The sequence below is a fragment of the Aulonocara sp. 'chitande type north' Nkhata Bay genome, linkage group LG7 (assembly GCF_057382095.1).
Source record: "Aulonocara sp. 'chitande type north' Nkhata Bay isolate Kocher_YH1m ecotype deep benthic linkage group LG7, A_spYH_male_GT1.1, whole genome shotgun sequence".
Classification (NCBI taxonomy): domain Eukaryota; kingdom Metazoa; phylum Chordata; class Actinopteri; order Cichliformes; family Cichlidae; genus Aulonocara; species Aulonocara sp. 'chitande type north' Nkhata Bay.
In genome coordinates, this window is record NC_141350.1 from 37566110 (window position 1) to 37710288 (window position 144179).

A 144179-nucleotide genomic window follows, 5' to 3' on the forward strand; every position below is an offset into this window, starting at 1 on the left:
GTTTCTTTATCCTTGACTAATCATTAGTGGAAATTAGCATGAACAAGGATGGAGTGAGTGTGGATGATGTGTTAAGAAAAAAAAAATTTGAGAAGTGCTCCCAAAGTGAATTCTCCAAAACAAATGAGCCATATGTGACCATGAGTGCAAAAGGAAAAGGGGTTCAATTGAGTATCAAGGTAAACATGTAATTATTAGTAAATACATAACAATAGTTAAAATCTAAAAGTTATTATCTCATAGTCTGTGATCTGTGCACATGTTTCTGATTGTGGAATAGACTTTCTTTCTTTACTTTCTTTCAAATATTTGCTAAAAGTAGGACCCAATTCCACCTATACCTATGAACTATTTGTTCACTTAACATTTGCCATGATTCGTGCATTAAGGTAACACACTCTGTGCCTCCATCATCTGGATACGAGCTTGCCAGACTGGAAGTTATCTGAACGCTAGAGATGTCACTGTACTGTACCTGAAAGAACTAGGGCATGCTCTGGTCATGCCACACATAAAAAGGAGGGCTGATACTGCTACATTACAAGCCCCAATCTGAGCAGCAATGACCCTCCTGGAAGTGAGGAAAATTCCACCTGCTGACTCTCCAGTGCACAGCTGTAAGATCTACTCCACAGAGGTGTTATCTTTCCTCATGAATCACAGATAGGAAGGTAGCACTTGTTTGCTTGTCCTGTAACATGCCAGCATGACAACCACCATGAGGCAAATCGGGTGATATAACTGCCTGTTGTGTCTGATTATCTTTAGTTGTTTTTAATAATTTCTGGTTTCTGTACAGTCATAGTGAGAGCTTGGTTAACACTGCCAACAGTAAGCCAGACTGGGGAGAAGGAACTGGTCCAATGGTTAGTCTCATAATCTCATAATTTATGAACAGAATTTGTAGGTGCAGCCAGAGTGTGGATGGTAGAAGGATTGTGGGGCCATAGAGGTCTGGAACATAGATTAGCATGAACATAGTGGGGCAATTTACAACTAAGTGTGAATCACGTGGAATGAGAATTAGTCCCACTATTGTCTGAGGCCATTGTTATAAGCTAGAAAAGGGTGGCATGCCCACTCCAGGTCAAGGATGAGTTGCTGCTCCAATTGCAGACGTTTTAGTATATCTGTGTCTTGTTCATGAGTGAGGGGAGAATGAAGTGGTAGAGTGACACTGACCGGACTGGTGTGGCATTTCCAGCAATGTGGACACACTGCCAATTTGCTGTGGTGAAGAGAGAGCTGACCCTGAAGGTGCTGATTAATAGGTTGATCTATGTTCCAGAGCTCATTTATGGTCACAAGGATATGATAGTGACTGAAAATAAAATGGAATTGTGAAAAATATCAGAAATTAACTTTGTCTGAAGGGTGTCTGGGCTTCTTCTTAGAGATGGTGGGATGTCGAGGAGCTCAGCTCCTGTAACACCATAAAACTCTTAGAAGAACTTTGAGTAGGTCCTATGGCGCCACAGCAACTCCACAAATGTGCTTTTTGTTTTGTTTTCACAACATTGCACAGTTTCCTGTGAAATAAAATATTTTTTACAATACTTTTATATACTTTCTAATATTAACTAAATATAAAATGCAAGATTGTAGTGGTAGCTGGGCTCCATGTGACAATGCTTTTTCACTGTAGCCACTCTCTTTAAAGGCACCTTCATAGTCTGCTACCACAGTGATCATTGTCAGATTGTAGGACATCAATTTAAGGCTTGTCAGTAAAGGAACTTTATGTCGCTGCATGTCCTTGCAGTGATGCTGTGATTATATGAACTGGAGAGAAAGAGGAATGAGAACTAAAGCAGAAAATACCAAACACTCCACCAGCTGTATTTTCTTTTTAATTTGTTTTATTTGTGTTTTGTTGTGTGGAAACACATCTTCCATCGAACAGTGCTCATATGGAAGCATATATGACTCTTTTTTTTTTTTTTTTAGGAAAGATATTATTCCTTGGATGTACTGTAATGTGTGAATTTAACGGCTAGAATAATCATATAATTCTGAGATGTTAGGCCATAATGCGAGGGTACAATGCTGTGATGGGCTCCGGGGGGACTACTGTACCTTATAGTCTTACTATTGGTTCAATGATTTCCTTTAATGATTTCCTCTCCTCCTCCTCCTGGGACATGCCTTTGTGGCGAGCCAATACACTGGAAAACAACAGTGTATCGCTGAAAGAATAATTCATACAAATATATGTCTGAATAAATAGTCTTGTTGAGATATGGGCTAATTTTGTGAAAAAAAATATTCTGTTTATGTTTCCTTGTTAAACTATGGGCACACTTGCAGTAAATGAAATGTGAATCAAGAAACATGCCAATATTATCTTAGTGGAATTAGTATTTGACATGCCTTAGAACATAACACACCCACACACACAATGAGGCAGTGTTGAAGTCAGACTGTATTATGGACACATTTGCTATACATAACATTTTGATTCTAAAATGGGAAAATGCTCTTTTAAATGTGCAAACAGACATTTGTTGGTCATTACCTTTAAACGTAACACAATATTACTGATGCCTTTACAGCTTGTTTTAAAGGATTTTGCAGGTTTAACGTGAAGATGAGGTTTTGACATCACCTAGGGTATGTATGAATTTAAGTTAATGATTTGTTTAAAGTATGCTAAGCTGTTTTATGCACCTTGTCTTTGTGTGTCTATGGTGTTTATCCCCGTGTTATCCAAATCTAGGTCATAAAAGCCAGTATGCTGTGCCCTTGGCCTAAGCCTGTGATCTCAGAGGTCTGAGCAAGGTGACTCCCACAGTGTGTAATTAAACAGCAAACTGCCTCACTAAACATGGTGCTGCCCTACTGAGCACCTCCTCGCTCTGGCATCTGTGCCTGACACCAGACCGGCTTCCTTTGGCCATTTTTCATGGCCTTCCTCAGACTGTCAAAGAACTCAACAAACAAAACAAGGGAGAAGTGCTACTACATGCTGCATCAGCCTGACATGTTACAAGTTAGGAACGCTGGACAACACAGAGAAAAGCTTTCTTTTTCATTTTTGTTGCTTCCAGCCATAGTAACACATTTCAAAATACCTCATTATAATGTGCTTGCCAGACCTCTAAGGTGCCAGTTATTAGATGCCAGCAAAGAGCAGACTTTGAAGACAAGGTATATGTATTCCTTAAGAAAAAAATGAAATTGGAAAGGACATGATGTATTCTTAATTCTTTTAGTTATTTTGCATTCCATAAAACTCAGCTACCGACTCGTTTCAGATAGCTTTATAGTTTTCAAGAAAGAAAGAATTTGTTTAGCCCACAAATTTGAGTGCTACTATGTCTTCAGATCTTGTTGGGTAGACTACTTTGTCTGGCTCTACTTTTCCAAGTAGAGCTACAGTTATTATCATCTAAAAAAAAAAGAGAAGACAAGAAAAAAATCTTTCAGGGACAATTAAATGGTGAATGTTTAAGTAGTGGGAATTTGATTTTTTTTTTCCTGTTTCTATCATCATTGTTAACCATTTCCCTCACTGTATAGACGTAGGAAACAGCATGTGTGAATATTGTGGTAAAGCTTTTTGTTGACGTCCTATAAAGGTAAAAAAGCAGCAAAGCCATTCGGAAAAATCTTACATATTCTGCATTCCCTGATGGTTAAGTAACCTCTGCAGAAATCTTATTTGAAGTCAAGCCAAAAATCAGAGGTTTTCCACGTGTAACATGCTACGAGCACACAGTGCAAATTTGAATACAACAAAAAGGCCACACTGTGTGAGTTCAAAATCAAATACTCTCTCACTGAGCTACAAGTAATGAAACCTTATATTTGTGTGGATTTGAAAATGATTCTGTGCATTGGTGTTTAACCACAGTCACCCGTATGAAATAGCCTGAGACCATCTGCGATTTATGATTTGCTCCCAGCCTCTGGCAAGCCAGGCTGAATAATTTACATTGTGCTGAGACCTACGTGCCCAGAATGTCTGATGCCAAAAATAGAAGAATGAGGGGAGAGAGCGGGATAAGGGGACGGAGTCAGACGATCTACCACTGCTGTTGGAATGTGGCACAAAGTGGGTGTGTCAAGGGAACGGGTAGCATGGTGAGTAATTGGCCAAACAGGCTGAGTCACATGTAAGCGCTCTTGTGAAGCTTACTAATCTGTGTTCTACTACAGTGTCACCATGACACGATAAACACCATGTGCGGGAAACACTGTCTACTTTATCTTCACCAAAGAGATGCTCGCACTGAGTCTGTAATCCACAAGTCAACAATAAAGTTGGTGGAAAAGATGAAAAGATTTTTTTTCCGTCAACTGTCAAGTACTATTCATTCAGCTCAGATGAAAGTCAAATGGGAAGCATCAGACAATAAAAATGACTCTACAGTGCACAAGTCCTAGAATAACAAATGTAGATGAAAGAGAGGCATGAAAAAAAAAGTGTTTTGGACTATTCAGGAAATCCATAGAGGTATTTGTGTGTGTACATGTTTTGGAAAAAAAAAAGCCAGTTTTTCCCCAATGTGTCTCCTGGCTGTAACCTTCAATGGCTTTGTTCTCTGTCACAGGTGAATGCACTTTAAAAAAGGTGCAGTCCTCAAAACCTGCAAGATGAGGAGAAACCAAAAAAACATAATGATCTTTTTCTGTTACAGTTATCCACAGAGTTCAAAAGGTCAAAAGTAAAAAAAGATTCATTAACATTGATGGAATTACAGAAAATAATGAGATACAATATAATAATGGCTTAATGATATGGCCTCTACAGAAACAGGAGCACTATTTATCACTAGCATAAAATGTGTCCTTGAGGATGCTTTTCTTGTGTCTTTGAACACAAAAGTAAGCAGGCAAACAGTGATCCTATTCTGCGATAATCTTCAACTTGTGCCAATCAGCCAGCCTAATCACACTGGGGATTTAATGAAAGTGGAGGACCACAGGCAGCACAAAGTTAAACTGAAGCAGATAAGAAACTCCAGTGGCCTGTAATTGGACCTCATTGATCCGCTGGGTTTATTGATCCTTATCATCTCACATTATGTAAATTTTTCCTCCTCTCAGAGCATTAAAAGACACCCTTGTGTCTTTGCTTTTGACCCCACATAGTTGTAAAAAGGTTGTCGGTATAGAGGAAATCATGGCTACAAAATTCACAACATATGGTGTACTTGCAAAAGTAAACTTGGGTAATTTGTGTACATTTATCTTCTCTGCACAATTGAATTTATATTGAATTTTGTATTTCTTTTTCTTATCTTTCTAATTCTTTCTTTTCTCATATTTTCTTTTATTACTGGAGACTCTCTTTGCCTACCCATGTTCTACCCATGTGAGCTTATGTCCACAGAGACCCCATGGGCAGTTGACAGATGGCAAGGCACTGCCATACACAGATGCCCACCTCTTATCTCTCACATCTTTGCCAAGACAAAACACATGAAGTAGGCATGGAATCAAACATTTGAGGGAACAAAATCTGGAGAGAAACACTGAAACAGTGCAAAGCTGTAGTGTGTCTAATCAGCAAAATGTCATACCGTCATTGTTGTCACGTCTGGTACAGCACCGTGCAATTATTTTTTGTGTGTGAAAGTACTGTTAAGGTAAATTGATTTAAAAGTGTAAATAATCTGAATTTTTTAAATCAATAAACATGTGAATGCTTATGCAGACACATCCTTTTCAGTTATGATCAGGTATGCTTTACATTTTTGGACTAGTCAGAGTTCATCCTTTGCAATTTAAAAGTCTTAGAAGAACATGGAACACAACAGCAGCCGGCATAGTTTTTTTTTTCTTTTTACTTGCGAAGCTATATTTGCATTTTTGAAAAATGTGAATGTGAACATTTACTAAAAACTGATATTAATGACCTAATTTTACAAAGAAAAATGCAGAAGCTAATAACCAAAAAGTCATTATGATTTCAACAGTCATAATTGAAAATTAAATCACATTTTTCGTAACAAGTTACTTACACAGCCCAAAAATATTAATAGTAATAGAACAAAAAAAATGTAATGTTCATTTTCATGTTCACTGGTAATGAATGTTCATTTTGTACAGATATTAAAGGCAAATGGATTTGTATTTATATAGCACTTTTCTACTCTTACTGAGCACTCAAAACACTTTTACACTACAAGTCGCATTCTCCTATTCACACTCACCTTCATAAAGCACTTTTTTCTGTGCAGTTTAAGCATTTTTTTTCTATCACACACGCACACACACACACACAATGGCTGCATTAAGGGCAATTTGAGGCTCAATATCTTGCCTGGGGACTCTTTATCATGTGGACATGGGATCAAACCACCAGCATCCCAATTAGTAGCACCATATGAATGCCTATATGTGGTGGATAAAATGTACATGCATTTCAAAAAGACAGAGCCATGAATTGGAAAATGGTTGGCCAGGATATATAGAGGATTTTGTATATAGTCAGTAGGCTGGAACATGCTCCACCATTGATGCAGTCTAATAACCATAAGAAGATAAGAACATTAGCACAACATGCAAACGCTATCTATCCTTGTGCAGGCAATACAAATAGAAGCCTTTTATCCAGCTTGTTTACATGCTTCAAACACTTTACATACGTCTGGTATCATGTATGTTCAAGCCCAAACATGTCAGCTCCAACCTGAACTGCAGTGTGTGAAACACAGCACTCCAGATTGGAAGCCAGCTTGGGGTAAAGGTTAATGGAGGCAACCTGCAAAACAGAGATTTTCAACATCTGCTGTGGCAACCTTGGCAATGTAACATTCTTTGTACTAAAAACATTTTTTTTAATATGGGGCTACAATAAAAACTTTTATTTTCAAAAGGCTCAGTGTTCACCATATAAGCTGTCCCTGGATATTTGTTTGAGGATTCACATTCATAGGTGAACCTGAGAAACTCAGTGTCAGGTTGAAAATTGCCTTGAGGCAGGCTAAGACGATTCTGCCAGGCTTAAGATCAGAGGAAATGGAAAAAGAAAAGAACACTAGAGAACAAGTCCCAGTCTAATGTGAACATGGGAAGGACAGGACGGCGCTGTCTCTCACCCTGGAGAGAGCCTGAAAATATCTTCTGTTGTCAGAATCACTTACAAAGAACACAGTGCACAAGTTAGGGCCACACATTTTACCCGTACAGGTAGGTCACCAAACCATCCACAGTCATTTAATCCATCTTATATTCAAATCCCTGCAAAATAGCTTTCTTTTAAATATTTAGTATTGAATTATTGTAGAATTATATAAGTACCATGTCAGTCAAACTAAGTATATACAGATAAGCATGTACACATATTTCTGTATTATTTTGTTTTCCAACAGATTAACTTATAGGCTTACAGACAGCTTTCAGGCAATAAAGATTACCTCTGCATCTGGCATTCATTCATTTACAAGACAAGTCATTTCCTGTGTCAAATATCACTAGAATGTGTACAGTATACAATCGCATTAAACTGAATATTTCACACCAGAACACTGAGATCCTGCTGTATTTTTATAATGTTATGTGGATAATGCTAATCTCAAAAGAGGGTGATAAATGCATTTCTTTAGAATGTGAAGGATAATAGTGAGGGAGCTCAAAAAGCAGTGCTATTGAAATCACCTTGACACTTAACAACCTGAAAAATTGTTCAGTGTGAATGTTGCTGGGCAACAAACATAGTTAGAGCCATGGTTGAATGTTTTGGTAAATTTTATCTTTAAAGCTACATTTTGGTCTATACAATTTCCCATGGCAGTGAACAGTTACACTTGGCTGTATATTGTCAAAACAAATAAAAAGTATTTTACATGAAAACAAAGCATAAGATATAGTTTCTGTCCAAGCAGCTAATTCATGTTTCTTCTTCTGTTTTTGCATCTTTTTTACTTGTCAAATACTATATATCCAATAGGCACATAAATAAACAAGTGATTCATTGGCAGAGTAAAAAGGTAAACTTAAACTTAACAGTTATAGTTCTTTAGAAGAGAAATCACAGCTGTAGCCTATGGGCTGGCACAGCCTGTATCTCCATAACTTCACAGGGTATTAATTGTTTCAGCACCGTCAGCAGAATGGCCTCTGCTTGTTGAACTGAATCCAGAAGTAAAGTCATCAGCCAAATTGCATGGGCGCAGATACAGCGGCCGAACCACAGTGCAAGATGCTTAATTTTAAGATGGTATTGGAGGTTGTCTGGAAATGTTAAGCGATATCCTGAAAACAGGTGTAGAGCATAGCAATAAATCTGAATTTGGCGCAATAAATCTCAATTTCACTAATTAATTCCAGCCATGATAGTTGGAATAAACTGGTAAAAGTAAGATTTGACTATTTCTTTCCAAATCTTTATGACAGTGCCCTTTTGTCTAAACACAATTAAATCTGCATGACGTCTTCATCTCTGTATATTGTATTCTGTATATATGTTACTTGTTTATTGTGTTTTGCTTACCTTTTTTAGCACTGATGTGGGACAGTACTACAATTTCTTTGTACAACACATGACTGTGCAATGTCAATAAAGAGTTAAACTTAATTTTGTCTTGCATTACAAATTGGAAAAGTGGATCCTTTTCAAATATGTAACTGACACATGAAACACTGTGGGTAGGGATCATGACATATTTCAAATTCACAGAAAAGGGTTACAGCAAAGAAACAGGAACAGAGGTGCCACTGGAATTTACAGTTTGTCACAGACACTCTTAACACATCACCACTGACTTCTAAAAGCAGTGTTGTGTTTTAGAACAAATAAAGATGGTCTGAATTAAAGTTCAAAACATACACTCTAAAGACAAAAGTAGAAAGCCATGCAGTCTAACATTTGTAAACATTCTAAAGAGCTTGCAGTGTTCCAGTCAGTTTGCAAAATTCCTCCTAGAGGTTCAACCATTAACTGGTATTAGTTGTATTATTTCTGGTAAGTGGTATTATTGTAGTGAAAATATTAGTATTTAGTATTTAGCAACTTGGTCACAAATGCTAAATGTTTTCTATGGTCAAGCAATTCCTGTAGGCTGTAGGTGCAATGTATAGGTGGCCAAGAACGTTTGTCAAAATCTTGATATTAAAAATGTATGGTATTTTTAAAAATGTAAAATCTCCCCAAAAATATGTTAGTGCGCCATGGGTTAATATGTGGAAATTTATATGAAAACATGTTATTCATTCAAGTAAAAATGAATCTATAATGCAGTGTGCAAAAGAAAATTAGGGTCAGAATACTTACTAAAGCAGTTGATGTCAGTATAAGAATGGAGCTATGTCTGAAGAAAGGGCAACCATAAATTAGTAACCCAGAGCAGATGCAATGGACATTAAAAATTCAGCTGGTCATTTCTTTCTTAAACACACAAAGGCTTTAAAAGGCCACCGGGGTCATGCAGAGGGAGAAGATGTGAGTTAAATACCACTGCATTTTCAATGCAAATTATTGAAAATGCAGTGGTATTTAAGAATTCTGGTATTTTGGGGTGACACGTTTTCTGTAACATATTAAGCAAAAATAAAACAATAATAATATTAATAATTTTGCATGTAAACTGAGATAAAGGAGTTTAGTCCTGAAAGTTCTGGAAAGGGGTCAGTCAGCCACAAAATAACAATTTTTAAATTCAGCACCATGGACAGCATCATTCAGCAGTTTGCATAGATCCTCTGTATGGGAATGTATTAGAGCTGCCTTTGCAACGTGCCCATTCTCTCATAGTTATGCACATATGTATAGGATACTTGTGTTTCTTAGCTTCGTATCACAAACTTAATAAGCACCCTAGAAATAATCTCAAGCATAATTCAAACAACTAAAGCAAAGTGCTAACCAACAACCATTTCTGAATAGTCCAAAACTCACATACATGAAACACGAATACTAAAGTTCATTCCATTTAGTTATTATCTAGCAGTGCAAACTATAGTGTAAACTGGCTTTCATAAGTAATAATAGTAAAAAAAAAATCATACCACCAAAGCATGATCGTGACGACATTGGACGAGCTCCTGAATCGTTCTCTCACCAGAAGAGGGCATTCCGATTCTGCCTGACAAAGTTGCTTTGACATGTAGACGTGATTAACAACAGCGTCATGCTGCATTTCAAACCGAGCAACAACGAGAATCAAAGGTTTACAAAAAGGTGGATATTTGAAGATTTGACTATCTGGTGATACCCGCTGACAGCGTTTACAACGACTTGGGGATATCCTCGCCTTACTTTCCTGCGCGCTATGCGCGGATCGTACTGAGCATCTCTGAGAACAGAGACGCAGAGGTTTATTAGGAATCTGGGGGCTGGCTGAGTCTACTGGAACATTATACTCATTTTTTTTGCACACCGTCACTATAATTGTGAAGTTTTTTTGTTTGTTTTTTTTACCTGGATATTCGCAAAATCTGCATGTGTAAGACTGACATGACTTACTCGGATGTGGCTTCGCTATTATCTGCACCTAATGCAGTATTCTTTCTGGCTGTTACTTGAAAAAGAGAGAGTGATCCTTTGCAGCGAAGGGATGGATAAGGAATTCTGAACCCGGATTTTTATCCCTTTATTTCGGAGTTGGAAGTAAATGACATTCGCCCCGGCTGATTTGCACGGTTAGAGATGCAGAACTAAACCGGATAGTGCACCCAGGTCCGGGAGAGTAAAGGGCAGGTGCGCTTTGGAATCGGCGGCTGCGCGGAGAGACAGGGCTAGTGGATTAGAACGATACCTGACTGTGGAGAGCGCGTCATGCGGACTCGGATGTCGCGCACTAGAAGCCGTTAAAACCTGTAGGCTGGAGCTAACAGATAAGCGGATATGGGTAAGTTTGTTTATGCCTCAATCCTTTCGATAGCGTAAGTTAATGTGAAATACACTCATTTTTCTCCTTCCTCTTAATACAGACCACAATTATCTTCTTCTTTTATTCCGGAATAAACCTGCTCTGAATCTGATGTTTAAAAACGCATGCCTTTTCGAATGCAGCGTGTTAACATCCAATAAGCGTTATGGTGCCGTTCATTAAGTGGTTCGTGAAGCTTGTGGAATGTGGTTGAAACCCGTGCTGTTGCCTGTTAGTCGCAGAGCTGCAGTGTGCTTTTCCTCCATTTCCTGACGGTGTGGCTTATTACAGACTAATAATAGTTAATTCGTATTTTTCAACACTGTACGATAACAGATTCGGTGCAGTAATCAGAACAAAGTAATTAAACATGTTTGCCCAAGTGATGACTGTCCATTGTTTTCCTTACTAGTTAGAGTGGCTGGCTCATTGACATGGACCGGAATGCTAATCACGCTAAATGTTGGAAGACAGTCAACTTTATAAAGCGTGGTCCTGCATAATCATTTTTGTCTGATCTGTATGCATGGAGCCCATTGTCCAGTCGCAGTCACTGTTCCCCAAAACTCTTCTAATCAGAGTCCATCCGGTCTTGCTGACTTTTCCTTGCAAACCATTCAGATAACCAGTATTGTGAACCTGCCATGAAGAGGGAATCTCCAAATTGGGCATATGGCTGTATGTCTATGTATCAGTAGCCTACTATGTATTTGAGTGTGTGTGTGTGTGTGTGTGTGTGTGTGTGTGTGTGTGTGTGAGAGAGAGAGAGAGAGAGAGAGAGAGAGAGAGAGAGAGAGAGTTGTCTCCCCCTCTTCACTAAGGCACAGTCATATATGTTTCTGCATCTTGTTCTCACTTCTGATTAGAATTTACCATTTTCCCTGTTCTTTTTCCCCTTACGCCTGCGCACAGTTACAAGCTCATAAACCATACCCACCACCCACTCTTTCCTATTCCATTTGTCCATTTCTTGGAATTTAACAGTTAGATTTTTGCATTCTTTTCCACCCCACTACAATTCCTCAAATGCCATTAGTGCATTTCCTCCGTCTGATGTTATTATCGGAAGCAGGCAAAGTCCATATTCTTAACTAACATACAGATGAAAAAGATTACTGGTGAGGCTGTTCCATTAATTGTGAGACCACATGATATATCAACCCACAGTAGGGTACTGCACCACATCGATATATTCTACAAGAGCACACAAAGGCTGCAGGAGCTCAGAGGCATTGTGCATTAGATGTACTGATGTACTAATTGAATAAATCTGTTTTATTTCCTTTTTTGTTAATTTAATAATGAATTTCAGAAATTCAGAAATTCTTGTACAAAGTGTCAACCACATAGCATGCTTTTGCCCACTATTATTTGATGATTGCATGGCGCTGTAGTCTCACTCATCCACCAGTCTAGCTGACTGGGATGCTCTTCATTAACAGCATGCAATGTACTTATGTTTCATGGACCATCTCATTAGAGATCTACTTTTGGAAAGGGAACAGTGGGGTAGGGACAGCTAAAAGCCACCGCTTGAGATGGAATTGCATGGGTTTAAGATAGGTTAAGGAGCTCTAGATAACCTTTTGCATATGGTTATCTAGAGTTCCATTAACAAAAAGAAAAAAAAAGAAAAAAAGACAGCTGTCCTTATAAACAAGAAATACAATTGTTTAGCTGTTAGTTTGTGTAATATTTTAGTCTATGATTTCAAGTTCCAAGTAGTAATCTACTGTAGCAACAGATGCCATTTGTTGGACCTATGCACTTCAGGTGAACCAGGTAAACAGAGAGGCTAAACAGGCCCTTGAGGGCAGCAGTTCTTTAAAAAGGAAAAAGGAAAAAATTCAATGCCAGAATGGACTTTTGATCTGACATCTAGTATCAATATCAATACCTGTTTATGGTAGGCATTGGTTGACTACAGCTTGAGATAGTTCTTGTGCTTAGAACTGTAGACAATTGTCACACAAAGTCAGCCATGATTGTTTTGTTTCACAAGCCAAATTTGAAACAGAAATGAAAAGAAAGTTACAGACCCCATGTGGTTCAGTCTGATTGTTTATGAAGATGGCACTTAAAACAGCTGCTGCACATCGTTTCAACTGGAAAAGAGAGAAAAAAATGTTTTGATGTGAGAATGGAAGTCTACAGAGCTAAGTTCTCCAAGGTACATCAAACAGAGAACAAAGAACTATTATAGATGATATTAAGGAAGCTAAATTAGTGCAAAAAGGTATATTTTCTACTGCTGGATTAGGTTAATAGTAACAAATAACAAGCATGTTAAGGAACCTTACTGGAGTAATGGGTTGAAAATATGATGTGTGGAGCTTGGTTTTTTTGGGTTTTTTTTTTTTCCTTCTTTGGTTGTCAATTAAGCTATACAAGCTATGTTAAGATGACATAAAAGATGATAGAAAGCACAGTGTTATATGAGGCTAGAGGCAAATTTGTATTGAACTTAATACAGAAATTGTATTACTAGTTTTTGCTGCCCTCAAAATATCACTGCAACCACAAAAATTTTGGTTACATGCCGTTACTTGCAGCAATCTGTTGTGTTGTTACAGTAACCATAATGAAAAGCACTTTAGGGAGTTCGGAGAGGAATTTGATATGGCCAGAGACTTATTCCACTGCACTGCAGTGAGTAGAGTGCACTGATTACTTATTCTCTGACTACCTTCATGGAAATATTGCCACCAAGGGAAATCAGGAATCAGACAAGGGGCAAAAACAAAACATTGTTTCTCTCTCTCTCTTTCTCCTTCTCTCTCTCTCTCTTTTGGTCTATTTGTCTCAGTATATACGCATATCTATGTGTGCTTGTTTGCACACGGTATTCTTGACGATACTCCCCCCAGTGCTTTTCTACTTGGTTTCTAACAAACACAAGGCAGGCTTACAAGGACACAATGTTTTCCAACAACTGTTAAAATGAGTCCAACTTGGCAGGCCTTGCTATCATCTCAAAGATAATTGGAGACTAATAGGATGGCTTAGGCTGATTTGGGGACGTCCTTCCTTATGTTTTAGGCTACTCCCCAGTCTCTGTGCACAGTCAAAACTTAGTCTGGTTGCAGTTTTGTCAATGACAGGCAGCAAATAGCAATGAACCACTTGTGTGCACTCAAAGTGCACCAGTTAGTGAGTCCATTTGCCAAGTTATTAAGCTACATTTGGTTTTATTTTAGGTCAGCAGTAAAGTGCACTTACTCTCTCTATGTGTTAGGGTTGAGAGGCAGAAATAGCTATCTTCTCGTGCTGAGGACAGCAGGGCTGTCTGCTACATAAGTAAGCATTACACACATGCCTTTGGACAAACTTTAACTGCGACATATCCATCTCCATTAGATTTTGAGATAAAACTGCCCAGAGTGATGGAGAAAAATGACAAGCGCAGATCTATATATTATAAAGAACAATAAACTCTGTCCAAGAACAATGTTCATCATAAATGGTGACTCTCAACACAAGCAAGAAAAAAAAAGAAAAGAAAACATGGCTAGGAAGTGAAAATGGAAATCAAGCAGGGAAGTGAGAAGAGCTGAGAGGATGATTTTGACCACATACATAAAATGGATGGCACATTATAAATACATTCTTATGGTGCTGAGGGTTCAAGGGCATGTGAAACCAGCATATTTTAAACACAATGGAATATAAAGGAGAAATTGTTCATCTTGATGCAGCAGAAGAACAGTAATATTGAGGGGAACATCAGGTTAGATGTAAAAGAAACACCAATCCTTTGAGTGACACCTGAACGGGTGACTTGTGCTCCTTTGTGAATATGATTAGATGAGTAGTGGGGAAGGAGATGACTTACAGAGGCATTAGAGCATAGAGCTCTCATTAAACCACATACAGTGTCAGTAAGGGGAAAAGGGTGTTGTGTGAGGCAGCTTTAGTCTTTAAGAGATGACTCTTCTAATAAAGTAAACATATTATGCACACGAGAGAGGAAAACAGTGGGGGTTGCTTCTTTATGCTTAAATGCAAAATTTAGAAAACATAGATTCAATAACCTCCGAGTCTAAAGTGTTGTCTATTAAAATACCTTTGAATGCACATGAAACATCACACATGAGTATTCTTGTACATCAGTACTTGTCTATTTACTTTACCAGTCTTTTTTTCTGTTTGCCTCTGAGGCATGACAGTAATGACAAGTGAAAGTTGCATTCACAAATGTTGAAGCGAAAACCAAATCGTCTGCATTTAGAAATACTGCATATTGTGATCATCGTCTTTCTCTCTCTGCAATATTTATGTTTAAATATCACAATAGTAAGATCCAAGATGAAGAAACATGATTGATGTATGTGCTAGTATAATCAATAGCCAGCACAAATTATCTGCAGTGTTCTATGGTTCCCTCCATCTGTAAGAAATGATGAAAGATTCTTCTGAAAACAAACAATAAGTGTGTCTCTATCCATCACACTCTTAGACACAGACAAATACACATACCATACCCATATGGGATTGGCAGATGCTTGGCAAAGAGCAAAATAGCTATGTTAGATACCATATGCTACATGATGCCTCTCAGCCACTTTATGTCAGGCACTCATTTATGACAAATCCAGTTATGATTACAAAAAAAACCCCTACAAAATTTAAATCACCAACACACCAAAGCTATCCCCAAAGTCTTCCATGTTTTAACATATCTCTGCCATATAGACATATTCTACATTTTAAAACCATGGACAACTTCCGTTTTGACATAATAACCTCTTTCATTGTGATAATTGTTATCAAGTCCACACTTGATGATCTTGCCTTGAGTAACACAAAGAAGTGAATTCCCTCATACTACCTCCCCAAAGAGAAAATCAATGTATCTTAACAACAGATCATTATTGGCTCTGTAAAGGGGAATGTTTGTACTGGAAAGAACTCGGTCACATCACAGAACAAGGAGTGATATCACAGGGACTTAATCCTTTTTTTCACTTTTGAACTAGTTTTTAAAACAAAAAATGTAACCCCAAAACCAAGAATTCTGTGCATTCACAACACCCGACTCTTTAAAAACTAACAATTCTATGCATCATTCACATGCGGGCCATGACATTCTCCACCCATACATTTGGATTTCAGGTGGTTGTTTTCTACACCCGAGGTGAGCTGTGTGTTCCCATGGAGTTTATTCAGATTTTTATATTTGGACCTGTGGAAAGCAGAAGTGATGATTCACACAAAATCTGTACTGCACTGTTTGGTTAAAAATGAAATGTCTGGAGTTTAAATTGAAATGCCTCCAGGATTGCATACACAACCATAAGCTCTTGAATGTTAATTTGTTCTTTGCGGGCTCCCTTTCATGACTTATCTGTTCCTGCATTTAGTACAATGAGTGCTTATAGGACAATGGAATATAAATGCAGATAAAGATATGATTGTGTAAAGTTTCTTCTCTCAACATTGATTTTCAGTGGGTATTCACTGTAAACTTGCAGAGGCAATGACATCAAAACTAACTGATGTCAACTTTGCTATATAAGTAAATAACATTTCTTTATATCACTTATTGATGATGGAATCCCTAACAAAAGTAGATTTTAAGGCAGTGCATTCTTAAATTATTCTTTGGTTGAAAGGTTACATTTTTTCCTTTTCTCTTCTCTATGTGTTTTTCAGATTTTAATCTCATAGTAAAAGCTAAGATAATAATCCTGAAAATAGATTGCTATTCCCTTATAGCTCATAAATTATGGTGCTTTGTTAGGAAGGTGCTGCTGTTCTAAAACCAGCATATTGCAAAGATATGCATCCTCTATTCAGTTGTCTAGGAACACGATGATGCAAGGTGGGGGTCCATTAAAATAATTGTTGATTTGAGATTGTGTACCACGGTGATATTGTTGTATCATAAAATCCAGATTTGCACATCCACATTCAGCCCTGAATCTCCTATTGTACCACACCCAAAAGGTGTATTCTACTGGATTATAATTTGCTGATTGGAAAGGCCATTGAAATCCATTTAACTCACTGTCAGCCATTGAAGTGAAATGACTTTTGGTCATGACATGGTCCACACTATTAAGCTGCAAGTAGTCAGTAGATGATAGAAAATTGCAGCCATAAACGAATGTACACGGTCAGCAACAATACACAGGCAAGCTGTGGCATTTACGTGATAAATAACTGGTAGTAATGGGCCCAAAATGTGCTACGAAAATATTTCCTACATCATTGGAGAAGGTTAAAGGGTTGAGTCGAATATCCACTAATCCAAAAGTCAGTGGTCGGGTTCCTCCAGTCTGCATATTGTAATGTCCGTAGGCAAAATTCGTAAACCCCAAACTTGCACATTTTTTATCAGCTATGCACATATTTGGTAGGAAAATTACAATGCATATCAAGTAATCAAGTGTTGCCGATTAGTAGCATGTGGCAGCAATTTACCCTCTTGAAATCTATGGAAGCAGTAAGAGCGTACTTTTCCCCACTGCATGTAGTCTGCACAGCATTTAGGCTTTTAAAGAAATAACATTTAGTGTAATTGTTCATCTGAGGTTGTTTTTGCATAATTGTAAATCAGATGAGTGACTAAGAAAATGGATCCTTCATCCTTAACAGCACTTATGCTTTGTCCTGACTTTCTTGTTTGGTGAAGTTGGTTTTAAGCTTTTCAAATATGTTTGCTGTACTGTGAGGGACTTTTCCTTCAGATGCATCCACAACAATTCCTGTGTTTATTATGGAGGTCAAAAAGTTCAGTTTTTGTATTAGTATACTGACTTCATAAGTAAAAATAGTCATCCAAATGTATAAGTGCAGGTACAGCACTCGATGTTTACCTGAGGACACTTCATCAGAAGTTGCTGCTAAAACTGCTAAGATTGTGGCCCCTGTTTGTGGGTAAAAAGCCTTGTCTGGGTGTGAATAAATCCATTTTCTGTTCACTCATACAAAAAAAAATGTATTTGTTTATAAAATTAATTAAAAAATATGGCTTAAATGTTTTTGAATTTGTATTAAATCTTTTCTTTATAACCCCCCCCCCCCCTTCTTTTTTTCTTTTTTCTTTTCCATTTTGTTTTATCCCTCTCCCTTCCCTCACTATAGGCTCTGCTCTGCGGCGCCGCTGGCTAGTGGTCCAACTCCTGATGCAGGTGTGGCTGGCAGCAAATCCATCTCTAAGTGAGCGCCAGTGCCCCAAGAGTTGTCGCTGTGATGGAAAAATTGTTTACTGTGAGTCAAGCGCCTTTCGTGATGTCCCCAAGAACCTCTCAGGAGGCTGTGAGGGCCTTTCTTTACGATACAACAGCCTCGCCAGTCTTCGTGCAGGCCAGTTTGTAGGACTCAACCACCTCATCTGGCTCTATTTGGACCATAATTACATTGCATCTGTGGATGCAATGGCCTTCCAGGGGGTCCGCAGACTTAAAGAACTGATCCTGAGTTCCAATAAGATCACATCACTCCACAACACCACATTCCACCCTGTCCCTAATTTGCGTAATTTGGACCTTTCGTATAATAAACTGCAAGCCTTGCAACCTGGACAATTCCAGGGCCTACGGAAGCTTCTCAGCCTTCACGTACGCTCAAACTCTCTTAAAATTATTCCAATGCGTCTGTTCCAAGATTGCAGAAATCTCGAGTTCCTAGATTTGGGCTACAACCGTCTGCGCAGTATCACTCGAAATGCATTTTCTGGCCTGGTCAAACTCACTGAGCTGCATCTGGAGCATAACCAGTTCTCAAAGATCAATTTTTCTCACTTTCCTCGCCTCTACAATCTGCGGGCTCTTTACCTGCAGTGGAATCGGATTCGCTCTATGAACCAGGGCCTGACCTGGACCTGGGTCTCCATCCAGAAACTGGATCTGTCGGGGAATGAGCTGACAGAAGTAGATGCTGCAGTTTACCAATGCTTACCCAATCTGCAAACACTCAACTTGGATTCCAACAAGCTGACCAATGTTTCCCAGGAGGTAGTTGATGCCTGGATCTCTTTGACTATGATTAGCTTAGCTGGGAATGTATGGGATTGTGGTCCTGCCATCTGCCCATTGGTGGCCTGGTTGAGAAACTTTAGAGGGGCAAAGGAAACCACCATGATTTGCGCCTCCCCGAAGAAAGCCCAGGGTGAAAAAGTGATGGATGCAGTTGAAGCTTTTGGTGTTTGTAAATCAAACCAAGCAACACCACTTACAGTGAGTATTCCTCCAAACCCATCTAGTGTCCCTGCCCAAACTGAGCATCGCCCAGCTATCCTTGCTTCACCCACTGATTCTGGAAAGAGAGGTGAGGGATCTCTTAGGGGTCCTACATCTTCAGCAGTTACTCCACCTGTAGCACTACCCCCAGAGCAAGACTTGGAGCCTGTGTCTTTCCACAAGATTGTGGCTGGAAGTGTTGCCCTTTTTCTTTCTGTTGCGATGATCCTGTTAGTAATATATGTATCATGGAAGCGCTATCCTAGCAGTGTCAAGCAACTGCAGGAGCATTCGGCAGCAGCTCGCAAACGTCGCAAGAAAACTAGAGAGACGGAGCGCACACTGAGCTCTCCCCTGCAGGAGTACTATGTGGACTACAAGCCCACCAATTCTGAGGCCATGGATGTGCTTGTCAATGGGACCGGACCCTGCACCTATACCATTTCAGGCTCTCGAGAATGCGAGGTATGACCCACACCACCGCCACTACTCCTAAAATAAAACTCGGTCCACAATGATGCGACCAGAGGTAATTATTTGCATTGCTTTAATAAAAATTAGTCTTGTACTTGATTACTTAACCTTACCCAGTAGGTTTGGTAAATACTGTATTCCCTTGGAATATTACTGAATGAAAAGAGATGGCTTCAGCATCACTGTGTGTATAAGAAGATATCGCTTGCTTTCACATGGTTGTTTGTGTATTTGCTTAAGCCATAATCTCTGCTGAGGTGCAAATGTTTGTTTTGCCACAGAATGGTACAGAAATACAGATAAATGAGACTGATTACATACCCTGTTCCTCGTAATCTTGAGATTAAGCTACGCTGTTTGTGGTTAGACATTTGTACGTATTTAGATAGTTGTTTGCTTGCATATCACAGACTTTCTGCTTTGTGTGTTTGCTCTACCATTATTCGGTTTTTGATGAGAAGCATTGTGAATAGAGAATAGCTGAATGGTGGGAAGATTCACTTATGGACACCGGGTGTGAATGCTAATAGAGACTCTTGTCACTGAAGAGAGCTTTCCTTGAGTTGGTGACTTCACATTTTTGTATGACTTGAGAAGTTGGTAGAAAATACTTAATCTTATTGTCCCCAAAGAGAACTTCTGTTTTCCACCTTCCTTTCTTATTGAGTTGTTGTTGAAGTTACTCACTTGTTTACTCCCTTGCTTAATTGATTAGTCATGCATAAACCATATGCATACTTCACACTTCAGTTAACACAGGCAATGAAAAAAAAATGACACATGCAAACACACACACAAACACACACACACAAAAAAACCAGCCTTTGATAGTTCCAACAGGAGTGAGAATCCTTTGAATTTTCTTTTACACAGGCAAGTGAATTTCTTAAAAACAGTATTTACAGACTATAATAGTATGGGAAGGCTGGTCGTCTCCTTTTGCTTGTAGCTTCAACACTCTTGAGTACCTAACACATGGTATCATTCTTGGTTAAACTTTTTTTTATTTCTCTTCAGAAGCAAAGCTTCCTTTGAAATATGCAGTATTTTTAAAGACTGTTTAACCAGGGCATTTTTAACATATGGTTAAGGATGGGTGTCAGGGTGATCTTGTGCAGGAGATAGCTTAATTCTTTACGCTGTGACATTATTAGCCCTTTTTTTCTTTTTCTTGGCACTTCCATTGAAATATATTTTTACTCAGTGGGTTGCAGGTTGTGTCTGATTTAATAACTCTATACAGAGTTTTCAACTTTGAGTAAATGGACTTGAACATCCACATTCTTTTCATTTATTTTACTGATTATCTGGCTTCCCTGGATGCAGGTCACTTGGTAACATGTAATTCTTGCAAGTAGTTCTCGGTGGTTTGATTACAAGAAGAGCAGCTGCCATGTTGTTGCTGTCCCTGACCTCCCCTTGACACATTTCATTCTATAATCCTGATTTATATTGACTTTGAATCTGATTATTTTTTAATTTATTATATCTTATTACATTTATTTATTTGAATTGCATTATTTTACGGTTTCAACCCAAACTGAAATACTCAGTTTAAAGAGTTAACATTTATTATAGAGTTGTTTTGGATCTCATGTAGTTTGGTTTTATTGTTGCTGCTTTGTGTAATTTAAATAGTAGTTACTTAAAAAAATATTAACTATATGTCAAAATTGTTCAATAAAAATTGATTTAGAACATGAAGATAAATATCTCATTCAAGCTGGGTATGTGAAGAGGTAGCATATGTAACAGTATAGACTCCTTGTTGTGATCATTTCCAGTGTTTACTGGTGCATTTATTTAATTATATTCCATTCAAACCTTAGTCAGTGCCTATTGCTGCGGCATTCTAGACTCTCCTAATTAACTTGCCACACCTATAGGGAATAGTTACTGTCAAATTATACCATTTTGGCCTCAGGCTTTCAGCTTTTTTAGCTGCAGCTATATTCCTTAAAATATTTTGAACTGTTTGTTTAAACAATTTTAAGCTATACTTAAAATGCCTTCCCTTCAGCCTTATCTATTTGGGCTATCTTAGAACATTGTTAAGTGGAGACAGAAACTATCAGTCAGCCATCCACAAAGTCCTAAGTTCATCTCAGAATGTGCTCCAATCTTGTTTCTACATTTCGTTGCCTTTGCATAGACATAAATCACTTGTCAGAACACAGCAGCACAGCTGCACTCTGCCCACCTTGCAGCCTCAATTCCTCTTTTCTGGCTTGAGGATATAGCAATTCATGTCTGTTCATCCTTCCTGTGTGGGGGCATTCCTTATTCCTCCTGTTTTATTCTTAACATTTCTTTGTTATATAGTTGATTCTATTCCATCACTATATAGTAACCAAGGACCTCTTCACATGATTGTCCTTTATCATTTTCCAGGTCCACTTGACACAAATTGGAGCTTAGGAGCTTTTTTAGTGAATTGCCTGAAGATGGTGCAACAGCAATTTTCCAACATACTTTGAGCACCTCCATTCTAGCTGCACTCTGAGAATGTATATAAAAATGGATAATGTCTTAACATAAAAAAATCAATATGAAAGTGCCTTAAAGTGCTAATAAGAGGTTCGATATCATATTACTCTATTAGAGTTCCATGCTATCATTCTATGTACTTCTCACTTGATTGATCATTTAAGTAAAAATTCCCAGATGAGTATGGTATTCATTAACGCAGTGTGTTTATTTTGTAAAACAGAATAGAGGATGAAGCACAGTATGGTTTAGGGCACAGGTGTCGAACTCCATGCAAGCTTTTTTTCAGTGCTGTGGTATTTGCCCGCAAACAATACCTTTCAGCTAGCTAAAACAGAATATTATGCTATCACCGAGCAACATGGCTAATGCCTTTCACACAGCTTTGTCTCAACTCCAAAGAGCCACAGAAGTAAAAGCTCATAATAATAATTGAAACAATCTTTGAAAAAATGACTTACCAAGCATGGCAAACAACTCAAATATGTAGAGCAAAATGTTCTGAAACGGCTTCACTTCAGCTTCGATTGGAGCCGTGCTGGGGGCGGAGTCTGTGAATTTACTCTGTTGGTGTCATAGCCCCTGTAGGAGTTCAGAGTTAAGAGGTCAAGAGTTAATGTTTCCATTGTAACACCTCCAGATTTGACAGAGAAACACTCATTTTTAACACTCGATTTTAACTACTATCATTTTACACCTCAGAGTTACATTAAAAGAATGTGACTCTGCTTAGAGTAAAATTAACTCTACTTTTGCAAGAAGACTATTAACACCAAAACATTTAACACTTTTGAATTTGCTGTGTAGGGTGATATCTAAAACCTGCAGGACACCGGCCCTCGAGGCCTGGAGTTCGACACCCCTGGTTTAGGGCGTGATTGCGAAGTCACTACTGTTTGAGTATAGTATTATATAGTATCATGCATTGTATTCCAGGGTTCTCCATCAGATTCACTGGTAGCTTATCATATTTAGTAGTCATCATGAGTATGGCATCTCCAAACCAATAGGTTTACAGACCATACGTGATGGATTACGTCCATGGCAGCACTAACCTTGGCAGTGGCTCACTCTTCTTTTAGTGTCTAACATGATTGCCTTTTAACTTCGATCAAGATCTGGCCAGTTTTTTCTGCATTGCTGACCCATCGAAAATCACAAATAAACAACATATATGTACATTTTTTGCACGGTACACAAAGTTGTTCTTAGATACAGATTTTGATTATACCACCAGCACACCTCATGCGTTACCTTTCTTAGCAATTTCTGAAACTAATTCCTGCTAGCAGGAGTGCTACATGCCCTTTTGACTCACCCTCCTCATCCCTTCTTCTGATACTTCTAGTGACCTTTTCCAAACTACAGTCACCCACTTACTATAATGTCACCCTGGCTGATTGTCACTGCATTACTATTCTGTTTTGCCCAGACATATTTGACAATTAAAAAAAATACAAATTAAAAAAATTATATGATATCTACTTCTTTACTTTATCTACTATGATATTTACTTCTTTTGAAAATATTTAAAATCTATTTATTAATAATTATTATCAGTTGTTTTAAACAATCGGTTAAGTAAAAGAAAATTAATAATCTGACATCCATTTAGTCATTAAGAACACATAATTCATAATTCATACAACAACTGTGATAAAGTACAAAAAAATCCAACCAAACAACCAAACAACCAAACAAAAAAAATATAGTCCAGACCTGAGGAATAGTGAAGCACAAACATATCCATCATTCAATCATTTTTTAGCTGCTTTTCAATTTAGGGTTACAGGGGGCTGGAGCCTATACCAGCTGTCATTGGCCTAAACTTGGAGTACACCCTGGACAAGTCCTCAGCCTCTTACAGGGCAACTATCTAACATCTGTAGCCAATTATATAGGATTAACTGAGAGTTAAATCAATAGTAGACACATGTTAATTATATGCACTGGATTCTCGAACTTTATAATAATCACTGTAATATGGTTATAATATTTTTATAGCTGGTTTCCTGTGGAATATTTGAGTCTTAAAGAGCATACTAAAAAGCTGCAAAATTAAATGTCTTTTTTCTTTAGAATATGTCAACATTTCAGAGGTTAAAGTCCTAATAGATCCTGCACTGAAATGGAAGAAGTACCTTCCCTGTTTTCTTTCCCTCTCTTGTCAGTCCGAGGTCATGGTGTCAGATTGTTAATTGCTCAGAAAAAAATCAACACAAACACTGGGAGGCTAGCCAAGGGCAAGTGAGCTATCTGTGATTCAGTGGGGAGGCTGAACTTCTCAATGCTAGTGTCTTCAGTCTACAATTAGCCATGTGGGAGACTTCAAACATGCACTGCGCGTGAGAGAACATCTCTCTCATCCACTAATCCTGTCTGTTTCACACTCTGGTTCCATGCTGCTGCTTTCTCCGCTGCTGTTTGATCCATGCTTAATGAGGGTGTTAGATCACCAATACAGCAATTACATTACCTGGAAAAGAGGCAAGCCACTTTTCTTTTCCTCACAATTTTTACAAAGCAACCCAAGTGCATCATTAATGCTAAGCTTCCTGATACATTGCCTTTGTTATCTTTTCTTCTTTTTGTGAAACTCATCAAAAAATCTTTTACAATTTGGATCTGATGTATTGCTCTGTGCCCTCTTGCACGGCAATTATTATTATTTTCCTCCTACTGGTCTGTTCACTTTCAAAGCCATTTATCATAGCAGAGCTCATTTGTTTTACAGTAGTCTCTTGCATGTTTTACCAGCTCCTCTGCTATTGACGCCACCATCCCCCACACCATCACCTCACTCCGCTGTGGTTGAAAAATGGCCTGCTTTATAAAGTCCAGCCAATTTACTTAGAAGAGAACAAGTAATATCACATCCCAAAATTACCAATGTTTATTTTCAGTTACATCAATTTAAAAAATTGTTTCTAAAGTTTGTAACTATTATCCAATACATGCACATACTGTTTCTTAGCCCAAAACATGCAATGTCGATAACTATTCATATTAAAGAAACAGTTCAGTTGCTACAGAAATGCAGCAATTAACATAATATTATAAATTGTATTTATAATATTGTAAAACGCTTTGAAAACACTTTTTCTCCCTTTTTCCATATTTACCCGTTTGAACCATTTCATGCTGTAGTTTCTAAGACCTCTACATTAACAAGATCAATCAATCATTAGCTTGACTCTATACAGTTAAACTCCTATCTACTAACCATCACACTGGTATGTATTATAGTATGACATAACCTTACAGCCAATTTGATCACTTTGCTATAGGGTATATTTCTTCTCAATCAGATTCTGGTGATTTCTGTGGCTTTGCATAGCATATTAAACATAATGATATTAGTAGCTGATTTTGTCCATCAGGCCTAATGAGTATTTTTAGATTCTTCTGTGTGTTTCGTAAACATAGGGCAAGCTGTTTCACTATTATCAGAGTACGTGAATCTTCATTCAGCACTCAGATACAGTATAGGACTGAAAGAAGTGAGATATTGTAGTTACACTTATTTTGGGATTTCACTATACAAACAACTTGTAAAAAACAAAAAACAAGCAAAAAAAAAAAAGTATCTAAAATTCAAATCAATAGTATCATTTTCAGTTAGGTTGAACTGCCCCAAAACCCCAAACCACTTTGCCTGTTAGCAATTCAATTCAATTTTTTTTTCTGTTTTTTTTTTTTGTAAATCAGTTAGGGTCAGGTAATATGAAAATGAAGATGACTCATCCATGGATCTGCATGTAAGTAGACCACTAAGTACCAGCAGTGGAACATCTGTTCAGGCTCAAAATGCTTTAAAATGAAGAAATAAAAAGCATCCAAGCCAACTCTGTGATAGGCATATTTAATTACTTTCTTTTCTTTTCTTTTCTTTTCTTTTCTTTTCTTTTCTTTTCTTTTCTTTTCTTTTCTTTTCTTTCCTTTTCTTCTTCAAAACACTGTACATTCAAACAAGCACTTCTGCAGAGGTTATGCAGGCTAGTTCGCTCTTGGTGGAAAAAGATGTCCTATTTAATGAATTGACAATAAGTCAAATATAATTAAGCCGTCATCGTAGCATAACGTTGCTGTCAGATGAAAATATTTTAGCTTTCCAAAGTCAGTTATATAGTTTGTGTTAATAGGTTTCTTGGGACCTGGTGTCAAGAATATTACTTGGAATTAAAACTGCATCTTTCAAGAAACAAAAGTCTCAATTCCATACTTCTTGAAAGAGTTGTTATATGCTATTACAGTTCATCCCAATTAACTAATTGCTATAATAAAAAGAGAGGGTAGAAACTTTATCTTTTTAGTGTGGTGTGGGTTGAGAGCATATTGCAGTAAGAGTATAAAAAAAATCACACAGGTCTGTGCATCCATTAAATGTCAGTGTCTTTCTGGGTATTTTTGTTGTACTTCTTAGTAAATATTTGTATTGTTGTGTAGTGCTTTTATACCTACCTATGAGCAATGCAATGAAACATAAGCTCATTAGTCAGTTTGAATGGATGTGGTAAGAATATTCATCCCAATAGTTTCAACCAGCAACCAAGGATGGGGTAAAGCTATTGTAACCAAACATCTTGTCTCTCCACTGCTTTCTCTAGTGATGACAGTATTAAAGTCCAGCAAGTTCAACAGGCAAAAAGAACAGGCAGGCTCTCTGAGTTGAAGTGGAGTAAGACAGGTGGGCAAGTGAACCTGGCAGAGAAGAACATTCAGCATGATGGAGCAATCGACAGGCAGACAGGAGAAGCAGTTAGAAAGCCAGAGAAATCAGGCAGTCATCCAGACCTGACAGCTAGATTGGCAGGCGCGTGTCCACAAAGACACACAGGCCTTTGTCCACCGACAGCTGTCCATCCTCTGATCAGTGATGGCTCTAAACTTTTCTTTCTTTTTTTGAAGATAATAAAGTAAGTCCAGTACAAGACCCAACCTAACCCCATGTGACCATGTCAAACTTTCAATGCACTTAGGAAAGTGGCCATGTTCTTATTATATTAAAGGGCACTTTGGAACAGAATTTGCATTGCAAAGTTGGATTTTTTTATATTTTTTGTTTAACTGAGATTGAAATGATTTTATGTTCTTTCTGACTATGCAGGCCTTCTCCCATAGTGTAGAGACATACATGGTTAACTGGCTATTCTAAAGTGACCATACATGGATGGATGGATGACCACGTGTGAATGTAAGCGTGAATGATTGTCTCTCTCTGTGTTGGCTCAGATTGACTTGAAACCTGTCCAGGATGTACCCTGCCTTTTGCCCTGAGGCAGCTGGGACAGACTCCAGCACCCCCACTCACAACCCTAAATTAGATAAGCAGTTTGGAAAAATTGGGTGCAATTAGAGAGACGTAGAGAGATGGTGTAAATAATGCTAAAGTGACTACAATTATTAGGACAATATTCTCACCAAAAGACTAACTAAACATTGTTTATATAGGATTCAAATGATTGCTTAATGATGATCACCCCCCCCCCCCCAAATAAATAAATGAATAAATAAATAAATCAAAATAAACAAACAAACAAATAAATACATAAAAAAATTGAACACTTGAACATTTAACTTTTTGTCATTTTTAAATTCAGTTCACTCAAATCATGTTACATGCATAATTTAAATCAAAGGGCATGTGCACATGTAAGTGCAATTCCATTTCTACCTGTTGCACCACACCATCAAAAATGTAACAAGGTAGCAAAAGCAATCAGACATCAAATTCCTGATGCTTCTGTGATGTACTGCTGCTTTTTTTATGCTGTACATTACATAAAAAAATGTACATGAAGGGGTGTGGGTGGCTGAAATATAGTGATGTGGAAATCTAATGAAATTTCTTCTCCCTTTCAAGTCTGATCCTTCTCCAGTATGTAGGTGGTTGAGAAGGCTGCCTGCATGTGTTGCATCCACTCATGTCGACATACAAAAGTAACCTTCATCTATGCTATTCTCTGAAGTTTCATTCTGTTGTGTCTCCTATTTCCTTTTAAAAACCTTTTCTCTGCTGTGTCAAGCACATATTATTTTTAGTTAATTACCTGTCTCTGTCATCCTCCAGCATCCCACACTGTGGTCTTACTGCTTAATCCTGAATCAAGTAGTCTTCTACTGCATGAAAATGTCCACCTCTCATGAGTGAGCACTTCTGTTCTTGAACAGCTTCACTTTTGTATTCTTACCCCAAATTTCTAAGCAGTAAAGAAAATCATGTAAACACAAAAAGAGTGTCATCCAGTACCAGTTTTAGCAATTTAGGAGCCCCAGATGAAATCAGGAGTTTTTATCCAAATTTTTCAATAGTGCACATGCTAATATGTATTTCTCTTTCCCAGTGTAGGCTACTGACTCCCACCTACTGATATGTAATTCTTTGCACTGCTTTGCCTCTTGTCTTTAATAGGGAGATTTAATAGGTCCCAATTCAAATCAAGGCATTTATGAAAAACAAATGACAACGAGAGAACATTGCTCCCATTACACAAAGTCCATCCAAAAGCTTCGTTACAGTACAGCATGGTCAACATATGAAATGTCATGTAGTTTGAGGTCATGTTCAGCAGTAAACAGCAGGACTGTAAAATATAATGGTCCCTCTTATCGATCACATTAGCACGGTAATAAAAGCACCTTATTGACAAAACCAACAATGAATATGTTAAAGATTGATTGTGCCATGAAGCTGCTAACGCTACTTAGGAACCATCGCCCCAGCCTGTATTCAAATATCAATTCAAATGTTATAATGATCACAGGTAAAGATGATGGTGATGTTGATGATGATGATGATGATTAGAAAAATCCACCTAGGCTATGTGTCTGTAGTAGATAATGGCATCCGCGAGACCACTTGGAAGAATTGAACATGATTTATCGAGGTAGAGAAATTAACATATTTAGGCTGGTGTTGGTGATGATGAAGACTGAGGCTTGTAATGATGTCAGTATTATAATTGACAGCGTGGGAAAGCGGTAGTCATGTAAACAACAGAAAAGCAGCTGAACACCCAGGAAAGCAAGCAGATGAGTGATTCTCTTCCTTATTGAACTTATGCATACTATATACAGTATATAAATCTAAATCCAACTATCTGTCTGATCAGCTTCTCGCTTGTGACATAATCAACTTTTAGCAGTGCTATTTTCGGAGGAGGGAACCATTACAAAAGTAGTTGTGTACTTGACCAATACTAATGAAATTTTACATTCCCACATTTTTTCTAGTGATGAAATACCTGCAAATTAGACAGTTAAGCAATTTTTTTTTTTTTTTGCTCACTCTTTTTAATCAAGGCAGGTGGAAGATTTTTTTTTCAATTTCCTCATAATAAGGGCCAGCACAGGGCAGTAATCAACATCAGGCTAACCAGATTTGCGTCAACAAATTGATGTTTTGGACCTATGACCGCTATAGCTGATGAAGGTAGAATAATCTGCAGAGTGCACATGAGTGTTTGACTAAGATTAAAGTAGTGAGTGTCAATCTGGTTATCCATTCAACCATGAATTAAATCAGCTGCAGAAAGGATAAAGGTACATACAGAGCAGTGCAGGGAATCATGACAAATACGAAGAAGGTACAATAACACACACTCCCAGGGTACTGAGGGCCGTACTCTATTTCTCAGACTTTTTTTTCTTTTCCAGTGGAACATTTTACACTGTCACCTAGATTTATCAAGTCAGCTGCAAAGAAAGGTGTGCTACTGAAAGGGCACAGAAAAGCAATGGAAATTCCAAGTCGAGCCAAAGACAGGACTAGACAAAAAGAGAGAAGAGAGAGAAATCGGTAGGTGGACTAGGAGTGATGTAGGATTTAAGGACATAGGAAAATTGATAGTTGGAAGGGGGAGCAGGGCACACACACACACTAACTCAGCTCTCTCTGACCTGAGAGGCACAGCGTGTTTGATTTAGTGCCAATCACAGTTTTTAATGTCTGTGCAGCGTATCATAATTTATTAGGATTATCATAAACTTGTGCTGGGAGAAGGAGTGGGGTACTTGTGCCTCCCTCTAAGAATGAATTACTTGCTGCAAGCTGGAGCGTCAATCAGGCCAGAAATGGCAAAACCAGCTTTTTTCCCTACTTTGTTTTACTCAAGCCTCTCCATGCAGCCCTTCAGAGACAAGACCCACAATAAATATTCATCCCATCATATTCCATCCTAGAAGGAGCCAAGGATGTGATGTGAAGGAAAGCTAAAGGCAGATTTTAATTACATTCTGGCTTGGAGAGGGTTTCTCTGTCATCAACATCAAGGAGTTTGGAATTTAGGGGTAACATCAAGAGATGTATTGCTGCGAACACACGTACACTGAGAGACACACACACACACACACACCCGTCACACCTATGATTTTCACATTGACTTTGGATAGTGAACTTTGTGCTTACTTTTAGCACTTTGTACATTAGTTCAATATCATGAGTAGCAGGTGTTAAATTAATTCAATGTGCCAAATAGGTGAATGGGAGAAGAAAAAAGATGGGCACAACATGCGAAAGTTCTCTTAGGACCAGTAGCCATGTAAAGACTTCTATCTATTTGTGAGTCTGCTTTTTGTCCACTTCAAATAGAGCATGTGAACTCAACGCATATCTCCAAAGGGGTGATAAAACAACACATAATCTATAATATACTGTATTATGCAGTATAGCTAAATCTCTTAAGAACAGAAGGAAATGTGTTTGTATGTGTGTTTATCTTGGGAGAAATTAATGAACCTTTGTATGTTCTGCATGCAACAAGAACATGTGCTAATTAAAAAAAAGAGGACACATGAAGCAGGAGCTCCATATCTCCTTGTGGAACTGGCCTTGTGAAGTTTAAGGCCAGTTCAAAGGAAGGGAATGTCATTGGTATTGGGTGGCACTAGGCTACAAAGGCTCACTATAATCTGTGTGCAAGAACATGCATCTGTGTGAAACATAGATTGGGAAATCCTGGGTTAACTATATATGTGCAAGCTTGGTCACATGAAAAAGTTCGCAACAACTGACTAGTAATACCTTAACAGAAATTAACAGAATTATCATATCACAACTCTATCTTAACACACGGGAGAATCTTATGGATTTTAATCAAGAATTTAATTGAATTAATCTTTAAGAAACTGTTTTAGTTTTTTATTCTCTGAGCTGCATCCAATTATTTAAAAATTAATTGTTCATATGACTGGTCATATGACTGGTCAGTTACTGGTCAAGATCATATGACTCTTCTTCCACAGAAAGAATGATCCCTATGAGTGCCACCTACTGCAGATATGTTATTAGATGATGATTAAAGGGTGATTAAAGAGAATCTCCAAAGATATTAAATCTCTAAAGAGTGTAAAAATATAAATACATATAAAATATACAAATAGTATTATTAGATATGTTATTCATACAACATTAATATTAATACAAATATTAAAAATGTGGTATAGTTGCAAATTACAGGACACATCCTTTTGGGCCCACTTCCACAAGCCAGTGGTCAGTGACCTCCTCGCAAACACAAATCACTTGGGAAAAATGTGCATTCACCAAATGGTTGCTAGAGATTGCTTGCAGTTACAAGGTGAAATTTATCACAAGCTCTTATACAGTCATACACAAAACACTTCCTTGCAGTTACTTTGGTCACTAACAGATTGCCAGTGTTGCCTACAGTTTGCATAGAGGATGGTGATGTTTATGCAAACACACACCAAATGCTCCCTGAACAGTAGTGAAAGTGTGAAAAGAGCAATAAAAACCACTATTTGCTGCAGTTGTGAGGCACGACTTTTATTTTGAAGGCAAATGCTATATATTTTCGATTTCTTCCATGTAAACTATAGTTGAATGTGGCAATCCCCTAGTGGCCAAAGCAATCACAAGGAGGAGGTTTTTGGTGCAGTACCCTCTTTCCAATTTCACCTAGCAACTTTCAACCTCCAGCAGCCACTTGCCAATCAGTCAGGGAGGACATTTTTTTTCTTAGCAACCTTTAGTCCCTAGGTGTGTGTGTCTGGGGGCTTAATTAAGATATGTTGTCTCGTCTGAAATTTAAGGTAACCAAATGTGGCTTCCAACACATTTTATGTAGATATGCAAGTAAAATTAATGAGAGATTATTTCTGTCCTTTTTTTATGTGCTTAGTGTAATGTACCACATATCCAGGGTATTTTTAAGCCCCATGGTGGTCTTTACTGACAGTGAAAACACACATTCCCTTGAATGAATGGGAAATCTGTGGAACAATACAAGGCCTTGCTTTTGGGAGTTGGTTTGGGGCCTGAGCTGGCATGAAGCTCGGTGGGAGTATGAGAGGGAGGCAGACTGGAAGCCTAATTAATCCAGCCTTCCTTAATTAGTCCCTCTCCCATCCATGACGCACTTACCAATCTTCTGATGCTTCCTTTCCTCCTTTGCTTTTCTTTTTTTCCTCATAAGCTGTCTATTCTTTTTGCAGCATCTACATTTCTCTGTCACTTTCTCCTGCTGTCTCTTGGTCTGTCTGTTTTACCATATTTTTAGGCTTCATCGAATGGCAGTATGTTCCGAGGTGATAAGCAAACACATGGTGCTGCAGAGTGCAGCTTAGGCAAAGCTATGGTTGTCTCTGCTGTTGCCTGTGTCACCACTAGAGGACCATACAAATTGACAGCTGTATGCAGCAGAGATTGCCTGCACACCTTTATGTACTGATGTACTGTATGTAGTACCTCACAATGCAGGTGGTCACTGGATGACTGGGACAATGGCCCAAACGATGCACCTCCTGCTTGCAGATCACAACCCTAATCTGCAAACACTGGCACAGAGAAGCACTGGATGCATCCCTCCAGCTTGGTTGGAAAATTGAATATGCCAGTAACTGTAACCAAAGAGGCTGACTTTAATGACGCTGGGCAACGAAAACCAGCCCACTCGCTCTGTGCCCAGAATAATGAGGCAGTTATTCCACTAGTGGCAATGACCATTCAAAATGACTGTGCTGTGAATACTGATCAAGACTAACTGTTGACATTCTCATGCACTATGCTGGTTTTATAATGAGCTGTATAATTATGTTATCTGTTTTTGTTTTTGTTTTTACCAACAAAACAAAATTCATACATTGATGTATCTAATTAACCTAAAACAACTTTAAACTATTTATTTTGGTCATTTTGATTTACCATATTCTTCATTAACAAAGCACCAGTAATCGATTAACTGGATTTTTTTGATTTGATAAAACTGGAAATGTTCCTGTTTTTAAGCAATTGACTAGAGTTTTTTTTTGTCTTATTCTTCTTCTTGGCTTTATTATTATTATTATTATTAGTTGTATTATTATTATTATTGGTGTTGTTGTTGTTGTTGTTGTTATTCTTAGTACAATTTCTCTTATCATTCATTTTTGCCTTCCAATTGTACACCACCTGTCCACATTTAAGAATTAAACACTGGAGACTATAGTTATTGAAGAATATACAACTGGCAAGAGGCAAATATTTTACACAGGAGTTTGTGGAAACTAAACGCAATCTTAAAACTGTGCTCAATATATTCAATTTAAAACAGGTTTAACAAATTATCATATCCATATCTATGCTACTATTGAGCTCTTTCTGCTGGATGAGTGGGAAAAAAAATCTGTTTGCTGAAATGATTAGAACCAGATATGGTATGCAGTAGCTATAAAGAGACATCAGTCCCTTCAACTGTCTCTCAGTTTTGCTTCACAACTTACTATACACTGTACTCTACTCCTAAAAGCAATTCAAGTTCAAGTTAATGAGGTTTTTGTTAATAGTGCACATGTGTCATAGTCAGTTCCGTTCCCACATTTCCATCAGGTTCAAAAGAAAACACATGAAAAAACGATTGATTTAAAGGTGAAAATTACCTGAAACAGAACTACCTCACTAACAGTGGACCATAAGGTGATACATATCTTAAGGGATTTTCATCAAATTCCCTTTTTTCACAAGTAAAGATGGACTATTTGTGTATCAAGGTCATCTTGCATCCCTGCGGCACTTCCACCACTTGCCAGTTTTTACTTTCTCACTCTCTCCATGTCTTTAATCGTTATTCCCCCAAACCATCCCTCTTTCTCGTCATTCTCAAAGGAGTATACACACAAATGTGCATTTATATCTATCTATCTATCTATCTATCTATCTATCTATCTATCTATCTATCTATCTATCTATCTATCTATCTATCTATCTATATATATATATGTATATATATATATATATATATATATATATATATATATATATATATACACATCAACTGAGAGGAAGACAGAATAGGGAAACGTCAAATTGCACTAATTTATTGCAACATGCAGTAGAATTTTCCCCAGACTTTTAAAAGGACATTCCAAAGCTTTTCTTTGGATGTTGGCTGTCTTTTTTCTGTTCTTTGTCAAAGTGAGCGCACACTTTTTAAAAAATATTGAGGTGCAGGCTCTAGGGAGGCCAATTGATGAGTGATGGCCATGGTATTGCATGGCAGGGCAAAATCCGATGGTTCTTTTCTACATTCAAAATTGAAATACACCCCCAAACCAACCCTTCACTGTGTTTTATAAATGGCTGTAGACCTGTAAACATCTCTCATGAACACCTTAAACTAACAAAGAACCAAATTTATTTTAAAAAAGTTTTGACAGGCATAAATATATTGCCAAATTATCTTTATCTGTTTTTGTAGAGATTATCTATCTATCTATCTATCTATCTATCTATCTATCTATCTATCTATCTATCTATCTATATATATATATATATATATATATATATATATATATATATATATATATATATATATATATATATATATAAAAACACCCAGCACGCCCCTGCGGGCGGTTTATCCTTCAAGCTCAGGTCCTCTACCAGAGGCCTGGGAGCTTGAGGGTCCTGCGCAGTATCTTAGCTGTTCCCAGGACTGCGCTCTTCTGGACAGAGATCTCCGATGTTGTTCCTGGGATCTGCTGGAGCCACTCGTCTAGCTTGGGAGTCACCGCACCTAGTGCTCCGATTACCACGGGGACCACCGTTACCGTCATATATATACATATATATATATATATATGCAGACTATGAAATGGTTGATGTAAAGATGTCTTTTGAATGTCTTTTGAATTCTAGATGCTAAAAGTCCCCTTTACTTTCATGCCCTCCTCATAATAACGCTTAAAATGTCAAACCTTAGTCACCATATTAGATGAGGCTTTGGCTGACATTTTGCTATGAACTTCCTTTTCAGATTAGATTTAAAATCCTGTAGCTTATTTTGGATGACACAATCTTTCTTTAAATTTAAAGTGGAAACAAAAAGGTTTATTACTGATATGAACATTTTCAACAATGTAGTTTAACATGTCTAATTTAGAAATATTATGCTGTATACTGGGTGTAGTTTCGTCAGTGGATAGGGTGATCCCTCTTTAGGAAAAATGTGGAAAACACAGTTGTTATTAGCTTTTGGTGGTTTGTGTAACAGCTTGGTGAGCCTCTCGCTCCTTATCCTCGTCTCTTATCCCAGGTTACTCCAAGGCTGTGTGGGCCTGAGATCTTGGAGCTTTCAAGGCTCTGTGCTCTAACTGGTGTATGTAGTGAGTCACCACTACACTGCAGTCTGCAGGCTTAACCATTACACTCCTTGAGCAGTGAGCATAAATCTGTTTATTCTGAGTCTGCTCCAGTTTACAGTTTTTTTTCTCCCACATTTCTTGTTCACATTGGCTTTGTATCTTCTCTTTGAGGAATATTTTTGGTGTGTTTTTTCTTATGTTATTTCATTTTATTTTTAAGTGGTTTAGTGTGGCCCATTTTTTCTGTGTGGGTTTTTGGTTCTATCCGTGTCTTTCTATAGCCTTCTCTTTCCAGAGGCCTGCTCGGCATCATTTGCATGGCCTACTTTCCATATGAGGTTTGGTTAATACCCACAAGTAGACACTTGAACACTAAACAGTTCCCTTGCTGCAGTTAACAGTGGACTTTCCAGAATGAACTGATATACTTAAGGCCTGATCTGTGTAATACATGTTATGCAGGACCACACCTGCCTTCAGAAACTTGACCAAGGAAGTGTACACCTCTGCTGGGTTAAAAGAATTAACAAAGTCTAAAAGAGAGACACCCAAATGTAGTAATTACACTTGTTTCTTTTAAAGGAATACGCCGATGTACTGTAATTAGGACACTTCGATCTTTAGTAATCCACTACTGTCACTAGACAGTAAGTTTAACAAGAGAAAATATAAGTTACTTTACCAAATCTTTGGTTTTATAGATCCAGCCAGTGCTTTAGAAACATTCTAAATGAACCATGTAAGTTTAATATGTGACACAAGTACATCTATTTTGATTTCCAGTTATGCCAATATAAGCACCTAAATAGTTTATTACTTGATGTTCGTTTTAAGAAGTTATTTTGAATTTTAGTTCTTCAAAATATATCAAATCTGTTTCCTTTCATTGTTCTGTAAAGTTACTTATTTTTTTAGTTTAGTTTATGTTATACCTTACACACACAGAGGTCAAGATTATGGTTAGAGTTACAGACACATTTTTTCTTTTCATTTTTGATTTTGACAGACTGAAATAGTTGAAGATTTAAATTAACAATCTAGATGGGATGTGACTTAATGTGGTCTGATACAGTGTGATATGAGAAACTGAAGAATACAGTCTGTCAGTGTATTTTTTCTTCATGTAACAATCACATCAGATGGACCAAAACATAATATCCCAGACGTGTTCTTTTAGTTTTTAGGTCATAAGACCATGGAGGCCTGTCAGTGGTATCAATTCCTTCATCCTCCAGGAACTCCTTTCATATTTTCACCTTATAAGCCATTGTCGTGCTTCAGGAGTAACCCAACTTTCATTAAAAAGATGTTATTTTATTTTTTAAGCAGTATATATCCCTCTTCAGTGGCTTGAAATTTAATTTCACTTGAGGCTGTTTTTTATTTAGTGTTTCTTTGTATGGTGCTTTTATTTTTCTTGTTCAGGCTTTTAAACTGATTATAAGCCAAATACTATTCTCAGTATACTGTAATGGTACACTAGTGGCCTGTACTGTTAACTGGATTTGAGCTTATCCAGCTAACTTCAGGGTTAATCCTGTTATGAAGGCGTTCACCTCTTACCTGGATACATAGCCATGACAACTTATATTGCAGACTTAACGTTCTCTTAAGCGGATAATGCTCAAATTAGAGATTAGCAGCTATGAAATAACCACCCATTGACCAGTTTGATGAACCAATGCTGTTTTCTCCAGAAAATAGTGACACCACTCCTGGAAGATTATTTGGACCTCTGAGCACAGAGAGCAGGGGGGTAAAGTATTTAAATGTAACCATTAAAAATGAAGTACAGTTTTTTAATAGTTTGCCTTTCCTTGATGAACATCAGGCATAAATATAGATATTTAGACGCAACTTCTCATGTGACTCTTCATTAAAGGACAGGTAAAAGAATAAAAACTAAAACTTATTTTTACCCAAATCATAAGCTGCAGGTTTTGTTATGGCTTTGTGTAGGTTTTAATTTTTTAAGTTTATTCTTTTAGGAATTCTGTTTCCTGATTTTTTCTCTGTATTTTGTGGTTCGTTTAGAGATTTCCTTTTGTCCATCATACTGTTCAATTTATTAGTTTCTCGTGTTTTTTTTTTTTTTTTTTAATTTTCTTGCTCCATCTAGTATTCAGTGGTGCCAGCTTTTATTAGGTTAGTGTAGTATTAGGAAGTGGCGGTCCTAGCCTGTTTGGCGTCCTGGGCGAACACTCCCTCTGTCTGTTACTGTTGCTATTTTTACCATTTCTTCTTGGAGCAGCTGTAACCCACATAATTTCCTTAGGGATTAATAAAGTATTCTGATTCTGATTGTTTCAGGATGACCTGCCATTATCCAATGACACATCTGCTTACTTGTATCTTTTGCTCGTTTCTCCTCCTCTTCTTTTCTCTTGAGACTGAGGACCTGATGGCTTTGAACTTTTCTTGTCCATCTTCCATTGATTTTAATTTTGCACTCCAGTATGAACACAAATCCCCCAACTCGAAGGTCACCACAGCATGATCTAACACACCTACACCTTAGTTCACAGATTCACTTTGTCTAAGGTGCTTTTCTGAGATTTCACACAACCCAGGATTCAAATCATGAATACATAATGGGCTTGGATTTACAACATTATAAATGAAATGTGCTCTATTTGGAAGCAGTAGGGCCCACCTCCCCTTTCGATGGGTTGTGTGTGAGACTTTAAATCATCAAACTGTAAATTTTAAATTGATATTGATCCCTTTACCCCGAGTCCTAAACTGTATATTTTTTTTCTTACTCGTGTCTCTATATTCTGTACTGTATGTAGATAGAAAACCGATCGGTGCCTGTACCATTCACAATATGCGCTGGCATGACGTCGGGGCAGCATGAGTAGGAGCAATTTTTTTTTTTTTCGCCGATGCCCGTCATGCCGCCCCCCACCACGATGCCGCCCCGGGCAACCGCCCGTGTTGCCCGTATCTAAAACCGCTACTGGTATTAGGTATTAGGCTAGTTTAGTTACTATTTAGTTTAACTGAGTTATCAGTTATCAATTTCGGTCATTTATTTATTCATTTATTGTTTCCTGTTGTATTTTTAGTCTTTATTTCCTTGTGTCTTAATTTAGTTTTACTTCATGTCAGTCATTTCCCGTGATTATACTCACATGTACCTTGTTACTCTTCCATGTCCCATTCCCCTTATTAGTCCTCAATGTGTGTGAGAGTATCGAGAATCTTGTGTTTTCTTAATTTATTGCTTGAATTTCATCCTTGTGTGCTCTATTAAGAATTCATTTGTCTTTGCCTAGTTTTAACAATTATAATCCATCAAATTTTGATTTTTGTAAGTCTTGATTTTTGTAAGTTTGTTAACTTACACAGTAAGCCTTTTCACTAGCTTTCCTTCCCTGCAAAACATTAGGAGAAACTTTATTCATACTGTATATAGTAGCACTGTTGACCTTAAGTGCTTAAACCACATTCACATTTACACCCTGGTTTGAATATTATACCAGTGAACAGTGCTTTTTCCTTCTTTTTCTAAAGACTCATACCTCCGATCTGTCTACAGCAGCTGTGTTGTTACACAATGTGTGCTGTGTTTTTCCACTTCATATTTTCCTTAAATGGTTTATTTTTATTTATTTATTTATTGAAATATCAAACATTCTGTCACCAATATAATCCATATTTATGATTTTTTTGGATCCTGCCAACACCATTCCTTTCATGTGATGGCTAGATTGATAAATGCTATGTTAACTGACTGACTTGATAGCCACTTTGGTGTCACTGCCTATACATTGACGATGTTATGTTAAGTTAAGGCAGGTAGCAGAAAGATACCCTGGCTATATTGAACAAGCGTCTGGGTAAGCACTATCAGTTATATACATCCCCCGTTGACCTAAATGCTATTCCTTATTTTCTTTCGAGACACTACAGTAATTCTCTTTAAATGGTTTGTTACACAGAAGGAAAAAAATCCATAGAAACACTGATCATCAACATTCACACATTTGCATACATTTCTTCTGTCTTTGGAATGGAATTTAAAAAAAAGGGTTGGGGGGATCTAAGAAAGCTAATCTCCCACTTCATTTGCAAGGCTTTCTGGGACACCACAACCCCAGGAGCAAGCTGTTTGTGCACTATAAACAACTTCTGAGTTTGTGTCGGCTTTCTTTGAGCAAAAAGAAGGTACGTGAAGGTTTGTCTTCCTAAGATGGGAGCAACAAATAAAAGATGTGAAATGGATAAGAGAGAGAGGGGGAGAGCTGGGTTCATATATAATGGCTGACTGGCAGAGAATGAGACTTGGCTGTTTTTCATTTCACCTGTCGTTGTAAAAGAAGTGCCTGTCACAATGAGGGCAATGTTACCAGGGCAGTGGATGTTTCCATGACAACTGGGAGATTTTTACCCCTTGTTCTGATTAATGTTGAGTTGTTGCCTTGGATAAAACCTTTATGCAAGCACTTGCTCCCCCTACACAGCAATAAGTGAGAGGGACACTTGTTCTGTCCATGCCATAAATGAAAGGGATACTCGTTCTGTCCTTGCAGCAATAGCAGCATTGTATCTTTCATCTCTAACTCTCAGTCGCTGTGAGATTCTGCACCTTTTATTTTTTCGCTATGCTTGTTCCGCATAAAACAATGGGAGTGAGGGTAATCTTATAGTCTGTTATACTTCTAATAGCTAACATCTTTGTTGAACATCTTGGCCAAAGTTTTCAGTCTTACATTCTTAGACACTTCCAATTTTGCCAGGTCTTTTTGCTAAGTGCTGAAAAAAGGGGGCACTGGAAATCTTATTTTGTCCAACAGAACAAATTTTGCACAGGTTAAGAACTCAATGTTGTCTACAAAGATAAGAACAAGCCATCATGTTTATGACATTTACTCCACTATCCACAAAGTCCCAAGGATCAAATGTATCATAGGTGTGATTCTGGATAAGGTGAGACTGCATGCTCCCACAGCCGTAACTGAGTTCATCTGAGTGATTTAATAAATGTTGCAAAAAAGAAATCACATCCTAAACCCATCTGCTCAAAGTTATCGTTACTTGGGGCACATATAACAGCTCACCCAAGCCACAAAATGTTTCTGTGTCTATCGATGCAGTCTGTTGGTGAGCGTTTGTGATGTTCAACTCTGACCTTTATCTCACCATCTAAATACTATAAGGAGGAATATGTAACGCAGTTCAGTTTCACGCCCCAGAGGGCTCTCGCCTTCCTTAGAAAGTAGCCTATAATGTAACTGTACGTCTAGGTTTTTAAATTATGAAGAGCAGTTTTGGGTGTGTTACAAAATAATTTACAAAGTTTATTCACATTACATTTTTCAATAATGTAATAATGTAATGGTTTCCTCTAAGAAATTCAGTAATTACAGTTACAATAATTACATTAATTAGGTTGCAAAGGCTCTTTAGTTATCGAAGTGGATAGAAAGAAAAAAAATCAAGTAAACAGGCCTTCTTCCTGTGCACTTGCGATACAGTCAGTTGATTTTAATTTGTATGTAAAGGAGAGACAGATCTGCAGAGAAACAGATATGGCTTTAATTTTCACAGCACAAAAAGATGAGTGTGATGGTAAAGTGCAAACTGAGAGAGATTGCATACATGTTCTCATTAGGATAGAGATTTGTGTTTTTGTGTAGCCTAAAATTGACACTGTTAAGTTGTAAGTATGAGACAATACATTTCAGGTCATTTCATGGACAAGTATTATAACAACATGTGTTAGGAACTATTATATGTGTGTGTAGAATAGGAGAATATGCCACTTTGAGTGGGGTCAGAATTTATGAGATTTATGACAAGTTTCTATCACAAACTGTCTGGCAGTGATTGCAAAGATTCATTTTGGATCTCCAATAAACAGAACACAGGTTATTGTGTGGCAGGTATTGTTGAGATGCTGTTAGGTAGTATACAATCAGACCTGATACAAAAGAAGAAAGGAGTTCTAGGAAAATCAGTGGCCACTTTTCTATTGTCGCACAGTTGGAAAATTATGAGGGCAATCTGCTCCATGCAGGGAAAGACAGTCCCCTGTAGGCTTACAGATTTTGAGGCACTGCATTTATGCTATGTTCCACCATCTCTCATTTTAGAAACTGCAGGTGGGCTTTTTTCTTGAGCACAGATTCAAACTCTCCATTCTCCCCCCAACACTCTTTCTCAAAGTATGAACAGACCTGCAGCACCGCCAGTTGTTTTCATCTGTAATATCGGCGGTCCATATCACCTTCGTTGAAGCAAATTATGTGCTACATAGATATATTGTGTTTTGTTGAAGATGAAGATTTTTCTTGAATATCACACATGTGCACAATTTACAACAGATTTACAACGACAGATGAACTCAATGATGAATCACATCCTATAACTGTAACTCATCAGAATTTTTGGTTCTTGGTGCAGTCATTGTTCAGATGTTTGCAACTTGTAGATAACTGAGACCAAGCAGTGATATGCGACACACTCATTTACACATGAGCCATTTATTATTATTATTATTAATCACATGTGATTCACATCTTGACAGCAGAAATTCATCAATATTCTTATAAAGGATGATTTTATAATTATACAAATTGTTTCTAAAAACGTTTCCAATTAACCAGATTTATTTGTTTCAAGACTTCAATACTCTGATATTTGTGAAAACTCAAAAACAAGGTAATAAATGTACTTGTAATTAATGTATTCTCTGCCAAGAAAGTTTTCTAAGTCTTTCTAAGGCAACCAAGGGTAAGCTGAAGTAAGGCCAAAGCATTACCCATTTGAAAAGAAAAATATTTTAGCCTTTTATTTCTCCTTGCTGTTGAAACTTTGTTGATCAGTTTCTGTTTCTATCTATTTATCACAATTAAAGGAATTCCATTTTTTTTTAAAATTACAAACGTCCTATGCTATTTTTTTCTTACTAACTATTATTGTTAAGCCAGCCGCACAGGAAGAACCTGTGTCTGAGATTGCTGTTCTGATCAGCTTTTAGAAGAAATGCTAAGAAACATGTGTTTGGACTGTGAGAGAAAACTGACACAGGCATAGGGAGAAAACTACACACTGTACTGCCAAGTCGTGATTTTATGACATGTTCTTTTTTTTTAAATGATTGTTATGGATAGACGCCCAGAAGGTCATTTTACAGTAAGTGTAGTAAGTCAAGTATACCAGGCACTTGGCTGTCATAAGAAATGGACAGAAACACTGGGTATATTGCCCCATCTCCCACATGAACTGATGCGCTCGTTTCAATCAGTCTTGAGCTGAGTTGTCACATTGAGGGGTCAGAGTTGAAACAAAACTCTTAATGACTACCAGCAGAGACAGCATTAGACCGTGGTCTTTCAGTTCAGCATGATGCAAATACACTGGAAGTGTGCATCGATTTTCTCATCATGTCAGGACCATTCAGCAGTTCCAAATCCGTTCCCAGTCTCTCCCAATTAGCTTTCGGCCCAGAGAACACTGTCGATCCCCATCTGCCCATCTGCCTGTCAGTGGCTTCATTCCACTAAAGGAGAGAAATAGGAAGGGGAAGAAGAGAGGGAAACGAGGGAAAGAGCAGGCAGGCAATGGATAATTCTGTGTTTGGCGGCTACACGTGAGAAGGCTTGGCAAATCTGTCTAAAGCCACAGCCAGTAGGGGTGGTTTGGAAACGGAAGGACTCCCTGAGAGAGATACTGTTGTTTGGATGATAGAGTGAGGCACAATGCCCACTCACTCTCTGCAACCATTTATCAATGAAAACACAGGACTCGTTCTCTGTATCGCCTCTGTCAAAAAGGGATTCAAATTTCTCTTTTTGATGAGTTTTATACATCTCCGTTCCTATCTGTCTTACTATTTTCCTTTGGGATGGGCCTATTACTGAACATCTTGTCCTAAGGTTACAGAATCTCGTCCAGATAATGGTCTAAGACTTCAGATGAGTCTTTCATTCTCCCAACAGGCCTTGGCGCTTAAAGTTGGCAGCTTCAGATGGACGTTCTGTATGATTGCTGCCTCATCACTCTCTTCTGGTTTCCTCTGCTTGGAATATAGTTCCTCTCTGAACTGAAATGACTGATTAGATATATCCTTACAGTCATCTTGCATTACAATATTTGTTTGTATTTTCAGCTGCCAAAAACTGGCAACATGCCACAATTATCAATTTGGGAGCTGAAATGAGAAATCTGTGCAGTATAAAAGAGATTTAAAAACATAGTCCTGTTTATAAAATTTTATTTGACATCCAGTTTTCTTTGCATGGGGGTCTTTTGCCTTGTCTACCTCCTACTGCCGAATAGTGTGTAATTGTATTTGTATGGAATAGCTGTTGTATTCCATTGCCCATGAGTGGTTTCATCTTTGGAGTTGGCTCCACGCTCATGACGAAGCTTTGTCCACACACATATAAATTAGAGTCCACGCTGTTGTTGCAGCATGGACTCTAACTCTCTTTACTCATTGGTATTCCTCATCTCTCTTTGTCCTGATGGGTGGTGTAATTATGGAAGCCACAGGGAGGCAGCTGGGTTTTAGACTTTGTAGAAAGGCTGCTGGGAGCTGCCCACTGGTGGGAAGGAAAAGAAATGCATGCTGCCATTTGGTAACCTCATCAACCCGAGCAAAAGAGCTGATAAAATGAACAAACTTTCAAGGAAAAAATGCATGTATAGGCACTGATGTTGAGACATGTCTGGACGCTATTATCCATGCACACAATGTATAGTGAAAAACAGTCATATAAATGCATCCTCACACAGTGGGGCATGTAGACACACACTGTGGAAATGTAGCTGTCCACCTCTGCACACAAATAGATAAAGTCACCATTGGTCCAGGCTGCAGCCCGATAAATTTCCCCCTACATCCCTTTATGGCTTGTGTTTTTTTCTTTTTTTCTTTTTTTTGGATGGCTTGGGTGTTATCGGGGGCAGCAGTAGTTGAATTCACATATCCTGGTCCTGGTACAGCTGGGCCTTTGCCTACAGTGCATTAGTTTTTTCATGAAATGTCCCACCATTCTTGGGCCTGATGGAACACCACTATGGGCTTACCCACGGTGATCTAATCCAGCTGGGCACAGACATCTACTGATATACTAGCGAGAGGGCAGAGAGATTGAAGGAGCTGAACATAAGAGATGTGGAGTAAGAGCGAGGAATTGAACTGGAATGAAAAGGATATACTCTCTGAGGAGAAACAGCGTGAGAGGATCTTCCATTAGAGAGCCCATATTTGGCTTGTGTATGTGTATATCTCAACCATCTTGCTGGTAGATAAACAACGCCTTGCATGACTGCAGGCATACTGGTGGGTCAGTATGATGTGTTTGAGGGGGTAGAATGAGAGAATCAACATCAATAACAACTACAGTACACAGCAACAACAGTGGAAACAGTGGCAGCTGTAGTGTTGTGGAGAGACCCACTGGCCCTGGAGGAGCAGAGGCTCCATTCAGGAGCGTTGTTATGACTCACTGTTGGGCTATAATGACCACAGATGGCCATTAGCAAGGTGTGAGGTAAACAGTGTAGGCCCTGTGTCCCTAGTGCTATAGAAAGGTACACTACTCAGATATGACAGGCACAAAGTTGATGTATCTAATAAGCGCTTGTATGAAAAGGATCCCCTCCCACCCGCTTTTCACCTGCAATTCTAAAATGTTTTTAGGATTGCAAAAAAAACAAACAAACAACAACAACAAAAAAACTTACTCACAAATCTGAGGTTAATTTGTGAGTTAACATTTTGTGATGCTGCTACTAACATATTAGGTTGTTCAGCTGACTTTTCCTCTTCTAAACACAACAACATTTGTAGTTTTCAATCTATAAATTGATGGGAAGACATATTGGTGCATGGCAACTTGCAATGTGGTGGCATTTGTCTTTCTCTCTCTCTCTCTCGCTCTTTCAGACATTTTTAATAGCCCTTACTCCCAATTCACATTCACCTTACTCTCCCTACTGTTTTTACAAAAAAAATGTTTCTTATGCAAAGATTGTGCTGATATGCCATTTAGCTGATGTTGTTTCTATGGTTTTCGAACCAATTCCTGAGGTCAGATGGCCAAGGATACGAGTGGGCGTTAAGGCATCTGGGCAAGGAACTCAAAACTGGATTATAGATGGCAGGCCTTAACACCCACTCACATCCTGGGCCATCTGACCTCAGGAATTCGCATGATAAGGTGGGGCCAGGTTTCACAATGAGCTCACCCGAAACTCTGGCTGATTGGGACCCACACCCAGTTTCACACCTTGGCTCAGGCGATTAGAGGATCATCAGGGGGTCCTTTTGTCCCTCTGTGGGGGGATACTTCCACTAGGTTTATATCTGGGACTCCCTACCATTTGACCTTAGAACTGAAGAAGCTTCTTGGATGAGAGGTGAAACGTCTTCAAGCAGCTTAAAGAAGTAAAGAAGCTTTTCTTTGCATGCTCCTTTGACGACAATAAAATAAATATTTTCTTTATTCAGCAACAGGGTCAACTTATTACGGTATTTTCCTCACTACAAGGTGCACTTAAAATCCTTTAATTTTCTCAAAAGTTGACAGTGCACCTTATGTATGAATTGTGGTTGTGCTTACTGAACCGATTTTATATGGTACACGACGCTCAAAAAGCTGTCAAAATATTTTAGTACAACTTTTGTAAGCGACGAAGCCACACCGCTTGATTGATTGTCGGAGCATTATGGCTACCGTAGTCAGGAGCCTCATGGGCTTAGATTAATCTGGGTCCAAAACTCTGTTCTTCAGGTCCCAAAGTCAAACGAACACTGCGGCATCACTGAGAGTTCCTTTGTCTAAATTTTTTCATCTTTAATAAAATGATCAGGGTTGCTGCTTTACCTGGTGTGATAATTAAGTTTAACATCCAGGCATCCATGACAACAGAATTTATTAAATTTAAGTTAAGTTCGCTAGTTTCCACCTAAACATGATATACCATGTTCTGACTGAGAGATTTTGGAAAAAATTAAAATGTACAGCTCAGCTATCACTTCCGACATAAATGAAGACAGAAAACTAAACAGCAGTGGCGTTTGTAGGGTTACTGAAGTTGGACTAGCTAGTAACCCTACAAACGCCACTGCTGTTTAGTTTTCTGTCTTCATTTATGTCGGAAGTGATTGCAGAGCTGTACGTTTTAATTTTTCCCTGTGGCGGTTAAGCTGCCAGATTTTTCGCTTCAGGACCCTTCTTCATGGTTCGTGGCATGGCATTTCAGCCGACGACGCAAAATACCATCATATGGTGTTCTCGCTGGATCCGTTGTCTACCTGCCGTGTGAACACCCTTCTCTGGGATACCCCCACCCAAGGGAAGTACACCGCTCTCAAGGCACTGCTGCTGCAGTGCTACTCCCTCTCTGATGCAGAGCAGGCTGAGAAACTCCTCGCTCTCTCAGGACTGGGTGATGGTACCGCTCTTGAGCTCATGGAGAGCATGCTGTCCTTGCTAGGAATGGATGATGGCGGATTCCTCTTCACTTACGTCTTCCTCCAACAGTTGCCTGTGCGAGCTGGCATCGCCAACTCCCTGCTGCTTGCCGCAAAGGATTACCACTCACTCACAGAAAAAACGGATCACATTCTCCTGGCTACCAGTTTTTCGGCATCCAGGCGAGTTCCTGTTTCACCGACGGCATCTCCCGCGCCCCCACCGATTCACCCGGTGGTCTCTGACTCATCGATGGTGGCTGGGATCGCAGGATGGTGGCACCGCGAAAAAGGGCTGTGTTTTTGCCATCGCCGTGCCACCTTTGCAGTTTTGAGGCCCAGGGAAACAAGCCAGCCAGTGCTCTGTAGCGGCCGCGACAACTGGAAGGAAAGATAAGGAAAGGATAATCTTCATTGAGGACTCACATGTTTTCTGGTTGACTCCAGCTCCCAGAGGAGCCTTGGAAACTCTGATGACGTCTTTGCATACCTCCATAATAGTATATTATTTAATCTTAAAATAAATTGGAGATTTCCCACGTACCACCAGAGAGAGCCCAAGTACCACTAGTGGTACGCATACCACAGTTTGATAAAGACTGTACTATGTGATTGCTAGCGACACAGCTATGTTAGCATAGACATAAACACAGTGAAGCTGAAGGATGAACGCAAATTTTTTTCCACTCGATAAAAGTTAACGTGAGGTTTCCCGATGGTTAGGGGCAAATGCAATCGCATGGCAGGATGCTATAAATGGACCAAACTTCAGTCAGGATAACAACTGAAATAATCCATCCACAATACGAAGTTATTGATTGATATACTGCAATAACAGGGGAATAGAGCAGCTGCAAGAGAATTCAACATTAATGAATCAGTGGTATAGAGGAAGCAAGAAGAATGAGTTGAGTAAAATTTGACTTACTGTTTTGTTTCGCTTAATGCGCCTTATAATCCGGTGTGCCTTATGGTCCAAAATATACGGTACTTTCATCAACAGGGGCACTAAGCATAACTGAATTGTGATCTCATAAAAAATTATTTACAGTACTGTGCAAAAATTTTAGGTTGCTACTTTGTCACTACCAGCCTGTTGAACAAGCAAATCATTTCTTCCTGTTTCTTCATTTTAATATATGAAAAATGCCAAGATTTGCACCAAATAATGTTTACCTATATAATTTGGCATATCTCAGCATTGTTTACAATGTTCCTTTAAAACACTGAGGACACTGAACAAGTAGAGGACAGAAGAAGTCATACGTTTAATATATCAAAATTGCATTTGTAAGAAATAGGAAAATAAGTTCTGACACAGGACTTGAGAGATGCATCTCATGACCCTTCAGTTGATCAATCTACTGTTCACCAAAGCCTCTTCAGAAATGGTCCCAGTGGTAGGGAAGGAAGAAAGGAAGGAAGGAAGAAAGGAAGGAAGGAAGGGGAGGAAAATGGGAAGAAAGTGCTGAAGTAAGCTACAATTACTTAAGCTGTGGACTGAAAATTAGTGCCAACGGGTCTTATGGAATGATAAATTAAAATAAAAAATTTTGTTCATCAGAATGTAAAAAGAAGGTCAGGGGAGGGACGTGTAACAAAAGTGGCTATAGCCAGTGGAGGTTCAGTCAAGATTTGGGACTGCATTTAGCTAGTGGTGTTGGAGATCTTTTCAAAATGTATAAAATAATGAATGCAGAAAAGTACTGTCATATTTTGATCCAATATGTAATATCAAGAGGAAAATGTCTGATTGGCAACAGCTTCATTTTTCAGCATAACAATGATTGCAAACACAGTGCCAGTGTAGTAAAAGAATACCCTTGGGCTAGTAAAAGCATACCTTGTCTTGAGCTAGAGCTCACTGTTCTGCTCCCCATTGATGTAGAGACCCACCTGCTGTAATTTCTCTAACCAGAACTTGAGCTTGAACTCACCTGCTGTGAGTTCTGGCCAGATTGGTCCTTTCTCTTTGTAGTGAACCTCTAAACCAGAGCAAGGACAGTCATCAGCAACTGCAATCCAAGGCAGTCTAAGTGCTTGGGCTAGTTAGATAGCATGAAATATGCATGAAATAAAAGCCAGGACATTGACAACTAGTAAATCGCATTGCTGGCAGTGCTGTCTTAGATAAAAAGATGAAAATAAGCATATGCTAAAGTGAGTCAACAGATAATATCCCTTGGCATCCCATCCAGTTAAAGTAATGTGTAGAAAACACTGGTGTGTGTATGTGTGTGCATTGTTCTATAGTTAAGTAAATGAAATAAGTAGATACTTGAAAGTAGATAATACTATAAGCAGATATAGGCAAATAAAAATGTAGAAAGAATAGAATTATTACATAATCAGAAGTGTGAACTTTAACACAGAAAGAACACTTGTTTTACTGTATCTGACATTTTTGTATATTTATCATGTCCCCACATTGTGGGATTAAGTCTAAAAAAGCTAAACCTTGTTTGCACCTTGTGAAGGATGAACTATTTTCATCTGTTGCATCTTCATCCTTTTTTCCTGAAACTTCTTCAAATAAAACAATTGCAGTGTAAGATTCTTTCCAACTTTCAGAAATTGTGTGTCCTGCCTGTTCTTGCTAGTCAAAACAACAGAGTCTGATCCCTGAGAGGCAGCTATGGGGTCTGGGTGTCCTTTGTGGTCTTTTATGGTACAGCAGGCTGGTGATGGAGGAGCTTAGCTTGACCCAGCAGGTATCCATCTCTAACTCCTCTTTGAGGGAGCTGGCTGCCAGTGTGGAAGCCTGTGTCAGGGCTGGGAAAAAATGAACCACATAAAAAACAACACAAGCTGACTGTAAAAGAGCATAAGAGGAGACTCGCAGGCATAGAATGGTGGAGGCTGGCTGAGGCAAGGCGCCAACAGGCCTTAGACGCTCTGATTCAGCATCTCCCATCATTCACGCTGCCATGAGCCACAGCAGGGGTATTATGGGATTCTTCAGGATTTTTTTTTCTTTGTCATCATTGACTCTTTCTGAGACTGACAGCTATCTACATTGATTGACACTAAGGGAACTAGGAGCCTGCTGAGAGAGGGGGGTGCCAGGCTAATTGACTGTCTTCCATCTGGTTGATGGCTGGCTTTGGAAGAAACGACAGGGCAGAAGCCCACCACTGTTTTTCTCTACTGAGCCTGGAAATAATGAATACTGCTGGAATGTTTTGGCAGAGAATGTGTGAACTCGGATAGTCAATTCTCACTTTGTTTTTTCCATAAACATGTGGATGCTGTGAGTCGCCATCACCACCACATTGGGTGTAGGGAGTTTTTGTTGCAGTTATAAATACTGTCTCCAAGCTCCAAAGGCAGAAGTAAGAATTAGATGGAGCTGAAGGGTTCTACTAAATAAAGCATTTCAGTTGATGAATTATTGAACAAATAGAGATGTATACCTGCAGCAAAACAGCAAGGCCTGATGGTCTTTTTTTGAACACAGTAGGAGACTCAGCCATGTATTAAATTACATGTTCCAATTTTTTTTTTCTGTCTGCATCATTAGACTTGGAGTTTTTTTCATAATGGTGATTAGTAAATTATCAACTCTGCACTGAAGTGAAGGAAGAAGTGTTAATACCCCCCCCCCACCCCCACCCCCCACCCCACCCACACACACACACACACAAAGGGGCTTTAGTAAAAAGTCTATTTTAGTTGTTCACTGGTATAAATAACATTGCAAAGTATGATTTATTTTACATCCACTAAACACATTCTAACTTTAATTAGCAGAGACCAAGAGGAACAGATTGCACTTCTATAGGTTTGCTTCATTCTCTTCTTATACACAGACCCTGCTGGTTGCTTTTTTGTAGGTGAGAAAAATAGATAAATAAATAAAAGTTACATTGAAATAAAACATTTCAGAAAAAGTAATAAATGTTCTCATCAGTTGTAGCCTTGGGACTGCCATGTTTTTATTCTTAAATAGATGTTTTGAAAACTCACTGAATCAGAGGATAATTCAATATCTATTGAAACACAATTTCAATATGTATTTAAATATCGACATGAGTAATGCTGATAAACAATATCTGATCCAAACCCAATATCCATTTCAATTTGCGGTAGATACACAATGTCTGTGCTGAGGTCATCCCATTGATTTAATGTAAGCTGCCTGAATGGAAAAAAATGGCACTCATTGAACCCTTACACTGAGGTTGGATTTAAAATTGATTTTTGCAAGAAGAAGCACTCATTTGAATGTGTCTATACAGTCAAATTATGGAAACTTTAAAGCATATTAACACATTTGATTTAACTGTGGCTGTGACTATTAAGGCAACAGCTTGATGAACCATAATCAGGTGAGCCAGGAAAACCTTTGCAACACTTGGAGTTTGAATAGACCAACCAATTTTCTACATCAGTAGATATATGTGGGTGTTACCTGCATGAATATATAAGGATATGGTTTTCTTGCGACATACTGATATTAGACAGACAGACAGACATACAGACAGGAGGGTATGCAGGCAGGCTTATAAAAAAGAGTGTAGTGTGTGTGTGGTGTAGCTCAGGAGGCTCTGGCCCAGGACTATACATTGACAAGCTGTCCACATCTCACTGTAATTTACAGACCTTACCCCAGAGAGCAGGTCTGAGTTATAACATTTCTCTCTACCCTCTCGTTCTCCTTTCTTACAGCTTTTCCTTTTCTCTGTTCATTTTCTACCGTTTTCAGCTTACTTTTTCAAGTCTGATTTTGTTTTCCCCTCATCATACGATTGTGATTTTTTTTTTACTTTCATTGTAAGCTGCTTATAAAGCTACTGGATGACATGAAACATAGAACTATTAGGGTGACTATTAACATTTAATCACTGTAATGCAATTTTGACTGAATAGTTTCAAATCTGCTGATACGGGTGAGTTAAAGAAAAAAAAAATCATAAAAGCAGTGTGCAGTATTTGGGTATCACAACAAAGTCTTATTTTCTAGGCTTCCCCACTAGAGAAGTCATTCTGTAGTGCTTCCAGATATAGGTTGACAAAATATTATACTTGTTCTTCACAAAGAAAAAAATGGGTGTGTTCTTAAAAATAACTCAAATAAAAAGTTGATTAGTTTTTTTGGATCTTTAATATTTATAGGTTTTGGATGGGGGTAGAATTTTTTAAATAGCATCTGGTAATCTTGCGGCGGTATGATCTGACTCACAGTGGAATACAGGTCAAAGCATTTACTTCTCATAAAACGTGTCTCAGTAACTGGTAGTAGACAGTCGACTAGTCATTGGGCAATGATTTCTCTCAAACTTCTTCTTCTCTTTCCTGTTATTGTTAATATATTTAAAAAAAGAAGCATATTTAGTACCATACAGTTTTTTTTTCCTATTTCCAATTTTCTTCACAACTAAATCTGTCCTCACAGACTTCAGACTGTACCTACCTAATCAACCCAAGTCCTCGATTGGGTATCCCACAAGACCTGTTTGAAGCAGGTTTCTGTATCAGTGAGAAACAATTATAGCACTTAAAACTCAACTTCCCTGTGGACAATCACAAAGGAGTTTATCAGTATTCAAATTTTTTTAGGAAATTACAGTACAATTTTGTTTCCGCTTACAAAACAGATGTCTGACCAGCTTTCCAACAAACAAGATGTAATTCAAAGTAAGTCAGGTAAGAAGTCAATTCCACAGAGATTCCACATACTTCATCACTCTCGACATTTTCATCTGACACTGAAAAATTAAGACTGGCCACTTTAGATGCTAATTTAACTGCTTAGCACATGATTTCCCTTTCTCAGTAAAGCTTTACTTCTACCATAAAGCTGTCATGCTGGCTCCACATCCCACTCCCTTACAACCCAAGGTACAGAGGTACACAGCAGTCCTCTTTCCCCCACAGAGAGAAACGGCAACCTTCATTATGTTTTCTTTTAATCCGTTAATCCACGCTTTAATACAGAAGTAAACAAATAAAAGCATCTAAGTAAATGAACAGTTAGAGTCACTCTGTAATAGCTCGTAAATCTTTCAGAGTTTGTAATGAGCTCCTTTCTCCTCTGGGCTCAGCAGCAAGAAATCAGCACTTCACACACGAATGAGAGCAGCATGCAAGAAGACTCCCCCTCTAAATATGTACCATTGAGAGACTTTGGGGGGGGGGGGGGAGGGGGGTTAGATTGTTTGTTTGTGGAAGTTGTGTTAATCTGTACAAGCATCTTGCGCTCTATTTTGATGAACAATAACCACCTTATAAAAGTACATGAAGATACTGTAGGCATACTGTATGTAGCACAACGGTTTATTAATTAATTATAGATGGCATACCATCTTTAATAGGGTTTGTAGACCTGATACAAATGTGAAGGTAATCCCACAACTAAAGCAGATAAGTACGCTTGTGTGAGCAGTTTCTGCAGGGAATTGCATTTCAATTTAAGCATTAGATACCAGTAAGATGAGATGACCATCATTTTTCCTGTATCTAGGCAACAAGAGAACCACATAGCATTTCCCTTTCTCTCCTTCCATCTCTTTCACTAACTCTTGTTCTCTTTCGCTTCAGGGAACATTCAGTATTACTTTTAAAATTAAAGGCTTGCAAAAAAAAAAAATCCCTTCTTTTTGGTAGCTAAATGCGCACCAATTTATTCAGGCTCCACCTTTAAATAGAAAATTATGCGCAGGTGGATTCCGACCACATCATCCACTGATATCCACTGTGTTTTATGGCTCTCCTTGAGGAATGATGAAATGTTTACCAGTGGGTGAGGAGCAAACAGGGCAAGAGAGGGAGGGTTGTGTGATGTGTGGGAGGACTGCTTCACTCCTACAAAAAGAAGGGATGGCGAGGGAGGAGAAGAAGGACGGGGTATAGGAGGAGTTTGGTGTCATCAGGGTACAGCCCTCACCAAAATAAATCAAATATGGGTCCATAGTGAGTAAAACAGTGTGATTGTACTTTATGACACATGTATAGTTGTTTCCACTTTGTTTTTATTGTGTGTCATCAGGATGTTTTTATGGTTCTTCTTTTTTTCTGTTTTGTTTTGTTTAGTATGTTTTCTGCCCACCAGTCATCAATTTGCAATAATTTCTGGACATCAGACTTACATAACCTTCATTTATTCTGCAATGTCTGCACTGGGCACTGCTGCTTTAAGATTGAGTTGCCACAGAAACAGAGCTACATTTCTACTGAAGAGGGGAAATATGACAGCTTCAGGAAGTAATTGGTTTTACAGGCACAAGAGAGTATTAATTGTTTTTAGTATTGTATTTAATCTTTCTGTCGCCTAATACACAGTAAGTAGCTACCAGTTATTTGCAATTAATGTCTTCAGTGTAACATGTAACATGCAATTCTATGTAATGAAATCTTATGCGTTCTACTTCAAATGCACTTTAAAAAAAGAAAATTCATACATGTTTTGTCATTTCCAAACTTTCTTGAAATCAAGTTATTACTATATCCATTTCCACTGTGTTCCATGGAGTTACTTTGCCCTTTTACTCAGTTTTTGCAAAGAGTAACATGATAGATGTATGGAGCAGAGAAATATGCTGAATGACTAGATCATGGCAATAAGGTACTACACATATGCTTCAGCAGAACCCCATTTTTTTATGAGAAATCTCCTGCAAGACTGTATGCATCTTACATGCACATGGTTTCACTTCCCAACTTCCAAAAAGCAGTAAGGCAGGAGAGGAAGTTGGCAACAGGAGGAGGTGAGACACTGACTCTGGTTGGGTTGATAGTTACACATGATGGATGTGACTCACAAGTGAGGATTCATGCTGACACTCCGCAGTGACAAAGCCTGCCTTATAGCAGGTGACAGACTACTACCTGCAGCCCAGCCTCTCTGCGGATTAAGCTTGATATCCTCTCTGGTTTAACAATTACTTGTACCACTTGCATTCCTTGCAGGGATACTATTGAGAGGTGCTACCATGTAGAAGTAAAGTGGGGAGCTCAAAAATGTCTTATATCCTTCCAGGGTGAGTCCATGGCTTGTGTTGCAGGAATAGGGAGCTTGATTGACAGAACTGTAGAATGTAGAATTACTAGGCCAGTTGTTAATTAGAACGATGCTACTATATCTGAAACCTGTATATGTACAGATGAGGGACATTGTGGTTGTTTTAGTTTATTTTATCCTCATGTTTACAGAGCATTTTAATGAACAATAAATCAATAAATGATAAGTTGATGGTTCATTTATTTTGATTTTGATTAAATGAAAAACTAATTAATGTGTACTTAATTAATTAATGTGGGTTTGTTTGCTTATTTTTAAACAATTTAAGTTTAGAGTTTTAAGTATTATGGTTATTGTAATGTTGCAAATGATGTTTAAAAAAACTTTTAAGGTATTTATAAGTAGGCAGGCAGCAGCCTCAGCATCATCGATAAGTTGTGCATAAAGATAAGATAAGATAACTCTTTATTGTCATTGCACAGTCATACATCCTACGTCGGCACTACATATAACACAACACGACACGATATGACACATCACAACGCAACAAACAACACAACACAGTATATTAACTTAGTATAAAAAAGAAGAAGAAGTAAAGTGCATTTAACTACACACACATTAGTGTGGCTTGCGGGCACTGGAGCTGATCGCACCAACTCAGAACAGTGCTTGCAATTCCACTTTAATAAAATAAGTTGATGAATTTACTTAGTAACAACTATTATCAATCATGGTTGTTATAAAGCATTACCATTAGTTCTGTCAAGGATGAGAGTTAATATTAACCTCACATATGAATGATGTCTTGTAAAGAGATGCAGAAAACATGTAGCGAAAGAATGACAACCACGGGAGAAAAGAAAAAAAAATACACACACACAAATGAAAGTCACGTTTTGTATCGGGTGGTTTAAGTGTTTTAGGTAGTTTCCTGTCAAATTCTGTCTGTTGTAGAATCCTTGTTTTTCCTGAGAGAGCATCCTTTAAAAAATGTAACCCTGTGGGGAAAAACAAATAAATATATATATATGAATAGAGTAAAATAAAAATGTCACCACTATCAAAATCCTGCTGTCTACTTTTAGATTCTCTCTCTTTGTCTCTCTCTCTCTTCCCGTCACTTAGACTTTCTCCCTCTTTGTCTTTAGGAACTGAATAAGAAAGATAAGCTAAGACTCCCATTTAAGTACCTCTCCATCCATTAAGATAGAGATTATAGCTCCAAAGCTAATTGTTTTTCTTTCTTTCTCCCTTTCTTTCTTTCCTGTTCGTTTTATGGAGAACATTCATGAAGCCAACAGGGGGCCCTTTCTTTTCAATTTTCTTTGTAGTAAATTCTCTCATTTTTACCCCTTGTCCTAATATGAAGGCAAATTAAAATTGATTAAATTTCAACATGTTCATTAGGCTATGAAGGTGAACTCTATGTGAAAGGATGTGGTGCTTTAAAGGGTCTTGTCTTCCTCTGTGCAATCTTGACAAATAGAGATAGGCTGCCAGAATGTAATGCAGAACGGCTGTCGAAGGGCTAGCATATGCTTTGTATTTGCTCAGACATTTTTAACTTAATTCTTTGTTTACTTAATGCACTACATTACACTTTTGTATATGTAAACTATGTGTTTTTATTCTGTATTTTCATGTATGTATGTATCTGTTTATTTTAGATGACAAATTGCACTTCATTTTTGGACACATTTTAATTGTGTATGTGTGATAAAAGGCAGTTATTTTAGCTGCTGTTGGGAATTAAGGTACAGCCAAGACAATTTTAGTATCTGTTAGTATCTCTGACTTCAAACAGTCACTGAGGAAAAAACTAAACACCAGACTGGGAAAACATTTTTTTTCTAGAAAACATGAATCCAGAGAGTGTACTCCTCTCTGGCTTAACTTTTGTAAATATGCATATAGGCCAACAGAGTATAATCCCAAGAGAAGTCACCCATTATATTTTTCATTCTTATTTTAATTAATTGGGATTAGAGGTCATTTGTTGAAATGGAAATTGATGGCATGGAGGAAGCTACCTAGTTACACTTCACTTATTTGCATTCATATGTGTGATAAAGATAACTATAATATAAATGGTTGAGAAAAGGGATAGCCACCACGCTCATCACTAAAGTCATCATGAAAGCTTTATAGAAAATGTCTCAAATGAATTAATTTTTTGTTTCATTTAATAAAAGTAGCTCCCCTTAAAGGAGTTCTTAACACCCATCTATAAACAAAATCTGTTAATGAAAATTTCAGCTGTCTATATATAAGCATGCCGTTGCTTGTTTAAATTTTTCATAAACTAGCGTAGATGTAAACTAAGCCACTGATTTGACAGATAAGGGGTACCAGTGATGAATGTATATTGAATTAATCATTTATTTAAGTATGTTGGAATCACAGCATCTATATAATGCATCTAACAAGCCCATTAATTCCCTTTGGCAAGCTTTTCACCTTGTTTTGTACTGAGGGGGAGACAATGACAAAGAGAGCAATAGAGAGACAGAAGTGGGCACACAGAAAAGACAACATAGTTCATCAGGTCTTGGCCTTCTGTAAAGTGAATGCTGGGGGAGTTGTGTGTGAGTGCATAAGTGTGAAAGTTTAGTTAATGTGTGTATGGGGTTGAAGGGTGATGGGAAAAATCAAGGACAGCCGCCTGCGCCTTCCCTGACTCTGTTAGGCCAGACTGGCATTTTAATAAGGGTTGCTGAATACCACTGCTTCATCCTCCAGGGTAGCTGAACACACACATTCACAGATCCTCAGCCACATGCGTACAAAGTATACGGAGGGAGGTGGAGGCACAAATCATTCGTAGGTGTGTATTAATGTTAGTGTACACAGAACGATGTTGGGTTTATAAAAACCCATGTCTACATTTTATAGAGATATAAAGCTACACTACTGGACGTGTTCTAGATATTAAATTACTTCAAAAGTAAATCTATAAATGGTAAATTAAGTAGCTGGCAGACATAGCCAGCAGTGAAATCCTTCCCTGCATTGTAATGCCATTACTGTCCACACAAGAGCTGCAAGGGTGGGCAGTGTGAATACAAGAGAGCTTTCACATTCTCACATGTCAAGCACAGAACCCACTGATAATGTGGATTGGGAAAGAACAGTGAGATTGCAGATGCAGTGTGCACAGCACGGGGCTTATATTAGTCAGGCATCGAGTGTAGCAAGATGTGTCGCCTCCAGAGGTGGCACTTCAGGCAAAGGAGACTCATCTGTGGAAAGTAATGGAGAAAGATGAATGCTGCCTCGTATTGACCAATGCAGATGGAAGTAGAGTCATACATAATGTTCACACGTACTGTGGCTGCTTCTGCTATCGATTTCGAGTGTTGGAAGTAGTAGGGATGAGGGCTTGCTGTGATGCCCTCTTTGGATTGCTGCTGTCACACTCTACTCACTGACACATCCTGTGTCAAAATGCCTGTTAAACATGTCTGCGTGGAAGCTAGGCGAAGCTCAGAATGGTTCAGCGTTTTTTCTTTTTGTTGTTGTGTTTTTTCCTGCTGACACTGCCTTGACAAAAAACAATGAAATATAGTAAATACCATCAGATACTCCTTGAAAATGCAAAACATGTCCTTCTTTTGGGTTTGTTTTCACACGATTGAAAACAAGAGTGACGTGTCAGCATGATGACTTAAAAATGCAGCTTTCAAGTTGCTCTAAACTAATATGTTGACCTTTTAAGCTGACAAGTGTGTAATGTGATTGCATGGAGGCAGCTCTGTTTCTATTTTCTTGAATTCTTTTTCACACAGCAGGAAGAGCAGCTTGTGAGAGGGATCAGAGTGGTTGTGATACCACTCGCCCTTTTAAGCAAGAAAGAGATAAAACAGAGCATCATCCTGATTGAAGATAAATCCACTCAGATTAGCTTTTCTGTGCTCTTTATGTTGGCTTTTTTATACTTCTGTTTTTTCTTCTTACTTTTTGATTTGCCTATCCAACTAAAAGTCTCTAATAAAACACGGACATATTTGCATAATAATACATTCAATACATTTTTAACTAAATTTCAGCACAAAAGAATGCATTGTTTTAACCTGTATGGTGTAGTTGTGAATTGTAATGCATGCGTGCAAGCAGAAAGATGTATGTAAAATTATCATATGCATTTTTTATTCAGTTGAGTTATTGTTATCCCCTTAAGTCAGAAATAAATGTTATTAGATTTTCTTTCCATGCCTCAACATATCTTTTTTAATTCTTCCACCAGTGTGCTTTTTGCTCTATATTGCTTTCATTTGATCCCTATGCATAACCCCTACGCATAGGTTCTGCCTCGTTCCTTTACATTATTGGAATTGTCCAATGAGCATTGACAGCGGGAGTTTAATGAATTAAAGTGGACATAGCTGACTCAGTTCAATCGATAACTGGTCCCCAATGGAGCCTGCTGCTCTGAGAGCTAGAAACAGCAGAGAAGGGGAGATAGAAAGACAGAGCTACAGTGACAAATTGAACAAGAGAGAAAAATGAAATGGAGAAGAAAAGAGCATACAAAGGAGAAATAGAGGAGGGACTAACCCTCCAGGGAGAGATGATGTGAAGGGAGGGAACCACAGATGGGAGCTGAATACAAAAATGGACGGAGGCGATGAATGAGATCCAGCAGATGAAAGGGTTAAGTGTTTTGCAGCTCTTCAACCTAATGGCTCCTGAGGCTTCTCCTCAAAAAGGCTAGTTTGTATCTTGTCTCCTAAGATCCTGGGAGATACACACTTGATACCTGATTTTTTTCTTCTTCTTCTTCTTTCCATCCCAACACTGGCTTGTTTGTACTTTACAGTCTAGCATACAAACTGGGACTTCATAGCATGTGGCCTCATTCAGTCCAGGACACACAGAAACAACATTCATCTTGCCTTCATTACAGTACTGAAATCATAATTGTTGGGCCTTTTGAGCAATTAACACTGGTGTGCTTTGTTCAACAAGCAGTTTGGCAGTTAGTGCTAAAAAAGTGTTGTTTTGTCTTATTTTGCATAACAATTCCATTAAAATAATTGCTTAAACTGTTCACCATCTTTCAATGCTAAACAATCACTTTGCCCACGGCTCACACGAGTTTATGTCATGAATTGTAAACACCCACCATTTAACTGATTTTAGTTGTTTAATGACATACTGTTGCATATGACTAATTTAGGGCATCGTGTTACTTAATGGGTTTCCATGCAGAATGATAGCAGTTTTTTAAGCAACACAAATGCAAACAGAACCCATGAAGAAACAGATCTAACAGATTAAGGTTTCTGTTATATCTAAGATCATGTTTTTCACAGTTACTTTTTGAATTTAGCTTTGTGCTATGTTGTACATGGGATGGTTTTGCCTCTCATGTCACACTTGTTAATAACTGTTTGATGGATGGCATCCAACTTTGATTTCTGTTTCGTTTAGATCGAGCAGATACCTTATAATCTCCCACCTTACTTGTCACACACTGTACCTTGCTCATGCCACTCAGTACTATTTATTTTTTTTCTTACTGGTTTTTCTGCTTGAAAGTAATATTCTCTAGTGTTAAATAATTTTCTGGGTTTACACTTTCATCTTGGATTATTTTTATACTGTTTATATGTCTGCTGGGGACAGTCCATTATTGTCTTACACTGCACAGTGATTCTTACCTTGAGCAGCTATGGCTCAGGCTATGTTAGTGAACTTGGGAGGTTGATGGTTTGCTCTTCATATTTGAACGAGATACAGAGGCCTGAGGAGCCCCGGAAGCACCCTTTGGAGTGTTACTGTGTGAATGTTGGGTTAAACAATGCTTGGACATAGAACGCATTTGTGTGAATGGGTGAGTGTGGAGTGAAGTAAGAAAGTGGTCAAACAAAGTAGAAAAATGTTATATAAGTACCAGTCCTTGTATCTTGTGAGAAAAACTGGATTTTCTTGCGATTTGTTAGATAAGAATCATAGGGCCTAGCTGGTCCAAACAGCGAGAACCACTGAACTTTAAAAATTTGCTCAGCTTCAGCTTCTTGTCGTGTTTTTCAAGTCAATTTGATTCAATTTAGTTTAATTAATTAATTAATTTAATTTATAGCGCCAATTCACAAAAACAGGTGCCTCAAGGCGTTTTATATTGTACAGTAGATCGCACAATAATACACACAGAGAAAAACACAACAATCAAATGACCCCCTATGAGCAAGCACTTTGGCGACAGTGGGAGGAAAAAAACTCCCTTTTAACAGGAAGAAACCTCCAACAGAAAAAGGCTGAGGGAGGGGCGGCCATCTGCTGCGACCGGTTGGGGTGAGAGAAGGAAGACAGGATAAAGACATGCTGTGGAAGAGAGACAGATAATAACAAGTATGATTCAGTGCAGAGAGGTCTATTAACACATAGCTGAAAGGTGATTGAAGAAGAAATATTCAGTGTATCATGGGAATCCCCCAGCAACATACACCTACTGTGTTAACTAAGGGAGAATTCAGGGTCACCTGATCCAGCCCCAACTACAACCTTTAGAGGAAACTATAAGCAAAGAGGAAAGCCTAATCTTAAAAGTAGAGATAGTGTCTGTCTCCCGAATCCAAACTGGAAGCTGGTTCCACAGAAGAGGGGCCTGAAAACTGAAGGCTCTCCCTCCCATTCTACTTTTAAATACTCTAGAAACAACAAGTAAGCCTGCAGAGTGAGAGTGAAGTGCTCTAATAGGGTGATATGGTACTACAAGGTCATTAAGATAAGATGGGGCCTGATTATTTAAGACCTTGTATGTGAGGAGCAGGATTTTGAATTCATGTCACGGTCCTGGGTCAGTGACCCAGTGTTTTGAGTTTCTTGTGCCTCTGAGTTTTCAAATCAAATCAAATCAAATCACTTTTATTGTCACATCACATGTGCAGGTACATTGGTACAGCACATGTGAGTGAAATTCTTGTGTGCGAGCTTCACAAGCAACAGAGTTGTGCAAAATACAATAATGTAAACAAGCAAAATACAAGAATGGCTACATCTGAAACTAATAAATATATGTACAATATATAATAGTATATGCATTTCTGGATGTGTATACTAAATATTTTTCTACGTGTGTGTGTGTGTGTGTACACACATATTTTACAAATTAAATAGAGTAAACAATAAATAGAATATATAAAAATATACAGAGTTGAGACATGTGCAAAACAGTGGCATTACTGTACAGTATGGAGTGCATAATGTTAAAGTTCCAGTAGTGAAGCTGAGGTGTCTATGACGTGTTCATCAGTCTGATGGCCTGATGGAAGAAGCTGTCTCTCAGTCTGCTGGTACGGGACCGGATGCTGCAGAACCTCCTTCCTGATGGAAGTAGTCTGAACAGTTTATGGCTGGGGTGACTGGAGTCCTTGATGATCCTCCCCGCTTTCCTCAGGCACCGCTTCCTGTAGATGTCTTGGAGGGAGGGAAGCTCACCTCCAATTTCTGTATTATGTTCTTAGTTCTCGTTGTTGTCCTAGCTTGTTCTTTAGTGTAGTGTCTTAGTTTGGTGTTCTTGTATTCTGTTTAGTTCTCTGAGTATTTAGTAGCTGCCCTCTGTGTTTCTTAGTTGCTGTCTCCCCCTAGTCTAGTTTGCATCTTTGCTAACTCCTGTTTTACTTTGAAGGTCTGTGTCTCATGTGCAGTGTTGGGACTAACGCGTTATTAAGTAACGCGTTACAGTAACTACGTTATTATTGTGGTAACGAGCACGGTAACTAGTTATTATGCCAAAATCAGGAACGCGTTACTCGTTACTGGGATTTAGATAGGCTCGTTACTTCGTGTGGTGGCTATCGCGGAGCTTCCACAGATTCAGTAACATTAGCAAGTGGTGGAGGCCAGCAGGTAGATGAAGGAAAAGGGACGCAGAAGGAAAAGAGACCCGAGGCGGCCGCCGGTCCAAGTGTGAACTGAACTTCAGGTAAGAAGTTATGACCTGCAGTCTCTCTGGGTCAGATATAAACCGAGTTTAGGTGGAGTTTATTTTCGTTGTGCTGACTTTTTCCGTACTGCGTGCTAGCTAGCATGACGGAGTTTCTATACAGCTGGGTGGTGCTATGAAGTTAATGATGTTGCACTTTATTTTGTTCATAAGTTATTAGAGTTGCCAACCGTCCCGTCTGGTATTCAGAGAAAATATTACGCGTTTCTTATTGAGGTGAAAAGGAACAGTTTGTCCCGTAATTCAGCTACAATGAAAAAGACACAAAGCTGGAGTTACTCTGTGTCTTTGCTGCACAGCTGCCTCTTCTCTCATCCTCTCACCCTCCCTCTCCCGTTTCTACTTCAATCATGAAAACTGATCAGTGATCAGCTGATCGGCTCTCTTGTTTGTTTATCGCTCACTTTGCGCCGAAAGAGGAAACCAGGGGATATCGCGCTAAACAACAGCAGCACGTTTAAGCTTGATCAGCTGTTGGTAGAATTTATTTAATATTAATTTCCAGTATCAGCTGAGGTTTGCTGGAGCCACAGCTGTAAAAAAGCTGCTGGTCAGGATGTCGGTTTGGATATGTGGTGAGAGGGAAACATGAAGATGAAACCAGGAGATGTCCTTACTGGATCATCAGAGCTGAACAGGTGATGGAGAAACAGGTTTACCTTTTAGGTGACATGAATGAGTTGAAGTTATGAACTGTTTCTGAGAGACAAATAACACCAGGATCCTTTTCTAAGTAGCTGACAGCTGGTAACTGTGCAGGTGCGGATCTAGCAAAGTGTTGCCAGGGGGCCAGGTAGGGCATTAACAGGGAGAGGGGGGCACAAAGAAATACTTTTCTTTCTTATTCTCATTTAAAATGTCTATCTTTTAAAAAATAATAATCTGAATCTTACAACAAACGATTGATAGATTGATGCATATATACCATCAAAACAGTGTACATCACTGTCACAACAGTGTTTATTTTCATTCAAAGGCTTTATGATTTTTCCTATAATGGTGGGCCGGTCTCTAGTCAAAATGCCCGGGACGATTTTTTTGTCCCAGTCCAGCCCTGTATGCAGCTCATCTGCAGTCTGGTGTTACCTACATCTTCCTATTCAGAAGGCAGAATTTCCGAGTTCTGAGTACAATCAAAGCACCACGACTGCAGTTTTTGTGTTGGATGTAAAAGGCGCACATGACACTGTGACGTAGGCTAGAATCATGGCAGCAGTCAATGACGGTCCAGGCGTGGGATTTCTCTCGTGGAAATATGCACATTATCTTTTCCTTTCGATTGGTAGGTGGCACAGTGCACTTGTGGCAAGTAAGCAAGCTAGAAGACTGGCAAAGTTATGGAAGAAACACATTAACAAGAGAATTATGAGTAAAACCAAAGTTACTTTCCCTAGTAACTAGTTACTTTGAAAGTAACGAGTAACTTGAAGTAACTGAGTTACTTTTGAGAGAAGTAACTAGTAATGTAACTAAGTTACTATTTTAAAGTAACTTACCCAACACTGCTCATGTGAGTGTATCCTACTTTGCTCCCTTGTCTCGTCAGTTCTGATTTCTCCCAGCTGTGCCCTCCTTCTGTGTCTCATTCCCCTCGTTACTTCCCACTGTATTTAAACCCTGTGTTTCTCTGAGTCAGTGTTGCGTCGTCCCTCATGCTGTGTGGATCTCCCTGTGAGTTTAGTTTGTGAGCTTCCAGTTTAGTTTGCTTTGTATGACTTTCTCCTGCCAGCGAATAAAGCTGAGTTCTTTGTGTTTAAACCTCGTGCCTGAGTCCTGCATTTTGGGTCCAAGTCCTGCCTGCCGCACAGCGATTCATGACAATTCAATTCTGGTTTTCACAGGAAAATCCAATTCTGGATTCTCTTGTTGGTACTATCATACTGCATCATAAGGTTTATTAGCCTGAGATAGACAACGATAGACAGGTGGTCCATCCAATTAGCTGTGAAGTTGTTGTCTTTTTTTTAAGTGACTGTTTTTGTCACACATTTTCCCCTGGGTTTTTCAGATGGTTCCATGCAACAAGCCATTAATTTAATTCTTTTCATATATATATATTCATATATATATATATATATATATATATATATATATATATATTCATATATATATATATATATTCATATATATATATATTCATATATATATATATATATATATATATATATATATATATATGAATATATATATATATATATATATATATATATGAATATATATATATATATATATATATATATATGAATATATATATATATATATATATATGAATATATATATATATATATATATATATATATATATATATATATATATATATTCATATATATATATATATATATATATATATATATATATATATATATATATATATATATATATATTCATATATTCATATATATATATATATATATATATATATATGAATATATGAATATATGAATATATATATATGAAAAGAATTAAATTAATGGCTTGTTGCATGGAACCATCTGAAAAACCCAGGGGAAAATGTGTGACAAAAACAGTCACTTAAAAAAAAAACAACAACTTCACAGCTAATTGGATGGACCACCTGTCTATCGTTGTCTATCTCATATATATGTATATATATATATGTATATATGTATATATATATATATATATATATATGTTGTTTTCATTTTATCTCTAGGCAAAATCGTAATACAACTGTCGTCAGTTTGCTCACAGGGCTTTATTTTTACTTTCTAAATTTTATCCGCACTTTCACATTACACTATTGTCTTTTGAGAAAGACAATGTAATCTAATAAGAACCCTTTTTTTGTACTTATTTACCCCCATCACGCTCTCTGTTCCTTGAAGTTGTGCATTTCGCTAATCGTGGTGTGCACGGATGGACAAAGTGTTAAGACTTAGTTATGTTAACAAGGAGAAGGGCATATATAGCCTTTTTAGACATTGCTCTGGTAATGGGTCCTTGACTGACTGACAGGCCCATTCTCTGCACCTCCTGAGTGACAAGTCTGCAGTCGCCGCTGCAACGTAGGAAATGAGAGTGGAATTACAATACCAACCATGTCACCTCCTGAGGGGACAGGAGAAAGGAAAATACAATCACAGTCCCTATCAAACACAAATGCACACATGCACGCATGCACGCACGCACGCACGCACACACACACAGTATCAATTTGACTTCACTCTGGAGAAAAATACACACACAGTGGCAAACACTCAGACTCCAGCAATGGTTTTTTTTGTTTTGTTTGTTTGTTTGTTTTTTTTTGTGGGGGGGGGGGGGGGGGGGTGTTATTATTATTATTATTATTATTATGCTGCTTTGTGTTGATCTTAACTTGGCATCTGCCCCATGTTGGGGGATTATCTGTCTGTCTTTAGAATATTGTGCTTTTATGTCTATATTTGAAGAGATATATACAGTAGATTTACTTACTATTATTATTTTTTTATTTTGACACGTTTCATTCATTTAAATAACATACAAAAAGTGAATGTGTACTCATGAATAATAATACAAGCTTTATTTTAAAGGAAGTGACAGTGTGACGACAAGGGGAAACTAATTTATTTCATCCTTATCCCTCCTTTAGGCTAGTCTGAGTAAGCCTGTGAAGAGCATGGTTTTCTTAGAAAGGCCTGTGAAAACACTCTTAATATTTTAGGGCGTCCTAGTGATTTGTTTAAAGAAACTGTAAAAAAAAAAAAAAAGACAGAGCTTCTTTCTATCTCTTTGGGTAACATGTGCACAAAAAAGGAGAGACAGAGTAACAAGGAAAGAGAGAAACTGTGGAGGAGAGCCGAGGTACGTTTCTATTTACACCACATTAGAAAATGCAAATTCAAATCTGCATTTCTCTTCTGTCACTCAAGTTTAAGTATTCTAATCCCTGTAAGCGGGGAGGGGGGGGGCATACTCAGTGACAATGACCAAAACATCAACTGAGTGAGTGAGTGACCCGAGTGAACTCATGGGAGGGGCTTTGCAGCTTTTGTCCTGTTCATGATGTGACTTCAGCATGACCATTTTCGAGTCATTACCAGATCTGGTTAATGCTATGCTTTGGTAGATTAATGTTTAAGTGGGGACATTTCCTATTAAAAGCTTTCTATTATGTTTGCTTTTACATGAGGACAGCCAACAACCCCAGAGTCTGTTATGCTGCATTTACTGTTGTTCCCCTGTCGCTCTGACTTTATTGCCTGTGGTGGGGTGTTTATGAGTTTATAAAGGCTCATGATGCATCATCATGCTTTTACAAATTCAGACAACAAAACTCAAACTCATACCCTTCGCTCTTGCTTCCCATGGCAACCCTGTTCACCTCATTCCCTAACCATCCCAGCACACTCATTTGACCTTGTTAAACCCTCTAAACCACACTGCTTGAGAACTGTTACATGCCACAGTAATCTCTATCAGGGGATTCATTTCCATCACTGTTAAAGGGGGACAGCTAATATCAGCCATATATAATTTACAGACACCAAGCTAAGGATCTTTAGACGAGAAGGGATGGCTATTGTTGTGATGTTACTTGAAGATGTAACCTTGGGGGCAGAAGTAGAGACAAGAGGCGAGGCAGTTAGTGCTCGGACAGAATACTGGGGCCTTTTGTGGCATGACAGGCCAACACAAGGTGAAGGGTTTGGAGCTGTATGAGCACAGGAGAGCCAGCAGTGGAAGCAGAAAGACAGATCCATGTCTTTAGTGTTAAGCAGCAGCTGTATGGATGCACAGCCACCATAATGAATCCTATTGAAGGTGAGCAGGGTCCAGGTGGCCAGCCTTTCAGGGGTGGACAAAAGGCAATCAGTTGTGTGCTCCCATTGTTTGCGTGTGCACATGTGTGTGTATGATGCAGACACTCCTGCACCAGTGAAAATGGGGATCAGTCAGAGAATGGAGTTGTGTATGGCATTGAGAATTGCTTTCGGGGGAGCTGGAGTGTGCTGCTGTAGATGGACTGGCATTATAGCCTCAGCAGACATCTATTGGAAAATCCCCCCAGAATTCGTTGTGGTTAGAATAAAGTCTCAGTGTCAAGCATAAGACCGGTCAATATTTCTCAACTGTAAATTGATAGTGTTGAGTGTATGGCACCTCGTGGTGTCATGGGCTTCTGGAATTGTTTTCATTGAGCTATAGGTTTCCAATCCTGCAGTTAATGATACTTGTTTTTTATTCTTTCAGCTGCAGCCATCTGTACTCTTGAGTTTCAAACTGGGCTCATGAGCACACCTGTTTGAGTGAATTACTGCCAATGCAATATGGTGCTGTTAAACAGGGTCATATGGGGAGAGAGATGGTGATTGTTTCCTTCCTAGAGATGCTCTTCGCACCCACAGCATGGGCCCCATTCCATAGATAAACCACCAGATGTTTCAGTGGTGTAGATTTGGCTATGAATCTTCTTAACTGCAGCTCAATGCACGGATGACAGACTGAGTATATGGTCAAATCACTGTTTGTGACAGCACCCACAATTTTAGTCTTTTAACAACCTCCAGTGGTGGTTTTCTTTTATTCCCTATGGCTTAGTAATTCCATGGATTCTCCTTACATTTTCTACATGGCTATATTTCAGATGGCCCCGTTTGTTAGTGCTAATGCATTTTAGTGTCAGTGACTAATTAAAACTGCAAGATCACTTTTTGTAAAACATCTGTTCCACTTTTAATAAGCAGGGCAGTCTTGAAGCGATTGTGTTAAGTGCCATTAAGTGTTGATCAAACGATGCTGCCCGGTCAAAACACTGCTGAATGCTCAGTTGAGCATATCCTAAATTAAATAAATGACAAATCCAAAAATCATTCTTTCTCCTGCTCTATGGGTATGTGTGGTAATGTTTTACATGGCTATAAGTTTACTCTATCCTTTGGATATCCTTTAATTAAATTTAGTTTATTTTTTTAGGATGCTTTTAGGATATTTCTTATGCATATGTTTAGAAACAGTATTCAAATTCATTTTATTTATGCAGCACCAGTTCACAACAACCTCAAGGCGATTATATAGTGAAGGTAGAGCCTAGCAATCACAGCTCACAAGTGCTGGCTCACAGATCACCTGTGAGCCAGCACTTGGCAATGGTGGGAAAGAAAACCACCCTTTTAATTAAGAGACCTCCAGCATGTCCATGCTCAGGGAATGGTAGCTATCTGCTGCAACCAGTTGTGGGATGAGAGGAAAGAGAAGATTAACAAAAGAGAGATCACAGAGACAAGGGCACACTATGCGAGAGAGAACACAAAAGTTAATCAGAATCAGAATCAGAATACTTTATTGATCCCTGGGGGAAATTATTTTTTGTTACAGTGCTCCATTTTAAACCAACATTAAGACAAGACAGACAATACGCTAACTAAGAATAGTACAATAATATACATATATATACATACATACATACATAAGTCACTTATAAATAAATAGTTGGAAAAGAAACATGTGTAGCTGTAGCAGCAAACAGTGTGTTAAGTGGATGCGTTGTACAGGGAGATGGCCACAGGCAGGAATGATTTCCTGTGTCGTTCAGTGGTGCTTTTCGGTAATCTCAGTCTCTCACTGAACGAGCTCCTGTGACTGACCAACATGTCATGGAGTGGGTGGGAGGTGTTATCCAACATTGTCTTTATCTTGGACAGCATCCGCCTCTCCGACACCACCTTGAGGGAGTCCAGCTCCATCCCCACAACATTGCTGGCCTTACGGATCAGTTTATTAAGTCTGTTGGCATCTGCGACCCTCAGCCTGCTCCCCCAGCATGCAACAGCATAGAGGATCGCACTGGCCACAACAGACTCATAGAAAATCCTCAGCATTTTCTGGCAGATGTTGAAGGACCTCAGTCGCCTCAAAAAATAGAGACGACTCTGGCCCTTCCTGTAAAGTGCTGTGGTGTTTTTAGCCCAGTCCAGTTTATTGTCAATGTGTACTCCAAGGTATTTATAGTCCTCCACAATGTCAACACTGACCCCCTGGATTGAAACAGGGGTCAAGTGTTTCCTGGTCTTCCTGAAGTCCACGATCAGTTCCTTGGTCTTTGCCACGTTGAGCTGCAGATGATTCTGCTCACACCACGTGACAAAGGAGTCGACCACAGCCCGGTACTCTGTCTCATCATCCCTGCTGATGACACACAATAGTGAGATACAATCACATCAGGAGTAAAAAAGAGGAGGGTAAAAGAAATGCAGTTTACTGTGGAACCTGATTATTCTTGTATGTGTTTAGAAGGATTTTAATTTCAATTCTGGACAGTAACAAGAAGCCAGTAAAGAGAAGCTTATATGCGAGAAATGTGATTTCTCCTTCTAGTCTCCATTAGTACTCTCACTGTGATGTTTTGGATCCACTGAAGACTTTCCAGGACGCTTTTAGAACAGCCTTATACTAGACAATACAATACTGGGCTGTCCACACTTATTTAGCTTGTTTATAGTGTTTCTTTTGATCTGTGGGCATTGTATCTATCCAATCAGGAACAATAAAGTGACAAAGAAAAGTAGTACCAAAAGTACAAAAGGTGATCCACCACAGCATTATTTTTTTTTGCTGAAAAATCTTGGTTTGTGGCATTTACATGGACATTACTTGAATGTACCAACCACTGTAACATTTCTGCACACCAAACACACACCCACGGCAACAAGAATGTCTTCTTCCTATCACCAAAAATGATACCGCAAGATTATTAAAGGTATTAAGGATTTCTCCAAATGTGATGTAAATATTGTTTGTTGGATTTCCTCTGCAGGATGAAACTAAAAAATCTGTATTGGTCAGTTTGAAATCAGAAATTGATATTGCATAACTGTTTACACACTTTAAACTTAGAAAACAAAGTTCTTTCCTGGTTTTCGCTTGTTGTGTTGACTCACTCAGTATCAGTAAATGGAAAAACAAATGTTAGTAATGTTAGTAATCCCTATCTGGGGCATCCTTTTATACACACACAACAAAGAGGCAGGAAGAAAGACACATTCAGAAAACAATAAGATAAACAAAAGTTATTTATTTCAAAGTATGAGAGTGGTTCAAGATTTAAGTATCTTTTAATTAGTGCTGAATACTTATTGTTGCCAACAACAATATGTCTGCGCATCTGATCTCTGACTTTGCCCATTTTTAATTCCTAGCGGTTATTATTTATCATTCATTTAATTATTTTATTATTATATCATTATAAGCACACAAAGGTATCGTAAGGATGTCTACATGTAAAAGTTCTCTAAAAGGTAGTTGGGTAAAATAAATAAATAAATAAATAAATAAGCAGAGTGATCATAGTTTACAGATTGCATGAGGTGTATTGTCCCACGATGTTCTTTTTTGTAAAAGATAATGGATTTGGCTGGATACAACAAATCTCAAGGCTTATTGTGTTTCTAAAGATTTTTTTTCTTAGTCATTTCACTCTGGATTCTTTTATATTTATTTCAGTCTTTTCTGTGCATTCCCCTATGCATGTACCCCATTGTTTGCCCCCATATAATGTCTAAAAGGCAGCATTTCAAGTCCTATTGTGTAAAGCATTGGTGTGCATTGCTGAACTAATGGCTTTTAAGATGTCAAAGGGAAATGTAGCACACAGAAAAAGAAAACGCCTTGCCCTGTGTGGGTTTTCATCTAAAATTGCTTCCTGTGCACTGTGCACACAGACCGCTGTCATCTGTTCTGCAAGAGACCTTTCTCTCTCCCTCAAAGAATAGTTAACAGCAGCAGCCAGCAATGACAACTCAAGTTGATACATATTAAATCTGTTAATGTTCACACTGTATCATGTACTTGAAAGCATGGTGTGCAATAGATGTCTCTGTTTGTAGCAACTTGTGTTTGAATTTTACACTTGGCTATGGTACTATCAGGAGTGTAAAAAGTGTGTTGCTGGCCATGAAAATGTGGCAGTGGGATGCATCACATCTCATTATTTTCACTGTAGCGTGCACTGCCTGAAAAAACAATGCAAATTCTCCTTTCCAGGTGAGCAAAGAAATTTCACATCTGCTGCAGTGCCACAGAAAGTCATCCATTTATACAATGTTTATTTGGTCTGGTAATCTTTTACCAGGGAAATAAAAGGTTGTCTGAGTTTTATCAGCTCTGCAGTACTCCCTTTGAAGGTTTCCTCTCAGGAAATGGAGGAGGAAGTGAGGGGTTGTGCACCGTCAGTTATCAGATATACTGTAGTTGCTCTGGGATATTACTTGCTGATAGATTCTGAATAAGACATCTGCCAAAATGCTAGAGAGTCACTTCTCGCATAGGTGCTTCACAGAAGAGCTGGTACCATTTCATTTCAAGATTGGAAATGGTAGAAGTTGTGATTGTCCCGGTTCTTATCTGTGCAACATAGTGAAATTGCATACAGCCATTCTCAACCCCCTAATTTACCAAGACGCAAGGGTTAAGATGTGTAACCAACAGAAGAAGACAGCTCTACTATATCCACACCACTTGCAGAAACACATCAGAAAGGTGCTAAAATGAGACATATTGGCCTGTGAAGTCAGTATGGAGTGCGAGAGGGTTGAGACGCTGCAGACTCGGAGAGAAAAACACAGCCATGCTGTTGTTTCAGACCATAACCCTGGCAGCATCTCTTTGTACCATTTGTCTTCATGGATGTGACAGTCTTTAATTATTTTTAGGGGAGGGTAAATGATTTGTATTTCAGTCAGTGAGCATTAGGCATTTTCTTTATATAGTGCCAATAATTTTACTAAATGGCTCTCATGTGCTTCATCTGCATTTGAATTCTGTTTCTTTTAAAGCTCAGAATATTCTCACTGATACACTGCCATATTACTGCTATATGAGCCTCTAGTCTCTGCTTGATTAATATTATCAATAGAGTATAAGCTAATTTTATTACTACCAATGCTCTTGCTGTAATTGGCTTCATCGTGTGATTTTTTTTTTAATGTCCTTCAGTCCACAATCTGTTAATGAAATTCTTTGTGAAAATCAACCAGAAGACTTTGAAGTTCTCTCAATTCCTTGTTCTTTGCTTTGTTGGTTTGCCTTGTACATTAGTGAAATCTTTCCTAAAGTTTTTCTTCCCCCAGCTCACTTCCCCTTCTATTTCCCAAGACATTGTCACTGTAAATAGATTTACCTTTCCCCATAGTAAAGTCTGGGTATGTTACTCCTGTTTCTGGGTATGTTTTTCACTCCCTACCCAAGCCTTTCATCTGCGACTGCCTAGCTTTCTTTAGAATCATGGTGAACTTGAGAGAAGCATTTATTGAAGGAGTGACATAAATAATAGTCCATCTGTAAGATCTCAGAGGTACCATCAATTTTTTGTAACTTAAAAAAATGCATATTAACCAGTGAAGCCTTCTGCTTGTTTTGTATATGTTAACTACTCAGTTGTAAATATTTTTCTCTTGTTTTCTCCTTAGAAAGAAATATTATAACAAACCATGAATGTTCAAATATCATGTCTATGCATCATTTGACAATGTGTGAAAATAGCCTGTTCAGAAATGTATCTCCACACTCTGCCATGTCTTACTAAGCTGACAGTGTTACCTTTCTATTCATAATATTTAAATCTTCCTGCCATATGACAGCAAACAATGTAGGAGTGGCTTCCAAAATCCCTAGTAATCCATCTTTGCAGTGATTACTGCAAGAACTGGCACTTAACTGCTTGTGACAGCCAACATGAAACACTGAGACAGATGTCATAAGTTATTGTCGTTGGCAGTCAAGAAGCATTATACAACTTTAATGATGACTTTCATCAAGCTTCACAAAGCCCCTTCGACACCAAACACGGATGTCGTGTTCCTCAGTGTGCAAAACCTGATGCCCAAATACACCACTAAAGACTCTGAGATGAAACTGGAAGAACATGGTTCCCAAAAGACTTAGTGAAGCATGGCCTGAAGCCACCTTGAACCATACCACTGCTCCTGAAATAACTCAAATGTAGTTCATTTTGCAGAGTGAAGATACTGTATGCACAATAGATGTACTCAGTCGGCAGCAATGGCCCGGGGAGTCCAAAAGCATAAATGAGGCCTGGGATATTGTATTTCAGTTGCTTCCTCTCCCCTTTTTCTGTCATTTGTGTGCATATCCACAACTTGCCATCTCTCTCCAGGTTTGGTTCCTAGAACAATTTACAGTGATGCTGACAGAAGTCTACAGATTCTAACTCCTACTTGCATCCCTCAGCTCATTAATGTTCACACTGCATAGTTCCTCTTCTGGTTTCCCTATCCTCTACTAAGATGTCCCTTACTCTTGCACAGCACCTAGTTTCAACCCCATTTTCCACACCTAAATCCTTCTCCATGGGACAAGCATACCCTCCGTTACCCCAGCCGCATTATGACAAAAACTCACTCATTGAGGAATGTTTCCTCGATGAGTGGGAGACAGAGACATAATCCTCCGCTTAACTCATCAGACCATTAATAATGGTGGTCAATCCTGTCAAAGCCATCCGGGGAAAAGAGAGAAAAAAGAGGACATTAACAGGGTGGTCCTCTTTGAGGATGATCGGTCTTCTGTATCATGCAAAAAAAATATTGCTTGCCAAAGACCACCAAAGTGTAATGTGCAGTCTTAATGAATGAGAATAGCAAATGAAGGACTGGCATATACAAACATCGGCTGTCTGAATAATTCCATTAGAAAGCAGTCAATGTTCATTTGGGCTGTAATTAGGTCCCATCTCCCAGAGACATGTGCTCTGATTGATAGTCAAATTGCAAGAGATTGTGTTTACTTTTTATCTCTATTAGGAATTCTTCCCCTACTTTATGTATCATGTTCTCTCTTTCATCTCTTCCAAACTGCTGTCCATCTCATGAATAAATAGCCCGTTCGCACTCCCGAGGTGGAAGGACACCTTCCGCGTTGTTATGGTATGCGCCGGGTTATGGATGAAATCCAGTGTAATGATGGCCCCGCGGTAATAGACGTTCCAGCCCTGTATTCCAGCCCTAAACCTAGCCCTAACCATAACCTTATTCCTGACCTTAACCAGGACTTTAATGACGTAAAATAGCATGTTTCCAAGCGATTCCTCATTTTTTTAAGGTCGTCATTTAGGAACGTGGTGGGTAGCCAAAAACGTAATAGGTTGACGATTTGTCACCTAGCGTAAAATGTTACGCTTTGGAAGTGAGAACGTGTTGGAATAAACCAGTGTCTGGCCAGAGGTTGAATCCTGGAAATGGGAACACAATTACTGTAAACATAAGGCAAGGCAAGGCAAGGCAAGGCAAGTTTATTTGTATAGCACAATTCAACAACAAGGTGATTCAAAGTGCTTTACAGAGACATTAGAAACAAGAACAAATAAAAAGCATGATTTAAAATTGATTAAAACAAGCAAATAAACTAACTAACTAATTAACAAACAAACAAACAAACAAACAAACAACAGTATATAAAATCAAAACAGATAAAATCAGAACAGTAGATAAAATCAGTAGTTAAATGTAAGTTTTGAAATTTAAGCTTAAAGTGTGGATTTGGTGCTTTATTCAAATGCAGCTGAGAACAGGTGAGTCTTCAACCTGGATTTAAATAAACTGAGTGTTTCAGCTGATCTGAGGCTTTCTGGGAGTTTGTTCCAGATATAAGGAGCATAAAAGCTGAATGCAGCTTCTCCGTGTCTGGTTCTGACTCTGGGAACTGATAAAAGACCGGATCCAGATGACCTGAGGGATCTGGATGGTTCATACTGGGTCAGGAGGTCATTGATGTATTTTGGTCCTAAACCATTCAGAGCTTTATAGGCCAGCATCAGAACTTTAAAGTCTATCCTCTGACGGACAGGCAGCCAGTGTAAAGACCTCAGAGCTGGACTGATGTGGTCCACTTTTTTGGTCTTAGTGAGGACTCGAGCAGCAGAGTTCTGAATGAGCTGTAGTTGTCTGACTGATTTTTTAGGTAGACCTGTAAAGATGCTGTTACAGTAATCAAGCCTACTAAAGATGAATGCATGGACTAGTTTTTCCAGGTCCTGTTGAGACATCAGATCTTTTATCCTTGATATATTCTTGAGGTGATAGTAAGCTGACTTTGTTATTGTCTTAATGTGTTTTTCTAAGTTTAGGTCTGCATCCATCACTACACCCAAATTTCTCGCCTGGTTTGTGGTTTTTAGATGTATAGATTGAAGTTCTCTGGTGACCTGTAATCGTTTTTCTTTGGCGCCAAAGACTATTACCTCAGTTTTGTTTTTGTTTAGCTGGAGAAAATTGTGGCACAACCAGTCATTGATTTCCTCAATGCATTTACCAAGAGCCTGTACAGGGCCTCGGTCTCCTGGTGACATTGTGATATATATTTGTGTGTCATCTGCATAGCTGTGATAGTTTATTTTGTTGTTGTTTATAATCTGTGCCAGTGGGAGCATGTAGATGTTAAACAGAAGGGGTCCCAAGATGGAACCTTGGGGAACTCCACATGTGATACTTGTCTGCTCAGATGTGAAGTTACCTATTGATACAAAGTATTTCCTGTTTTCTACGTATGTTTTGAACCAGTTTAGTACAGTTCCTGAAAGACCTGTCCAGTTCTCCAGTCGTTTGAGTAATATGTTGTGGTCAACTGTATCAAATGCTGCACTGAGATCCAGTAAAACTAAGACTGACATTTTTCCACTGTCTGTATTCAGACATATGTCATTAAACACTTTGGTCAGAGCGGTTTCAGTGCTGTGGTTCTGTCTAAAACCTGACTGGAAGGCATCGTAGCAATTATTCTGTTTTAAGAAGTAACTGAGCTGTTGAGAAACTGCTTTTTCAATGATCTTACTTAAAAACGGGAGATTTGAGATCGGCCTGTAGTTGTTCATTTGTGTCTTGTCAAGATTGTCCTTTTTCAGTATAGGTTTGATTACAGCAGTTTTTAGTGATTCTGGAAACACATCTCTAAAGGGGGGGCTGGAAGTTAAAGCAGAAGTGCTTTGTGTATGCCCACTTTTAAATCTCCTTTTTAAATGTATGTTGTTACTCACAAGAAAGTGTGTACATTATTGTACTTTATTGAGCCCCGTGGGGAAATTGCTCTCTGCATTTAACCTATTCACTCAGTGAAGCAGTGGGCAGCCATTGGGCGCCCGGGGAGCAGTGTGTAGGGACGGTACCTTGCTCAGGGGTACCTCAGGGTAGCTGTTAAGGGGAATCGAACCCCCGACCTTCCGATCATGGGGCAACCACTCTACCTACTGAGCTATCCCCGCCATATAATAAAACAAAACTCATTTGAAAACATTTCCGTATCCCAAAGTCTTTTCCTGCAGTGAAACATTTTTGAAGCGAAATCCCTAAAGTGATTTCTTTTCAATGGATGATTGTGTAATCTATCTGTGAGAGAAGAGGTATGGCATCATGGTGTCATCATGATCCTTGAAATCGTTAGCCTAAGGGCAGCTAGTACTTGCTGTGTTTCAGTTTTTTTTTTTTTTTTGGGGGGGGGGGGGGGGGGTTTCAGTTGTGTATGTGCCTTCCAGTGCAGTGTTTTGGGTAGTTAACATACAACACATTTGTTGAAAGCAGGATCTTTTTTTTTCTTCATTCACACTAACTGGGTGGTTTTTGTCATATGTATGATAGGTGACGTGTGATTCCCTTGTAGTAGTGATTACATCGATTTTTTAATTGCATCCACATCATTGTTGTAATAAGCTCCACCGTGCACATTTTAGGGGCAATGTTTATGTATTTTTGAAAATCAACCTACCTTACCTGGCCCTCTATCAATGCAGAAAAAAAAGACTAAATCGGTAACAACATAACATACATATCCTGTTCTTTGGCCCCTCCTTTACTAAAGGCCCAGCACATTTTGTGCTCAGCAGTTTTGTTTTTGTTACTGTTTGCTCAGGAGGCTGGACAAATGAAAAAGACAGCCTATATGATCCAATCCACACTCACCCTGGCAGCCATGTGCGCAATCGGAGTATGCTGGCAGCGCCTGCAGTAATGACTTAATATCAGTCCTCCCACGGAGGAGCAGATGAGAGCACAGGTGTGCAGATTCTCCCTTGTCACATGGCACTGCAGGGCCCACACAAGCTATTCTCCATTACTTAAACTGCCATCAGGTCATTTATATACACACTATCTATCTATCTATCTATCTATCTATCTATCTATCTATCTATCTATCTATCTGTCTGTCTGTCTGTCTGTCTGTCTGTCTGTCTGTCTCGGTGTTTGCTTAGCCATTACATGTTATTCCTATGGAAAGATGTGGAACCATGGCTTCATACCATCAGGAGAAGGCATACATGTATTTGTTGTTTTCTTTAACTTTCTCTCTCTTTTCACATTTTTCTTCTTCTGTCTCTATCTGTCTTTCTCCTCTCTGTCCCTCATACACCCACGCTCTCACATGTGCCCACATAACCACATTCTCTTGCACAAACACATGGAGAAGAGGCGAGGTAAATGGTGATGTGTTGTAATCTGAATATGTTTTGGCTTGAAATCCATCCAAGGCGACCCCAGATGCCGTTATCTCAGATGTTCATGCTCGGTTCTCTCAGCAGGTCGGGATGCCTCACTGCTGATGACTTTGTTCTTCCTTAATAACTTTACCAACATTTGTTGTTCAAGATCTATTTTCATTCCTGCTTAATCTGAAACCCAACCTTGTAGATTTTCTTTTAGGGTTTATTTTGTGGTTAGCTCCAAATTAGAGAAAAAAAAGCAGTCAGATACCAGTATACAGTATCACAGTTCTAGTTTATACTCCTGTAGAACAAACTCTAAATTATTTCAAGGAGAATTTAAAGTGTATTTCCAGTCCATCACAAACTGAGCACTGATCCTTTCACACTTTCTTCCTCAGATTGCACCAGTTAATTGTGTGGATACAGATTGTCCTAACCAGACATTTTTGATGTCTGTAGTAAAAAGGAATAAGCTTGAACTGAATTTTAGCTTTAAATAAATAAATAAATACGTAATAATTCCACAAACTAATCTGTTATCATATTGAATCACTATTAGATATATTTTAAACACAGTAATACAGCATAACACATAATGCCATTTGGGTAATTAGGCAGCTGATGGTATCATCCGTCTCTGATATTTTATGTGATTTTATGTACATTTAAAAATATATATACGGTACATAGCTGCAAAAACCAGAGTGAGAGAATGCATTTCTCTCCAGTACAGACTTCTGACAGCTTACATTTACAATGGTGCCACACATGTCCTATTAGGCCAATGAACTTTTAAATATGACCAAAACATATTGTGTCAGACAAAAGCACATGGGTTTGAAATAATAAAAGAATCAGATTTGATCTAAACAGTCACACTCACCATGCACTATTTAGAGTTTCCTGCTTTTATTTTCCACCCGAAAAAGTAGGGGTACTGTGAAAACTGCCGATTAAAATGGAATCCACTGACTTTCAAGTCAGTTAAAACTATTTACTTTCTAAAAACAGTAGGAAACCATAACAAATGTTGAACTTGAGAAATGTTCTTTCATTCTGAAAAATAGTATATGCTAATTTCAAATTAATGCCGCCAGGGTACACCAAAATTTTGAGAAACAAGTCTGTCTGCTATTTTTCTGCAACATAGCTTCAAAGTGCTGGGTGATTCATTAATAGGGCTCCTCTTTGAGTCTGATCAAACTTGCCTGAACCATGCGTCTGTGCATGTGTGAAACTGACAAGCAACTGAATAAAATTGTATTACCTATTCATACACAGTATAAAAGTTTTATTTTAACACAACTGAATATGTAAATTGATACGAGTTGGATGGATACAAAAATAATGTGCAATCATAAGGATGCAGAATAAATACACAGAATACAATCTTTTTGTTAAATTTTACAACAGATGATCATTGTCATGGCATAAAATATCTTCAAATGCATTTATTTGATAAAAATAAAGCTTTAATTAACTTGCAAACAAAGGCAGAGTATGTGGAAAATATATCACTTGTACAAGTAATAATATTCAAACATTTGCCATTAATTTGGCTAACCTTATGACATGTTCAGTACATTACAGCTTTAAAAAAGGATGATTCATATGATTTGTAACAGAGCTGAGTGGATTGTGGGTGTTAAATTAGAGAAAACCTTCAACTTATGAACAATTGAGGCTAGAGTTCATTCCTAATTTTTATACAGATGCAGAAATAGCACTAAAACTGGGAGGAGAAAACATATATTTTCTGAGTATTTGTTACCTTCGATTCAGAAGTCATCTATAGGAATATACACTGTATATTAGAGAAAGAATAAGAGTAAAGAGTCCATGATAATGTACGTTTTGCATATTTTTCAAAGTAAGATCCCACAGTCAGAGCAGTCCTAGTGGTGAAGGTCAGAAGAGATTTAGTTTGAATAAATAACCCCAATTTGAAGAAAAAAGAAAAAAAAAAGAATGCAGTGATCTGAAAATCTCATGAACACATATTTTCAAAACTTTATCTTAGTATTTATTAGTATGAACATTTAATTACTAAAATGCCCACAACCTGTCACCACCTATGTTTGAAACTATATATGTATTAGGAAACCATAGTACACCACTGGCATATTTTTCAGGTATCAAAACGTTAACTTAGTATTTGTTTACTAAAACCACCTACAACATTTCCTCAACCATGTTTGAAACTTGTCCTAAATCTTTTTTTTCCTTTTCTTTCTGTTGTTCTTGTTTCCTTTTACACAAAGTAAACACAATCCCTTGCTTTGAAGTAACACACAAACCATATCTTTTCTTGAAGAAAAATGATTGAGACAGTCTGTTTTCTTAGGGTGTAATAAGATTGGCTCAGATGACACATCCACTTCATCAGACTAATTGCCCTTTCCTACAACAGAGGGATTTGCAAGTGCCCACGGGACATCAAAGACAAGCATCGTCTGCTCAACCTTACATCCACTGTCTGTTTAACATTCCTACTTATAAAAACACTGGTCGTCTTAATTGACTTGGCCCATCCAGAGAAGCTCTTTCATATTACTGAAAACTAAGCTGCTTGTGAGTGTCATAAGGCAAGCCAGCAAGGCCCCGGAGAAAATATTCTGCAACAGCTTCTCTCCCCTGAGCCCTTATTGTTCTTCCAATACTGCCATTGGCTGAGAATGGAACATTTGGATGATTAAAGGGATTTGGTGGTGCACTGTGTCATGTTACTGTAATCTCCCAGATGATGGATTAGGGGTCTGCCCTGTCATACTCTCCTAATCTGGCCATGCCAACATGCGTATGTGTCTCCCAGTTGCCTCGACACCCACACCATCTTCCCAGAGGTTTCAGCTGCCCTGGAGGAGTAACAATCTCAGTTTGACCTGGTTAGCCAGATTCCTGAATACAATAGTGGCTCAGTCTGTGAATGCCTGGCTCTTATGCTTCTGCATTCCTTCAAAATAAAGGGATTATTGCATATTCTTGATTTTACCTCTTATATATGATCTAAATGTAATTTTTATTAAGGATGAGAAAGTAGAAGGCTGGTGGTAGGTAGAGCGAGATAATCGCTCTTCAGAGCAGTTTGAACCTCAGGGAGTGTCACATTTGCCATCTGTCATAATGGACACCAGTGACTTGACTGGATTGTCTAAAAGGTTTTTGAATTTGATAAAGCAGAATGATATTGAAATTAATAAGGTGAAAGAGACAGATGGGAGCGTTGGCCTTTACCTTGTAAGTGGCTGCTGTTGCTTTTTGACAGGTTTTATAAGAAAGGAGGATGAGAAGGAAAAGAAATGGAGAAGGGGCAGAGGGGATGAGACAAGAGAATAGCTTTCGACTACACCTAACAATAGCCTTGTCATCTCTCTCCAAAGAGCAGATGCCCAGGTTCCTGGTGGCATCTCCAGAGAGAATGTCAGGGAAGAAATAAATCTCCCAGCCAATTTATGGGAGGAAGGTGAACTTTTTACTAGCTTTCCATAGTAAAGGCAAGAAGAGAAAATCACTGACAGCTCTGGGTGGAGATTTTCTTTCTTCTTTCCTAGTTGACATGGCATTTTTATTCATTGGACCTCCAGAATGCACTCTTGTGCATCGTGGGACTGAAAGAGAGTCAAAAACGGTCCATGTGAATCTTGCCCAATAGCAGGGGGGTAAAAAGTGAGAAGGATTTCTTTATATAAGAGAACTGAAACCAGACAGTTCCCGCTCACTCTTTCTATTTTTGTTTCTCTGTTTTTCAAAGTATTTGAAGCAATTATTGATGTTTTCAGGTAAACGGGAACATAAAACATACACACACATGCACACACACACACACACACACACACACACACACACACACACACACACACACACACACATATAGGATAAGGGACAGATTTAACAATGCTCTTAGCCAGTTTTTGGTATGTACAAAAGAGAAACAGTGTGACTGAAAAGTATATATTGGCATTATAAGTTTTTTTCTTAGTGTGACACTCTAATTGACCCTCTGGCCAATATTGAAAAGTAGATTTGTGCTGGTTTTCCTTTGTTGTAACAATTATTGCACTTGAATTATTACTATGAACTCATACTCCACAGTCTAACTTTGGTGTGGAATGTGACATCTGAGCAGTTACTGTTCGTTGTAACTATAGGGACGACTAACAGAATGATTAACATCCAATGTAATTCTATTTAGAAAGATTGTTTATTTATAGTGCTATGCAAAGGTAAAATGGTAAATGGCCTGTATTTATATAGCACTTTACTAGTCCCTAAGGACCCCAAAGCGCTTTACATATCCAGTCATCCACCCATTCACACACTGGTGATGGCAAGCTACATTGTAGCCACAGCCACCCTGGGGCGCACTGACAGAGGCGAGGCTGCCGGACACTGGCACCACCGGGCCCTCTGACCACCACCAGTAGGCAATGGGTGAAGTGTCTTGCCCAAGGACACAACGACCGAGACTGTCCGAGCCGGGGCTCGAACCAGCAACCTTCCCATTACAAGGTGTCGATCAAGCCTTTATTTATTTATGCCTTGCTAGGAAAATGCACAGCAATTTAATAAAGCTAGTGATTAAAAACAAAAGCACAAACAAGTTTAAACTATTAGATAATTTAAGGCAACTCTGAAGCTTTTTTTTGTAATTTCTTCAAGTAGTTTTCATCAATAGTTCTCCAGGCTTCTTGGACGACCTTCCAAAGCGCTTCTTTCGATGTTGGTCCTTTTGTTTAATTTTTTTTTCTCAAGATGATCACACAATACTTTAAGAATGATGAGGTCAGGGCTCTGGGGTGGCCAGTCAATGACTAATACTGTTTTACTGTGTTTTTTTTCTAGGTATGCTTTTGATGATGTGGCAGTGCTTTGGGGATAGTTGTCATGCTGAAAAATAAAGTTATTGTCAAACAGAAACTTTCTAGATAGTATTAGATGGTAGATCTGACTCTATCTTTCTGCTTTCAAAATTCAGTTAAACTGTCTCAATGCCGCTGGCTGAAATGCAGCCCAAATCATGACAGAGCCTCCACCATGGTATATAGATGGCTGTAGACGCTCACAGTCGTGCCTCTCCCCTGACTTCCTCCATTCATATTAAAAGAAATTTCACAATGACTGACAAAGACTTGAAAAAAATTGAAATTTTAAAATTGTATTTATCAGAGACCTGTTGCCACTGATTTTCAGTCTAATTATTGAGTAAATTGGCTCAGCCTTTTCTGCCTGTTTTCCATCCTTAAGAATGGCTTCTTGATAGCCATCCTTCCAATGAGAGCATTTCTGACAAGGCATTGGTGAACAGTAAACATTTCAACGGAATGAGCAGATTTTTCGCTAGATTTTTGTTCCCTTTTTTAAGGACATAACCATTGCATACTGTTCAATTGCTATAGAAAGTTTTGTAGACCTGCCACGTCTTTTCTTCACTTGTCAGGTTTTCTCATTATTTTTTGTAAAGATACACTGCACTCCATACCAAGATATCCAAATCTCTCACCCAACCACTTTTTACGAGTCACCTTGTTGTGCAAAAATACTATTTTATTGCTGTCAGACTATGTTGTCTTTTGCATTTTTCATAGATTCAGCATGAAGTGGGAACAAATCATGTGTTTTGCAGATTACAGTCTACCTTATTGGACTTCATTTGTTACTAAGAACGTTGCATTTCCCTAATGACAGATCAGGAAACCTGGCCTTCTTGGCGTTTCTGGGTGGTGTGCAAAAAGATGCTCCATCTGGGGACTTTGTCCATAGCAAACTATGTTCAAGGATAACGATTGCAGCTGGCACCACAACCCACTCGGACATAGGCTGATCATTGATCAGATCTGCAACCATATGTCTTGGAGGAGCTGTGCTGTCAACCCATCACAACATGATGGCGAGTTAGATCAGTCATTAGGGGAGGATCCTAGAGTGCCCGAATGTGTATGAGGACCGGGGTGTCTGGCAGACGAGTAAGCTGGGGATAATGAGCACGACTGGATCATGTTCTGTAATTCCATTGTTGAGGTGGCTGTAAGGTAGTTGGTGACCCTAAATCAAGTGGTTAAGGGACCTGTCAAGGTGAATAAAAAGTCCTACTGACCTTGGATAGCTAGTGGAACTTGAAGGCAGAACTTTTAGTTTTTTTATCCTTTGTTTAAGAGGCTGGTTTTTTAATGTAGTAAACACAGGATACAGGGCATAAGAAAATGTTTTACATAATACAAACATGCTAGTAAGGGTATTCTAATAATTCTTTTGTAAAATTGAAAACAATTAAGAGGCTCACACATGTTATTTTACGGCATTAGAGGATAAATCTATTTCTTTCAGTCATACTAATTCTAATCATATTGAATGTCAACAGTGGCACTAAAATCTTAATTTTGGTTTCAATTAGACGAACATGTTCAACTAACAAGATTGTAATCACATAAAATGTTTATTTCTTGATGTTGCTAAAGAAAAAGATGGGGGCAAAACTTTACTTTCATCCTTTGTTTCATTCTTTGTGGACAATGAAAGTGCAACATTCTGTGGCAGTTCATACATCTTCAAATATTTTAGCCCAGACCATAGAACTGTCTTACCATCTAATTAATTAAAGTTTCAAACATTAATTTAGTGATAAAATTTGATGCAACATTCACCTCTGAAAAGGATAATTCAGATATAATAAAAGTGATTACATTTTAAACTGCACAATGTAATACACAGAAAAAGACATCTACAGTATCAGTGCCAACAAAGGAACTTGATTATAGTCTACCACATAATAGACTTCAATTAGAAAATAAATATAGAAATACATTTAATTATTTCTTTAGATCTGAATGAACTTATTACTATGCTAAGACCTTTTCAGCACATTTAAATAGCTTCTATCTGAAAATGGGGGCGAAAAAAATGCCCATCAGCCAATATACTGCAAGTCCCATCAATAAAATATAAAACTTGAGGTTATGAGCTGGACCTGTGTGTGTGTGTGTGTGTGTGTGTGTGTGTGTGTGTGTGTGTGTGTGTGTGTGCTTGCGTCTGCGTTTACATGGTGGAGTTTCATGGTGTCCCTCTGTGTTTCCTTTGGTGTAAGCCAGGCTGACAGCCTTGTATTGTACCAGAGGGATTCACACTACAGAGGTCAGCAACTACTTTCACTCGTTCAGTGATGACGAGATTTTGCACTTAAGAGCATAACTCTCAGGTCTCACTGGGCAGTGCAGTGAAGATATTTTGAAAAGTCACTACATGACATTGTAGATGTAGTGAGAAATTTTAATGAGAAAACGCTTCCTCGTCTCTTTGGTTGATGACTCAGTGGTAGTCAAAGCGACAAAAAAACTTGGAGAAAAAAGGTTTTATTAGCAATTTCTTTACAAGGAACAGTACTAAATTAACGTGTAATTTTTCACATGCTGGGTCTTAATAACGTATACTTTTTAAGAAAAAAAATGTGGCTATGCAAACTTCAGCTGTAGGGTGAAGTCTCCTGGCCCAGAAGCGAATTTGCCCACTGAATCCGCAGTGCATGTTGGTTCTGGGCAGAGCTGAAATCAAGATGTTGCACATTCTGTGGTAGCTCCAGCTCTACAAGATGTCAGCTATACCTGCAAGTGTTTGCAGGAATGTAACAGAAGCTGCCAAGGCACTACCAGAGAAGTCCATTCTCTTTCTGTTTTAATGAGGCCAGCCCACAAACAGACACATCACCTTCACAATCTCGGCATGAGGAAGCTCATTAGTATGTGCATAAAACATAAGGTGGAGGGAGATGTACAAATGGTGTGCTGTCCCTCCATCCAAGGTGGTGTTATTATGTGCATATAATTCGTTACTCGGCCAATATATTCCTTATATATTATTAAAATTTATAAACCTATTTTTTGTCACTTCATTTCACCTTGTATTGATGTAGAAATGGTTGTAGATTTTTGCTTTATCTGTTGAACATCATGACAGAGTGAGCCACAATTTGTTGCAAGATCTTAACATTGCTTGTACTTTGAGTCGGCATGGCACACATATTCAATCGCTTTGATCTTTTCAAATTCATATTGTCTCAGTACTTCTACCACAGAATGACATTATCTATTAAACTCTAAAGCAGTGGTTCTCAAACTTTTCACATTGAGTACCACCTCATAAAATATATGGCTCTTGAAGTACCACCCTTATGACCACATTAAAGTACAGTAGTCTAGGCCTATTTAACACCATATACAGTTTACACGAGACAATTTTATTTCTTATATGAGTTTTATTTCTTTTAACTGTTATAAACAGAATGTGACAAGTGATAATAATAACAACTGTACTGCATTAAAACATTCACAGCAAGTGGTATATCTAATCTTTAAGTGATGACGTATGTACCCTGCTTCCAAGTCCAAACTACTCTGCTTTTATTAAGGTTGTTGTGTTTGTATTGTAAAAGTCAGTGATCACTGTCGGTCTCGCTCACGTTTTACAGCTCAGCCCATGCAGCAGTATATTAATGACTAACCTCATATTGTGGATGGATTATCTCAGTTGTTCTCCTGACTGAAGTTTGGTCCGTTTACAGCATCCTGCCATGCGATTGCATTTGTCCCTAACCATCAGGAACCCTTGGTTAACTTTTATCGAAAGTAAATAAGTTAGCATTCAGCCTCCAGCTTCAATGTGTTTATATTATGCTAACCATAGATGTGTCGCTAGCTACCACATAGCATATCATTTTATACCAGCTAGCCCAACGTCAGCAACCCTGAAAATGTCACTGCTATTTAGTTTTCTGTCTTCATTTATATCGGAAGTGATAGCAGAGCTGTACTTTCAAATTTTTCAGAAATCCCTCAGTCAGAACATGGTATATTATTTAATCTTAAACATAGATTTAGCAAATCTGCTGCCTACAGCATGTCAAGGCATTTTTTCCGTCTTTATGTACTTAAATGTCAAGTTTGGTTGTGTCTTGGCGTTTATCAATGTGACCTGTATGATCTATATTGGTACTTTCAGGCTTCCTACTGCTCCTTAAAGTAGACAACCAGTGCTTTTGAGTATAGTTTATTATAGTAATTACATGAGGCTGACCCGCTTTATTCATTTTCATGAGAAACTAGACTGGACAAAACCGCTATATAAATCCACCTAGAAATGTTTAATGAAAACTGTAAAACCCAGTATGACATTGAGTCATATACACATTCATTGTGGTTATTTTTTTAGTCCACTGTGTATTTTTTTTTGTTTTCTGACTGAACATGTTATGGTCCCAGGTTATCGTGATGTTTTTGAGCATCAAAAACATTGCAATTTGTCTCTTGCTTTTTTTGTTGTTTTTGTTAGATGCATTGTGGATCCTGTTTTTAATTAAATGTTACTCCAGTATCTCCAGTGTTCTTCATTTTCTCATGTTCCCCTGTGTCTGTCATCTTTCTGTCTTCATGTCTCAGTGGCATTTGTCTTTTGGTTAATATCCGACTTACTTTGAAAGTTAGTTTTCTCTTGTGTCTAGCTGAAGTTATGCTTTCTTTTATTTTCCCAGCTTTATAATTTTTTGACCTACCCACATTGTTTTCACCTGTTTATTGTCTCTCCTTCGCCCCCTTCCCAGCTGTGTCTGTCTGTATCATCAGTCCCTTGCTTATATATAGAACTGCCTCTTGCTTTGTCCTTTGTTAGATCCTCCTGTTGAATTCTCAGTAGTATTACATGTGTTACGCATTTTTTCAGTTCGTTCTGTAGTTCTGGATTATGTTCTCTTTTGACTTTACTGGAACTCTTTGCTTTACATAAGTATATATGACACAGTAGAAGTGAGTGGTGTTGATTTTTCAGCAAAATCACATATTTATTTGCTATGTTCTGATCATTAAGCTGTAAACAATAACAGTGTGCGGGGTATTTGGATGGGACTCCAGATACCCGCAAACCAGTCTGGATCGCTGTCTTTCCCTCCTCTGCTATCTATATCAAGAGTGCACACAGAGCCCAAAATGAACAGGGTGAAGTGTGCACTTCACCTGAATTCACACAGAATATGGTAATCTAGCACCTTTCCTCATGGCTTGTGCAGAGGTACGGGCATATTTATTTGTGCTTTAGAATGTGACTGGTCTTAACATTCAGAGATATAATGTATGTCTTTGAGTCAGTGATTTATTCTCACCAGTGCAGCTTCCTCAGCATTAAGGCTATGTCCACACGTACACGGGTATTTTTGAAAACTGAGATTTTCCGTTTTCAAAAATAATCCCGTCCACATGTAAAGGCAGAAATGAAGGAAAACGCTGCTAGGAACATGCCAAAGCAGCAGGTGGCGATATATTCCTAACCGTGTAGAAATGTTGGCCAATCAGAAGTCTAGAAGCCTCGGTGGGAAATAGTAAACAAAGCTGGCGCATAGAAGCAGAACCGAGTCCTATGTGTGGAGGGACAGTAACTGTGTGTGTATATGTAAGCATTTAAACACTGCAGAGAGTACAATTAACAGTAACAGTATTGTAGAAATTCATTTCACCAAAACAATAATGTGGCGCACAGTGTGACGTCAAAAAAGGCGCACACCTTTGACGCTGCGTTTTCTCCGTTTTCCTCATCCACACGTAAATGCAAAAACTGAGTTTTCGAAAATATCCACGCTGGCAGGCGTTTTTAGAAATCTCAGTTTTCAGTGACCGAAAACGCCATTTACATGTGGACGAAAGGTGCAAACGCATAGAAAAATCTCCATTTTCAAAAATACCAGGGTACGTGTGGACGTAGCCTAATTCTCTTGCTTTCTCACCCACCTCTGCTTTCTCTATCTCTCACTGTTTCTTGCGGAAGAGGGACAAAGTCTGGGAAAGTTGAGTTTATAACAGTGCCCATCAAATTCAAATTCAAATTCAAATTTTATTTGTCACGTACACAGTCATACACAGTACGATATGTAGTGAAATGCTTGGACAACTGCTCGTGACCTAAAGAAAACAAAAAAGGAAAAGGCTATGAATAAGATAGGAAATAAATATGAAAAATTAAAAAGGGTAAATTTAACTAGGAAGGAATAAAATATAAATTAAGGTTAAAAATGAAATAACTGTACAACACAAATTAGAATGAAGGGTAAATTTAACTGGGAGAATAAGATAAAATATATAAATCAAAGTTGAAAATAAAATAACTGTACAACAAAATACACAATATAGAACTATATAAGAATGTATGAAGAAATATAAATAAATATATACACAATAACAGCAGCATATACACAATAACAACAGCGTGATTTAAGTAATCTGTTGCTACACAATATACCTTCAAGCTTTTCCACACTCAATTTGTGTAACAGGATGTTCCTACTCTGAGACAGATAAGAGCCTTCTCAAAAATGGTTTCTCAAGCATACTCTTTTATATATATATATATTATATATATATATATATATATATATATATATATATATATATATATATATATATAGGGCTGCTCGATTATGGCAAAAATGATAATCACGATTATTTTCACTGAAATTGAGATCACGATTATTTGACGATATTTATTTAACCCTTTAAGACCTACCATAGAACCAAGTCCACCAGAGCTTATATATATATTTTTTTTTACATGTTGTAGTGCCATTTGTGGGAGCATTTCAAGTTGCTATACATCAATACAACTGTTATAGCCCATATTTTTATAATATGTATGCATTAAGTCCATAGTAATTACATAAATTGCAAAAAAGTGCAATAAACTACAAAAAAAATTGAAAATCGCTTTTGTTTTGTTTACATATATTTCTACTTGGAGAAATTTAAGAGGTTTATCCCTCAAAACTTTAAATACAATAAAGTTGCAAAAAAATAGTTTCCCACCACAGGAAATTTATTTTGAGTGTCTTCATAGTTTTATTTTGGAGATACAGCAATTTTTATATACTGCAGGAAAAACAAAAAACAATCCTATGATGCAAATTTGCAAAGAAAACAGCATGTGCATCATTTCACTGTGGGAAGTGTTACGAACAGCTGATAGGAACGGCAAAGCGTGTTTCTGGAATATTATGTATTTGTTCCTGCAAGCGCTTTTTATGCAATTTTTGCAAAGCTATATGTGGAACGAAACCGTGACCTAGGACAAGCTGATGGCATCAGATGTAAGTACAACTCCTCCGGTTTCATATGCAAAACAAATTATTGCGCTAGCTTACACGGTTCAGATTCTACAGGGATTTAAAAATAGTTACGCAAAACGGAGCGTGCTGCTCTGACCGGCTTTAAAGGGTTAACAATAACTTTAAAAAAATAATATAAAATGGTGTGCAACACCACTGAAGTTTTTTTTTTTTTAAACTCTCTTTTCAACCAATGGCAGTCACTCTCCAAATAACTTCTGCTTAGCTTTCCGAGCTTCCCTCGGGTCCTCTTAATCATCGGTCTCCACCCTTTTTTGCGCCACGGACTGGTTTATGCCCGACAATATTTTCACAGACGGCCTTTAAGGTGTCGCGGATAAATGAGGGAGGGGCTAATAATCGGCTCAGTCATTTTTAATGATCGTTGAAAGCCCAGATCGTAATCGTGATTAAAATTCGATTAATTGAGCAGCCCTATATATATATATATATATATATATATATATATATATATATATGTATATATATATATAAAGAATAACAGCCTTAAACCAAACGCATGCCGCTTACTATTTTCTTACACCTTGCCTTTTTTTTCTATGTGTGCAAAATTTTGCAACCATGGAATGGAACCACAGTCAATATTTATTGAGCACCGGAGGAACATTATGGACTAAGCATATTAGACACAGCAAATTCTCTATATGCCTCATGTCCAGTTCTGCTTCCTTCAGCTCACTACATTAATAATAGCATTAGAGTTATAGCTTCACGTCACATCCTGCATTTCAGAGCAAGTTGTTCTAATTCAGATTTATCAAGTATTTTTGTGTGTGCACATATACAGTGGGGCAAAAAAGTATTTAGTCAGCCACCGATTGTGCAAGTTCCCCCACCTAAAATGATGACAGAGGTCAGTAATTTGCACCAGAGGTACACTTCAACTGTGAGAGACAGAATGTGAAAAAAAAATCCATGAATTCACATGGTAGGATTTGTAAAGAATTTATTCGTAAATTAGGGTGGAAAATAAGTATTTGGTCACCTCAAACAAGGAAAATCTCTGGCTCTCACAGACCTGTAACGTCTTCTGTAAGAAGCTTTTCTGTCCCCCACTCGTTACCTGTATGAATGGCACCTGTTTGAACTCATCATCTGTATAAAAGACACCTGTCCACAGCCTCAAACAGTCAGACTCCAAACTCCGCCATGGCCAAGACCAAAGAGCTTTCGAAGGACACCAGGAAAAGTATTGTAGACCTGCACCAGACTGGGAAGAGTGAATCTACAATAGGCAAGCAGCTTGGTGTGAAAAACCAACTGTGGGAGCAATCATCAGAAAATGGAAGACATACAAGACCACTGATAATCTCCCTCGATCTGGGGCTCCACGCGAGATCTCATCCCGTGGGGTCAAAATGATCATGAGAACGGTGAGCAAAGATCCCAGAACCACACGGGGGGACCTGGTGAATGACCTGCAGAGAGCTGGGACCAAAGTAACAAAGGTCACCATCAGTAACACACTGCAACGGCAGGGAATCAAATCCCACAGTGCCAGACATGTTCCGCTGCTGAAGCCAGTGCATGTCCAGGCCCGTCTGAAGTTTGCCAGAGAGCACATGGATGATACAGCAGAGGATTGGGAGAATGTCATGTGGTCAGATGAAACCAAAGTAGAACTTTTTGGTATAAACTCAACTCGTCGTGTTTGGAGGAAGAAGAATACTGAGTTGCATCCCAAGAACACCATACCTACTGTGAAGCATGGGGGTGGAAACATCATGCTATGGGGCTGTTTTTCTGCCAAGGGGACAGGACGACTGATCCGTGTTAAGGACAGAATGAATGGGGCCATGTATCGTGAGATTTTGAGCCAAAACCTCCTTCCATCAGTGAGAACTTTGAAGATGAAACGAGGCTGGGTCTTCCAACATGACAATGATCCAAAACACACCGCCCGGGCAACAAAGGAGTGGCTCCGTAAGAAGCATTTGAAAGTCCTGGAGTGGCCTAGCCAGTCTCCAGACCTCAACCCCATAGAAAATCTGTGGCGGGAGTTGAAAGTCCGTGTTGCTCGGCGACAGCCCCAAAACATCACTGCTCTCGAGAAGATCTGCATGGAGGAATGGGCCAAAATACCAGCTACTGTGTGTGCAAACCTGGTAAAGACCTATAGTAAACGTTTGACCTCTGTTATTGCCAACAAAGGTTATGTTACAAAGTATTGAGTTGTATTTTTGTTATTGACCAAATGCTTATTTTCCACCCTGATTTACGAATAAATTCTTTACAAATCCTACCATGTGGATTCATGGATTTTTTTTTTCACATTCTGTCTCTCACAGTTGCAGTGTACCTCTGGTGCAAATTACTGACCTCTGTCATCATTTTAGGTGGGGGAACTTGCACAATCGGTGGCTGACTAAATACTTTTTTGCCCCACTGTATCTCTCTGTGTGTGAGAGAGAGAGCGATCCTGGACTCTACATATCTCTCTGCAAAATGAGGTTCAAATTACTTTCCATGTCACAGCTTCTGTTTATGTATACATGTGTACATGTCCATGTCCACAGTGGGACCAGATCTCCTCTTGACATGCCAGGGGGCAACTCGGGTGATAGGATACAATGCCACTGTTGGCCATCCTTCTGAGATAATGTCATAATAGGGGTGTACGGGTGTGCGTGGTGGGGGTGAGACAGCTGGCAGCTTCGTTTCCTGTCAGCGCAAATTTTCTACTACATCAATAATGAGTTCCACAGCCCAGCCATGAGCGGTGCGGCTCAGTAGCCACACGACTGTATTCTCATGTGTCCTCTTGTTCTCCCTCCCTTCTCCTTCTCCCTGCATTTCTCTTGTTCTTTATAGCATTCCCAATTTGTACTTATTCTGTTATCTTACCTTGTGTTTTTGTTCTATCGTCATTTGTGTTACTCTGCATAACAATCTCATCTTCCAACTCAAATTTTGTTTGTGGTTATTTATATATTTCCAATTGCCTTTATGTGCTGAATGAAGCATAAAAACACGTGTGGTTTACTGTATTTCAAAACAGTTTTTGGACTTGGAATGATGCACCCAATGACCACACGATGTGACCTATGGTTAAATGCTGCTATGAGGTTCTTTAGCTATCATCTGACTAAAAAAACACAACTAAAAATGAGAAAATTACTAAGAATACCCAAAGGCCTTTACAACAATAATCCATTTTAAATTTAAATTGTGCTGCCTTTGGCATGCTTGTCTAATCTGCAGTTTTCTTGGTTTCCTGATCTAATTTAGCTTCATTTTCTCTAGCCTTGTGAATTATGTGCTGCATAATAAAATGCAGATATAATAAAAACAAACAAAAAACAAAACAACCCCCCCCCCCCCCCCAAAAAAAAAAAAAAAAAAAAACACTGCTTCATGGCAAGAAACCAAAAATATCAACTCAAAGTCTTTCTTATGTATAAATGCACTTTAATGACAGGGCAGCAACATATTATAGTATATACACAAATAGGTGACAAATCAGTGTGACATACCAGATCTCCATGATGTCTTACAGTACTTACTTGTCAATTGCTTGGAGGTAGTTACACTGACTGGATTTTAAATAAAACACTTCAGATGTGACCTGCAGACATTTAGTTGTAAATCCAGGAGTTTAAGTCTGTGAAGGTTCTCAGTCATCCAGGTCATTGTAGTCTAAGGAGCTTGGAAAGAAAAAAGCGTCTGGACTTCTTTAAGTTGCTTGAAGATGTTTCACCTCTCATCTGAGAATCTTCTTTAGTTCTAAGGTCAAATGGTGGAGAGTCCCAGATTTAAGCCCTATGGGAGTGTCCCCTAAACAGGGGCAATGGACCCTCCAATAATCCTCTACCTAATCACACGAGCCAAGGTGTGAAAACGGATGTAGGTCACAATGAGCCAAGGTTTCGGGTGAACTCATTGTGAAACCTAGCCCCACCCTGTCATGTGATTTCTTGAGGTCAGAAGGCCCAGGATGTGAGTGGGCGTTAAGAAGTCCAGATGCTTTTTTCTTTCTGAGCTCCTTAGACGCAGGAGTTTAGTCATAACTGGTTTAGAAACCACCGCCATTTTATACATAGTCCCCTATTACTCAAAATAAATTGGATAAACTCACATAATTTTAAATTTAAGAATTGCTGCCTTCATTTTTGCCTTCAGTAAATAGTTTGCTCTACTAGGTTGAGATCAGGTGACTGACTTGGCCACTGGAGAATATCCAATTTCCAGACATTCGGGTTGCTTTTGTACTGTGCTTTAGGTCCTATATCCACTTTCACTGTAAAGGCCAATCTGGTCTTCTCTTCAGTATTTGCTAAATCTAGGCTGAATCTCAGCAGAGACTATAGCCATGTACACTTCACATTTCATCCTGCTACTTCTAGCAGCTGAAAGATCATCAGTAAACACTAGTGACCCAGTTCCACTGCCAGTCATCCATACCTATCCCTCAATATTGCTTCCACCATGTTTGACAGATGATATGTATGCTTCAGATCTTGAGCTGTTCCTGCCCTTCTCCATATTTTTTGTCTTCCCATCAGTCTGCTCTTAGTTTCATCTGTCAAAAGATTGATTTTCTTTTTTTCAGATTGTCTGGGCTTCCTGTTCAGTGTAACCACTGATTTACAACTTGTTGTACAGTGTATCCAGAAAGCATTCATATCACTTCACTTGTTCCACATGTTCTCATGTTGCAGCCTTATTTCAAAGTTCAATTAAAAAGTAAAACAAAAAGTAAAGTCATTCTTCAGCTTAAAAAACAAACAAACAAGCAAAAAACAGCAACATATATATGGCTGTGAATACGTATATACATATATGTATATACATATACATCATCTGTCAGAACTTTCCACCTGTGGTAAATACAGCTTATTTGACGTTATTTTGAAAAGTACACACCTGTCTATATACTGTCCTATAGTTGACAGTGCATGTCAGGGCACAAATCAAGCCATGAAGTCTAAGGAATTCACTTTGGTTATCATACTAAGAGTTCCAGTGAAAAGCTATTGAATGGAAGTTCAATACTTAGAGTCAAGTCAAGATACTTTATCTGGCTAATTTGGCATGGAATAATGAGGAGAAAGACCTCACCTGGCCATGGGACTGGTTGTCAGTCAATTGCCCAGTTACTTCCAAGCTGGTGAAAATGAGTTAATATGTATAAAGTGGCAGTAATTCTTGAACAGATAGTAGAAGACTCCACTTAAACCCCATGATTAAAGCTCAGAGTCTGCATGTCAGTCATATGAGTGTGACTTTAAATCCACAGTCCTAAACTAACTGTATTTACTAAACAGCTGATCATGTGAAAAAGAATAATGCAAGAAATATTTTATTCCATTGTCAATCTCTAAGGAAAAATGGGCTCATTAAACTTTCAACGTAAACCCCCTAACACAGTGATTCTTTTAATATGAAGACCTGATATCTTATAGTCATTTCAGAAGTCTCTTGCTGTTAAAGCATACCGAAGTGATATTTCAACATTTAAACCGACCTACGATGCATAAACAGTGCAATAATGACAGCTAATCCAGGATGGCAAATTTTTGTACTTCAAACACCATTCTACAAATGACACTGCAATAAAAAAAAGGCAATAACAAACATCCCTAACAATTTTGCATATTTTCTTTCCAGGCATTCAAAATGAACACTACTGTTTTAACATTTATTTTTCAAGAATGTGTTCTCCATTTTCAGTCCCATTTTGGTGATTTTAAAATAGGGTTAATCATCCAGATTCCACAATGTGTGTAACACTTTGGTGATTTGAATGCATATAAATACTGTGCTCCATTGAAAAAAAATTTGCATTAATAGAGTTGATTTTACATCAACGTGTGTCTGGAGGAATTGCCATGGAAACAGTCAGTTTAATGCCCAGGACTTGACCATGCAATCAGACCACTTAGCAAGCAAGTTAGTGGAAGGTGATTCTTGGCTCCCTTCTCTGTAATTCAGTTAAGACTAGCCTGTCATTTAGTTCAGGCAGACTGGCAGGGCTTTAAAAGTAAAGATGAAACTGCAATTACCCTGAGAAAGACGCAGTAAAAAGGCAAAAGCTAGCAGGCTGCTTTCATGTCTACACTGACATGCATTAGTGAGGCTGGAAGAAGTGTCCCCAGTCTTTTGTTTATCCATATATCACAATGTGCTGCATTGTGGAGGTTTTAGATGTGATAAGACTCTTTTAACATCATCAGTAGACGGCATGTCATGTACACCAGCAGGCTGCACATCAAATAGAGCCAGTATCTGGCATTCGATAAGGGGCTGATTCAAACAAAGTGATATGTCTAGCTGACATGAATCTGACACATTCTGTCCAGTCCATTATGTATATTTTTTGTAGCAGATTAGACTTTGGAGCTTTCAAATTCCAGAACGGACCTTCATAACTTCTGACTGTATTTCTTTCAACTAAATATGTATTTTATTGATACCGGTTTATAAGTCAGCATGCAAATTGGTTGTGATATTAGGGAAAAGATATAAGATAATAATTATCAGTACTTCCTTAAACTGAAACTTGAGCTCTATAATAAATATGCATCTGTTTTAAACCAAAACGGTTAATTTCTTTACTTTCCCCTGATATGTGTAAACAATACAAGCCAACGCATTTGTCTGGAATATAACTGTGGGCAGATAACTGATTATACAAAGGACAGAATCAGTGCATAAGGTGTATAGCACATAGCTCTCTCTCTCTTTCTCTCTCTGTTTATTTATGAGTTCTGTTCATGCAGATTTGCACAGTAAAACTGATGTGGATCATGTTTGATTCGGTAGTCAGGGCAGAGCTGGACAGTTATTTTACATCTGCTAGTTTTAAAATCTGTTGAGGTACATGCCAGGATACAAATTAAACCTGCCTGCTTAGTCTAGTTTTGTGTTCGTCTTGGGCAATCTGCCAATCTTTTAAATGTCAGCAGAACCAAATTTTGTTGTTTAGAAGAGAAAATGTAAGTCTGAAATCCTCTGTAACAGACACATTACAATATATGCCTATATAGTATATTAATCTACAATATTTTGAGAATGTTCAATTTGGATGAATTATTGTCTGATTGTTTGTGCATTGGCAGAGTTGCTGCTACTATCAGCAAAATGAACTAAAAACAAATGGCAAGCTCACAAGCAAGCAATATTTATTTATAAAGCTCTTTCCACAAAACATGACTTACAGACAATCTAGTTTGGACTGACACCTGGCTGGGAAAACTGTGTTCACAGTACCACCAAAAACCATCTAGACACTGCATCCAAACTATTTATTGCTTCCAAGTGTTACAACTACATCTACTGATATTTATGCTGCTTACCAGAGCTATTGTTATGTCTGCAATCTGTCCTAAATTTCTTTGCGTTCAGAAAACTAAATCATGAGAACTACTTATCTCCTAGTTAAATATCTGCAATAGTCTCATCTTGGACCTTTGGTGCACTCAGAAGCATGAAACTATGTACTATGTATAGTATAGTCATAAAGAATTCATACAAAACACAAAACCAAGATCAATATCTTATAAGAGGTTAAGCCAAGGTAGTTGTAATGTGGATATACCTCATCACTTCTTGCAGGTGTTTGTCCTAAGTTTTCATTCTTTGATGTTTGCCCTGTAAAACAACTTGAATGAGTCTATTTTTGGATTGAGAATATTAAAACTTGAAATAGTCCATAAAGCAGTGCTTTTGTTTTATTTTATTTTATTTATTTATTTATTTATTTTTTAGCAATCCAATAAATATTAGGCAGGGAAAATAATAGATAGTTGGATACATGTATCTTTGTCACATGGAAATTAGATATGGAACAATTTGATTCCTATAACCGAATTAGTCACACTTAGGCACACTTGAAATTTAATACTTAGTAATTTGGACCATTTTAAATGTGTCTCCGTTTGAATAAAAAGATAAGCAAAAGAATTGTTAAATTGATTTCAGTGTGCATCATGTACTTGAACAGACCAAGAAAACAGCACAGTAAAAAGGAAATTTACAAATGAGAGGAAAAATAAATAAATAAATAAATAAATAAAATGATGACAACACAGAGACATAGGGTTGTAGCAAGATACAGTATCATTTAACCTGACAGTGCATGGAAACATATTGCTTTAGGCTTGGACAGATAGCTGGTCAAAGTATACCAGACAGGGATATTTTGTTGTTAAAAAAAATCTGTCAGGTTTGGATTCCCCCTAGACCAGCCTATTCTGGTTGTGTAACATCTCATCTGTTAACAGTGGTGCTATTAAATCCTGCAGCAGCCCTGCATAAAAATTCCTCAGGTGGTACAACAGTCATTTTATGGTTTGAAAGTGAGAATATAACTGTAATACTTTTTTTTGATGTGGGCTTCACATAATGCCTTGTTTTCACGCACACACATTACGTTACATTGCAATAGCAACCAGCCAGAGCCCACCTGCTGAAATATAAATAATGTATGTAAGTTGAAGTCTATCATTAACTAAAACTCTTCTTAGTTGCCTATGATGCTTCATGGTAGAGCATGTCTAAATCATGTAAAGTAGGGTTTGTTTGTTTGTTTGTTTGTTTGTTTGTTTGTTTGTTTTCAAATCATTTACAGTCTCAACTCACAACAGTTATAATTTGATGTTTGATTCAGATTGATTCAAAAGGAAAAAACAGACAAAAGGAAAAACACATTTTCCACATAAAGGACAAATATGTTGAGCCTCATATATGGGCAAAAATACAAAAGAATTACAATATAGAACCAATAAATTTGAGGGAAGTAGTAATACACTACAGAAAACTATAGTGTTGACATAACACCATGTGAGCCTGGCTGCTGCTTGAAAGGTTCAAGGAGAATCTGAATGAAGTGGGACGTGAAGATGTAAGGAATGTGGACGAGTGATTTATGGAACTCAATTAAAGTCTTGCCATTTATTCTAATAATGTTAAAGCATATAGACACAAACATAGTTAGATACAGATCCATTTTTCTTGTGTGTCTAATTAAATGGAGCGGGATGAAACAAGCACCAAACTGCTTTTTCTGTTAAACAATGGTGACGTGATCAAAGAGGTTATTTGTGACAAATTCTTTCAATTCCAGATGACGTTTCAGTTTCATTTGTGCTGTTTCTTATTAAATGTGAGACTGGAGAGTTTGTATTCTCAAAGGAACTGTCAGGTCAGAGTTTCTCAGTAGAAATGTTCTCTTTCTCTTGAGGGATTTGCTCTGCTGCGAGTGCATGCAAAACTGTCCCTCGGGGACTTCCTGTAATGACTTGCTATGACTTAAGCCCTACTGCTAATTACCTATTCAATTGAAAACATACGCCTCTTCACTAATTCAGCATTTCCATATCTATCATGATTACTGGCAAAGAAGTTATTGTTTTTGCTCTGATTTAAGTTACTTGCTGTGACATGTAATTGCATTGTGTTGGCCCTGTATGGAGTTGCATACATTAGGGAACCTTAATATCAGATTTAGCAGTCCAAGATGGGTAAAATAATTACTTAGAAATAACACACATAATTTTTTGTTGGCTTTTTTTTATGAAATGTACTTATGATAGGTACATTTCATGAGCCTATCATGATAGGTACATTTCATGAGCCTATCATGATAGGTACATTTCATGAGCCTATCATGATAGGTACATTTCATGAGCCTATCATGATAGGTACATTTCATGAGCCTATCATGATAGGTACATTTCATGAGCCTATCATAATTACCCCAAATGTAACCTAGCAAGCGTAGTTCATGACTCTACACTTTATCATTAACCAGTTTAGCCTGCACTAACCTGCCCGACATTTCCATATATAAGATTTAAAATCCCAGTATTAAACCTCACTTAATGAGCTTTCAAATCAAATCAAATCAAGTCACTTTTATTGTCACATCACATGTGCAGGTACATTGGTACAGTACATGTGAGTGAAATTCTTGTGTGCGAGCTTCACAAGCAACAGAGTTGTGCAAAATACAATAATGTAAACAAGCAAAATACAAGAATGGCTACATCTGAAACTAATAAATATATGTACAATATATAATAGTATATGCATTTCTAGATGTGTATACTAAATATTTTTCTACGTGTGTGTGTGTGTGTGTGTGTGTGTGTATACACATATTTTACAAATTAAATAGAGTAAACAATAAATAGAATATATAAAAATATACAGAGTTGAGACATGTGCAAAACAGTGGCATTACTGTACAGTATGGAGTGCATAATGTTAAAGTTCCAGTAGTGAAGCTGAGGTGTCTATGAAGTGTTCAGCAGACTGATGGCCTGGTGGAAGAAGCTGTCTCTCAGTCTGCTGGTACGGGACCGGATGCTGCAGAACCTCCTTCCTGATGGAAGTAGTCTGAACAGTTTATGGCTGGGGTGACTGGATGTCTTGGAGGGAGGGAAGCTCACCTCCAATTATCCGTTCAGAGCACCGCACTACTCGCTGGAGAGCTTTGCAGTTGTAGGCGGTGCTGTTGCCATACCAGGTGGTGATGCATCCAGTGAGGATGCTCTCAGTGGCACAGTGATAGAAGGTCCTGAGGATGCGGGGGCTCATGCCGAATCTTTTCAGTCTCCTGAGACAGAAGAGGCGCTGCTGCGCCTTCTTCACTCTTTTGTTTGTGTGTACTGACCACGTAAGATCCTCAGCCAGATGTACACCAAGGAACCGGAAGCTGCTCACTCTCTCCACAGCAGCGCCGTTGATGGTGATGGGGGTGTGTACTTCTCTGCACCTCCGGAAGTCCACTATCAACTCCTTTGTCTTTGCGACGTTGAGGGTGAGATGGTTGTCTTGACACCAGTGGGTCAGGGCGCTGACCTCCTCCCTGTAAGCCGTCTCATCACCGTTGGTGATAAGACCCACCACTGTAGTGTCGTGAAATGAGCTTTCCTTATCTTTGAAGATAATTTCTCATTTTCCCTCATATTTTGGGACAAACTACATAGAATAAGTTATTGTGTTTATATATGTGTTGAGCTCCTTAAAGAGCTGCAGTTGAACCTACCATTTAAATAATGTTTTTCCATTTATGGTCGTTCCTCTTCAGTAACTAGCTAAATGCTTAAGAACCATGACCACAACTTTCCATCAAAACATGAACACATTACAGGGATTAGAAGGAAAAAAATGTCCTCAAGGTGTAAGCAGGCCATGGAAGGTCATTATTTTCTTATTGCTGAGCAAATATTTCTATCACTGTAAACAACATCAGGTTGTAGCTTATTTAAAAAAAAATTTAACTGCTACCCACAACTCTAATACAAGAGAAACGGCTTAAGATTTTGACAAGATTTTAAACTTAATAACGAGACAACTATAAAAATTCTGCACAAACCTAAGAGACAAAGAGAGAAAATGATTAATCCTGGTGCCACATGCTGCTTTGAGATGCACTGCATTGTTTGCTTGCATCAGTGAGTATCCAGCTTTGTTAAAAGGCCATCTGTGTCTGAGTGCAGTTGAGGCTGTTTGCGGCGAGGCAGGATCGGGAGCAGTTAGGGAAGGTCTGCATATCAGTTCTGGCTGGTGGCCAGCTTGCTTTGACATGTCTTATTAGTCAGGTCTTTAAAAGCTTCAGCCTACCTTCCCAGGCACACTCCTCCCCAATATCACTGATTAAAGTGCGACTGACGCTCCCAGTGAAGAGCCAAGTTGGCCACACAGCATTTATGTTGGGTCATGCTCATTACTCAGATACACTGCCAGTGCCACCATGACTGGAAGCAGCACATAATGCAAGACATCACCAGCCAAGAGATTTGGGAACTTTGAATTCATTATGGGACAGTGGAAATGGAACTACAAATTGTTCCCCTTTGACACAACCTGTCATTCTGCCTTGTTAATATGCGTTCGGGCACTCTTCAATGGGTGCAGAAGATTTACTGTATACATGGTGCTGGAGGCAGTTGAGGGTTGTTTCTTAGGCCATGAAATAGCATCAGCATGTCACAGCTTTGAGCATTTGCATGTATATAGATGACATAAAATAAAATGATCTATGTGGCTTTAGCTTGACAAGGTTTCTGCTGTTGGTCTTGTGTTATATCATGGTTCACATATTTATTTTTTACCAGTGAGCTGTATGTTAGGTGACTTTCTTTGGTGCTAACAACAAATAAATAAAAAAATGATAATCATGATCCACTGCAGTTTTTAATGTCTGCTAATTATAATGCCCATCTATGCTATGACAGTTAAAAATTGTTGGTGACAGCTCTTGAATTCTGAACTTAACCTTGTCATTAACAAGTTTTACCATTTGATAGAGTAATAATAATGATACTCATAAAGTAATCAATAATCATTCGCTGCATTCCTGATCTGTAACAACAAAAATAAAGCAACCCAAGAGTCCAAAATTAACAGTTAGCATATAAAACTGACAATGTAAGCTCTGTAATTTTCATTGTTTGAGAGATACTCAGCCCCCCCCACACACACACACACACACAGACACACACACACACACACTCAATTAGTTGTTGTAATTGTGTATTGTGCTAAATGTTTGTGTGAAAACAAACCAGACAGAGGAACGTGTTGAGCATTGAGTAACATTTCATGGCCCATTTGCTGTGGTCTGCAGAAGCTCCTTTACTGCATGTACCATAGAATGGGAGGATGTTGTGATGAGCCCACAGTGGGCACTCACTGGTGCGTGAAGGGGCCCTCCATCCCGCTCTCCTTCTCTGTCTATCGCTAGATTTCTCCCGTACTCTTCTTCCTGTTTTCTGAGCAGAGTTGTGCATGTATTTGTAAGTGTGTGTGTGTGTGTGTGTGTGTGTGTGTGTGTGTGTGTGTGTGTGTGTGTGTGTGTGTGTGTGGTGTCAGAGACCTGTAATCAAGAGTCACTGCACATAAAGGGACCTCCAGTCATTAAGGAATTAGTGGGAGGCTAACGGCTTGTTTAGAGAATCAATTAGCTTAAAATGTGGACATGTGGGCTCATTTTCTCACACAGCTCTATGAGGGAAAGTCAAGGTTATACATTCTGCCTCTAAAGTTAACTGACCCCTTATACCTCTAAAACTACAGTGGTCCTGTGAGACTTTGTGAATCCCAAGATGTGGATGATCTTATAGTTAGTAAAATGACAATGGGAGCATTTACCTTCTATGAGGTACACATTTTGACTACGAAGGCAATATTAAATTGCAGTAAACATTTGATTAAACTGCTCACAGATTTTAGTTTGATGTTGGCATTTATTAGCTAACACATACAGACAGTTTCTTTTGCATGCTGATATTTAAAATACATTATCTTCACTTCCACTTAAATATGCAATAAGATGGTCTATATATCTCAGATTTGGGAAATTCTTTCACACATATATACTCTGATAAGTTACAGCATTAACTGACAGGTGAACTGATAAAGATATAATTTTGTTACAATGCAGCGGTCCACTATAAAACTTTGCATCCTTAAGGGTCAGCACTTATGTTGACTTGTATGGGAGACAACATGCAGTATGAATATTGCAGACCAAGAACCACAACACATGACAATTACATGAATTACCATGAATGTTAACATTACTGATCTACACTACTACACATAAAGAGACAAGCAACTGGGAAGTCTTCCTCTCGGGATATGCTGTCTGAAAACAAACTGATGGTGTTTAGCTTCACACCTCTTCAGACACGTCCATGCACACCGCTCTGCTGAAACCTGACTGGTGGGCTCTGCGTCGTTGATGCCCGCCTAGCAACATCTGTGCTGACTTTCAACACTTACCAGAGCAGCTACATTTGAAAGACAGTATTTACCCACATGCTGATGTCCTGTGACATACATGCAAAAGAACATGTGTGCAACTATTTTGTTGTGTTCACTCACAAAGCATAATTTGAAGATTCTGTTGATTATTTGTTTTGAAATTTTAACTGTTTTTAGAGTTTGCCTCTTTTTCATTTCAGGCAATCACATTCTTCAAAACATGAAAAACATACATCTTAATGTGCATTATTTTTATACACTTATTTACACACTTTGCATTCATCATATATTCACTGGTTAATGTGTGCTTACCACTATTAAACAATGTTTTATCTCACTATTTTTTTTCTTCATTTTACCACTACAGTTACCGCCACAAATATTACTTCTTCTACTGTGACCTTTATTATACCTGCAAAAGTAAGTGCAGGGTAAATTAGATTAGACCTGGTATGTGATAAAAAAAAACCAGTTAAACAGGGTAACCCACATTCTGGTCTTCATACATACAGTCTTAAGTAACCTGCAGCATTTCTCTAATATCCCATATGGAAAAGATATATATAAATCTTATAAAGTTTGTATCTGTCGTGTGTGAAACTTGTATGAAAAGCAAGAGTGAAAACAGATATAAGATCCCTTGAAAAATTATATAAATGAAACTTGTATGTTTTGGATACTTACTAAAACAATATATGAAAGTAATGAGAAAGTGGCCACTTTCACGAGTAAATCATATAAGCCTTATATGATTCACTATATGAAGTAGGCCACATCTTATGCAAGTTTTTTTTTTTTTGTAAGTTTTTACTATTACTTTTCCATATGGGATGATAATAAATTTGTAGTTATTTTTAAGAAATAAACAATCATTGTTTGATTTGTTTTATTGATCATTCTTCAGCATAAAGACTACCTGTTAAATCATGTTTTACAGTCAAAATTATTTATCAATTATATATATAATTTTCTGTATATATATATATATATAATACAAAATTATATATATATATATATATATATATATATATATATATATATATATATTTTTTTTTTTTTTTTTTTTTTTTTTTTTTTTTTTTTTTTTTGTATATAAAGGTATATATAAATTTTACTGTGAGCCTTTAGCACCTCCTCTTCACTTTGTTGTGCTTCCATGTGCCACAATATAGTGACTTGAGAAGATCAAAGAGTATGGAGGAGATAGACTTTTGAACCATAATGCTTCTTAAGCCCACAGAGCCATTAACATTGACTGCCTGTGGCACTGTTACTGCCTCCTTAGCTGCTCATAAAAGCATGAATGCAAAAAGAAACAAAACTTCTAAAAGGCACTGAAATGTTGGAAAAATAAATGTATGGGTTTTGTTTCAAATTAAACCTGTTGTGATAATTTAACATAAGATTTAATTGTTTACAGAAGGAAAATTTTTACTGTTTTACAGTCATGTTTGTACATTCTGTGGCTATGGCATGAGATGCATTGCTAATTTGACAAATGTCCCAACAAAGTATAACAATAGCTTCATTTGAAGGACAGCTTTGAAAATTACAATATCAACAGAATATCACACAGTTGCTAAAACTGGCAAAAAAAATGTAACACAAACACAAAGGCAATTAAAGAAAAGATTTTCAAAGATGACACTGGACTGTATGGCTTAATCTCTGTGAGGAAGCTTTTCCATCTAAGGTCACTCTATGCTTTGTTCCAGCATATGGAGATAAAGATCCACTAAGAGGCAGGATGCCAGTCATTGTCAGATGAAACACATGCAGGTAATGGTGGGGAAGATCCATTTTTCTTTATGCTAATACCTTCTGACAGGCACAAGCCGCGGTATACCATATACAATAAAAGGTGGACCTACATAAACAAAATCTCTCACATGTAATCAGCAACATAATCTCCATCATTGTTTTTCAGCAGACACATCTAACCTTGTAAGCAAAGGTACTTTATGTGTTCCAGTTTCAAAGCTGTTTTAGACTCAACATTGTTTGGGAAGCTTTGACCTTTCAGTCAAACAGCAACTGTACAGAAACCTGGCTACACAAGGAAAAAATAATAAGGAAAAAGCTGAAATTGATCATTCAAAATTCCTTGACTAGTTGATTTTCTTTTTAAATGTACTGGTGCACTGAAAACACAGAAAATAATGCTAAACAGAAACATGCTGAAATGTAAGATCTACAACTAAACCATCAATGTATTAAGCATTAAATATTGGGGTTTTTTTGTATTTACTGTGTTTCACAGGCACAAAACTGGAATATCTACTCAAGGTTAAATAAAGAAATTATGTCCTCAGGTTTTAAGTGAGATAGCCTGCTGTCACAGATAGAGCATAGCAGCTAAATATAAAGGCAAATGCAATAAAATGCAAACAAACTAGCCGAATGCTACTTACTGAAATGTTAAAAAGTGGGTAGTCACAGTTGTATACTATAATCACGCTGAAATAGAGCAATATAAATCATCTCACTATTGAGTTGATTTGTAAATTAGCATGAAATAATACAAAACACAGAATTTTACTACTACACCACTATTTTCTAACTAGAAAACCTTTTTCTTTTGTATCCACATAGTTTATAGTATTTCCCTTTAAATTGTTATCCAATAACAAAATTGCCATTTAAAAAAAGATAGCTTGTAAAACAAGTCAGGTTTAACACACTGATGATTTTTTTTCTGTCAACAGACTATTGAGTCTAAGGAATTACTGATTTGGGAGGCACAAAGAAAAAAGATAATATTTCTATTGTGTAAGCTATACCTTTCTTATAAGTGAATTATTCATGAATATAAATAGCTCTTTTTATCACAAAAACTGAAACAGGGAGCACTTTGGGCCAATTTGCTACATGTGTTACATGTGCCGCAAGTAATAACTTGGAAGGATGTTCCATAGACATTGATAATGACACATTTTGATTTTGGTGAATTTCAAGTCAAACAATCAAGATGGGATTAAAGATTAGACTTTCAGTTTTAATTCAAGAGGCTTAACAAAAGTATTACATGAAATGTTTAGGAATTATAGAAATTACAAGTTTTATATGTAGTGCCTCATTTTCACAGAATCAAAAGAGTATGGATAATTGACCAAGAAGCATTATTATGGCTATAGGGATGGGTATCGTTTAGGTTTTATCCGATACCAGTACCAAACCGGTACTTTTGAAACGGTGCCGGTGTTTAAACTGTGCTCGAACCGGTGCTTAAAGAATGGAGAACACACACTTTGTCCAAAAACCTCTCATGTTTAGCTGTTTTCCACTTTTTCTTTGGTCATTTTAGCCTTTTTGGCTAGTAATCCACTGAGTGCCTGTAATGTAATGAATCAGCCCCACTTAGTGAAGTCCATTTGAGGAGGAACGCTCTATAGAAAGTAAGTGGGGAGGTGGTTCTGCTGGTCTACTGGCATATTGGAAGGAAAGTGTGTTATGGAAATGAAACTTTGTGAATGTACAAACATTGGTAACTACAGAATTACCAGACCAGATAAACAAGGACTCACATTTCAATGTGACTACAACTTTCTGCAGTTGCTAACTGTAATGATCCACTGCATCAAATGCATTATAGTAAAGCCCAAATATGTATGTATTCAGGTATGTATGTATTTATTTATTTATCTGAAACAAAGCTGGTGTAAATGTTTTCAGAGGGGCTCAGAATGCTCTAATCCTTTGCTCACATACAACACACACCCCACCCACACACACACACACACACACGCTCAAACACGCTGTTTTTCTTTTTTTTTTCTTCTCAGCCTGCACTTATCTGCATTTCTGAAACAAATTCTTCTCTGACATTACATCACGAATGATGAATATTTTTTACATGCATATTGGAGACAAAGTTATTGACCTGGTCATTCAAAACCGTCTTTTTTATATTATTATTATAATTTTAATCTGCATTGGTAGCAATACAGTTTACATAATGCATTATGATTTGAGGTGTCATACCATTAGTTTTTTCACAGTCAGTCATTTTTTAGGACTTTTCTTCTTCTTCTTCTTTTTCTTTGTCTTATTATTATTATTATTATTATTAATAATAATAATAATAATAATATCATTTTATTATTATAATTACTTTATTATTAAAAACCAGGTTGGTCTGCCTGAATTGTAATATCTATCCTGCCCAGTATGACTTCTACTGTATTACAGTCCTACAAAACAGTAGTTGCATACTGTGGAATAACCAATTTTCTGTGAGTGTGTGCAATGTTTTTATTTCAGTTGCTTCAAAGATGGGGACCTGGTCTTTGACCACTTGCAAACAGTTGAGTGACTGTAGAGTATCAAAACAGTGGTAGAACAGCAACATGACAGACTCTGCCTGCTCTCTGTCTGCTAGCAGTTTACAATTGAATGGGGTCAATTTGGAAATCACATGCGCATGTTTGTTATAATGTGATAATTAACTGTGCTAAGTTGTCAAAAATTGCAAATCTGTTGCCATTTGCATACACAGAAATTCACATTGAATAGAAATTTGTATTAACTACTGACATTGAGAGTTCAGTTAGAATCACATAGATCTGAAAGAAAAATTGAGAAGTAGTGATGTTATTTTTGCAGATTTTCAATTTAGCTGTGAAATGACACAGGTACTTGGTAACTTTGCGTTTACAAAAATAAAACCTAGAATACAGTCTGATGACAACCAGTTGAGTCGAGTCGAGGGCACAACTGTCAAGTAGTATTATTTACAAATCTTTGCCAATTTGTCTAAGAGTGATCGCAGTCACACTGAGCTGGATCAAAATTGTTTGGAGACAGGTTACATCCCACCAGGGGATCTGTTAATTGTCGCTAGTTGTACTTGCCAACATCAAAAAAAAGTAATAGCAATCCCCAGGCAACCGCATTTTTTTCTTAGTCGCAAGGAGATTTTTCGTAGTATTTTTACTCTAAAGTGACGGTGCCAAGATTAATTTTTTAAGAAGTGTCTCCCTCCTGTAAATGACATTTTTGTCAAGCACAGGTTTATATCATGTTCTTAAGATCTGGTTCCCATCACTGGAACAAGTTAAAAATAAAACATCAAGAATCTGAATGAAAGTACAGTTGTGACACTTGCTCTGCTTCCAGCACCTCAGAGAGAGGGGTTGTATTATTCATGTCTTCCGTGTTGTTGAGGTATCATGTAGCTGAAGTTGTGTGTTTCTTATTGCCTCTGTGTACAGATCTGATGATCTTTCGCTCTGTCAGGCTGGGGTGTTTAATCCAGGTCAGCTGCCATCCTAAGCTGCTGTTTTCATGGCTTGTTAGAAAACTCTTAATTGGTGAATAAGTGTGTGAGCTAAAGTTAGGGAGACAGTGTTGCAAGAGTCTCATCTGTTTGTCTGCCACTATGTTAAGGTTTGTGGGGGGAACACAAGACCAGACACATGGCCAAATGTGATGAGTGCTTCTGGCTCTGACACAATTGACATGGCACTAGAGAGATCACAGACCCTATGTTCTCCAGCTATGTTTTCCCAAAGGCTGAGCACAAAACCACCCAGCTTTTTGTCTTATATAGATATGTATCTATCACTACAAATCCAGAGCTTCTTATTCTTGTGACAGTCAATAAGCAATTCATTACAACTTGCGGGTTTGGAACGTACTATGATTTAGCTTAAGATGCTTCTTACATCTATAAACATCAGTTGTTGTAGAACACGTTTCAAAGAGTCTTTGTAGCCAGTAGGTTTTGGTCAAGTGCAGGCTCAGGTGGTCACCATGTGAGAATGATTACAAAGAGGTAGCAGTGAGCTTTCAAATTAACTGAGTTATAGGGTTTGAGTCACACAGGCACAATGAAATGTAGTGTAACAAATTACATGCTTCAGAAAATTTAACATTTAAAAGTATGTAATATTAACTCAAAAATTAAACAGCTGTGGCTGTTGTGACTTGTGTTCATAAAAGCTACCCTGTTTTAAATGTTTGAAGTGCCAGAAAAGATTTATTCTTACATTGGCTGAAGGTCCAATAACATAAGCAGGTCATATCCAGGATTAATAAAAGGAGAAAAATTTCAGTTGACAGATATAATTTCATTTTCTGTTTTGTGATACAGATAAATAAGAATTTGTTTTGAAGCTATATGGCTAATTATTTTTCTCTCTTTTTTCTCTGTTCTTCCATTCTCTTTCCTTTGTTTCTTCCACTCTCCTGTAATCATTCCATATGTCTTCTACCTCCATCACCCCTTCTGTTCTTACCAAACAGGTCCCTCATCAAATGGGTGCACTGACCTTCTACCGTTATGAACAGCCTATTGTAGACTACTGCCAGGCCCATCAACCCTTGCGGCTAAACATGGGTTATGAGGGACCCCCACAGGGCCTGGAGGGCCTGGAGGACCTTGGGCCATGTGATAGAGGCACTATACAGACAGTGGCACTGCCAGCAGTGCCCTCTGCTGCCAGCATGGGTGCCCCTGTTCCAGGACCTCGCTCTCCTCCATCGACCCTCAGACCACCAACTGAGGGTCCCGGCAGCAGTCCTTTTCCTACTTCTGAGCGCACTGGCACACTCAAATTTGGACGCTAGTGAGCATGGTTAGAAGTGGGGCAAGGGCCTCTCATTCACCATGACTTTGAAATGAAGGGGCAGGCGAGCTGGTTATTCAGTGGGGCCTTGTTCTTAGAACATCGGTATGTGAACTAGAGGACAAAATTTTCAAATTATGCCTGGAGGCATTTATCATCTGAAACACACAGTCTCAACCATATACAGTTGGGTGAGACATTCTTGCTGATCATTTTGTTTTTCTTTTCCAAAACAACTCATAGAAAAAAAAGGGTCCCTGACTCAAGGGAGGTTAATTCAGCATATGCCACAAAGAATTACCTTATTTCCAAATCTGATCTTTGTCATATCCCATATCAGCATCATGGGGCATCTGTTCACAGCAGCAGCAGCCAGCTTACTCTGAGTCAGGAGTGAAAGGGAAAGTGCAATAAACACAAGTTTTCATTCACGACAAGTGAGGGCAGTAACATCAAAGATCGAAGAGATAGAGCATATGAAGAGCAGAAGGCTTCTTACTGTGATTAACATTACAATTTCTACTCACTAGCTATTAAAAAAGTTAACATATATAATTTCATTAATTACATAAATATTTTGTTTCTTTGAGTGTCATATTTTGTACTGAATTACATTAATGTGCATGTTAAACCAAAGAGTTTACTAATATTTTTTCTTTCTTTTTGCACATAAGGTACTTTAACTAAGGAGCTTTTTAAATGTCAGATGTTCCACTGAACTAGCCTCTGCCAGTTCACATTTATAATTACCACTAGATCCCCTGATGATTTCGAATGGACTAGAATTGTCTTAAAGAAATAGAATAATCAACGGGGTCATCATGTTGAAAGGTTATGAACGTATTTATCATAATGAGGTATCACACCTGGCACTCCCAACGTAAGCTCAAGTCAGTTCTTGTGATCTTAGTGTTACTATGAAAAACATAATTCAAAGCAGCATAAACTGTATGTTCCATAAATGTATTAAATATATAAAGACCCTTTACACAGATGAACAACAAGTCATTGTACCGTATATGACTATATCCCAGCTGAATAACCCACTATGCTTTAAAAAAAAAAGGCAATCATGGAAAAACTAAAATAAGAACATTTGAATGAAATGTATTGTACATATTATTGAAAAGGTCTACTTCACTGAAGGTCAAACCACTCTCACTGCCCCAAACAGTCATTTGAAACATTGTTGAGTCAATGTTTGACTTTCATTAACTGGACTACTTGAAGAGCACCATCTTGCTGGGTTGGCCAGGCTTAGGCCATGTGCTCTTCCACAACAGAGAATAATGGTGCCTAGTGGTGGCATGCTGAACCAGCACGTTGACTTCTCTTTGACCTGCATATGATCCCACAGACTATACAGGAGGTTTTGCCTGACATCTCAATTTTTTCCAGAAAGTGAGCCGAAATTAAGGAATGTTTTCTCTTTTTTTCTTTGTTTTTTCTTTTTCCTAATCAGTAAACCGTTGGCCACCATGTTGAGCACTGCTGCTCGTTGACTTATGGAGCTGTTGAGGATTTCGGATACGGCTTGCATGGCCTGTCAAACAATGTCCTCAGTTTAACTCAAGCAGTGCACCAGTTTCCTACATGTCAGTGGTCATACTCTAGGGAGCTGTGGAACTTACGCTTGCTCTTCCTACAGAGAGACTGATTGATCCACACATGAAACTGCAAGGGGCCAACATTTCCCAAGAAAGATGATGCATATTCAAACAAATATGCATTGTTTTTGTTTTATTTCGTTTTGGTATTATATTTTTTTGCTTGAAAATTTTTGAGGTGTTCAAAGATGATGTCAAGAAATTCTATAAGATGAATAAAAGGACAAAATCAAATAGAACTTATTTATGATGTAAATAATGAGTCTTTAAAGATTTAAAAAAAAGGTATGAACTTCATTTCTTCTGAAACACAAACTGCTTGTGAACAGAAGAGGAGCCTTATTCACTTTCCAGTGGGAATATATTACTAAGATGACTTGGTGAGGAGGTTCCTACTGTAATGCTCTCGTTGTTTCAATGATAAGTATTTTTCTATCTGCTCCCATCACTATTCTACCACTCTACCATTAAAAACAAAATATGTTACTGACATTATTTCTCAAATCCAGTCATTTTACTCAATAACGCGAAGAGGGGAAGATTCTGAGCCCTGTTATTGTGATGTACTTCAAGCGCCAAACTTGACAGAGATTCATATTTCCTGTTCTGCCATCAGGCATGTTGGAGAAGCCATCTCACAGGTGGTAATTAAATAACGTGTTGTTAGTTACATCCATTCCTCTTGTTCAAGAATTTTAACACTATCAGCCATTTCAAGGTCTACTCGGGGAGAAGTGTGCTTTTCTTTATACCAAGAGTTTAACTTGTGAAGGATGTTCTTTATAATGTGCCATTATTTTGTTAAATGTTTTATCAAAAAAAAAACAAACAAAAAAAAAAAACAACTGACCCGAAATGCTTCATGATATCACAACTAAGAAGGGTTCGGTCCCTTCATGTACAGGACATTGCATTTAAAAAAAAGCAGTTGATTCGCTCAGTACGGTTGCTTAATAGTGATGGTGGAGTTTACTTTGTAATAGCAGCTGTGCCAATGTCTTTATAATGGGAGCTCTCTCAATTCTATCCATGTATTGTCCTGCCTTGCTGTATATCACCCCTGATAACTCCTTGGCCTGAATTTCATGTCTGCTGCTTGGTGACTCGGGTGAACCTGTTTAACAATGTTCTATTTCTGTCTGCATGCTGATATTTTAGGAAACTGTGCCCATTTAGGGAGGAGCACTGAACCAGAGACAAACAGTACGGGAGATAATTCCTGTCCGGAGTGCCCTAGAACCAGCAGCACATGTCATGGACAACTTCACTGTTTTTAAAGCATCTTGTTTGCTGACCCATTCATGCCCTTGTCTCGATTAAAGTATAATTCCCTGGCACTGTAGGCTGTTAAATAGAGAAATAGGTTTGTGTCGAGCACTCACACCTGGGACAGGCATTCCCTTTAATAGTTTCCTGTTAAGCCTAGTACCCTACGCATACTAATTAATGCAGGTTTCAGAACAGTGATTATAGTTGATTTCAGACTGAACATAAAGATCAAAGCTTCTTTGCCCTCATGTGTAATTAGAAAATGCAAATACCATCTTTGTATATCCACAATTAAATCAGCTACTAATAAATGATCAATTGATCATGACTACCTCCCAGATAAAATCAGATATGTTCAGCGGAATGTTTGAATTCTGCTGCCAGTAATTATTCAGTCTGTTGTCCATTTATTTTGCCATCAGAGAGCTGGAAGCACAAGCAGTGCATGCTAATGATGCATGTTTGAGCTGAACTCCAGGACCGTCTGTGCTAGCCCCACAATGCCAGTAGGCTTTGTTTTCTCTTCTGCTTCGTTTGTTTATGGGTTTATACTACCCGAGTTCCCCAGTCCCTGTCACTCTTTGTGTTCGGGCTCAACTCCCCATTGGGAAAAGTTTTTTTTTCTTTTTTTCAAATTTCGCCTTTTTTTCTTCTTGCTTTGGGTGGGGTGAATAAAGGTCTGAAGAACTGCAGTGAAAAACTTTTATATTTCAGTGTTTATGCTTAGAGGAAAAGCTAAACGCACATCTCCAAGGGGACAGGAAAAGCAGGGGAGAAGAGAAGGGTAGACAGAGATACTGTTTAATAGGGAGAACATAGAGGGACAAATGGGTAAGTGCGAGGACATTTTATTCTGTTACAAGGAAAGCGTTGTGATATATTTTGAATGCTCCAGGGCAGCTTTGTTTCCACTGCAAGAAATGACACAAACAGCTTCAGCCATGCTCTCACACTTGCAACACACATCCAGTCTGTACTCTGTAGAGGCACATATGGCACACAGATTAAGCTACGACATATTTGCATCCTCTGAACTGTATGTATTATGCATGCGCTCATACAAAGATGCACTTTATCTGAACAGGAATTATCATTTACACTATTATCAGTAATCCACTTCTTAGTCTTTGCTGGAGAAACAATCACAGACGGAGATGTACAAACACATAAAAAGACACATGTGCTTAATAAAAGGATAATATAGGTACAGCAGGGTTTGACACCCCATTCCAGTTCATCAAACGGTACAGTGGACTCTAATCCATTATCTGATAAATGGATTTGAAAATTTAATTCCAAGCCAGACATGGCTTTGTAGCTTTCCTTCCTCTGCCATATATTTGTGTCTTTCTAGTAAGCAGCACTGGGACGTTCCCATATAGCACACACTCACTCCAAAAACAAAAATAGGATAAAAACAAAAAAATTTAAATAAAGAAAGAAAAAAAAAGACAAATGGTAATATTCCTCATTTGCAATTTCTAGATTTGCGTTCCTGTTATTGTTACTCTGTCATTAGTGTTTATACAGAATCAATAACTTCTGTGATGCAAAAGAGAGACTGGAAGTGTTGCTAGCGATTTAGCTTCCCCGCATGTACCCAGAGGGCCTCTGTGTGTGCACGTGTGTGTGTGTGGGTTTGTGTATCTATAGCAGCACCTACTCCTCTACCTCCTCTGAACCAGCATTACCATTACTGATGTTCAGGCCAGCCCGGTCCCCATTGATTGTTATTGTTCCATTCTCTTTTACATTAGCAAGAAGTCTTTAACCTATGACCTACATTGTCCTAACTCTGTTTTTCTACCATTGCTCATGTCAGCGGGGACACAGAAAAGTAAGACATGATCATTAACCTCTGTTGGGGAAACACACTTTTTCGTTTGTCTGACAAAGCCCGTTTACACCCCTAATTGGATTTAATGTTGGCACTGCAGAGAGCATGTTTTTTATTTAAATGTGCTGCATTCTTCGCTTTCAGTTAACAGTGCAATGAGAAAGCAAGAAGGAGGAGCTCGAAAGAAAGCAATATCATAATTAGTCTTTGTGTTCCTTGCAGGCCCAAGTCCTTTCCCATGTTTTTTTGTTGCCTCTTAAAATACTCTCCATATAAATCTTTTCATTCCCACTGTCTCCCCCTCATTCATATCCTGCAGACAGCTTCAACTTCTGTAGGTTGTAAATATGCTCTGCATTGTTTTCTTTGGTAGTTGGTTTGTTGTTGATTTTTTTCCTTTTTCTTTTTTTTCTTTTTAATTTCCTTTTTTACTGTAATCAGACCTAAAGCATTTTTGTGGAGACCTGGTCCAAGCGCAAAAATATGGCTCTTATTTGAGTATATTATTGTCAGATAATGTTTTGTAAAAATTTTGATGATGAATAAACATCTAAAGATGGAAACTGTGTTGTCCTTTTTATAATTCAATTGTAGCTTGTAGTTAATAGATTACTTTACCCGTCTTACCTATTAGCAAGAGTTCACCAGTTATGGCCAGTGCTAGTCAGCCTGCAGAGACAGAACAATGGTATAACATTTTCTTTTGAAAGAAGTTTTAAATTTCGGGCCTTCAAGAGGAGCAAAACTGAGAGCCTTGCGTGGCTGGCGTCTGTACTTGGAACCTTTACAATTGCAGTTTTTGATGTAAATTGTTGATAATATCCACTGGAAACACTGATGGCAAAATAAAAATTTCTCATCGATTCAGGTATGTTTCTAATTTTTTTACAGTGACTCCTCCTAAGTCTTTAGGAAGGGGCCCATTTTTAAACAACTGCTATTTCTTTCAAGCGTGTAAGCATCCTTACTTTGCTCACATTTCCCTGTAATGTAAAGATTTCCCCAGAAAATAGTGTCATGGGTTTCTCCATCTTTCATCTCAGTTGGCAAGAAATTTAAATTCATACTCAAACTTCTAAACATCAATCTAATCTGGACTTTTCACCACATGCAGGATTGCAATCACAGAGTCCTAAGAGGGGGGACAGAATCACTCTCAGCAGGCTTTGGCAGCCTGGGGTTTCCTCAAAATAGCAACACACTTCACAGAGACTACCATAAAAACAGACTATAATAACAATATGAGACACATTGTGATCTGCAATCACATGGTGACAATACCCTCATGATGTGTGAGATTGTCACAAAGTGTGTCATCCCTTGTGTACAACATACTGGTGTTTTTTGAAACCTGTCAAGATGCAGAGACAATGCTTGTGCCAGGCTCATCAGTGGTGTACTTACCAAGATGTATAGGTGTAAGAAATGGAATAACGTAGTTCGAAATAAATTGTGCATCAAGTTTGACTTAAATCATGATGTATAAAAGTATGCATACCTTAAAGCAATGCAAAGTCAGCAACCTACATTTTAAAGTTGCTGTTTATTTTACAAACTTTTCAAAGGCTGTGTTGGTGTACAAGTGATCATAAAGTCAACTTGATGAATGCAGCTGACATGTTCAAAGTGAACCAAATACCCGTGGCAAAGGAGCACTGCCAGTGTCACAGAGATGGGAGATCTGTTTGCTCCAGCCTGCTGTCAGTTCAGATGCACACATCATGCTATCACTGCCTTGGAGGAACATGACAGGCCCACTCACAGTCCAGCTCACTGTGGTTTTCAGGACATGGGGTCTTGCTATCTTTTACTTTTTCTCCTCCAATGATTGCACACCCTTTGGTATAACATCAACACAAATAAGAGGAAATTACGCTGCATTTATTCACAAAATTTAAACCTGCATTCAGATGACCGTAATCTTCGCTAATTGCTGATAGATGTAGATAACAGATCTGCTACATTTTTTGGTAAAAGAAAAAAAAAGTCACTGCACTTTTCCACTCTCTCCGTTAGCTTCTAGCCTTCAGGAGGCAAGCAGGTTTGTCAGCTGTCAAGCTAGCCCAACATAGTGTCAGGATTTCTGCTCATCCTGTCCCTCAACACAGGAATCAACTGAGGTAATGTCCCAGGGTTGCTACTGTTCACACTTGGATTTGAGGGCACACACAGCTAAAGCTTGCTAGTTCTGTTTGTTCATGACACAATCATGATTGGTTTGAAGTACTATGTCATAAAATGGCCATGACTAGGTTGAGTCAGGAAAATAACACGTCAGTTATAATCTTGACAAAACCAAAGATCCCAGAATGAAGGCTTGGTATGTCAAAATATTCCTCGGCCTGTAATACATTGTCTAATGAGAGCATCTAACCAGATAATATGTATGGGAGCTGCACTTTCATCAATTACAAGGCTCTTCTGAGGGTCATGATGAAAACCCAGGTAATTAGTAGGTGTGGGGGTCTCTCCTGGGAATTCACAATTCACAGATTAATAGATTGTGTGTCTGAAAAGTCCAGTGGATTTATGTGCTGCAACCTTTTAGCAAAAATGTATTTGTAGAGTATCTTTCAGACCATGCCTACATAACAGACATACACACAAAGGTAATTAGGTAATTGTTGCTTCTGAGCCTCAGACACCGACAGATTTGAAGATGCACATTCAAGGTCATCAAGGTTACCTGAACAAAATTGTGAAGCTTTAACCAAATAGATGTTTAATTCCACCAGAAGCCTGGACAGAGAGTGTAATAGGAAATGTTGCTTTGGTATACAGAACCCATCTCAACAAGTGCAGCTACTCATGGCAACTTGTTCACATTGCCCAAACCCAAATCCAGTTGAGCAAGTTCAGAATAAGAATGCAACAAGCCTGCTCTGTAGAGATCTCACTTTGTCATTCACATGACATGAAATAACTCCTGCCAACTTCTAGGACCTCAGGACACCAACAAATGTCCCATGCCAATGCCCTTACGAGTTATATTTTCTTTCAGGATATGATATACATTAATATGTGTATTTCTTTGCACACTTTGCACAATGTTTGCACAGCATCATATAAAAAAAAGACCAATTTCCTTTGCGTCGAGGGTAGCTGCTTCTCCACAACAAAGGTCCGCCTTAACCGAAAGGTTAAAAAAAAAGGTCTGACATGGCTGAGGGGTCAGTCTCTCTCAGTTGATTGCACACAGCCCATCTCATCTCAGTCTGTGTAAAAAAAAAAAAAAAAAAAAGAAGCCCTTGGCTGGTGGTTGATTGGCCAGGTCAGGAGGCTTGGTAAGTATGCAGTGTCTGATTCTCAGTGACCTTTAAAGCAGTGTGATGGTACTGTGGGCCTGAAAACTCTCTACTGGAGGAGAGTGGGGAATTCATTGGTTTGAGATAGTCAAAGGATCTTTCTTTGGACTGTTTTTGCTTACTCTCTCCCTTTTTTCTATGTCTCTCGCTCACTCGCTTTACACTTACTCTAGCTCTTTCTCAAAGATTTCTATGGTGCTGTTGGCCCTACATCCACTGTAAGTAATGGAGCTCCCCGGGGATGTAAAAGGTCTTGTCCTCATACAACCTACAGAGGCTTTTCTATGTCCTGCCACAGTCTGGATTTAGCTTGAGCAAAATTCAGTCACAATTGTTCCCCTCTGTGGATGAGTAAATAGAGCCCCTCTCCTCTTCCCCTTTGGCATTTTTCTTTTTAAACACTCTACCGTGCCTTCCCCTTGACCTGAAACGAGCAATCAACATTTAATGATTGTGCTCTCCTTTCTCAGTCTTGATTTGTTCTTTTATTCAGTCTGCCATCAAATGAGCCCAATATTACTGCACTTTATTTTAAATGCTGTAAGAAATCTGGCATTTTGAAAACAACATAACATAATCATATGTAGAATACATAACCGGTTAAAAAGAAAATCTGAAAAACAATGAGTAAAACAAAACGAATACTAGATTTTATGAGCTAGACTAGTTCTCAGTAAAATTCTCAAATACTTTAAACACGCAAAAATTATTTTGTTTTCTTTTTAAAATGTCAATCTTATTTAATTCTAAGTTGCATTTGAATTGAACGGAATATGTTAATAAAGTTACTGTTCAGATAAAAAATCATCCAGATTTCACTGTATTTCCTTGTTGTGTATACTTTGTTATACTATAAAGATTTCCCTTTCAGCAAAACACCAAGAAGAGGGCAACAGCTTGCCGTAAGATACCAGCAGGGAGACTTCAAGAGTTCTTTTTTTTCCCACAACAACCTACGGTTAATTAAAGGATTCAATTGAGGCAAAGTTCATCCCCCTGTGACAGAGCACAGCAAGGCCTTGCTTCTGAGCCTCAGACACCGACAGATTTGAAGATGCACATTCAAGGTCATCAAGGTTACCTGAACAAAATTGTGAAGCTTTAACCAAATAGATGTTTAATTCCACCAGAAGCCTGGACAGAGAGTGTAATAGAGGTAAAGCCAGGATGCCTGGCAGCCACTTAAAGGCAGAGTGATGAGCTTATTCACCAGCTTTCTCCCTCCGCTCCAGTAGCACATATTAAGAGTAAATCACTTGAGGATGCAGAAACTGCCGAAAGAAATTTCGTTGGTTATATACACAGTTAGCACATGAATAAATGTGTGCAAGCTAGAATTCATGCTCTCAAGGCCAATGGTGAACTTAAAAGCTTGCCTTCAAGATACTGTCAAGCAGGCATGATTTACTGGTGTGCAGTACTTTGTGAGGGAAAGCCCATTAAGGATACTACCACAGGAATACATGTAATCAAACACATAGTATAGTTTGTTTCTTACCATATTATTTACAAAAATGAATATTAATAATTCGTGAATGCCTTTAAAACCCAAAAGTTGAATTCCTCCCATTAATGTGGCTATTCTGGCTCTAAAGGGCAGATTTGCTAAGCAGTACAAATAAGCATGAGGCCGCAATCACAGAAATGTGCTGCAGGGAATGGAAGGTTTTAAGGGTGATGTACTAATCTAATTTATAAAGAAAGACACATTCTTCATTTCAATAATGACCAAAAACATCAGCACTACTCAGAAGGTAAAAAGTTAAAAAGTACTAGATGTGATGACAGAGTACGTAATGTAACCAAAATATAACTGTTTTTCCAGTGTACTATTTTGACTTCACAATTGTAACCGAGATCTATGGGAGGCAGCTGAAAGAGAATCAATATGTTATTCTATAAGGGTGAACAGTTTCTGTTAGAAATTGCTTTGGACTATGTGCTTTTGTTGGTTGAGACACCTGAGCAATGCCTTTTTCAAACAATTTCATCATATAAACCTGAAATCCATGTGTAACAGCTGCCCAGTTGGATATGTGTACTTTATTTTCCATCAGATTGGGATTCTTCTGCAGGGTAATGGAATTACTTTTACTATGCCACATGCATATATGTGTATATCATTGTTTTCTACAGTCTCCAGGTATTCATTGAAGTCATGTGTCAGGGTTCCTGGGTCTTTGACCCAGTGTTTTCAGTTCCTGTTCATTGTTTATTTTCCATATGTTCCCTTTTCTGGTTTCATTATGTTCTAGCTCTACTTTCTGCGTCATTAGTCGGATTATGTTCAGCCGTGCTCTCACCTGTCTCCAATCGTCATCATCATTCAGCCTGCGTATTTAAGTTCCTCAGTTTCATCAGTTCAGTGTCTTGTCATTGATGTTGTCTTTCCTGTGTGTGCTTTCAGTTCAGCCAGTCTGTATAATAAACGCCATTCTCATCTTCAATCAAGCCACGAGTCCTGCCTTTGATCCTCTCTTCCTCTCATCCACACACGAAGCCCTGACATCATGTTTATATATTGTAAGATTCAAGTATTCGTCTAACACACTTCAGATCTGTCAGAGCCCAATTAATAGCTGTATTTGGTATTTTGACACACTCATTATGCTATTTAACAGACTTCTTACTAGAGAGGAGTTAAAAAATTATGACAATTGATTTGTGATGATATCATCAATCCATGAATTAGGTTTAATTTGATTGGGTAATGCTCTGTTTCATCAAACCATCAGTATCACTAAGCACACAGAAATATCTGGGGCATGGCTCTAAACAGTTGGGGTGTTGACTCAGAAAAGCTTTGATAATTCACACATACTTTTTTTTAACCATCTTCATACTGGTAAATGTGGCATTACATTTAGCTGCTGACTTTTCTGTAAAAGAAAAAAAAAAGCACAATCATAGTAGGTCTGTTTTTAATCTGCGTTGCTGTTTTTACCTTATACTGTTCTTAACTTCTAATTTCAGCCTCTCTCGTGGACTTTAATTGTTCTGTAGTTCTACAGAACTGGGCTTCTTTCATCAGCTTCTCAGCACAGAACACACACACAACACATGTATCATTTGAAAGTTTACTTAGGCAGATTTATTCTAAAATACAACACAGAGTAGGACATTTAGTCTTGAAAGGGATGACTTCATTACTATGACTTCATTACAGCATCACAAAACAAAGTGAAGAAGATCAAAGAACATGGAGGCTCATATGCTAGATGAATATTTAGATCAAGAGCACTGTAATGAATGATTCCACTGAACCCATAAAACAGGATGGATTTCGAGTATTTAATGAAAACACAAACTTCACATACAGCATGGCTTCCAACCAAAAACCCAATAGTTAGTATTGTGATATGGGGTAAATATGCTAGACAGACAGATGACAATAACTTTATTTGGTTTTAACTGCCATAATCTAGGGATATTTCTTATAACCCACATTTTAACTATATATATGTTACTCGTATTTTTTTTAAATTGCTATCCTCAATAGACCTGTTTAATTTCTGTACAGTATTATACTAAACTCAATTGCGTAGTCGCTCAGTAGTAAAATCTCTACACACAAATATTTGTTTAATTAAAAATATGAGTGAGAAACGAATGTCATGAGCTGATGTTAAAGGTCATACAATAATTCCAAATCAGGACAACTTCCACTCCCACGTGGAAGCCAGCTCGTGGTTGTGTTATGATCTGTTCATAGTTATCTATGAACCCTCTGTAACTTGATCTAATAATTATTATTACTACTACTTCTTGATTATTTTTGATTCAGAGATTCTTTCTGAATCTGAGCAAAACAAAACCAAAACATATTAAGAACAACCCTAAGGCAACAATTTCGTTCACTGGGTTGAACAGGTATGCCATAAGGCTAATGCAGAAGTTCCATTTCAAATCAACCCTGAGGTCATTCTGCATGTCTTCCTTTCTTCTCTCTTTTCAGTTTCCCTATTTCCTCGCCACTGTCCTAGCATAATAAAAAAAGACAACTTCGGAAACATTGTTTTTTGGTGACCTTGAGTCACAAGTATACAAATGTAATATGATAACAAAGATACTTTATTTATAAACTATGTGATTGGCACGTTTAACTGCTAGCCTCTGACCAAAGTGTTGTGGGGTGAGTGCTACTGCAGGTAAGAGATTTTAAAAAAAAGACGAGTGTGCAGAATAAAATGAACATGCCTTCCTTAGTTAGATGAGTTAGATGCCTCCTCAAAATAAAACGTGGATAACCGCCAATATGCTTTTTTTATAATATGAATATAAAGAAAGTCTCTGTTTTTTTTTCCTCTCTCACTCTCAGGTAGAGTTGTGGACTGGCATTTCTTTGCTGGTCAAACTGTGGACAGAGGCTCTCTTGTCCAGGTTTTCTCCTCCGCATCTGTTCTACACTGTCTGATCAGCTTATGGTCTTTAAGGACCAGCTACTCTCCACCAGATGATGGCGATATTTCTGATGGTAATTAGGTCCATATATTCTACCTGTTTTTTCTGTTTTTCATCCTATAATGCTCCTTTCCCATTTGAATTCCAGGTGGATACCTGAAATCCTTGTTATTCTTCTGTGTTCCCAGATTTCCGTTACCTTGAGGAGTTTAACAGAGACTTCCCAGTTTTCTTGCCTGAGCTTTCTAGCTGGTTGTTGCACCAACAAAGAAAATAACTTACCTGAAACACAGCTGCCCACTCGCTGCCAAATCTCTCTCCACTCCCTGGGATCATCTTCCAGTAGCCCCTCTGTTTCTCCTTCTAAAGATACTGAAAAAGTAAAGTCTCAGAGTCTGATTGCAAATATTATACAGTCTTATCAAACTCAACTTGGCTGTTTCTGACATTTTACGTACTCTTTGGCAGAATCTTCAGACCTGTTCCAGTAGTAGTACTCTGTAAAACTTCTGTTGATTTTCTGAATCTGGTGTTTGAGTCCAACTCATGCTTAAACACACAAGTGTGAGGACAAATTATCTCTTTCTGAATACTTTGGAATACTTAAAATATTGTCATGCCTTTTACAACTATGAATGTACTATTGCTGTGTGATTTATTACTATTGCTGAAGGCTCTTCGCCATACCAATATCAACTAGATTTTTAAATCTTAATGTTAAATGAGTAACGGTAGGGTGGATTTTAGGTATGGCTGCACTTTTTGTAGTGATCTCATATAGAAAACGATTTCTGTATCATTAATATTTTTTCTTTTTGTCTGTTAATAATCATGTGGAACTGCACATGATTATTAGCAGCTAGCAGGTTGTTAATGCAATCCATCAAGTCTAAAAACAACATGTTAACACGTGGAGAACCTGAAAAAAATGATCAAATTATATTTTAAATATATTTTGTCTATTTTAAGTTTTGAGTATTTACTAAAATAAATAAGAGTGTTCTAACATCTCACTTGTTTTATTTTTATTCAGGTATACATGTGTACTATGTTTATTAAGAGAGATTAAGTTTGTGTTTCTGTCATGTAGTGATTGTGGTTAACTGTATGAAACTTATTAGACATTATGAAATAGATGATACTAAAATTGAATTTTGTCAAAGTGCTTAAGATACTTTTTAAATTATATTTTTTTCTTAAAAAAACCTACTACATCATGTGCAATTTTTTTATGTCATGTGTTATTTCCATTGCAAATATTAATCAAATTTAAATTAAAAGAGGATGTCAGTAAAAACTCCAGAGCTGTGATGTCATCAAGTACAGTGCCATTCCAATTGTAGAATGATCGTGTTGCTTTGTCGGGAAGTCTGGACTGCCCTGTGAATTTACGAAGTCCGGACTAGCGAAAATGTGAGTATGGACTCGCGTACTTGAGTACTGAGAAATGGCCAAACAGTCTGTAGTCTATGAACTAACCTAAACTAATGCCAGCTAACGATGTTACTGTCACGACCAAGGCACTGATCATAATCTCCCCACTCCTGGCTCTCCTTTTCTATCTCTCTTTTCCCCTCTCTCCCTCTCTCTCCCTCTCTCTCCTGTTTTGCCGGGGCGGAACTCATGGCGGCTTCACGCCCTCGGCCCACGCCTTCCTGGATTGGGAACACCTGGGCCTCATCAGACCAGCTGGTATTTTAGAAGGAGGAGGTCAGCTGTTCAACGCTGGATTGTTGTGATGACTCTAGTCAGTACACGTCGAGCCCAAGTTTCCCGTGCCTCCGTCTCAGAAAGTTAACGTGTGTCTCTGTGTTCTAGATTCCCCGGGGCCCTCCCTATGTTTCCCCGTGTGGAGTGTGGAAGGAGTGACTGGTCACTAGCGGAGAGAGAGAGGTTGGAGTGAGCGCTTGTGTGATTCCCTTGTTTTCCCTGGAGCCCTGGAACCCTGCCTCTCACATCTTGTATATAGCACTATCCTCGCACTGTCTGTAAATACACTTGGTGAAGATCTTGTAAATCAACCGTCTCTGTTAAAACACAACTCCGGAGTCCTGCGAGTGGATCCTCAGAGCAACCCGTGACAGTTACCTCGCCGACGAGTGGCCTTCATTAATAGTAATAATAATAGTCGATCACACCACTCTCACCCATGCGATATATGACTGCATGTTCATCAAGCTAAACCTGCGCCCGACTGTGTTTACTCACCAGAATTGGAGAAGGCATAGAGAAGGGATAGCCTAACATATGAAACAGGAAGTGACTGCCGTGCATTCTATTCTTTCAACAAAGTAACTGGATTCCGATTACCACCTATTTAAACGGTAGCTGTAAAAAGTTACTCATATTTTGTATTTTAAATACGTAACGCCGGTACATGTATTCCGTTACTCCCCAACGCTGTATTTTATTAGTAAACCAAGAGACTCCACACTCCAAAGCTCAAAAATGAATCTCATGTGGAAGTTGCCACTTACAGACGGGATGAAAGCGAGTCAGTCTCCAAAAACTAACATAGTCCATTGAAAGGATTAAAAAGCCCATTTACAGCAACCGGATATCCCAGCAAAGCGTGAAATGGTCCACCGTGTCCATTTCATGCTTTGCCTCTCCAAGACGTGAAATGTACACACATGCAGAAGTTGCAGTAAGCTGCAGTAACAGCTTACTGCAACTTTCAAGTCAACATGAAAATCATCAAGGGAAAGCGTTCAAACATACATTATTAACACTTATACATGTATATACATATTAGACACCTAGCTTAATTGTTTCCGGTGATTAAAGACTCTCAAATGTACTTCATATGTTTTTTTGCTCACTACTGACTTTGTGCCTCTAAGTAAATTCTCTCCGCTTGCTGGTAATATAACTTCTGCATGCCTGCCCATTTCAAATTTTGGAGAGGAAAAGCGTAATGACTTAATTACATGTTTTGCCGGGTACTGGATTGTTTACAGCATGGTGCAGAAATTAGTTTTGATCTCTGCAAATAGTTTTTCCCCCTCATAACCAATTGGAGTCTACTTAGCTTCTTCGAGTCATTAAACTGGACCTCTTTATTGTCTGTGTCCTGTTGGACCTTTTTGGATAGTTCTTAATAGAGCTCAGAGCAACTTGGGGTACAGTGTCTTGCCCATGGAGACTGGGCGACTCAGGGATCAATCCACTGACCTTCTGATCAGTAGACAACGTGCATCTTGTGGCTGCAATTAGCTATTGTTTCTGGAAGCACGCTTGGCTTGGATCCCATTGGAAACTGCAGTCCATCTTATTTTCATGGGTTTGTCCATCTCCAGCTATCAAAAGCTTTAACTTGTTAAGCTGTGATGCCAGCAGCTTTTTCTGATTTTGTTGATTTCGTCACAGTACAGCCACTACAAATATGATTTAATATAATACGATGCATCACTATAGAATAAACAAAGTATGAAATACTTATAACTTAAAACATCACTGTGGTGAAGTGCTTAGATTTGAATTGCTCTCTTAATTCCCCTGCCACTCTCATTTCTCAGCTAAAAGTAAGTCTCATGGTAAAATTTATTTAACTATACAAGTAATAGTATTTTAAAATTGTGTAATGCAGAAAGGTGAAGACGTCGCACGTGTGTGTGTGTGTGTGTGTGTGTGTGTGTGTGTGTGTGTGTGTGTGTGTGTGTGTGTGTGTGTGTGGTGGTGATGGTGGGGGTGGGGAAAGCCCCTGCTTTTCTGTGAAAGTCACTGCACACCACTGCTAAAATGTATGTGTAGTGCTTGTAATTTCACTGCCATTAGAATGAAACATGACTTATGCCAGGGGTTAGAGATAGCCACAAAATTTGCTTTACTTTTATATATTTGTGGTTCTATACCACAATGTGTATAAACCATTCAGTGATCTGTACAATGTGCTCTATGCCATTCTTCGCCCCCATACACACACATATAAGCAGATTAATTTGCAAAGTGCAAAACTGTAATAAAGTGACTGACAGAAAGTGGCAACGTGGATGCAGTTTTGCTTCTACAGAAGCATAGCATGTGTATTTGTTGATAGGCACTTACTGGAATAATGTGTAATGTGGGTTGTCCCTTGTGATCAATTTAGAAGCGTAATATGATAAATACTTAATACTGACATCTACCAAAACATGCTACTAAAATCGGGAAGTCTGTATTTATTCTGTTTACTTTATGTCTTATTTCTGGCAGACTTTGAAGACCCTATCAAACAATCATAGCTTTCTCAAAGGTGTCATAAAGATAGATGTATTGGGTAAAAGCCAAGTATATGAACGAATGAATGAACTGCACAAACAGCACTGGTTGAATATTAATCAAGTTGAAACTCTGGGCTCCAGCACTGTAAGTGAACCTGAATATAACTACGTAGTTTATATATGAGTCTTTTTTTGTCAGATTTTCCTTGTCATATGTAGTCAACTCTTAAGTCTTGAACTGCTGCATGGAGTCAGACTAATCTACTTGATGCTTTTGGCTCTTCCAGTTTCTCCTCTCTGTTAAGAGAAGATAGGCTTAAAAAGTGGTATTTGGGAAGGGTACTGACAGACAGTCATGGGCCAAATGGCAGAGTGCAAAGTGGTAACAGGCCAGTATTTTATCTGCATAATGGACAAAATGTATCAAGGCACACTGGTCTTTGCAGAGCCTGCCATGGTTCTAATGGTCAGATAGGGAAAAAAAAGATGTTGAAGACCATAAGGAAGCTGCATAGTCCCCGAGTCTGAACTTGGACAGGGTCGTCATACACTTGCATGGAATGCGGCCCCTCCGTTTCCTGCAATCTGTGCTCTATATATACATGTACGAGGATGAGACAAAAGTGATGGATGTGCCCTTACGTGTTGCATCATTCCTGCTGATAGATGATCGAAAGTATGTCACAGGGCCTTTTGAAATAGTTGGACCCAGTTTTCCCATCTGCAATTAAGGCTGCATCCGTTTTCATGAACATGTAGTTACAAATTTAATAAAAAAGAATGTCAAAGCTAAAGCAATACACTGCATCTCATCTCTTCTTTCAGGCTCCAGTCAGCAGTCTCTTACTCATTTGTGGTCATCTTTAAGGGCACAAAAGAATTCAAATCCCCTATCGTCCCAAATCTGTCTATGCCAACAAAGCTCCAGAGTGCTCTTTCTCTTCTTTCTAGCCATCAAAACTCAGTTCTCTAAAAATATTTGAGCTTGGTGCAGGAAATAGACCTTAACTTCAATTGAGAAAACATACAGAAAAACTTTGCCTTTGAAAGTTTGCCGTATGTTATTTTTGGTAAAGCTCTTGTTTGCATCAAGGCTGCTAACTTCTAAAGAACTGAATCTTGCCTCTGGAGAGTAACAAGTAGAATTCATCACTTCATCATTTAAGCAGTTGCAAAGCTTAAACTCAACACCATTATCAAACAGCAAAAAACATTTTTTGGACAGCCTGACTTACAAAGAGTTCTGGATCTGTGATGTATTTTAAATACATGCAGGTTTAATACGCGCATTTTCAGAAGTCAAGGAAAATAATATCTTAATATAACACATTTCATCAAGAGACTCACTTGATTAATGAGTCTGTGTTGGGGTTGTGAATTACATTTAGAAATTACTTTACCTGCAAGGTGTGAACTCATGAAAATTTGAGACACTGTCGTTTTTTGTAAATACGTAGATTTCTGAAATTGCATTTGATGAGTACCATTGCAATATAAAAGAATAAATAAAAGTTAAATAGGATAGAATAGAATAGCCTTTATTGTCATTACACATGTACAAGGAAATTGTGGGTGCTCCACATCAACAGTGCAGGTATAAAATCTAATAATATTAATATAATAATAAAGCTATGCACTTTAATAATAATACATATGCAAAGGCATGCTGGTTTGACCATTACAATTATTTAAACTATGATTGTGTGTGATATGTTGTGTGTCACCATCATTATATATGTTATATCTAAGCCTAGAGATGGGATTTTGTCTCTGCAGTAGGGGTCAGGGAAATTATTCTGTCTTAGAATAATTAGCTGATGGTTAAACAGATCTGCAGTTTAAGTAGAGCCTCTGAAAGTAGCACATGAAGCCAGGCCTGGTTGTCTTGGACACTGCAGAGAAAAGAGAAAGTGAGGAGGAAGAAAAGATGAAGGAAGAAAAAGTAGGATTAGTGGGAGGATGAGGCTGACAAGACAGAGACAGACAAACAAACAGCTCAACAGATTGGCCAGGGATAGAGAGACAGATGAAAGCTACAGACTGAAAGAGTGTCTCAGCCAAAATTCATAATCTTGTCATGACAAGAAAGTGAGTTGGGGTTTTTTGTTGTTGTTTGTTTGTTTGTTTGTTGTTTAGCCTGTTAACCTGTGGTAAAAGCTAAATTGCAATATAGGTATGATGAACAATGGAGTAATCGAGGCTAAAAAAAAAAAATAATAATGACGTATTCTGAGCATAGGATACCTGCTGCTGCCTAATTACACAATCAGTGTCTTAATTACAGTATGTAATCAGACAACAGAATGACTGTCCTTTCGCTCATTACCTGAAGTGTCAGTTTTACAATAGACTTTTCAAAGCATCTTCCTTTATTAATGTGCCGAAAGAAAGCCAAGTCAGTTTCTGTTACATTGGCTCAAACATTAAACAAGAAAAATAGCAAAGGAACGTGGCTGGCAGAGTTGAAACTGACAAAATTAATTTATTGTTATTTAATAAGCTATTGTTGATTTTTTTTTTTTTTTTTTTTGTGTTTGAGTTCCAGTTGGGTAAAAGGGGTTTGGTGTTGTTGCTGCATTTACATGCATTTACATTGCAGTGATCCTTTTTTATTTTTGTATCCTATCCCTGTAAAGTCTATTAGGTTGTACTGGATCATGATTGGAAACTCAATAGCTTTTTAACCCTTTAAGACCAACCATAGAGCCAAGTCCGCCAGACCTGATATTATATTTTTACATGCTGTAGTGCCATTTTTGGGAGCATTTCATTTCATTGCTATACATCAATACAACCATTATAAGCCCATATTTTAATAATATGTATGTATTAAGTGCATATTAACTACATAAATTGCAAAAAAGTGCAATAAACTACAAAAAAATTGAAAATCATTTTTGTTTTTTTAACATATATTTCTAGTTAGAGAAATTTAAGAGGCTTATCCCTCAAAACTGTAAATACAAAAAAGTTGCACAAAATAGTTTCCCACCACAGGATCTTTATTTTGAGTGTCTTCATAGTTTTATTTTTGAAATACACCAATTTTTATACACTGCAGGAAAAATGAAAATAAATATTATAATGCAAATTTGCAAAAACCAGCATATGCATCAAAATAAACTATTTCCAGCAGTGCAATTTGAGTTTCCCAGAAGTATCCCAGAAACGACACAGAAAGTCATAAAGTCAAAGATAACTTTTAAAAACACCAGTATAGGCTTATGAGGCCCTGAAGTTGAAAAAAAACTACAATTCCGTGAAAATGACGTCACTTACGGTTTCGGGCAGGTAATGGCGGACATGCGATAGTTCGTGCTGACGTCTATTCCAACGTAGGAAGTGTTATGAACAGCTGATCGGATCGGCAAAGCCTGTTTCTGGTATATTATGTTTTTGTTGCTGTAACTGCTTTTTATGCAATTTTTGCAAAGCTATATATGGAAGGAAACTGTGAACTAGGACAAGCTGATGGCATAAGATGTAAGTACAACTCCTCAGGTTTCATATGCAAAAAAAATTATTGCACTAGCTTACATGGTTTCAGTTCTACCGGATTTAAAAATAGTTATGCAAAACTGAGAGTGCCCACTCTGACCGGCGTTAAAGGGTTAATGCAGCCTGCTAAAAGTCACGGGTAGCACTTTCTATTACAGCTAGATAACAAAAAAGGTAGGGTAACAAGGCAGACACAAGAGTGTATTAATGTGGTCATTTCTAAGTTATTATCATTCTATTAACTGTGGTAGTTTCTGTGTAATAAGCAGGAAGCAGCGCTGAAAAATGCAAAACTGCCTGTTTCTATTTTACTAACATAACATTACCTGTTAAAGCAAAACTAAAAAAGTGTGTGACTATTACCTGGAAACACCTGTTGTAGTTTCTGTGTTATAAGCATAAATGGAAACAGCCTGCAAAGAGCTTGCTGCAGGTAGGTGGCAGACTGCTGCCTGCTGGGAGTCTGTATTTTATATTTTGGATAAAGGCAAAGAAGAATTGGGACACCAACTGCTAACTTTAGCCACCGCCTCTTTTTTGACTTGATTCGTAGATCCATGCTTGAATAAACCAAAGGATTTTAACAATACATTTGGAATCAAACCCATACTCTAGCCACTGCTGTAGGACTGCAAGATAAGTAAAACCTTTTTTTTTTCTCTTGTAGTTATTAATGTATGCCACATGCTAACTTGCTAAAAGTGTAGCTAACAGTAGGTTAAAAAATTTAAAGTAAGGTTGTTGTGAAATAAATGGTAAATGGCCTGTATTTATATAGCGCTTTACTAGTCCCTAAGGACCCCAAAGCGCTTTACATATCCAGTCATCCACCCATTCACACACACATTCACACACTGGTGATGGCAAGCTACATTGTAGCCACAGCCACCCTGGGGTGCACTGACAGAGGCGAGGCTGCTGGACACTGGCGCCACCGGGCCCTCTGACCACCACCAGTAGGCAACGGGTGAAGTGTCTTGCCCAAGGACACAACGACCGAGACTGTCCAAGCTGGGGCTCGAACCGGCAACCTTCCGATTGATTACAAGGCGAACTCCCAACTCTTGAGCCACGATCGCCCCTTACCATTATTACCATTATTATTGTAAATATGGGTAGAGGTGTTAGTTATACTTTCAAATATGACATATTCACCCAAATTAAGCACTCCAGTTTTCAACAGTTCAGGTGAGGGCATTGGAGGTGTGGTATACTCAAAATATCGACCCTGAGTAAATTTTTTAGTGGTTTATTTCTAATGATAGACATTAAATATACCAATATGTTATTTTGGGCAGAAAAGGAAAATTAATAATTCATTATTTTACTTCATACACAAATTAAAATGGTGCATTTTTTCAGTAGGACAATTTTGGTGAAATTCTTACTCAAAGAAATGATAATTACATCACATTTGCTTTACCATTGTTTTTCTTTCAAAACTTCAAATTTTTCAGTATGCAAGTGGGTAGCTTGGTGCTTCTTTTTGCAGGAGAGGCTGGATCTTCGGATGGTTATGGGTCAACTAACGTTGAAGGTGGTGCAGGATGGTGGTGTTGCACCTCCCACAATCCTGAATTTCCAGGGCATAAGTTATCATGACCACATTATTAAATTCCTGCTTATTACATAGAAACTAGCAGAGATATTTCAAGATAATAGTTCCACTTCTTTAAGTTTGCTTTAATAGGTTATTAATGCTTTATGAAATAGAAACAGGCAGTTTTGCATTTTTCAGCTCTATTTCATGCTTATTATGCAAATTCTACCAAATTACCACAGGTAATTGAGTGGTAATAACTTACAAAATAATTACATTATGATATTCATGTTTCTGCCTTGTTACCCTACTATTACCCCTTTATTACCGAGCTTTTAATTAAAGGTACAATAAATGCAGGGCTGTTTTGGAGGCTTAATCATATTTTGTTAAAATGTAAACTTTACATTTCATGATTATTAAATTCATCAGTAAATTTTAAAAATGTTATCATTTGTGTGACAAGATGCTAAGACTAGAGTTGCCATAGATATTATGTACTGAGCAACCACTTTAGAAACAGGATTAGCAATACAAAACACTTGACTGAGAATACTAAACACTCGACTTCAATTTAATTTACCACTCTGTGCAGCAGAGCAGTAGGAGAACACCTGTTGTTATATTTTCACCCACAGACAGGAAGTAGCAAATGTAACAGAGGTCAAACAACAGGTGATAAACTTTATACAGAGCTATTTTTTCCCTCTATTTTTATTGTTTTACTATTGTTTTATTACATTTTATTTTTAAGGGTATCTGTTTCTGGAATGCAGTGGATTTAGCTAATTAGTGGGAGCCATGTGTTAATTAGTCGACGCAAGAGGGAATCTGTTTGGGTCCGATCCATACTGCTCACGGAGCTCCAACTATTTGATCTCCCCTGCAGGGCTGAACGCGCCACTGTGCTTGTCATTTCCAATTAGGGTGTTAACCAGATATTCCAAAGATATCCCCCTTGTTACGCCTTCCTTTCTCCTTCCCAGTCAGATGTGTGGAACAGGAAGGATGACAAATCAGCAGAGTGAATATATTCTTTCTGTCAAATGCTCTCCTTTCAGCTCTCTGACAGGAAGCTGTAGCTCTAAACGCAAAACAACACCTGCTGCTGAGGACACTGATAAAATATAAACATAGCAACAGTTTTCTGTCATTTGGAAAAAATAAAATGAACTCACTTCTTATAATCAGTTATTATTTCAAACATAAGCGAATATTTCACCGGTATATAGAAATAAGAGGTGATTTCGGCTAATCAGCCCCCACAATATTACATTGGCTCAATGGTTAGCACTGTTGCCTCACAGCAAAAGGTCCCCTTGCCAAGAGACAGCTATGAATTTTCTTTATTACTGTTTGTTTGGATCTTGACGTAACTAATTGTATCACCAAAGAGCGCAATGTTATGGTTATGTGCAATGTTCCCTCTAATTTTTCATGTGTCTGAACGAACACACAAACTCCCTGAGCGATCCCTTGGACCACTGTGAGCGACAGCAGACGTGTGCACTGTGGTCACGCCAGCATCGAATCCATCCAAGTTACATGGTTTATTAAAATAATCAAATTACAGCATTTACATTTATGTTAGACTACTTTTAATTAACTACTTTATCCCACTTACAATGAAAATGTAAAAAAAAAATCATGTTCATGATCTGTGTAGTATGTTAACACTATTGGAAGTAAAAAATAACTTGAACTCCAATTTTAAAAACACAACTTTCTTTCTTTCTTTTTTTTCATAAAGCTCTGACTTGTTCTGCATCAAATTTGATGCCACACAAATTATTTGTGCCACAAAATATTTCTGTCCACTGTGAGATAAAGGAGAACAACAGCCTGATACCTGCAGGCCTGACAACAGGAGATGTATCACTCCTGTAACACCTGTAACATTCAGCAGTAGCCTCATTGTTCTGACACACACAACAAAAACTACACTACACACAAACTACACAAGATTTGCGCTAAACGTCGCAAATCTCTCACATCTCAAAACACCGCCGTCACTCCTAAAACTTCCCCCCGTGTCTTAACATCTAGATGCCACGTTGCCATATCATTTTTTGATTGGTAGACATGGTACTTTTTTCGACCAATAGGAAAGGGTGGGAGTTGGTTTTGTTTTTGCTCACAGGTGGAGAGTGCTTTCGAGCGTTTTCCTTATAAAACGCTGTTTTTACCGTTTCTTCCCGCAGTAAATATAAATAACGATAGTATTCAGGAAGAAAACCAAACATTGCATATTTTTTTATCACAACTCTAGTTTTACGTGGCCTATCAACACAATTTAAAAACTGGTATAAAGTACACTTTTTTCCGTCAATTGTTCCGTCTGTCCTGCTCACATCTCCAATGGTTGTACATGTTGTCATTAACGTGACTTCACTCCTCATCAGCCACGCTGCTTTGCTAGCTAAAACACCGGTGTCGGCACATAAGGACGCTGTCATCAACGACGTTGATTAGCTGTGCATATACGAATGTGAATCGCATCATTGGCTGGACTATGGGATAAGGTGGCATCGTTCTAAACACATACAGGAGCAGCCAGTGACTTACTGACTAACACTGCAAAACAGAATTATTAATAATTTTAATTTCAATTCCGGTTAGATGATTTTTTTTTGTGCGCAACGCAGATTTTCTGTGCGCAGAGACCGTGCCAGCAGTGCGCAATTGTGCACGTGCACAGCTTAGAAGGAACATTGGTTATGTGTGGCTGCCAGTGGAACAAGATCACTAGTGTTTATTGATGATGTGACTGCCGATGGAAATATGAATTCTGAACTGTACAGGGTTAAAATCTCTGCTTAGATTCAGCCAAATGCTGGGAAAATGATTGAAAGGTGCTTTCAACAAAGTTTGAATTCTTCAATGGCCACATTAGTTACCAGATCTTAACCCAATAAAGCAGTTTTTCAGTTACTCAAGATAATACTGAGGGCTACAAACAAACCACAACTGGAAGTTCTTCAGTCCTTATATTTAAAATTATGTTAGTTTGTCCAATTATTCTTAGCTTTATAATAATGATTGCAATTCTTAAGCATTTTTTTAAACTTTTTAATTAAAGGTAAAAACTTTTACTGCTTGGATTAAACTGTGCTGTAGAATGCAAAAAAGGGAATTGTCTAAATACTAACAGACCAAACTGTACTAAGATATTTATTTAATAGGACGTTGTATAGTCAACAGTTATGCAAATTGATATTTATGTTTACAGCTGCTGGCAGTGTTGTTCACACTACTTACTTTGCATATTTCAATTCGGAATCTTGTTTTATCCAATATAAAATATGCAAGGTTACCTTTCCAAGCTAAAATCTTTAGAGATGGTGAAGAAAAAATAAAATGCAGTTGACATAGTGGAACCTTAAAGGTTATGTGTTCTGTGGAAGAACAATAAAATGTATGTACTTAATTTATGCAAACTGAAATGAAAACCATTCCCGTTGCTGTATGATTCATGAAAAACATGCATGGATAAAGTAATATGACTTTATATTGTCATGTCACATCTTAAATGTAATTATCATCCTTGCTAATGTAACGGCTTGATGTTTTTTTCATGGACATTTGTCCTACTTAAGGCAATCCTACGAGCATGCTAAGGCTTTATCAAGAGTTGACATTTTATTCTGATATATGAAAGTGATGGCACAGTGTGAATATGCATAGAAAATGGGTTAGCAACTACAGAATTCTACTGGTGTCTAATTTGCATCTCTGCAGTGCCTCGAATATCTTGCAGCAGTTGCTGCACTGAGTCGTGTAAACACCTTTGTTTTGTATGATGAAAGCCAGGTGGGGGGGGGGGTTGAGGCATTTTTCAGAACAGCATGCAAATACAGAATAATAGAGGATTAGAAGAAGCACATTTGCATATGAACAAACTCTTCACTTATGGGGACTGCTTGATGTCTGCAATTTGTGGATGAACACTCAGATGAGTAATGTGTCTTGCAGAAGAGCATGTGCAGAAATTTACGTGGATTTTTCTCCTCAGTAGTGTCCAATTGACAGGCTTACACAGAATTAGCCTTGGTTTGGAACTATAGGATTTGGCTGTACAGACTCAAATTACAGGTCATTTAACATGCTGCTAGAATGTTATGGAGCAATGTCATAATTGTTTGCCTTTGTAAATACAAACCCGAGTGTCCCCATTTTGTTGAATGTAGATCTGTGTGAACAACCCAGAGAGGAAATGGGAAATGGACAATTAATTGCATGGGTGACACACACGTCTTGTGTTTTCACTGTGGAGGGGATGGATGGGTAACAGTGTGGAAGAGATTTCTGGCTGTGGTAAGCTGTGCAATTGCAGCTTTTATGACACAAAATTTGCTTGTGTGGGAGGAGAGAAGAAAAAAAACAGAAAAAGAAAATCCATCAGCAATTGAAAGCCATGTAACCCAACAGAAAAAGTCAGCCAGGTTTATAAATACAGAGGTTAGGGGGGAGTAACTTTGAAGTAAGGACACTTCTGGAGATAGAATTAAAAAAAAAACAAAAAAAAAACAGCCAAATTTAGTGTTTAAAAAATGATTGCTTGAGGGAAAACTAGATACACTGGTTTGGTTCCCAAGCCAGCCCAGAGACATAATCTTCCCAGTTTTTCCTGGAGATATCCCACTGGGAGACATGTCCGCTTGAACAGGGTATTTGATGGAGAAAATGTGCTTAGCATTACAATACACACACACACACACACACACACACACACACACACACACACACACATATCTCTCTCTCTCTCTCTCTCTAGTTGAAAATTAACAACAAAACACAGAAAGAACTGTGGCCTACTGTTGGCTTGAAAATTATTATCAGCATAATATAGATTTAAGCTTTAAAAGTTATGTCATTTTTAAAAAATAAAATAGATTTTGAAATACGGACATATTACAATAAATGACAAAACAGTACAAAAATGTTCCCAAAACAGCATGTATAATATTAATGAAATCCAAGCACAAGTTTAACAATGTTTTTTTTTACATTGTCCATATATTGGAAAAATGAAATTTTTTAAATGTTCATTGTATGATCAGTATCTTTTATCCATAATGTGAGAATATAACATGCTTTTAGATCTCGTATAAGCAAGTTAGTCCTAATTTTCAGGTAAGTGCACACAATCAAAAAAAAAAAAAAAGAATACATTAAAGAGAAGTTAAACTACCACCAGGTTATTTGTGAAAAGCAGCAACAAGATATCATATAATGTAACAGGAACTGACATTTTCCCATGGCTACTGTTTCCTTGTTTTTTGGAAGGCCTATCATTTAATCTGGCCGAAGGCTTTTATCAATCAATGTCTCTGCAGAAGCAATTATAAGGAAAGCACTTCTGTTGTAAACCCAAATCATCTTCATACATTGCCTCCCAGTAAATGTTAGATGGAGGCACCAATAGGTGGAAACTGAAAAGCACTACACAGTTATGCTTCAAGGACTGGAACAGAGTTATTTCATTCAATCAGACAAAAGTACACAGATGCTAATTGAGCCAGCATGAATCACTGCACTCATGCTCCTGAAAACATTTGAACCCCTAGTTACTGCAAATTTCTTATGGGAAGCTGCTATGAACATAGATTTATATATTTTTAAATGGTAACTGTATCTTACCATCTTTCTTTAGCTCCTGCTCACTTTCTCTCACAGTCAGTTGTGTGATAGACTGACCTAAGGATATAAATGACATGAATTCCTATCTATCATTCCTCCTCCATTCCTTCACCCCTTCTTCCTCCCTTGTGCTGTGAAAATCAAAGACTGCTGAGCCAAGGGGAAAAAAGATTCCATCAATCTTCGCTTGTCCCTAACAGTCACGTTTACCTGACAAAGTTGCACAGCACTCTGTAAAATGCAGCCCCTTGCTGCCAAATCCTTGGCTTATGCCCCTGAAATACTGTTTCTTTCTTTATATTAAATTCTATTTAATGGGCTGCCTTAGTGTCCCAGCAGGCACAGGAGTGTAATGTGAACTTGCAAGATCATGGAATATATCTCATGACCTTCATCACATGTATTCCACTCTCTATTTTAAGCTTTATTTATTCAGGGAAGGTTTGCTGAGCAGGCAGGCTTGCTTTCAACAATGCCTTGCTTAACATTTACAGTTATACACCTTCACTTATAGCTGACCTCCCCTAATAAATGCTCTACTTTTGGGAACAATGGAATCTCAATAAATTGATATCTACATGTGAATAGTAGTAGCAGTGACCAGTTACATCTGAAGGGGTTTTTGTGGATAAAAGAACATAGTATACAACTAAGTAATGACTATAACACAAAACAAATCTTACTCTTGACAACTCAAGTCCGATAATATTAGTGGTATAATTCTAAGTTTATAAGTTTATAGTATGGATTTTTTTTCCCTATTTCTTAAAAACATGATTGTTAGATACAGTTAGTTTTTCAGGCCTGCCACTTTTTTTGTCCTTCAATCATCACTCACTTCCTCAATTTTAAAGATACGCCACATCATGGCAAAATATGATAATTTTGGCTCATAGCTCTTTGAAAATGGCCTTGTTGGTGCAAAAATTCAATTTTATGTATGCCAAACTAATGACTTAAAAGACTGTATAGTTATATAGACATGTAATAGAATGCAACCAATTGTCTGATCAGAACATCCAGTCCAGTCATGGGGTGGCAGTTCTTTCAGCATGAGATTTTCTGCAACAGTGCAAAACCCTGTTGCGATATTAAAAACATTTTCTTGGTATTTACTAAAGAGTTGTAGTGTCAGTTTTCTGACTGACAGGTATGTAAGAAGTTATTGTTGCATCATGTATTGAGGAATTTTTCTTTCAGTCCTTTCAGAGAAAAAAATGGGAAAAGTGTTAAAATGAATGATACTCACATGATTTACTAAGGTTTGCAGCAGGCAATTTACTGCATATGATGCTATATCCAAAAAACAACATGACTTATTTTGAGGCTGATGAGGCAGTGATAGTTACTTCTAGGAGTGTTACTTTATTGATTGCAAGGAGAAGATGTTATCAGAACAAGTGTACAATGTTACGAGTGGATGGTTGAAAGCTGTGAATGCAGTGCCAGTCTTTGGCTCTCTCCTGTAGCTTTTAACTTTATTTAGAACTGAGCCCCACGTAGTTTTCACTAACAGTACTGTTATTTTTGATCAAACAGAGCAGAACCTAACTGAACTTAGCATGTGGTGTTGGAGGGGGGAGGGAAAAAAGTGCATTTTACTGGGATCTTTACAGGCATCCAAGTTATTCACAATGAACGATGGATTACTTTAGCTTGTTAGTGACATGTCTGTCTTGCATTATGTGACACTACATGCCGTTTTCCAGAAAGAAAAACATGCATAAAAATTGCATAGTTTGTTTTTGACCCACTAACTTGAGCAGGTCTTGGTAGAATGCTGGTCATTATTGAAATTAACTGGTTATGTTTGTGCTTATAAATTAAGGTATTGTTAGTAGGTCGCCCCAAAATGTTACAATTTGCACATTTTTGCAAATGTGGTATCATTCTAATTATCCCTGCCTAATCTGGACCTTAGGTACCTGTTAAATTATGTGAGAAGCTTAACTGCTGTTTGTGCATCTCACTTGATCGCTCTATCCTTTAGAGTGACACAACTTCTCTGTTAATTGTTGTTTAGAGAAATCTGTTGTCACATTCTTAGTTATTAGTATTTCATGCCATTTGTGCTCTGATTGATAACAAATAATAATAGATGCAGACTTTACTGATCCCTGTGAAGCTTGAGTTGTTTCCTGCTGTGTTGTTACTTGTTTCACACAGTCTCACCAGTGCTTTGTGTTGTGTAAAGGCATGTTTCATGGCAGTTACGCAGTAGAATAATTCTAACATATAAGCTGGTATCACATTGAAATCAGTTTCTTTTCCAATATGGTTATACCCAGCTTTGTCTTTGCATAACCCATCACACCTTTTTTAAAAAAACCCTCGTTAATAAAGCTTGTTTTTCGATGGCAGTAGAACCGGGAGCGCATGGAGAAAACCAACATAAACACCTGAAAACCCTCTCAAGCAAGAGGATCCTAATCCTAACAAGATGCCCTTGCTATAAGGGAACAGTGCAACCACTAAGCCACCATGCCCCTGCCTTTATCTTACATAGGCTGAATTTGCTATGATAACTTGACATCTCTACAGTCAGCAATCTGCAGTCTGTTTCTGTTTTCTACAATCATTAAGTGCAAAATCACATGTTCTGTTGTTCTGTTTTATTATTTATTCATTGAATCTTTCTTAGTGGGTCAGTAAAACTGCACCCAGAAGACCTTCAGTCTGATAATAAATCAATGATTTTTAGCGATGATTGATTTAATAGTAAATCAAACTGAATTGAGTTGTTCTAAACTAAAACACAGATGTAATTTCAGTATACACACACACACACACTTATATATGTATATATATATATATATATATATATATATATATATATATATATATATATATATATATATATATATAATTTATTTATTTTTTTAATAGGTGGCATTAAGGGAGTACATCATTTAAATGGTGGGGCAATGGTGTTGAGTCTCTTGTTGCAGATGAGGTATGCTTACTGATGTAGAGTGGCTCAGATAAACAATCTAAGGGGCTGGCTGCAAGCTTTCTGTTTATAAATTACAGGGCAATTATGTGCAAATCTTTGCCATTCTGTCTGACAATGAGTGAGAATGACCGCAGTTGTTTAGAGACAGGCTGCCTCCCACCAGGCAGCCTGTGCAGTTGCCAGGTGATTAAAAGTGGGCATGTAAAGGTTTCATGTTTAACCTCTGTGAGACTAGCAGGTTGCCACCACTACTTAAAATTGGTCACTAAATTTCAAAAGAAAATTCACTGCCATGACTGGATGACCACCAATTTTTCCTAGTCACAAAGAGGTTGTCATTCCATTTTGACTCTAGTGTGACTGAACCTTGGGGTTACCTTGTGAGCACCTTGTGTTGTATCCAGCTCAATTTCAGCAAAGTTGTCTAATAAGGAATTAATAACAAGTGAGATAGCGTTTCAACATTTCTAGTTTCAACTCTTTAATTACATTAAGTTATAATAAAATATTTTTGGCTGATTTGTTAGAAAAGGGATGAAAGAAATTTATCCTAGTATTTTGTATCACTCTGATTTTAGATTGATATCTTAATACAAAGGCTGAATTTTGTTCTCATTCTTTGCACACTTTCCTACATTTTGCCCTTTATTTCTAGCTCTATCTTCTCACTATACAATTCTGTCACTTTTTAGCAAATGGCAGGCTTTGAAAAAGATCTCCATACTCACAAATTATTTGCATAGATTTACTTCAAGTAGTTGGCTATTATATAACAGTCCCCACTTTACACGAGTACTCTGACATTCTCTGATATAGAGATATGGAACTGTCATCAGCTAACCACTGAATGGTTATATGGTAAGGCAAATATATCCGAGATCGCATTGCGTATTCTCCAAAGCTGGAGCATATCTGTCCTCATTATTCTGATATGATATTGCCCTAAGACTGATAAGACAGCAGATGCTAACTACTTCACTAAGCTTGAATAACCCCTAAATTCTTTGCCCAGCCTTATTTTTCACTGCTGCACTGATAATGTTATTACAAATATGCTTATGATGGTCTTTCTAAGTATAGAAAGTTCTCTGATTTTGGCTGACAGCCTAGAGGATCAACATTATTATTGCAGGCCAGAGAAGAGCTGCCCATAAGCTTGTCCCCAGAGGCTGCTTAATGAGAGGACAGTGAAAAGGGAAGCACCTGAAAGCCAACTGTATTCAGACTACAAGAGAAATGCCTGCAGTGGCTGTGCTGACATGGTCATGGGACCCCTCCAGACAATGTCATGACCCTGGACTGCCTCCAGCCAGCCAACGTTGTCGTTTATCCAAAATGTTAACCCCTGGAGCTGGTGATGGTGACTTAACACAAGATGACTGCAGTAAAGGCAGCATTCCTGAGGATATGTTCATCTAAGAGGATACTGGCCTCTTAGCGTCACATTTATTGTGTTGTTAACATGACAAGACATACACAGCCACCTCTGGAATACACCATGACAGGTGTATGATATTATTGCTCAGTATCAGGACTACACAGAGCATTGTAATTCTGCAACAGTGCTCCTCAGGGTCATGGGCTGGAAAAATACTTCCCTGTCTTAAAGACCAGCAGCTAATCTGCGCTAAATGCTTTGAATTACTGCAAGGTACATCTCAGGTGTTTAACTTAGATTTTATTGTACATGAGCTGCATATCAAGCAATTTGCTGAAGACGCCATTAATGCCAATGCTAACATTGAGCAGTGTGTTGTTGTTTGTAGGACTTTTTTTTTTTTAGCTGAAGCCATGTAAGCTAAGAAATTGCAAAGCAGGGTGTGAGAGAGAGGCAAAAACAAAACTAAAGTTGGCTATGGCCTTAGTAGCCCTTGCAGGAAATTATATCGCAATAATGGAAGTGACCTCATTTTCTAAATGAGAGTATAAACAAATGATGGATAGCAATAATCTGAGAAATCAGCAGAGCACATCGAAAGCCCCAACGCCCACATGACCACATTCAGAGAGAGAGAAAAAACGGGAGGGGGCCAAAATGAATGATGAAATAGGCTTTATTCCCCAAATATGTAGAATTATAGTGTGGTTACAACGGAGTACAGAAAAAACAAAAAGCAAAAATGAAAAAAAGTGAGATATCCAGTAGTTTGAAACCACTGAAAAGCTTCTGTTTCCATTTTTTCTCCTTTTTAAAGTCTGTGCACACTTACAGTGTGTGTCATTTTTGTATGAGTATGCACCGCTATGTGAGGGTCGACATGCCTGTCTGACTGAGTATTTGCCTTTCCACATTCTCAGATGCCTGTCCAATGCAATCTTTGTACCTGGCGGTGGATGCAGGTGCAGTATTGGCTTGGAAATCCCATCTCACTCCGGTGACATGTTTTGTTTTTTTTGTCGTTTTTCTTTTTTTTGGGTCATTTGCTTTTGTATTTCATTTTCATTGTCTAGGCCACCGTGCATTATGCTGTTTATCACAGCATATATCTCATTTCGAGTGTTATTGACACAGAAATAAATGGCATTTGTGTCACCTATCTATCTGTCTATCTATCTATACATCTATACATCTATACATCCATACATGCAACATGCACCTGTTGCCCATTTATCCAGTCTGGCAGAGAAAACCCAGACAAATTGAGACAAATTTACTTTTAGGGCTAAGCTGGGGTTTTAGAGTTTAAAGCCTGTAAAGCCCCTTAAAGTACATTTAGAATTTTATTATACTGGCTATAAAAAAATGTAGCTAAACAGATAATTCAGATAATCAGTACAGTACACTGACCAGTTGCAGTAGGATCTGAACTTACCTGAGGGTCCCTCCATTTACATATCTGGGCCAGGTAGGCTGTATATTGTTTGGAGTCACAGCTCCATGATTAGGAAGATTAGTCTGACCAGAGCCAAACTGACTAGTAACCACAGTATTGCTCCTGCATAAGGCCACTAGACGGCCATGAGGCCACAGTGGTCAGTGGCACCCTCACTTCAGAGCCCTTCCACAGGATCCACAACTACCCATTTCACCTTGGAATGACCTGGTTATTATGTTGTGTTTGGAGGCAGACTGTTTAAGCCATGTCAGCTGGCCTAAATAATGGCATCACCTGAACAAGCAGGACTCAGCAGAGGCCAGAGGATTAGCCAGCGTGCTGGCTGCTTGTTGTCTCACCAACTGAA

General features: G+C 38.1%; 1 protein-coding gene across 1 annotated transcript; it reads left to right on the plus strand.

The window, feature by feature from the left end:
* Nucleotides 1–10035: 10035 nt before the first annotated feature.
* Nucleotides 10036–116245, plus strand: LOC147325657 (leucine-rich repeat transmembrane neuronal protein 4). The gene is made up of 3 exons (XM_086300266.1): nucleotides 10036–10796; nucleotides 17904–19465; nucleotides 110422–116245. Exons 1-3 carry the CDS (start codon nucleotides 10793–10795, stop codon nucleotides 110743–110745), a joined length of 1890 nt encoding a protein of 629 aa, XP_086156392.1. The 5' UTR covers nucleotides 10036–10792; the 3' UTR covers nucleotides 110746–116245.
* Nucleotides 116246–144179: the final 27934 nt, after the last annotated feature.

Coding starts and splice junctions, on each gene's coding strand:
- LOC147325657 (XM_086300266.1), top strand. Junction 19,466..110,421: donor CAGGCTCTCGAGAATGCGAG/GTATGACCCACA, acceptor CTTACCAAACAG/GTCCCTCATCAAATGGGTGC.